This window comes from Bubalus bubalis, chromosome 6, assembly GCF_019923935.1.
Source record: "Bubalus bubalis isolate 160015118507 breed Murrah chromosome 6, NDDB_SH_1, whole genome shotgun sequence".
In the NCBI taxonomy this organism is placed as follows: Eukaryota; Metazoa; Chordata; class Mammalia; order Artiodactyla; family Bovidae; genus Bubalus; species Bubalus bubalis.
In genome coordinates, this window is record NC_059162.1 from 106,655,856 (window position 1) to 106,799,139 (window position 143,284).

General features: G+C 43.0%; 4 protein-coding genes, 2 long non-coding RNA genes and 1 pseudogene across 8 annotated transcripts; 6 read left to right on the forward strand and 1 right to left on the reverse strand.

Annotated features, from left to right (window-relative positions):
- Nucleotides 1-7,432: 7,432 nt before the first annotated feature.
- Nucleotides 7,433-66,497, forward strand: RHBDL2 (rhomboid like 2). 2 transcript variants are annotated; one of them, XM_006077543.3, is made up of 8 exons: nt 7,433-7,672; nt 34,517-34,782; nt 37,806-37,954; nt 40,097-40,209; nt 57,225-57,325; nt 58,945-59,005; nt 65,088-65,149; nt 65,924-66,497. In XM_006077543.3, the coding sequence occupies exons 2-8, from the start codon at nt 34,537-34,539 to the stop codon at nt 66,101-66,103; spliced, it is 912 nt and encodes a 303-aa protein (XP_006077605.1). In that variant the 5' UTR covers nt 7,433-7,672; nt 34,517-34,536; the 3' UTR covers nt 66,104-66,497. The 2 variants fall into 2 exon arrangements, with proteins under 2 accessions (XP_006077605.1, XP_006077606.1); XM_006077544.3 differs by lacking the exon at nt 7,433-7,672 and adding an exon at nt 8,134-8,153.
- On the forward strand, nt 43,099-44,341 carry LOC123334160 (annotated as a pseudogene).
- Nucleotides 66,498-70,740: 4,243 nt separating the features above from the next.
- Nucleotides 70,741-72,350, forward strand: GJA9 (gap junction protein alpha 9). The gene has a single exon (XM_025289042.2). It carries the CDS (start codon nt 70,741-70,743, stop codon nt 72,283-72,285), a length of 1,545 nt encoding a protein of 514 aa, XP_025144827.2. The 3' UTR covers nt 72,286-72,350.
- A 1,096-nt stretch (nt 72,351-73,446) lies between these two features.
- LOC102401180 (MYC binding protein) lies at nt 73,447-79,427 on the forward strand. The gene is made up of 5 exons (XM_006077546.3): nt 73,447-73,608; nt 73,803-73,875; nt 77,572-77,620; nt 77,816-77,945; nt 79,196-79,427. Exons 1-5 carry the CDS (start codon nt 73,525-73,527, stop codon nt 79,238-79,240), a joined length of 381 nt encoding a protein of 126 aa, XP_006077608.1. The 5' UTR covers nt 73,447-73,524; the 3' UTR covers nt 79,241-79,427.
- A 944-nt stretch (nt 79,428-80,371) lies between these two features.
- On the reverse strand, nt 80,372-83,380 carry LOC102400966. The gene is made up of 2 exons (XR_329229.3): nt 83,050-83,380; nt 80,372-82,721 (listed from the first exon to the last, which is right to left on the reverse strand). It is a non-coding gene; the product is annotated as an uncharacterized LOC102400966 (long non-coding RNA).
- Nucleotides 83,381-83,520: 140 nt separating this feature from the next.
- Nucleotides 83,521-106,839, forward strand: RRAGC (Ras related GTP binding C). 2 transcript variants are annotated; one of them, XM_025289043.2, is made up of 7 exons: nt 83,521-83,861; nt 85,602-85,805; nt 86,757-86,956; nt 89,434-89,548; nt 91,069-91,211; nt 92,903-93,051; nt 106,683-106,839. In XM_025289043.2, exons 1-7 carry the CDS (start codon nt 83,625-83,627, stop codon nt 106,808-106,810), a joined length of 1,176 nt encoding a protein of 391 aa, XP_025144828.1. In that variant the 5' UTR covers nt 83,521-83,624; the 3' UTR covers nt 106,811-106,839. The 2 variants fall into 2 exon arrangements, with proteins under 2 accessions (XP_025144828.1, XP_006077609.2); XM_006077547.3 differs by lacking the exon at nt 106,683-106,839 and adding an exon at nt 97,052-98,608 and having other exon boundaries at nt 83,525-83,861.
- A 14,683-nt stretch (nt 106,840-121,522) lies between these two features.
- LOC123333932 lies at nt 121,523-137,808 on the forward strand. Its single transcript, XR_006551527.2, has 3 exons — nt 121,523-122,252; nt 135,343-135,420; nt 137,358-137,808. It is a non-coding gene; the product is annotated as an uncharacterized LOC123333932 (long non-coding RNA).
- The last annotated feature ends 5,476 nt before the right edge of the window (nt 137,809-143,284 follow it).

The window sequence follows — 143,284 nt, forward strand, 5'->3', positions numbered from 1 at the left end:
TAATTTATTTCAACATAGTAAACATAATTAAACTATAGTTTATAGTTCAAAATAGCAGTATCTTGGGACTTTTCTGGTGGTCCAGTGGTTAAGAATCCAACTTGCAATGCTGGGGACACAGGTTCAATCCTTGGTCTGGAAAGATCCCACATGGCACGGGACCCCACCCACATCCCACTAAATCCTGTGTATCGCAGCTACTGAGCCTAAGCCCCAGAGCCTGGGGGGCTGCAACTACTGAAGCACAAGTGTCCCGAGTCCATGTTCTGCAACAAGAGAAAGCACTGCAATGAGAGGCCCAGGCACCACAAGGGAGAGTAGACCCCACTTACCGCAACTAGAGAAAGCCCATGTGCAGCAATGGAGACTCATTGCAGCCAAAAAAAATTTTTTTAATTAAAAAAAAACATATTTCTGATCTTTATGGGTATATTCCTCTAGCTGGTTGTTTCCGCTTACAGGGATTTGTTTCTTCGAGTAGTCAGAGGCTTTAAAAAAAAATTGTGAATCATGTTGAAACTTTGTGGGAAATATTTGAGGCCTGAGTTTAATCATATTCTTCAAGAGGAAGTTTGGGTTTGCTTCTCCCAGCTGTCTCTCCGTCCTGCCAATCCAGAAGCACTCTAAATTTTCATCTTGGAGCGTTTGGTTCATACAGAGAAGGAGAGTATGTCCCAGGGTAAACGTATAAGTGGAGGCATGGGACAGAGAATTCTCAGGAGAGATGGTTTTGTGTTTATTTTTCACTCTTCTCTGATCCAAGTGAAGATAGGCCTGCATCTCCATTCCCACTCTCCAAGTTTTTATTTTCAGTTTGCTCACTGTCCACTGAGGCTATTAGTGGCTTGTGTGCTGGAGAGGCTCAGCCTCGCCCTCTGACTTTTATTTTCTGCTCTCTTTAGGCCCAGGGTGGGCTTCCCTGTAGCTCAGCTGGTAAAGAGTCTACCTGCAATGCAGGAGACCCCGGTTTGATTCCTGGGTAGGGAAGAATCCCCTGGAGAAGGGATAGGCTACCCATTCCAGTTTTCTTGGGTTTCCCTGGTGGCTCAGATGGTAAAGAATCCACTTGTAATTTGGGAGACCTGGGTTCGATCCCTGGGTTGCAAAGATCCCATGGAGGAGGGCATGGCAAACCTACTCCAGTATTCTGGTTTGGAGTCCATGGGGTTGCAAAGAGTCAGACGTGACTGAGTAACTTTTACTTTTCCTTACCTCCATGGTCCATGAAAACACAGATGCTGGGTCACTAGGAATCTGTATATGGCACTGGTTCAAATATGAGTCTCACACTTGCTTACTCCTGTTTTCTCCTAGAGACTCCTCACATTCCGGTCAAGGTCAGTCATGCATTTACAAGATTTTCTTTTCATTTTATCTAGTTTCTTTTGTTTGCTTTGTTTTTGCTTTTTTTTTTTTTTTAAAGTGAAGTGAAGTGAAAGTCCTCAGTTATGTCTGACTCTTTGTGACCCCATGGACTCTACAGTCCATGGAATTCTCCAGGCCAGAATACTGGAGTGTGTAGCTGTTCCCTTCTCCAGGGGATTTTCCCAACCCAGGGATCGTACCCAGGTCTCCCACGCTGCAGGCGGATTCTTTACCAGCTCCTCTGTATTAGATTTTCTGTACTTTTTCATAGATGAGTATCTTTTTGACAATTTATTTTTCCTTTAGACATAGAATGCTAAAACCCATAAGGAAAGATCACTTATTGGGAGACTTCTCTTTGCAGTTCATCTAACCTGTTTAGGTAGAGGAGGAAATGGCACCCCACTCCAGTATTCTTGCCTGGAGAATCCCATGGACAGAGAAGCCTGGCAGGCTGAAGCCCATGGGGTCCCAAAGACTCGGCCACGACTGAGCGACTAACACACACACACACACACACACACACAACCTGTTTAGGCAAGAGCTCAGCATTCGGGAAACAAGCTATCGGGAACCTGGAGGAATACAATGAGTAGCTTGTTGCAGCCTCAATTATACTACTTCTTGTTAGAGCCCGACACCCTGGCCTTAGAGTTGTCCAGGTGGTCACTCTTCATACCTTCAGTGACTCACCTGTACTTTTACCAATTGCTATGGATCAGACAAGGAGCTTGGTAGTCAGAAGCCACAGAGACATGTCCTGACACCTGCTGGTGGCTGAGGGAGTCTTCACCTTGGAAAGGTGGGAACCTCATTTTTGTTGCCCAGTTTGAAAGTTCAACATTCATTGTTTCCTACTTCGTGTCAGATTTGGGGCATAATTGCATGGATATAAAGATGAAACAGTGAAGTTTACTGTTCTTGAAGAGCTCATAATCTCTTTAGCAGGGAAAGAGAAAGACACACTTCCAGGTATTTACATTGTGGTAGGTGTTATGGTGTATGTGAGAAAATAGAACATATGCACGGGTCTCTGCAGCCAGTTCCTGGCTCAGCTGCTGAAACCCTTGTAGTTTCTTAATAGATAAGAGCATCTTTCTTTTTAATGGGGCAATTTTGAGTGGGCTCCTGGATGGGGGCTGGTCATCAGAAAGACCAAGCCATGATTAGAAGCTTGGAATTTTCAGCCCTGCCTCCACCCTCACTTCTCTAGTGAGGGTAGAAGGGTTGGAAATGGGAGTTAATAATTGATCACGCCTATACAAGTAAGCCTCTGTAAAATGCCAATAGCATGGGCTTCTGAGAGCTTTCTTGCTGGTGAATACAGCTGTATACTGGGAAGGTATGCACCCTAACTCCATAGAAACAGAAGCTCCTGCTCTTGGGACCCTCCCAGACCTCGCCCTGTATGTCTTCACCTGCCTCTTCATCTGTATCCTTTATCATATAATTTTTTAACAGACTGGTAAATGTGTTTCCGAGTTCTGTGATCCACTGTAGCAAGTTATTCAAATTTGAGTACAGGAATGTGGGAATTTCCAATTTGTAACCAAGTTGTTTAGAAGTCTTGGGTAACCTGTTATTTGGGACTGGCATCTGAAGTGGGGACAGTCTCATGGGACTGAGCCCTTCATCTGTGTGATGTGACACTGTCTTCAGGGAATCGTGTCAGAACAGAGTTAACTGTAGGATGCTCAGCTGGGGTCACAGAGAATTGCTTAGTGGTCACACGTTTGGTGACCAGAAGTGTCAGAAGTTGTGTGGCAAGTTCAGAGTGTCATGGAAAAGATTCGTTAACTGTGCATCTCTTCGTAAGGAACTCTCTGTAGCTCCCAGGCTTACTTCTTTTAGTTACAGCTATAAGCAGAGAAAAAGTAGAGTCTCCCTTCCCCTATGGCCATTTTTAGGAAAAGGAAACAAATTGGCCCAGCCTGAGTCAAATGTCCTCTTTCTGAGGACATTGAAAAACCAATGAAACAAATTCTGGGCACAGATTACATATACGACAGCCAAAATTTTGAGGGATGTATGAGGAGGAGCCGGGTGTGGTGAGCTGGAAAGATGCGCAGCCCTTGCCTTCCTATAGCACCCAAACCCAAATCAGTCCAACCATCCTGCTATGTTCTTTGCCAAAGCAGCAAAGCCCAGTCCTAAACGCTGGGCTGCCTGGGAATTCCCAGGCAAAAGATCTAGATCTCATGATGTTGGTTGGATGAGGAGGGATGGTGCTGGGTATGCTACTTTACAAAGAAGAAGCCTGGTTCACTGATCTCGAGGGCCATCATCTTTATATACAATGGAATACTACTCAGCCATAAAAAAGAATGAAATAATGTTGTTGGTAGCAACATGGATGGAGCTAGAGATTAACATACTAAGTGAAGTAAGTCAGAAATAGAAAGACAAATACCATAGGATATCACTTACATATGGAATATAAAGTATGACACAAATGAACTTCTTTGCAAGACAGAAACAGACTTACAGACAGAGAGAGCCGACTTGTTGCCAAGGGGGAGGGAATGGGGGAGGATGGATTGAGAGTTTGGGATTAGCAGATGCAAATTTTTATATACAGAATGGATAAAGAAGGCCCTACTGTATAACACAGGGATATTCAGTATCTTCTGATAAGCCATAATGGAAAAGAATGTGTGTGTGTGTGTGTGTGTATATATATATATAAAATATATATTATATATATATAATCACTTTGATGTATAGCAGAAATTACCACAAATTGTAAATTAACTATACTTCAATAAAATAAAATTTAAAAAGAGAAATGAGTATGATTTTGGTGAATTCACCACAGTGCAGGGCCAGGCTCTGAATTTTGCAGATTTAGAAACATTTGTCAGTGTTTCAGAACTGACATGATTTGTAGGCACTGATCCATATGAATGGGGTTTCAACAGCAACCAATACACAAATCCTAAACGAGAATTTATTAATTTACAAAATTATTTAAAGGCATATCAGTCTTCCCCAGGTCTGTTTTTCAAATACCGTTTTGAACCCCAACTAATTGCTGAACCCAGTGCTGGGTGCTGGGGACACAGAGATAAATTAGATACAGGCTTTGCTCTCTGAGAGCTCCCTAACTTATGTGTGTGTTGGGTGTGACCAGACACGTTCCTTCTCTGAAATCACATAGCTTGAGAAACCAAGTCACAGTCAGGAAGCAGCTTGTTGAGGGTGAGACAAGAACAAGGGAGGTTGGTTGGAGGCTGGACTGCTCAGTGGTGTCTCTGACAGCCTGGGTCCTGCTTTACTTGGTGGGGAGAACTGGCTCCTGGAGTTGAGTTGGCACAGCCACTGTTCCTGTGCAGTTCTGCAACCCAGCACTGCCACGGCTGGCCTCAGATGCTCTTCGCACTTTCATGGCTGCCCACAGTCCCTTAAAGCAGGACCTTTTCTCTGTAGACAGTTCCCATCTTATGGAAAATCTCCCCCTAGATCTGGGAGCTGAACGGTGTTGGTGGCATTCCCCATGAGTCTCATCCATTTCCCATTGATCTCACCATCACGTCACTTAGGACAGGAGCTGCCCTGAGGGCCCCTCAACCTTGCCTCCTTGTTAATCTGTGTTCTTTTTATTTAAGGGCGCAGGCTCCAGAGTGCACGTGCTCAGTAGTTACAGCACCCAGGCTTGGGATCTTTGTTTCCTGACCCTGGATCAAATGCACGTCCCCTGCATTGGAAGAAGGATTTTTAACCACTGGACCACCAGGGAAGTCTCCACGTATGTGTGTTGTTCTGACTGGACTTTCCATACTCCTCTGTGAGCCTCTACATTACTTGGGTCAAGTTTCTCTCCTCTCAACAGTTTTTTCAAAAATTTGACAATTCCTTGCAATCTTCCATCCAACCTTTATCGCTCTAACTCCTAACAGGCGACTGTGCCCCCTACTTTAGTTAGGAAATAGGGGTGGGGTGCTACTCCCTTAAGCTCCTGAGGAAAGGCTCAGCGATCCATCTTTAGTGCTTTGGGGCATCTCCCAGGGCCACCCCTTCCCACTTCAGCCTACTTGCTCTGTCCGCTCCAATTCGCATCTGTTTTTCTGGCCTTTCTGCTCAGTCCCTATAGTGGGGTTGTGTTCCCTCTCCAGCCAGTTCATGTGTTGAAGCCCCAAGCCCCCATGTGATGGTGTTGGACATGGAGCCTCTGGGGGGTAATTAGGTCAGGAGGGTGGAACCCTCATGATGAGATGAGAGCCCTTCTGCAAAGAGATGCCAGAGAGCTTGCTTCTCTCTGCTTTCCACCAGGTGAGGACCTGGAGAGAAGGTGACTGTCTGCAAACCAGAAAGAAGGCCCTCTCTACACACTGATCTGCCAGTACCTTGATCTTGGACTTCCCGGCATCCAGAACTGAAAAATGAGCATTGTTTAAGCAACCCAGTCTGTAGTTTGTAACTTATGGCTGCACCCTGCGGCTTTTGGGACCTCAGTTCCCCAACCAAGTAGCCAACTCATTGGAAGGTGGAGTCTTAACCATTGCACTGCCAGGTCCCTATAATATGTTGTTAGAGGAGCCCAAACTGACTCAAACCCTTGGTCTCACTTCTGGCCTTTTCTTCTTTCTTTATTTCCTATTTATTTATTTGGCTGTGCCAGGTCTTAGTCACAGCATGCAAACTCTTAGTTGCAGTATGTGGGATCTAGTTCCCTGACCAGGGATCAAACCTGGGCTCCCTGCATGGGGAGTGTGGAGTCAGCCACTGGACCACCATGTGAGTGCCCTTTCCTCTTCCTTTCTCCTGCCCCATCCTCTGCACGCCCCTTGGTATTTCCCAGGGTCCTGGCCTAGATTCCCTTCTCTCCTTTCTTTGGTTTCTCTCCCTGAGTGACCTCACCCACTCCCAGGGCTTCAGTTGCTATTTCTGTACCACTCCTAAATATCTTTTTTCCAGCTGTTTGGTTCCCTTGTGTGAGATAATAGAAAATATATATATATTGGTCTCTGTCCCAGGTTCCTGGTTTAGAGAGAGCGCCTAAAAGTCTTGTAATTTCCCAAGTGATAAGAGCGCTGCCAGCATCTTTTTGTTCTAATATTTGGTTTTTGACTCTGTCCCTGACACAAGGCTCTTAAAACACTTGTAAAACTTCTCAGTCCAGATAAGAGCACAATGAACATCTTTTGTTTTAATGAGGCCACTCTGGGTGAGCTGAATGGGAGTTGGTCACTAGAAAGACCAAGCCAGGCAGTATTAGAAGACTGAAATTTTCTATAGTCTGACAAGATAGAGGGGCTGGACATGGAGTTAATAATTGATCATGCCTATGTGAGGGGGTCTCCATAAAATCCCAACATTAGGAGTTGAGGGACTTTCCAGGTTGGTAAACGCATCCACCTACGGGTAGGGTGTTGCATCCCAGCTCCACGAGGACACACACTCCTGTGCTTGGTAACCATCCAGACCTCACCCTAGATCTCAGGAAGGGAACACAGGAACCTCTGATGTGTAGCTAAGTTGGACGAAAGTTATGGGTGACCTGGGGACCTACTTCTTGCAACTGGCTTCTAAAGTGGGTAGCAGTTTGAGCCCTTCACCTGGGGCATCTGACATTCACTTCAGGTAGATTGTGTCAGAACTGAGTTAAACTGGAGGACACCCAGCTGCTATTGCAGAATTGTTTGGGATGGGTTAAACCCACACAACTGGTGTCAGAAGTGTTGGATGGTATTCCTATGTGAGTAAAGAAAAAACACAGGAGGGAAGACTGTTTTTTCCTTAGACCCCCTTCCCCCCTCCATCCATTGTCTATCTGGCTCTGTCTTGCTCTGGGTCTTGGGGCGCGGACCCCTGTGGGATGCATCAATAAGCTCTCTTGCTCTCCAGCATCTTTTTGACAAGGAATCAGGAAATAAGAAGGTGGGAAAAGAAGGGAGTCCTCTGGCTGAGGTCTCTCCAGACAGCTGAGAACAGAGCAAGAGACCTGGGAGGGTAGGACTAGGAAGAGGATCGGAGTTCAGGGCCAGGGCCAAGGAGAAAGAGCAAAGGGGCGGTCGCGGGCTCGCTGGCCCAAACCCAGACAGGCGGAGCGGAAGGGCTCATTCATCCAGAGCCAGCCCAGGGCTGAGGTTGCCGAGCTGGCTGGCCCGGCCCAGGCCCTCTTAGGGCTGGGAGGGAATTTCCTCGGGCTCCCTCCCCCGGGGCTGGGCGAGCGGGAAACTGTGCGGAGGATTTTAATTTGAGGAGCGACCTAGGAGTGTCTGGCAGGGCGGGAACTTCAGGATACCTGAGGCAGCCCCTTGGCAGGGAGCAGCCTGTCCTGCCTGGGACGCACCTTGGCCTCCCCCAGGTAAGCTGCGGGCTCTGGTGAGGGCGGTGGGAGCCGTCGACCGGGTCCCTCTGTCGGGCGGGTCGGGGGTGGGGAGCGCCCGAGGCCCAGGGCCGACCGAGGAGTGCTCCCTTAGCAACCTCCTTCGGAGGAGGCTTCAGGAGTGTCCGCTCCTGCCACTTTCATTTTAAAAGTTGGCAGCAGGTTGGGCCAGGAGTCAGGGGGCTGTCTCTGACTCACCCCTCTCCCCGATGGTGGGAGGACCAGGTAATGCCAACTTGCCCCTCTGAGCCCTGGTCAATCTCTCGCCTTCTTTCTCCTCCTTCATCCCGTTCTCCTCAGTAACCTGTCCCCAACTCCAGTCCCACATTTCTCTCCTCCCTCCAACTGAGCCAGATCCTAGTCCTCCCTAGACCTCTGCCCCGGGAGACCACAGCCAGGGCCGGACAGTCTCTGGCTGCTTCCTGCCCAGCAAGTCTCCGAGGTTGTTTCCTCCTTCCTGGTATGCGTGTCTGAAGGATTCTGTTCACTCCTTAATATGTTACTTTTTATTCTTTATTCATGATTCTCCGCGGGGGGTGGGGGGATGGGGTGGGGCAGGGGTGAAGTTAGGCGTGGGACGCACAGTTTCGCTCTTCCTGGGAATAAGAGAACTGAAATTTATTTCACAAATGTATGGTGATCATCTGTAAGCAGGTGGCCAGCGTGGCAGAGTGGAAACATTTTTGAGTCTTAGAGAGGCATTTGGATTGATATCCCACCTCTTCCTGAAGGTCAGTTTCCTTAGCTCTAAATAGTATTGTTATAAAGAGGACATGAGCTGTTGTTTTGTTGTTGGGACTCCATGGACATGAGATGATACATATCAAACACCAAGCCCAGTGCCGGGCACACAGCAAGGCCGGCTCCAGAAACACCTGTGCTTCTTTGGCCTGTTTCCTGCCATGACCCGCCGTAACTGCCACCCTCCCCTCTCTATCTTGTAAAGATGTAGCAGACACCCTTGGCCTTGAAGGCACTTGGGCCGACCTGTAAACACTGAGCTGGGAGTGAAGGGGCAGGCGGTGAAGGGAGGGGCTGAATAGGGAAAGCGCCTCCTGCCGTTTGAGGTTAGAACAGCAATCAGGGCTGGGACCTCTAGCTGGAAGGAAATGAAGGCTCTCCCGCTGTGTTTCTGAATTTGCATACTTAGAGTCAGTGATGGGAACCGTCAGTTCCTACCACCAACTCTGCCTGGCCTCAGGTTCGGTTCAGTTCAGTTCAGTCGCTCAGTCGTGTCCGACTCTTTGCAACCCCATGAATCACAGCATGCCAGGCCTCCCTGTCCGTCACCAACTCCCGGAGTTCACCCAAACTCATGTCCATCGAGTGAGTGATGCCATCCAGCCATCTCATCCTCTGTCGTCCCCTTCTCCTCCTGCCCCCAATCCCTCCCAGCATCAGAGTCTTTTCCAATGAGTCAACTCTTCACATGAGGTGGCCAAAGTACTGGAGTTTCAGCTTCAGCATCATCCCTTCCAAAGAAATCCCAGGGCTGATCTCCTTCAGAATGGACTGGTTGGATCTCCTTGCAGTCCAAGGGACTCTCAAGAGTCTTCTCCAACACCACACTTCTAAAGCATCAATTCTTTGGCGCTCAGCCTTCTTCACAGTCCAACTCTCACATCCATACATGACCACAGGAAAAACCATAGCCTTGACTAGACGAACCTTTGTTGGCAAAGTAATGTCTCTGCTTTTGAATATGCTATTTAGGTTGGTCATAACTTTCCTTCCAAGGAGTAAGCGTCCTTTAATTTCATGGCTGCAGTCACCATCTGCAGTGATTTTGGAGCCCCCAAAAATAAAGTTTGACACTGTTTCCCCATCTATTTCCCATGAAGTGATGGGACCTGATGCCATGATCTTTGTTTTCTGAATGTTGAGCTTTAAGCCAACTTTTTCACTCTCCACTTTCACTTTCATCAAGCGCTTTTTAGTTCCTCTTTACTTTCTTCCATAAGGGTGGTGTCATCTGCATATCTGAGGTTATTGATATTTCTCCTGGCAATCTTGATTCCAGCTTGTGTTTCTTCCAGTCCAGTGTTTCTCATGATGTACTCTGCATAGAAGTTAAATAAGCAGGGTGACAATATACAGCTTTGACGTACTCCTTTTCCTATTTGGAACCAGTCTATTGTTCCATGTCCAGTTCTAACTGGACTAACAGTTAGTTAGTTGCTAACAGTTGCTTCCTGACCTGCATACCGATTTCTCAAGAGGCAGGTCAGCCGGTCTGGTATTCCCATCTCTTTCAGAATTTTCCAGTTTATTGTGATCCACACAATCAAAGGCTTTGGCATAGTCAATAAAGCAGAAATAGATGTTTTTCTGGAACTCTCTTGCTTTTTCCATGATCCAGTGGATGTTGGCAATTTGATCTCTGGTTCCTCTGCCTTCTCTAAAACCAGCTTGAACATCAGGAAGTTCACGGTTCACATATTGCTGAAGCATGGCTTGGAGAATTTTGAGCATTACTTTACTAGCATGTGAGATGAGTGCAATTGTGTGGTAGTTTGAGCATTCTTTGGCATTGCCTTTCTTTGGGATTGGAATGAAAACTGACCTTTTCCAGTCCTGTGGCCACTGCTGAGTTTTCCAAATGTGCTGGCATATTGAGTGCAGCACTTTCACAGCCTCATCTTCCAGGATTTGAAATAGCTCAACTGGAATTCCATCACCTCCACTAGCTTTGTTCATAGTGATGCTTTCTAAGGCCCACTTGACTTCACATTCCAGGATGTCTGGCTCTAGGTCAGTGATCACACCATCGTGATTATCTGGGTCATGAAGATCTTTTTTGTACAGTTCTTCTGTGTATTCTTGCCATCTCTTCTTAATATCTTCTGCTTCTGTTAGGTCCATACCATTTCTGTCCTTTATCGAGCCCATCTTTGAATGAAATGTTCCCTTGGCCTCAGGTTACAGCCTTTTAAATGCGTAATCTCATTTAATCATAACCCTATTATATTATCCTTAGCCCCATTTTACAGTTGAGAACACGAAGATACACGAAGATACAAAAACAAAGGGATTTGCCTAAGGTCACATGGCTCATAATAAGTAGTGGATCCAGAATTCAAATCTAGGTCAGACTTTGGATTCCACACTTTGTTCAAATCCTTATTGTTCTTCAAATTTCTGTGTATCAGAAAGAACAAAAGGCCATCAGCCTTCTCCCAGCTTCCTAGACACTGGCTTCTCACTTGCCGTACATCAGTACATCTCCTGCTCTGGGCTGCTTCATCCAAGTGGGAAAGAACCCAGTCCTTCCCTGATTTGTTCATTCAGTCACTCATTCGTACTTCATTCATTCAGTCACGTGCTCTGTTGATCCTATGTATATGTTCACAGCTTATAGTGAGCACCCTGTATGTTCCTGATACAGAAATGTTCGAGGAATTTTTTGTGAGTAAGTTAATTCAACAAACATAATCTGATTCGTTCTGTGGGTTCCATAATAGGGATTCAAAGATGAATAAAATAGGTCTTCCCTGGTGACTCAGTGGTGAAGAATACTCCTGCCAATGCAGGATACACGGGTTCGATTCCTGATCTGGGAAGATCCCACATGCTGTGTGGAGCAGCCACAATTATTGAGCCTATGCTCTAGAGCCTGGGAGCTGCAAGTACTGAAGCCCACTCACCCTAAATCCCATGCTTTACAACAGGAGAAGCCACCGCAGTGAGAAGCCTGCACAGCACAACTAGAGAACAGCCCATGCAGCAACGAAGACCCAGCACAGCTGAACATAAATAAATAAATAACTTTAAAAGATGAGTAAAACACGTCCTATCTTCAGGGCTTTCACAGCCTTGTGGAGGAGACAGTGATAATACAAAGAAGACAGTGGTACCCTAATTCTTCCATGTCTGCTTCATTAGTTACTGTATCCCTTGCTTAGCACAATGGCAGGTGCCTAGTAGAGGCTTAATAAGGCTTTGCAGAGGAAATGTTAGGACAGAGTCTTGGAGGGTGTGTTAAGACTTGGCCAGGAGAACAAATTGGGAAGGGAAGATGTTCTAACAGACAGAGATGCTCATGAAAAGGCCTAGTGCAGGGTGGGAGCTAGAATTGCTAGGCACTCAGTGAGACCAAAACTAGTGGTTACCAGTGGGGAGAGAGAAAGAGATGGGGCAAGATAGGAGTAGGAGACTGAGAGGTTCAGGCTACTATGTGTAAAATAAACAAGCTACAAGGATATCTTATATAGCACAAGGAAAATGGCCAATATTTTATAACAGCTTTAAATGGAGTATAACCTATAAAAATTTTGAATTACTATGTTGTACACCTGAAACTAACATAGTACCACAAGTCAACTATACCTCAGTAAAAAATTAATTAGAGGTAACAAGGAAGAAAAGAATGAAGGCGGATTCTCTTACAGACAAGATTATTCTGGTTTGGCTGATCGATTTGACAGTGAGGACTGGTTTTGACAATTGGATTATATGGCAGACATTTTCCATAAACTGAGCAAGCTAAATCTGTAGCTCCAAGGTTTAGAGGAAGACATATCTAAAGCATGTCTCTAATAAAGACTATGCTAGAAAGTTCTATCTTGCAACTGATTTTAATTTGTGAGAAATAATTTATTGTTGACTTAAAAATGTATGAGAGTAACATAGCTTGTCTGAAATTCTTATGGGGCTTCATGAGCAACAAATGTGAACACTGCAGGTGTGTGGCACACACAACATCATTGTCCAGGGGCATCACAGGGGGGACTGATCAGGTGAGGTGAAGTGGCTCGTCTGGAGATAAGCAGGGGGCAGAATTGGAGCAAGAACCAGGGTTTTCTGAGTGTAGCAATTCAGTGTTCTTTCCAAATTTCCCCCTTCTTCCTTCTTCTACTCACTTAGTGGTTTATTCAGCAAACAGTAAGCACCATTAGATAGGATAAAAAAGAAAATTTCCTACTTTCCTGGAGCTTATATTCTAGTAGAAAGAGACAGACAACAGATAAACAAACCAGATTTTTATTTTTACATATTTATTTGACTACATCAAATCTTAGGCAGTGAAAGGAGAAGAGAGTGGTAGAGGATGAGATGGTTAGATAGCATTACCAACTCAACGGACATGAATTTGAATAAATGCCAGGAAATAGTGAAGGACAGGGAAGCCTGGCTTGCATGCTTCAGTCCATGGGGTTGCAAAGAGCTGGACACAACTTAGCGATTGAAAACAACAACGGCAGCAACATTGAGTCTTAGTTGTCATACCGGAGGTCTTCTTTGTGGCATGCGGGATCAATATTGATCGTAGCATGTGAGCTTCAATTTGTTGCGCACATGGGCTCCAGAGCTCTGGCTCAGTAGCTGCAGTGTGTAGGCTCTGTAGTTGTGGCATACGGGCTTAGTTGCCCTGTGGCACGTGGAATCTTCCCTCATAGCCCAGTCAGTAAAGAATCTGCCTGCAATGCAGTAGACCTGGGTTCGATTCCTGGATCGGGAAGATGCCCTGGAGAAGGAAATGGCAATCCACTCTAGTATTCTTGCCTGGAAAATCCCATGGACAGAGGAGCCTGGTGGGTGACAGTCAGGGAGTTGAAAGAGTTGGACACGACTTAGTGACTAAACCAACCAACCAACCAACCAATGTGGAACCTTAGTTCCCTGCCCAGGGCTTGAACCCATGTACCCTGCATTGGAAGGCAGATTATTAACCAAGGCAATGGCAACCCACTCCAGTACTCTTGCCTGGAAAATCCCATGGATGGAGGAGCCTGGTAGGCTGCAGTCCATGGGGTCGCTAAGAGTCGGACACAACTGGGCAACTTCACTTTCACTTTCATGCATTGGAGAAGGAAATGGCAACCCACTCCAGTGTTCTTGCCTGGAGAATCCCTGGGACGGTGGGGGCCTGGTGGGCTGCCATCTATGGGGTCACACAGAGTCGGACACAACTGAAGTGACTTAGCAGCAGCAGCAGCAGACCACCAGGGAAATTCCCAAACCAGGTGTTTTTGGATAGTTAAGTGCTGAAAGTGAGTTAGAAGGGGGATGTGATAGAGTATATGGGGTGGGCAGAGGTTGGGCTGCCACTACAGAGAGGCCAGAAAAAGAGCTAGCCTTGAGTGTATGTGCTGGGGTTTGGGGGGTGGAGGGTGGGGAGGAGAAAGGATTAGGGTAGAGGGAACAGCAAGTGCAAAGACCTTGAGACAGGAGAGAGCTTGGTGTGTGCTTGAGACAGAAAGAAGCCCCTGTGGTTGCAGCACAGAGATGTTGGGAGAGTAGTAGGAGGTTAAAAGAAGGCTGGAGCTAGGTGGTGCAGGATTTACCAACCATGCCAAGGATCCTGTATTTACCTTGAAGAGAATGGGAAACACTGAAGGGTTTTATTTATTTGTGTATTTTGGCTGTGCTGGGTGTTTGTTGCTGTGCGTGGGCTTTCTTTAGTTGCAGTGAGCAGGGGCTACTCTCTAGTTGCTTTGTGGGGACTTCTCATTGAGGTGGCTTCTCTTGTTGCAGAGCATGGACTCTAGTGAGCGGGCGTCAGTAGAAGCCACACAAGGGCTCAGTAGTTGTGACGCATAGGCCCAGTTGCTCCAGGGCATGTGAGATGCTCCCAGGCCAAGGATTGAACAGTGTCCCCTGCCTTGCAAGGTGGACTCCTAACCACTGGACCAGCAGGAAAGCCCCCCACTGAAGGATTTTTAAGCAGACAGTTGATTGTGTTTTGTTTTGGAAGGGGGGCAGGAATGGAAACAGAGATGGAGATTAACTGAGAGGCTCTTTCAGGTGAGACAGCTGCTGTCTACTCAGCTGAGGGGGTGTGAACATGAATGGTGTTAAAGGGAAGGCAGAATGGTGTGGAATGTCATGCCGTCCTCTGGTTCTGATGAGGGGCTCTGGTAACTATTGCTATATAACAAATCACTCCTCAGCGGAGGTCATTCTTCTTATATGATGTCAGATCTCAAACAGGGGACATTCCAAGAGGAACAGAAGTAGGGCTGCAGATCTCGGCAGGCCTGGCCTTGGAGGTATCTGGCACTACTTCTGCCTCATGCTATCAGTCAAAACTAGTCACAGGTCTGGCCCAGATTCAAGGTGGGGAAACAAAACCACCTTTTAGTGGAGAAACAGCAAGTAATATGCTCCGTCTTTAATCTACCACACTGGGCTTCTGGAAACGGAATAACCACAGCTGCCCTGATGAGACTGACCCACTTGAAAATCTAAACCACAGTTCAGTAGCGCCCTCTTCTTACCCGAGGTTTTGCTTTCCCCGGTTTCAGTTACCTGAAGTCAACCCTGGTTTGAAAATATTAAGTGGAAAATTCCAGAAATGAACAATTCATAAATTTTGAGTTGTGCACTCTTCTGAGTAGTTTGATGAAATCTCAAGCTGTCCTGCTCCATCTGGCCTGGGACATGAATCATTTCTTTGTCTAGTGTATCCTGCCCAGTCATCTAGCTGCAGTCTTGGTTATCAGTTGAGGTATGCCAAAGTCACCCTTATTTAACTTGCTAATGGCCCCAAAACACAAGGGTAATAATGCTGGCAATTTGGATATGCTGTAGATAAGCTGTGAAGCGCTTCCTTTAAGTGAAAAGGTGAAACTTCTTGACTTAATAAGGAAAGAAAAAAGGGAACTTCCCTGGTGGTTCAATGGTGAGGACTCTGTGTTTCCACTGTAGGGGGCACAAGTTCGAGTCCTGGTCAGGGAACTAAGATTCCACAAGTCACATGGTGTGACCAACAACAACAACAACAACAAAAAATGGTAAGAAAAAAAAATTGCATTCTGAGGCTGCTAAGATAAAAATGAATCATCTATGAAATTGTGAAGAAGGAAAAAAAATTTATCTAGGTTTGCTATGTCACCTCAAACTGCAAAAGTTACAGCCACAATGTATGACAAGTGCTCAGTTAAGATGGAAACAGCTTTAAATTTGTGCAATAAGATTTGGAGAGAGAGAGAGAGATGACAACATTCACACAACTTTTATTACAGAATATTGTTTTAATTCTATTTTATTATTAGTTATTATTGTTAATGTTTAATTTATAAATTAAACTTTACCATAGGTATGTGTGTATAGGAAAAACCATTGTATGGATAAAATTTGGAGCTACCCACAGATTCAGATATTCCCTGGGGACTTGGAATGTATTGCTGTGGATAAGGGGAGACTACTGTATACTGTGTTGGAAGAATTTATAGGTCTTTGTTCTCCACTGAGGAATAAAGAGGGCCTGGGGAATAGGAGGTGGTTTTGTTTTTGTTTTTTTTGTATGTTTCCAGAGTATAGCATATACAAGGCATTCAGGGTATGTTGTCCAATAAATTCACACATCACGTAAGAATTCATTGGTTATCAAATCATAGTGTACATGAGAATCCCCTAGGGAGCTGTTACAAAGACAGGCAGATTCCTGGGCAAGACCCCAGCCCAGAATCCAAATTTCTAGGGCAGGGGGTTTCAATCTTAGCTGCACATCAAAAAATTCCAATGTCCAGGCCCTAGCTCCAGAGGCCTTAGTTCAACTGATCAGAGGTGAGCTCAGACATTAATACTGCTTTACAATCTCCTCAGACAATTCTGATGTGTAGCCAGGGTTAAGAACCACTGCCCTAGGATTAGAACCAGCCATCTCCACTTGACTTGTTCAGATGATTCTGTAGCTGGTTTATGTCAGGGTGACCAGCTGTCCTTGGCGTGCCCAGGGCCGTCCTAATTTTAGCACCCTAAATCACATATGCCGAGTCCCGTGCAAAGCAGCACAGTTGGTTATCATCAATGGACCATTATTTAAGAAACATTGAAGATGAGGCAGTGAAAGCCTTTTTGAAGAATACCTACAAATACCTATTGAGAGCAGGGATTCTGCCTCCTTACTGAAGGGACTGAAATAGTATCATAATGTTATCAAACAGAGCCAACTCCTTGAATTAAGGACGTTGGGAGTTTTCTTTCAGCGCTGTGCTCTGGTGGGCTAGGTCATTGCGTGCTGCATGCTAAGTCACTTCAGTCGTGTCTGACTCTGTGTGACCCCATGAACTGTAGCCCGCCAGGCTTCTCTGTCCATGGCATTCTCCAGGCAAGAGTACTAGAGTGGGTTGCCATTTCCTCCTCCAGGGGATCTTCCCAACACAGGGATCAAACTTGTGCCTCTTATGTCTCCTGCATTGGCAGGTGGGTTCTTTACCACTGGCACCATCTGGGAGTTTTCCTTTAGCTCTGTGCTCTGGTGGGCTAGGTCATTAGCCTAGTTAAATAGTGTGTCTGTCTTTGGGACTTCTTCCATATTCTATTTCTTAGTGTGCATGAGGCAACTTTGAAAGTCTGATCACAATCAACAAGGAAAATGTGTTGAGGACAGTATGAGATACAACATAAAGCTTTGGTCTTTATATATTATTATTATTACTATTATTTATTATAATAGAGAACAAAAATGTTATAATAGAGTACTTAAATAGCTCTGTGGGGAAGCAGTGGGTATATTAATAGTGGAGTGGCTCAGGATCTAGCCTCAAGAATGGGACAGTGCTCTGGCTTTGCTTTTGATGTGCAATCACAGGTACCTCTTTTTGCCTTAGTAATTCATCTGTAAAACGGGAATAAAAATGGTGTCTTCTTCACAAGGCAGCTGCTGCTGCTGCTGCTAAGTCACTTCGGTCGTGTCTGACTCTGTGTGACCCCATAGACGGCAGCCCACCAGGCTCCCCCGTCCCTGGGATTCTCCAGGCAAGAACACTGGAGTGGGTTGTTATTTCCTTCTCCAATGGATGAAAGTGAAAAGTGAAAGGGAAGTTGATCAGTCATGTCCAACTCTTCGCAACCCCATGGACTGCAGCCTACCAGGCTCCTCCACCCATGGGATTTGCCAGGCAAGAGTACTGGAGTGGGGTGCATCACCTTCTCTGCAAGGCAGCTAGGAGGATTCATCAAAATACCACAAGTGATGAGGATTCCCTGATGGTCCAGTGGTTAGGACTCAGAACTTTTACTGCTGTGGGCCTAAGTTTGATCCCTGTGCAGGCAACTAAGATTCTGCAAGCCTTGAGGCACGGCCGAATGAAACAAAAACAAAAAACAAACTAAAAACCCCACAAGTGAAAGTGGTTCTGTGGATTGGGAAGGGGCAGTCATGATAGTCTTTGAATGGGAGAGACACAAGGAAATTATTCCACTGAGAGGTCTTGTACATGACCAGAGTCTTGGTCCCCCTACCTTGAAGCACAGCCACAGTTGTGGGATTGCAAAGAAGAATCTTTGAACACATAGTGGGCATGCAGAGACCTCAGGAAGAAGAGCATCCCTACCTTAGGTGCCCTCACAATTGAGGGTAAGTGTGCTTTGCTTTAGGAGTAAGGAATACTTTTGGAAAAGGGGATTTGTGACGGTACTTTCTATTTTGTTTTAAAATCTTTTACCTATTTATTTCAAGTGTATTCTTGGAGATGTAGCGAAAAGAAAACAACCACAACCACAAACCCATAAATTGGAAAGGCTGGTTCTTAATTTCTGTAGCTAAAAAAGCCCTCTTTCAGGCTATAACCACAGAGAGATTGCTGCAGGACTCTGGAATGAGGCATAATGATGGTCTGCAGTGTGATGAAGGAGGCTGTTCGTCTCTGTGGCCCAGAAGCCCAATCTGTGGCCTCTCCAATTACCCAGGTTGCCTAGCAACATCACCCAAAGCCTCCCCACCAGGCCCAGCTGGGCAGCAATTGGGTACACCCAGCATAGTCTGTTGCCCAGCCTTCTGGACACCCCGGCCACATCAAGGCTGGGCTCAGCCTCTGCAAGGGCCCGCCTGGTACCAATGAATGGGTGGGGCCGGCTGTTTAAAAAAACAATTCAGATGTCTGAAACCTACTTGTTCGCATGCAGCTGGGAAAGCAGCACAGCTTAGTGATCGAAAGCCTCTCTGTCAAAGAGGAGTTGTCCTAAGGTTGGTGGCCTTGGCAGTGCTCTCCTGGGTGAGGTGAAGAAGGGAAGGTGAGCCTGACTTAGTCCTCGGGTTCTCAGAGAATCACATCCTTTTTCTTTCCTGGACATCTTTCTCCATCTTGACTCCTTGCAGCAGTAATGGGAGTGGTGGCTGTTCCCAGCCCCGTTTGCCAGTTCTTCTACAGCTCCCATCTGGGAACTCTCAGAGTCTAGTCGGGATCTGATCGGAGAGCTGGAGGAGGAAGTGGGAGGAGGAAAGAGGGAAGGATGGGATGAAAATACTCAAAACTATGCACACTTCTTGCACGCTTGTTACATGGGAATCACAAGGCAGAGGAATGCACGGGGCCTTTGGAGTCAGACGCCTTCAAGTCTCCTGCTCCAGCCTTCTTCTCACCAGCTCTATGACCGTGAGCAAGGTGCTCAGGAAGCCTGACTTACCTTATCCATAAACTGGGGACGTTAGTATCCCAACTTACAAGACTGTTGTAAGAAGTAAAGGAGAGCGTGCTCTTAAAGTGTTTGGCATAGAACCTGGCACACACTAAGTGCTTACCATTATGGCAACTCTTAGAATTTCATTTGATTCTTACAATAATTCTGTAAGATATTGAGGGGAGTAGAACTCGAGTCTTCACAGTGCCAAGCACAAGGAATAGTGCTCCCTGAAGACAGGTGACAGCCCCCTTTGTAACCAATACAGCATGGTAGCTCTGCAGGGCTCAGTGAAGGCTCAGTGATGGCAGAATGATGACGATGGGGAGGAGGGGGTGTGCGGAGGAAAAGGAAGAGGGGAAGTGCTTCTTGGTATAAGAGAAGTAACCAAAACTCTTAGTTAATATGGTGTACAGAGAATTCTTCTCTCCTTCCCTCTCTCCTTCCAGTATTCTTTTAAATAAACTGTATTTTGGAACAATTGTAGATTTACTAATACATCAAAGTTGCAGAGAGTTTGCTTACTTTTTACTCAGATACAAGTATTTTCTGAACACCTTTGATGCATCAGGAACTTTCTGGGCTTGAGGAATACAGCAACAAAACTGTGTCAGCCTCCTGTTGGAAGATCACAGAGATTGTGAGATAGAGTGGACCTCTAATAGTACTCACACTTCTGACACCAAATGTGTGGGTTTTCCATGTCAAGCAATTCTGACGCTGACTACCCTGCAGATTAAGGGCTCAGTCCCACAAAGCTGCTCCCTATTTCAGATGCAGTTGCAAGCCTAGGCTTCCAGGGCTTTTGACTAAATGGTTATAATTTCAGCGTTTCTGTCACCTCCCTCCTTGGGTTCCATAATTTGCTAGAGCAGCTCACTGAACTCAGGGCAAGACATTGCCTACTATTATCAGTTTATTATAAAGACTACAACTCAGGAGCAGCCAAATGGAAGAGATGCGTGGGGCAAGGTATGTGGGAAGGGACGTAGAGCCTCCACACCTTCTTAAATGCATCACCCTCCCAGCACCTTGAACTGTTCACCTAACCTGGAAGCTCTCCAAACCCATTTGTTTAGAATTTATATGGAGATTCAATTATATAGGGATGATGGATTAAATTATTGACCACCGATGACTAAACTCGGTTTCGAGCACTTCTTCCCATCCCAGAGGTGGGGGACTGAAAGTCCCAACCCTCTAATCACGTGGTTGTTTCCGCTGGTGACCAGTCCTCATCCTCTAAGAATAACTTCATTTGCATAAACTCAAGTACAGTTGAAAGAGGCTTATTAAGAATAGCAAAAGATACTCCTCTCACACCTATCGCTCAGGAAATTTCAGGGGTTTTAGGAGCTCAGTGCCGGGAGCTGGGGAGGAAGACCAAATATATGTATTTCTTAATATATCACAATGTCATGGTAGATTACAAGATCACTGGAAGGAAATAAGCAGAAACCAAGGGAGACCAGGCAGTTAGAAGTACACCAAAATTACAGAGCCAGGTAGGCAAAAAGAGCCTCATTGTCTCTGCTGCATGCTCGTTGCTTCACCCCGCATGAAAGACACAGCTGGCATCGGATGTTGGGTGCCACACTGGTTCCAGTGGCACAGCTGGACGGACACGAGCTACTGCTGCCATTGCTTTGAAGTGCACCATGTAAAGAGTCTTCCCCATCCGCAGCTCCAGTCCTCCACATTCTAAGCAAATGCAGCTGATTGCTCCAGGTCACATACCTGAGCCTAAGAACCTGGAAAAGTGAGTATTGGACATTTTTAGCTTTTGTACTGGGAAGTGGTCCTTGCTGCCCACCCAGATTCGTGAAATGAGTAATTGGCTGAGAAAATTAACCAATGACCATTACATAAGCATTATCAAAAGAATGCAGTGGAAGTGTTACAGAACCAAACTTGGGTCCACTCATCCATGCATTGAAACCAATCTACTGACACTGGGTTGTGGTGAAGGAAAGTGCTGTGTTTATTGCAGGGCATCAAGCAAGGAGTCCAGGGTGGCTAGTTCTCAAAACACCTGAACTCCCTAATGGGTTTCAGCCAAGCATTTTTTAAAGGCAAGGCGAGGAAGGGGTGACCCAGGGTATGTGATCAGCTGGCACACAGTTCTCTGATGAGGTAACAGGGTGGAGTCACAGGGTTAACGTTATCAGTCCTTAGGTTCAGTAGGCCTGGGGGCTCTGTGCTCGTGGTCATCAGGTAGTTAACGTCTTTCATTTGGTGGGGGTTTTAGTAGCATCTGCCTGCAATGCGGGAGACCCGGGTTTGATCCCTGGGTTGGGAAGATCTCCTGGAGAAGGAAACAGCAACCCACTCCAGTATTCATGCCTGGAGAATCCCACGGACGGAGGAGCCTGGTGGGCTACAGTCCATGGGGTCGCAAGGAGTCAGACACGACTGAGCGACTTCACTTTCACTTTCACTTAGTATCTGCAAAACAACTCAGGAAATGTGCATCAGATACTGTTATCTAGGTACCTTAGAGAGGAGCTGAAGCAGAGGATGTGGCAGAGAGGTCTGTCCTGGGAAGGCCCCATAGGGTCCTGCTCAGTTACAGAAGTCCTTAACTTGAATTTTTTTTGACTTAATTTATGACATAATTTTGAGAAACGCTATGTGATATTGAAAATGCTACATGGCATTCTGAGGGACTCCAAGGAGCTCCAGTCCTTTAGGTCTCAGTGCAGAAAGAATTCAGTGAGAGGCAAAGTGATAGAAGTAATTTATTAGAACAGGATGCTTGTGAGGCTTATAAGTGGCCAGGCGAGAAGGTGCCCCACCCCAAGAACTTAGTGGGCTACAGTTTTATAATCAAAGGAGAAGTCAGAAAGGGAGAAAACCACTTTCTTCCTCATTCCTGAGTAGATGTCATGCTTCCATCGTCAGCTCCTCCTCTATGTCAGGTGGGGGAGTTTTTTTTGTCCCTACATGGTCAAGACACTAAGACTGGCACTATGACTGTCGTGACCCTATGGAAAAATTATCTCGGATCTCAGTACACTGAGGATCTTGCACTTTGAAATGTTACCTTTCCATAAATTATTGTTTTTTTTTTATGTGTGCAGAGAGCATGTCCTAGGGGTCATTAACTTACCAGGCTCACTGGGCAAGATGTGGGTCTCGTGCCACCATGGTTTTACTGTCAGGGGGCATGTCTCATGCTTCTCCTGTGTGGTTTTGTTGCTAAGCAGCCCTGCTTGGTTTTGTGGTTAAGCAAACCTGCTTTCTTGAGTGATCATTAACTTACAAGGGTCTCCCATACTTTTTTCTTGACTTATAATCCCCTAGTGGGATTAACTATTTAATTACCAACTTTGTCTCTTTACTCTGTCCCTATCAGTATTCTCAATAGTGAATAAGGGCAACTAAGAGGTCTTTGGGCTTCCCTGATAGCTCAGTTGGTAAAGAATCCATGTGCAATGCAGGAGACTCCAGTTCAGTTCCTGGGTTGGGAAGATCCACTGGAGAAGGGATGGGCTACTCACTCCAGTATTCTTGGGCTTCCCTTGTGGCTCAGCCGGTAAAGAATCCGCCTGCAATGCAGGAGACCTGGGTTTGAGCCCCTGGAGAAGGGAAAGAATACTCACTCTAGTATTCTGGTCTGGAGAATTCCATGGACTGTATTGTCCAAGGGGTCACAAAGAGTCAGACATGACTGAGCGACTTTCACTTGACAAACGGTCTTCAGAAAAATCCCTTGCCAATGTCTAGAGTCTCCTATGTAAATCTTATGGAAATCTCTTTTTCTACAGATATATATATTTTAAAGGCAAATCACTATTCTGGGTAAATGAGCAGAGCCCTCCCCTTTCCAATCCTTGGCCAGCACACTGGCTCCATGATTCATAACAAGAACAATGCTTATACCAGGTAAGGTCAGGAAGTTGAAAAGTTCTTTCCATTTTTCCTCTTCTTGAGAATAATTGCTAACTTGAAGGGAAGGTCTTCAGTTCTTGTGTGTAGGGGAACATCTCCATTTTTAACCAGAAGGCTCTGAGTCTTTTCTACTTTTCCAGTATTCTTTTTAATAATCTACCCTAGTTGTTCTCTAAGTGTAGGATGAGAACATTTCACAGCAGTTCCACCCGGTTTTGATCTGCATGTGTGTGTGTGTGTTCGTGTGTGTGTGATTTCAACAAAGAGTTGACAGCCACTTGCTGCAGATAAAAGATAGGAGCTGAGGCATAATATCAAGTCTACATTCAAGAAAGCTTAAGAAACCTGCATCGTCTTTGCTTAATAAGGAAGCAGTCAATGTAGTAAACAGTTCACTTCATGAGTAACAAACACTGTGATGAGAGTGACCAAGTAAATAATTTGATAGCTGTAGATGTTTTTATATTTCTGAGACTATAATGTATTGTAACCATTGGTGACTTGTTTTGAGATCTTGTGCTATGGACTGAGCCTCTGAAAATTCTGGTAATCCAGAAAATTCAGATTATCTATCCCAACTTTGAACCCATGGCCTATATAGGCTACACCCTCATGATTAATGACATGACCCTAGCTTATACTTGCTTTGTGACGCCCTGGGGAGGGGAATCTTTGACCCAGGAAGTGCTGGTGAGCAGATTTCAGCGCAGTATAAGGAAGTAGAACTATCAGAAAATACAACAACCTGATTAATGTACTTTAAGTTTCTTTGTAATTTTTCACTACTCTAAATAGTTCTGCTCTGAACATCTTTGAAAGATAGCCTTGAGTACTTGCTCAAATACATTTCTAGAAGGAGATTTCTAGAAGTAGAATAAGTCTGTTGAAAGGTATATGAGTTTCATATTTTATAGAAGCCACCCAATTGCCCTGTGAAAAGCCTGCATCAATTACACCTCATAAACGGCACCCATTTCCATAGAGTCTCGTAAGTATGCATCAGTGTTTTTCATTGTTGCCAATCTGGTCAGTAGGGTTTCCATGGTGGTGAATTGTGCTCAGAAATTCAGCTGTGGGAGCAGAAGGTAAACAGGAGTAGGAGGGACAGGGAATGTCAGATGAGAAGCAGCATCTTTGGAGATGAACCAGAGACAGGCCTCGATATTCATGCAATAGGCACACAGCCAGGTACGGAAGTCAGAGCGTATTAGTGTTTGAGAAGAGAGATCAAAACAAAATGCCACCATCTCTACCAACATGTTCATCTATTTCTAGAATCTACGACAGCAGGGAGACCTAGACGTCAGATCCCTTTACTGCATGTACCAAGGAAGAAGGTCTTCCCTGGTGGCTCAGACAGTAAAGAATTTGCCTCCAATGCAGGAAACCCGGGTTCGATCCCTGGGTTGGGAAGATCCCCTGGAGAAGGGAGTAGCAACCCACTCCAGTATTTTTGGCTGGAGAATCGCATGAACAGAGGAGCCTGGCGGGCTACAGTCCATGGGGTCGCGAAGAGTTGAACACGTCTGAGTGACTAATACACACTCACACACATACCAAGGAGAAAGCAGACACAGAGTGAGCTCAGCTAAACTGAATGGGTCAGATACTTTTGCAACACAGGAAATATATTTCACTAAAATAAATAAAATGATGGCCTTGAGGTCATAAAATTTCTGGAAATTTTGAAGTCTGGAAAAAAGAGAAAAATTGGGGGAGAAATGTAATCCTTGTTTTTCTAGCTCCTTTTATAGGGGTGTGTGTTAGTCACTCAGATGTGTCTGACTCTTTGTGAACCTGTGGACTGTAGCCCGCCAGGCTCCTCTGTCCATGAGATTCTCCAGGCAAGAATACTAGAGTGGGTTGTCATTCCCTTCTGTAGGGGATCTTTCCAACTCAGGGATTTAACGTGGGTCTCCCACATTGCAGGCAGATTCTTTACTGTCTGAGCCACCAGGGAAGCCTTTTGATATATATAAAGTTGTGTTATTAACAATGTGGAATTTTATTTCCTCGTGAAATGACCGTGTATGACTAGGGCTTATTAACACAATGTTAATCACTCCTACTTGAACTTATTTTTTAAAAAAACATTTATTTATTTATTTTGCTGCACCGAGTCTCAGCTGTGGCATGTGGGATCTAGTTCCCTGACCGGGGATTGAACCCAGGCCCCCTGCATTGAGAGTGTGAAGTCTTAGCCACTGGACCACCAGGGAGTCCCTGAACTTCTTTTAAAAGTGCCTTAGTATTTGCGTTTAAGAGCTGCTGATCTTAAATCCATACTCTGTTTTGCCATTTATGAGACATGAAACAAACTAGAAATAATCATCAATATGCAAGGAAAATGAATAAAATACTGGATTGGCCAAAAAGTTCATCCAGGTTTTCCACAAAACATTGCAAAAAGCCCGAATGAAAGTTTTGGCCAACCCAATAGTTATTTCTATACACTTAGAGTCTGACCCTTGGAGACTGGGTGAGTGTGAGAGAAGAAGCCTTTATTTTCAGCAAAGTTACTGGGAAAAAAGTAATAAAAGGGGACTTCCTTAAATTTATTAACTATAATCTATTATAATGTGCACCCTTGCCTAATGGAATGCATTTGAAAAAAAATAAATGTGACCTGCCGGGGTCCAGCCCCGGTTGGATCCAGGGATTCCCTCGGGAGGATGGCATTGGTGAAAGGATAGCAAAGCAGAGACAGAGGCTTGAACTAACTGGTTTTCGTAGAAAGCCAATAAAACCTGTGACATCAGGTTTGCACTGACCACAGAGGCCACAGATGCCCTCTCAAATCGTGGAAAGTGCCCCACCTTAGGCATCTTCTCGAGTGGGTCTTATAAGCCCGGGCAAATAAGTGGTCTCAGAGGGCCCCCGCGCTCCAAATTAGTCATCCTGAAGGAAGAACAGAGAAGAAAAGGAGAGAAAAGGAAACAAGAAAGAACGACATGGGGAGACCAAGCTTGATGAGCATGGCCCACAACTTTATTTTCCAAAGTAGTTTTTATACCTTAAGTTGTGCATAGAGGATAATAGGGGGTGTATAGTCATGCAAGGTCAGCAGTCCTTGACCCTTAGCGAAGCCAGGCTTTCTTTCTGCAAACTTATATGCAAAGGCTTTAGGTGATTTACATCATCTTCTGGCCAGGAGGCCTGTTAACATTTTATGACCCTTTCTTCTGAATAATGGTTAGTCAATCAAAAAACTTATTTTCTCTAAAGGTGATTATTCTAAAGTCAGGCGCCACCCTCTGAAAGCATTAGATAAAGTTGCATTCCTATAGGGCAAAAGTGTGGTGGGCTATAACAAGAAAAGAATTAACTCAAGGGTCCAAGGTTACAAACATTAAAGCTACTACTTACATTTCTATATACCAACTATATTAATCAATACACTCCCAGGGACACAGTAGGTAAGGGATATGGAAACTTGGCAGCAAGCATTAGCTCAACAAAGAAATCCTCTACTAGTTCTATTCTAACAATTTTAACTCTCTGAGAAGCTCTACATTGTTAGAATATCTTAAGCTTCCCGTGCCTCTCGCGGTTGGGAGGCTGTAAACAATCACATGCGTAGCTGCAGGAGTCCGAACAAACCTGTCAGGCAAGCTAGAAAGTCATCAGAGGGGTTTGAATTGAAACACTCCTATTATGCCCAGGAGACTTATTAACTAGAGCTCTAAGTTGATTTTCTTCAGAGAAAGGTGGTTGGGGATAGCCCCCTGTTAATGTCAGAAGAGTTGGTGAAAGTCGTGAAATAGTAAAACAGACAGATTTTGGTTTTGGGGTAGATGCTCGGGCAGGTCCAGGGGGCCTCTCGAGTTCTGATTCACCTTTGCATGTCAGATCCTCTCTGCATTACCTTTGTCATGGGTGGGAACTCCCGTGCTGGCTCCCGGCAGTGACCCAATTCCTAGTAATTTGCAGTGTGAAAATAGACCCTAGACTCAGTCCCACCCTTCCTTCTAGCCATCTATCTGCCTACCCACATACCCACTCATCCATCCATAGCCGATAAGACTAATAATTAAGGCATGTTTACTATGTGCCAGAAATTGTTCTAAGGTTTTATATGCATTATCTCAAATAATCTTCGCCAAAATGCTATGAGGTGGGGTTGCTAGATGCAAACTATTACATTTAGAATGGATAAACAACAAGGGCCTACTGTATAGCACAGGAAGCTGTAATCAATATCCCATGATAAGCCGTAATAAAAAATAATACAAATAAAAGGATGTCTGTACGTGTATAACTGAGTCACTTTGCTGCACAGCAGAGATTGTAAATCCCTGCACAACACTGTAAACCAACTATACTGCAATAAAAAAATTAAAAATGTTATGAAGTAAGTGCTATCCTTATCCCCACTTAAGTTTTTTTTTCCACCTCATTACTTGGCTTGCGGGATCTTAGTTTCCCAACCAGGGATCAAACTTGTGTCCCCTGCCATGGAAGTGCAGAGTCTTAACCACTTTAAAATGGGATCTGAAGATTTCCTGATAAATTAAACACAGAATTACCATATAACCCAGAAATTCCACTCTCAGGTATATACCTGAAAGAATTGAAAACATGTATTTAGATAAAAACTTGTATCGGGATGTTCATAGCAGCTTTATTCACAGGAGCCCAAAGGTGGAATCGATCCAAATGCCCTTAAACCCATGAATGGATGAACAATGTGGTTTTATCTATGCGATGCAGTGTTATTCAGCCATAAGCAATGATGTACTGTCACATGCTACAGCATGGATGAATCTTGAAGATTTAAGTGAAAGAAGCCAGGCTCAAAAGGCCACATATTGTATAATTCCATTCGTATGAAATATCTGGAATAGGTAAATCCATAGAGACCAAAAGCAGATTAATGGTTGCCTGAGGCTGGAGGGATGGAGCAAGAGGGAAGTGACTTCTTACTGAGTATCAAGGTTTTGTCTGGGGTGATGAAAACATTTTGGAAATAGATAGTGGTGATGGTTATACAACACTATAAATGTATTTAATGCTACTGAATTATATACTTTAAAATGGTTAATTTTAGGGACTTCCCTGGCAGTCCAGTGGTTAGGACTTTGTGCTTCCACTGCAAGGGGCCTGGGTTCGATCCCTGGTTGGGGAACTAAGATCCCGCATGCTGCCTGATGTGGCCCCCCACCCTCCCAAAAAAGAAAATTCCAGTGGAAAATACTCAGAGGGTTTCCCAGGTGGTGCTAGTGGTACCACTTGGGAAGATGTACTATTTCCAGTGCAGGAGACATAAGAGACGTGGGTTTGATCCCTGGGTCAGAAGATCCCCTGGAGAAGGCAATGGCACCCTACTTCAGTATTCTTGCTGAGAGAATCCCATGGACAGAGGAGCCTGCTGGGCTGTACTCCATGGGGTCGTAAAGAGCCAGACACAACTGAGCATCTGAGCATGTGCATGAGAGGAAGTTTAGATACACTGGACTAAGCTGAAAATGTCAGTAACGTTGGGTACTGTTGATTAAGCACATGCTAATGACAACATTCAGAAAACTACGATCATGGCATCTGGTCCCATCACTTCATGGGAAATAGATGGGGAAACAGTGGAAACAGTTTCAGACTTTATTTTTTGGGGCTCCAAAATCACTGCAGATGGTGACTGCAGCCATGAAATTAAAAGACGCTTACTCCTTGGAAGGAAAGTTATGACCAACCTAGAGAGCATATTCAAAAGCAGAGACATTACTTTGCCAACAAAGGTCCGTAAAGTCAAGGCTACGGTTTTTCCAGTGGTCATGTATGGATGTGAGAGTTGGACTGTGAAGAAAGCTGAGCGCCGAAGAATTGATGCTTTTGAAATGTGGTGTTGGAGAAGACTCTTGGGAGTCCCTTGGACTGCAAGGAGATCCAACCAGTCCATCCTGAAGGAGATCAGCCCTGGGTGTTCACTGGAAGGAATGATGCTAAAGCTGAAACTCCAGTACTTTGGCCACCTCATGCGAAGAGTTGACTCACTGGAAAAGACTCTGATGCTGGGAGGGATTGGGGGCAGGAGGAGAAGGGGACGACAGAGGATGAGATGTCTGGATGGCATCCCTGACTCGATGGACGTGAGTTTGGGTGAACTCTGGGAGTTGGTTATGGACAGGGAGGCCTGGCATGCTGCGATTCATGGGGTTGCAAAGAGTCGGACATGACTGAGCGACTGAACTGAACTGAACTGAATGACAAACAGTATATTCTATCTAGTCTTCACAGTGACCTTGAAAATTTAATATTATTATTTAGTTTGTGTGTGTGGTAAAATACACATAAAACTTACCATTTGAACTGTTTTTAAGTGTATAATTAATTCATAGAATTCACATTATTGTACAACCATCACCATCACCCATTTCCCGAACTTTTTCATCTTCCCAAACTGAAACTCTGTACCCATTAAACGTAAACTTCTCCATTCCCCTGCCTCCCACCCCTCGAAGCCCCCATTCTATGGCTCACAGTCCCAGATCCAGGGCTATTTACTGGGGTGGCATATAAAAATAAGACATGGCCATTCCCCAGTCTGTCTAGCCTGTGTACCCACCCTTTAGTGACCTTGACACTGCCTTTTCCCACCAAGTTAGAGAAGGTCAGTTGCAGGAGGACAGTGTTGCTAAAGTGCGCAGAGGGGATGCCTGTGGCTGGGTAGTAGGAAAAAGAAGTCACCCAATGGAATGTGGTTGGGATGAAAGGCAGGGATGAAGGGTTTTCAACAGGAAGCTCAGTTAGGAAAGTGGAAGGTCAGAATTGGGAACATATTGCTTGCTTTTCTTCCCAGATTGTTCAGAGGAGTATGTGAGAATTTGCATGAGGATGTGCTTTGAAGAGACTGGGCTGCTCTGCACACTTCATTAGAAATCACATTACAACAGAAGTGGATTTATTTAAAGGGCATAACTTAGCAGAGCAGTTTCGATCGGGGTTGCAGATGACAAGGTGTTTAGTGGATACAAACTCATCCTTTAAGACATTGATCCACAAGGGTAGGGAAGAAATAGTACAGTGCTTGAGACTTTAGGGTCCAGCAAAGGTCTCGTACATATGGGTCTGTTTTTATTACATCTTTTTTTTTTTAAGTTTAAGGTGTGCAACATAATGATTGTTGTACAACTTACATATATCGTGAAATGATTAACACAATATGTTTAGTGAGCATCCATCATTTCATATAGATACAACATTAAAGAAATAGAAAAAACATTTTTTTCTTCATGATGAGAACTATTGGGATTCTCCTAACAACCTTCATTTATAATGTACAGCAGTTAATTATCTTTATGATGTTGTAGTGTTACATCCCTAGTACATATGTATCTTATAACCACGGGAGAGGTAAGAGATGTGGGTTCAATCCCTGGTCTGGGAAGATCCCCCTGGAGGAGTAAATGACACCCCACTCCAGTATTCTTTCTCGGAGAATCCCATGGATAGAGGAGCCTGGCAGGCTACAGTCCATGGGATCGTAAAGAGTTGGACACAACTGAATGATCGGCAGCAGCAGGAATTTGTACCTTTTGACTACATTCATCTAATTCCCCTTCCCACCCCCACCTTTGGTAGTCACATATATCTGATGTGGCTGATCTTTTTTTCTATGACTTTATTTGTTTTTGAAATAACTGACCCACAGCACTGTTACTTCCTGGTATACAGCATCAGTTCAGTTCAGTTCAGTAGCTCAGTTGTGTCCAACTCTTTGCGACTCCATGAATCGCAGCACGCCAGGCCTCCGTGTCCATCACCAACTCCCGGAGTTCACTCAAACTCATGTCCATCGAGTCGGTGATGCCATCCAGCCATCTCATCCTCTGTTGTCCCCTTCTCCTCCTGCCCCCAGTCCCTCCCAGCATCAGAGTCTTTTCCAATGAGTCAACTCTTCGCATGAGGTGGCCAAAGTATTGGAGTTTCAGCTTTAGCATCATCCCTTCCAAAGAACACCCAGGGCTGATCTCCTTTAGAATGGACTGGTTGGATCTCCTTGCAGTCCAAGGGACTGTCAAGAGTACAGCATAGTGATTTGTTATTTCTATACAGTACAAAATGATCACCACGAAAAGTCGAGTTGTCATCTGTCACCATACATAGTTATTACACAATTATTGACTGTATTCGCCACACTACATTTTATTCCTGTGACATTTATTTTGTAACTGAAATGTACCTCTTTATCTCCCATCTTTTTCTTACCTCCTCCCAACCTCCTTCTCTCTGGCAAAAACCTGTTTGTTCTCTGTATCTATGACTCTGTTTCTGTTTGGTTGTGTTTGTTCACGTGTTTCTTAGATTACCCATGTAGATGAAATCATACAGCATTTGTCTTTCTCTGCCTGACTCATTTCTCTTAGCATAATACCCTTTCAGTCCATCCGTGTTGTTGCATAGCAAGATTTTATTCTTTTTCATGGCGGAGAAATATTCCTCTGTGTGTGTGTGTGTGCATACCACATATCCTTTATCCATTCATCTATTGATGGGCACTTAGATTGCTTCCATATCTTACCTACTGTAAATAATTTAGCATTTAACATAGAGGTACATTTTAATTGTCTTTGGATAAGTGCCTAGAAATGGAATTTCTGAATCTAATGGTAATTCTGCTTTTCTTTGAGGAAACCATATACTGTTTTCCATGGACTTCCCTGGTGGCTCGGTTGGTAAAGAAACCACCTGCAGTGCAGGAGACTCTGATTTGATCCCTGGGTCAGGAAGATCCCCTGGAGAAGGAAATAGCAACCTACTCCAGGATCCTTGCCTGGGAAATTCTGTGGACAAAGGAGCCTGGCAGGCTACAGTCCACATGGTCTCACGAGTTGGACCCAACTTAGCGAGTACACCGCCACCATGTACCACTTCCACAGTGTCTGTACCAAAGTACCTTCCTACCAACAGTGCATGAAGGCTCTTTTCTCAGCACCCTGGCCAACACTTGTTATGCTGTCTTTCTTGATAACAGCCATTCTGTCAGGTGTGAAGTGATTCTCACTGTGTTTTTTGTTTGTTTGTTTGTTTTTGGCTGCACTGCATGACTTGTTGGATCTATTTTCCCGACCAGGGATTGAACCTGGGCCACAGCAGTGAAAAATGTGGAGTCCTAACCATGGAGATGCCAGGAAACTCCCCTCATTGTGGTTCTGATTGTGTTTCCCTGGAGATTAGTGATGTGCATCTTTTCATGTGTCTATTGGCCATCTGTATGTCTTCTTTATAGGAAGAAAATCTACTCAGGTCCCCTGTCCACTTTTCCACTGGGTTGTTTGTTTTTTATGTTGGGTTGTATTGTGAGTTCTTTGTATATTTTGGATATTAACTCCTTGTCAGATCTATCATTTGCAAATATCTCCTCCCATTCAGTAGGCAGCCTTTTCCTTTTGTTGGTAGTTTTCTTTGCTGTGCAAAAGCTTTTGAGTATGATACAGTCCCATTTGTTTGTTCTTGTTTTTGTTTCCCTTTCCTGAGGAGACATATCCAGAAAAAATATTGCGAAGACCGATGTCAAAGAGCAGACTGCCTGTGTTTTCTTCTAGAAGTTTTATGGTTTCAGGTCTTACATTTTGGTCTTTAATCCATTTTGAGTTTATTTTTATATGTGGTGTGAGGCCATCTTTTCCCCATTGTATATTCTTGCTTCCTTTGTCATAGGTTAATTGCCTGTATAGGTGTGAGTTCATTTCTGGCCTCTCTATTCAATTCCTTTGCTCTGTATCTGTTTTTGTGCCTGTACCATACTGTTTTGATCACTGTAGTTTTCTAAATTATAGTTTGAGTCAGAGAATGCGGTACCTCCTATTCTGTTCTTTTTTAAGATTGTTTTGGCTGGGTTATCTGTGATACTAAAAAAGCTTAAGCTTCAGATTTCTACTTACACAGGTTTCTTCTAAAGCACTTTACTTTTATAGTTTTTCTATTTTATAATTTTAATATAATGTTATTTTTCCCAGAGCACACCCCCATATTGTTTAAGCTTCAGCATACACAAAATGTAGACCCACTCCTGCATAAAGGGCAAAAATCTAGTGAAATCCCATCATGCAAATATAATCATGGTTAATTCTCCAGATGTTTTCCCTTCGTATCAATACATTACTTAAAAAAAAATTGGATTGTACTCTATGTAGTGTCTGGAAACATTATTTTTTTTCCTTTAGTGTATTTGAGCCTCCCCCATCCCTGCCAGGGGCTTCCCTGGTGGCTCAGTGGTAAAGAATCTGCCTGCAATGCCGGAGACCCGAGTTCGATCTCTGGGTTGGGAAGATCCCCTGGAGGAGGTCACAGCAACCTACTCTAGTACTCTTGCCTGGAGCATCCTGGCAGGCTGCAGTCCATAGGGTTGCACAGAGTCGGACACGACTGAAGTGAGTAAGCGGCAGCAGCACCCATTTTTTTGACTATGAAAATATTTGATTAAATAGTTCAACCAGAAGTAAAATATAACAGAACTAAACCAAAAGGAGAAAGACTGTACAGATAGCACCATGGCACATGGAGAGGAGGGGGTATGTAGTTCAGGCCTCCCTGTTACAGACATGCTGCCTCAGTAACTTATGCATCTGCTTGGTGTCTCTTAGCACAGCTGTAACTGTACAATTATTTGTGTGATTTTTATTGACCTCGGCCTCCTCCCTGACACTGTAAACACTTTGGGATGGGATTGGTTGCCTGATATATAGTAGGTGTTCAACAGATATCTGTTGAATAAATGCTTGAGTGTCTAGATATTGAGGATTGAGTTTAAGGGGATACTGGGTGTAGAAATTAGTAGCAACTCAGCCAAGAGTGTCAGATGTCAAAGAGTTGTTGGGAAGATGTGTTTTAGGGAGACCGGCAGCGCAGCCCCTGGAGGGCCAGTAAGCAATGGCCTACTTAACTCGTGTGTCGCAGAATGGCAGTGGTGGTGTGTTAGAAAGGACACCGATAATTTAAAAAGAGAAGATGTGGTTTTAAATCTTTTTTGAGGGGAGGGGAATTTTTTAAACTAAAATGGGTGCCTGATACATAGCACCTCTCAGCATAGTACCTGATACATAGCTGATGCTCATTAAATAATTTTTGATTCGGAATCAGAAACCAGAGACCTGTGTTTGGCTTGGGAGTAGAAGCAAGATGAAACTAAGAGCTGAGAGGAGACTGTTTACTTAAGCTAGTCAAAGCTGAATTCGGTTACGCGCGTGTGTGGCTTAGACTCTGAGATGCATCGCCTCGTGGCAGAGCTATCTCTTACACTAATAACTCCTTGGGAGTCAGTGGCAGAGGGCAAGGAAAGGGTGTATGAGGTAGAGCTGCCATCCTAAAGCTCCAGTGCACCCTTTGGGTGGTGACAGTAGGTAATTCCATAATTGACTTCTGGGAGTCCTCTTCCTCAGCTGGGGAGAACGTAGTACTTTTTCACAATTACACCCGGATGGTGAGGGTATGGATATTACGCGTGTTTGGGCAACAGATCTGCAGCCACCTTCTACTGACTCACTGGGAAGGCACTGGCAACCAATGGTGGTGCCAGAGAGCCCAGGAAAGAGCTATGGCCCGAAGACCATGGGGTCATCTGTTTTCCCCTGACAGTCTTGTTCCTTTCAGGTGGAGGGGGACCCAGGACAATGGCTGCTGCTCATGATTTGGAGATAGAGGAGGATGTGAATCTGAATATGGAGACAGAGATGAAAGAAGAGCTGGAAGAGGAGAAAATGAGAGAGGGCAGGGCAGATAAAGATCACTTCAAGCCTAGAAAGGTCCACAGGATTGTCTCAAAATGGATGCTTCCTGAACCGGTGCGAAGAACATACCTGGAAAGAGCTAACTGCCTCCCGCCCCCCCTGTTCATCATCTTCATCAGCATCGCCGAGGTAAACGTGCCGGGTGGTGTGCACTGGCGCAAGGACTCCTGGGGGGTTGCAGGTACACTGGGGCTTCATATCACACCTGGAGGAAAGACTGGGAAACATGTGAAGAGAGCTTGGGGGTGGCAAGTACAGCACACACAGAACTCAACTTCATCCTCTTCAGAGTCCCCTTCCCAGGTTCTTCCTGCCTTCCCAGGCACTTTCAGTCACGTGTTGAGTTTTATTTTTCAAACAACTCCTCTGCGGTGACCACAACTGCAGTGGATTCATTTCATTTTCGGAGAAGGCAATGGCACCCCACTCCAGTACTCTTGCCTGGAAAATCCCGTGGGTGGAGGAGCCTGGTAGGCTGTAGTCCATGGGGTCGCTAAGAGTCGGACACGACTGAGCGACTTCACTTTCACTTTTCACTTTCATGCATCGGAGAAGGAAAAGGCAACCCACTCCAGTACTCTTGCCTGGAGAATCCCAGGGACGGGGGAGCCTGGTGGGCTGCTGTCTATGGGGTCGCACAGAGTCGGACACGACTGAAGTGACTTAGCAGCAGCAGCATTTCATTTTAGTTGGTGGGGGCTTTAGAGATCAAATAATCTCTGGGTGTCCAATTGGTTTGATCTCATGAAACAGCTTTGATTGATTGGTACGGTCTATCAGGAGCTCTATGTTTAAAAGAGCTATAGGTTGCCTCCAGATTTCAGTAGGAAAAAATGGGATTAGGATCTTTTAATGATGTCAGCTCTGGGTAGCATGTAGTGAGTATCAGACTCTGGTCCAGTCAGCTGTTTTGTTTTCCAGAAAAGAGTGGGGTGACTTGCCCAAGGCCACATACTTAGTTATTTAACCAGGACTGGGCTTCTCCTGAGCCTTATGTCACCCAGCTTTTTGTCCCACACCATGATGCCTCTAAAGGAATTGACAGAGTATGGCTGCCCGTGGGATGTGACTTAGGGGCATTGTGTGTTTAGTCACTCAGTCTTGTCCGACTCTTTGTGACCCCGTGATCTGTAGCCCTCCAGGCTCCTCTCTCCATGGAATTCTCCAGGCAAGAATACTGGAGTGGGTTGCCATTCCCTTCTTTACGGGACCTTCCTGATCCAGAGATTGAACTCAAGTCTCCTGCATTGCAGGTGGATTTTTTTTACCCTCTGAGCCACCACAGAAGCCCCGACTTAAGAGTATGAGAAAGTTTCTGATATTATTCTCTTAGTGCCCACTGATGCCTCAACTTTTTTTATCAAGGACTGTATTAGTCAGGGTTCTTTAAAGAAGCAGCATCAATAGGATGTACACACACACACACACACACTATCATCTATGTATACACATATATGGGGGGAGAGAGAGAGAGAGAGATTGATTTAAGGAATTGGTTTATGTAATTGCAGAGGCATGGCAAATTTAAAATCTACAGGGTGGGCCAGCAGACTAACAACCAGGAGATAAGTTGAAGTTCAAAGGCCATTTGTTGGCACAATTCCTTCTTGCTCAAGGAGTGTTTGTTCTATTAAGCCTTCAACTGATAGGAGCTCACCCGCATTACGGAGGGTAGTCTGCTTTATTCAAAGTCACAGAAACATGTAGAATGATATTTGACCAAATACTGTGGTTTAGTTACGTTGACACATAAATTTAACTACCGTAGGGACCTGGCCTCTTATGGCTTATATAAAGATAAGGCTCCAATGGGGCGTTCCTGAAAGAAGCTTCTGTCGATGCTGTTTTGGTTGGGGCAGACACAGAAACCAAGCCCTGATTCATTGGAGGAGGAAACTGTTCAAGGGTGTGACTATTAAGTGGTGAGGACCCTTGAGGACCATCTTAGGGGCTTAATACTACAAACAGTGAAATGTTAAAATCGTTTTTTTCCTTTAGAATCAGAAATAAGACAAGAATGCCCACCATCACCATTTCTACTTAATATTTTGCTGGAGGTGATACACTGGACATAAAAAAAAGAAAAGAGGGAATTCCCTGGCAGTTCATAGGTTAGAATTCGATACCTTTACTGCAGGGCCCTGGGTTCAGTCCCTGGTCAAGAAACTAAGATCCTGCAGCTGAGTGGTGCTGCCAAAATTTTTTTTAAGCAAATTTTTTTATTTTGGAGTAATTTTAGCTTTATAGAAAAGTTACAGAGATAGTAAGAGAGTTCCTTATGCCCCTTACCCCAATTTCTCCCAATGTTAATATCTTACATTTCCACAGTTTTACATTTGTCAAAACTAGGAAACTCATATTGATATATTAGTATTAGCTAAACTCCAGGCCTAATTTGAATCTCACCAGTTTTTCCATCCGTGACCTCTTTCTGTCCCTTCTGTACTTAAGAACCCAGAGAGTCACGCTGTGTTTACTTGTCACATCTCCCCGGTCTGCTCTGATCTCTGACCCTCTCTCTGTCTTTGCTTTCCATGCTTTTGATCATCTTGAGGAGTACTGCCCAGGTATCCTGTACAATGTCCCTCTGTCTGGGTTTGTCTGGTATTTCTTCTCATGGTTAGACTGGAGTTATGGGTTTGGGGGAGGAAGACCACAAAAGTGAAGTGCCCTTCTCATCACATCACATTCGGGAATGGGGGCATCCACATGCCATCCCTGTGACATGGGCCTTTGTCACTTGGTTCAGGTCCTGTTTGCCAGGTTTTCCCACTGTAAAGTCACTGTTTTCCCCTTTCCCTCCTCTATTTCTCAGAAGCCAGCAGTGACCTAATTTCCTATTAAGTTGCAGATGAGTGATCAAGTGGTGAAGGTGGGAAGAGGAGGGCAGAGGAGGGGAAAGTGGGTTCAAGGGAGACTCTTCTTTGAAGTTTGGTTTAGGGCTGCTCCTAACTGCTGAAAGAAGCAGGAGACGCCTACAGTTACACGGTCAGATATACAGCAGGGAATTGAATTCTGCCATCTGAGCACATGCTGTGGAGCGGTCCTCTTACGAACAAATTGTTTCAAACAGAGGTAGTGCCCGTGGGCTTTAATGGGGCCGCTTTCTGCAGCAGGTATGGTTAACTTTAGTGTCTGCCCCTCCCTGTCAGCTGGCGGTATTTATTTACTATGCTGTATGGAAGCCTCAGAAACAGTGGATCACCTTGGACACAGGCATCTTGGAGAGTCCCTTTATCTACCGTCCTGAGAAGCGGGAGGAAGCCTGGAGATTTATCTCGTACATGCTGGTTCATGCTGGGTAAGCAATGACAGTTGAGTCACTGATGTCAGAGGTGACTGTAAGTAACCATAACCCTGAATATTTGTTTGGTATTTTATTATCATTATTTTAACTTTTTATTTTATATTGGACTATAATTGATTAACAATGCTATGTTAGTTTCAGGTGTACAACAAAGTGATGCAGTTATACATGTACATGTATTTATTCTTTTTCAAATTCTTTTCCCAATAAGGTTACAGAATATTGAGCACAGTTCCCTGTGCTATTAGGTGGTGCGACCCTGTGGACTGTAGCCCACCAGGCTCCTCCGTCCATGGGATTCTCCAGGCAAGAATACCAGAGTGGGTTGCCATTTCCTTCTCCAGGGGATCTTCCCGACCCAGGGATCAAACCCAGGTCTCCCGCATTGCAGGCAGACACTAACCTCTGAGCCACCAGGGAAGCCCTTATTATCGATCAGGCACTTTTAGATCCATAATCTTGTTTGATGTTCCTGGCAACCCTAGGAGGCAAGTGCTGCTCCCGCTGTTTTGTGTGAGGCTTACAGGATGCAGTCATTTGCAGAGTGAGGATCTCAACTCATTAGCGCTGACTCCAAGTCCAGTGTACTTTGTATCGTAACTGCCTAATATTGGTATTTATGTAGGAATATCAATGAGAAGAGACCAAATTGTCACCAAACCAGAATTGTGTCTCCGACGTTGTGTGGTGTTGTTAAATGTTCCCTGTAGAATGTGAATTGCCAGTGCCTTCCTCCCCACCTCTGCCAAAGTTAAAAACGTAATTCATCAACATTTTGATGGGTGTAAAATAGTTTATTTAGGATAATACGAGCAATAGGTGATGCAGTGCCTGCCTTTTAGTTTTGCTTACAGTCTCTTAAATGCTAATAGCCTTTTATGACCTTGCTCAGAATTCTGATTCATCATGCCCACTTAAAAAAACTAAAGCATTTTGCTACATAGCAACTAAATTAAGGATTACTGTTATATGGAAATTTGCCAAATGACATTCATAGAGTTTCCATAGATGCTTGTGGGGTTTGACAAGCAAAATAATGTCAATTTCCACTTAAAAATATTTTTCCATATTTATAAACTATAATGGGAGAAGGCAATGGCACCCCACTCCAGTACTCTTGCCCGGAAAATCCCACGGACTGAGGAGCCTGGTGGGCTGCAGTCCATGGGGTCGCTAAGAGTCAGACACAACTGAGTGACTTCACTTTCACTTTCCACTTTCATGCATTGGAGAAGGAAATGGCAACCCACTCCAGTGTTCTTGCCTGGAGAATCCCATGGACGGAGAAGCCTGGTAGGCTGCAGTCCATGGGGTCGCACAGAGTCGGACATGACTGAAGCGACTTGGCAGCATAAACTATAATAAAAAGCATTGTATTCAACAATGTTATATACCAAATTATAGTATATTTATATGAGAGAAACCAAGTTTAGCTAGTGTTACTAGGTAAACATTTTTTTTTTCCCCATTCTGGTAAATTTAAAACCTTTTAAATACAGAACTGGGAATGAGGTTTCTCTTGCCATGTCTGTTTTATTTATTTCTTTGGCTGTGCCAGGTCTTAGCTGTGGCATGTGGGATCTAGTTCCCTGACCAGGGATCAAATCCAGGCCTCCTGCAGTAGGAGTGAGTGCAATCTTAGCCACTGGATCACCAAGGAAGTCCCACCACCTCTATTTTATTAAAGACTACCCTGAGCTTGCAAGAGATGTTTAATAACCTACTGAAATTTCAACTCAATATGAGTGAATTAGTATTCTCTCAATATTACTGTGCAACTAAAACAAAATCAAGTGCTGAGGCTGACATGTGATGGCAACTGCCAGCTAAACCCATAATTGCAAGCTTATATTCCATTCCTTAAAGCTTCCTCACTGCTCTGTTTGACATTATCAGTAATTATTGTAAAACAAAACTCATAAAGTGAATGTATATTTCTAAAATGTCCTTTTATCTGCTTCACATATTGAAGCTCAAGATTTTATCTCTTTAAAAAGTCACCTAACAAAATTAGAAAATGGAATTCACATTAAGCGTGTTCTTAACTAGAAACAACATATCAGTGCCTGTTACCCTCTCAAGCAGATAACTGCCTGGGCTAGTCCTAATGTTTGACAATGGTGTTTATCTCTGCAGAGTTCAGCACATCCTGGGGAATCTCATTATGCAGCTCGGGCTGGGCATCCCCTTGGAAATGGTCCACAAAGGCCTCCGCGTGGGGCTGGTGTACCTGGCAGGAGTGATAGCAGGTTAGTGTTCCAAACACAACACAGAGTCAACATCTCTGGACTCTTAGGAGGCAATAAGCAAAGGCAATAAACTTTTAAATCAAGATTTACTGTGTTCCTAATATGTGCTAGGGCACCTGGTAAGTTTAGAAATAAGTTAACCAGAGAGAAGCATATTGAGATGTCTTTGTGCCCATCCTCAGGTACCTCAGATTTCTGCACAACTGGAAACTGTGAGTAGTTTGGTGTCCAGGTGTATATACTGGATAAAGGACTAAAGCCAGAAGGTCCTTATGTCCCAAGACTAATGATTTTGGGAAATAACGTGATCAAATTTGCATTTAAGAAAGATAACTTCAAGAGAACATTGAGAATAGCTAAAGGGACCCAAAGATTGGGTAGGGACTAGCATCCTGGGATGCCAATGATCTCTCAAATTGGGTATGCCAAAAATTCATTAGGGTGTGGGCAGGAAATATTAGAACCCCTATCTACCCATTTATTTATTAGAAACTTTTAAAAATTAAACTTTTTATTTTGAGATAATTATAAATTCACACTGTAAGAAATAAATACCTATAGGTCTCATATACCCTTTAACTAGTTATTCCCAATGGTAACAGCTGACAAAACCACAGTACAGTATCCTAATCAGGATATCCACACTGATACAGTCAAAGTACAAAATATTTCCAACATCACAAAGATTCCTCGCAGTTTCATTTTTACAGCCATATCCCCTTTTCTTCCACCCTCTTGGCAACCCCATTAATCTGTTCTGTTTCTATAATTTTCTCACTTCAAGAATGTTATGTAAATGGAATAATACAGTGTACAGCCATTTAGGATTAGCTTTCTTCACTCAGCATAAGTCTCTGGAGAGTCATGTAGGTTGCTGCATTCATCAACAGCTTATTCATTTTTATTTTATACGGATGGTATACCACCACTAGTTCAATTGTTCACTCACTGGAGGATATCTGTATTGTTTCCAGTTTTTGGTTATTACAAATACAGTTCCAGTAAGCATTTGTGTACAGGTTTTTTAAAACCTAAGTATAGTTTTGTGAACTTGAGTTTTCATTTCTCTAGGATAAATGCCCAGGAGCAAGTTGGTTGAGTTTTATGGTAGTTGCATATTTAGTTTTTTTAAGAACCAGCCAAAATGTTTCCCAGAATGGCTGTTCCATTTCACTTTCCTCCCAGTACTGTGTAAACAATTCAGTTTCCACATCCTCGCCAGCTTTTGGTGTTGTCGCTATTTTTTAAAAGTTCTTCATTTTTGGCTGAGCTGGGTCTTTGTTGCTGCACTTGGGCTTTCTCTAGCTGTGGCGAGTGGAGGCTACTCTCGAGCTGTGGTGTGCGGGCTTCTCATTACGGTGGCGTTTCTTGCAGAGCACGGGCTCTAGGCACAGGCTTCAGTAGTTGTGGTGCGTGGGCTTGGCTGCCCCGCAACATGTGCAATCTCCCTGGACCAGGGATCGAACCTGTGTCCCCTAAGTTGGCAGGTGGATTCTTAACCACTGGACCACCAGGGGAGTCCACTGTCACTTTTAATTTTAGCTGTGCTCACACGTGTGTGATCTCATCATGGTCTTAACTTGCATTTCCCTAGTGGGCTAATGATGTTAAACATCTCTTCATGTGCTTATTTGCCATTTATGTATCCTCTTCAGTGAAATATCTGTTCATGAATTTTGCCCACTTATCTAATTAGATTTTTTTTAACTGTTAAATTTTTAGACTTCTTTATATATCCCAGACCTAGTCCTTTATAGAATATGTAGTTTACAGATAGTCTCTCAGTCTGTAGCTTATGTTTTCATTGTCTTAGCAGAGTCTTTCACAGAGCAAAAGTTTTTAGTTTTGATGAGGTCTAGTTTATCAGTTTTTTCCTTTTACGAGTCATGGTGTCATGTCTAAGAACTCTTTACTGAGCCCTAAGTCTTGAATTTAATCTCTATGTTATCTTCTAAAGTTATGTTTTGCACTTTACATTTAAGTATGTGATTTATTTGAGTTGGTTAGTTAAAGCATGAGGTTCAGATTTTCTTTTTGTTTGTGAATATCAGAATAAATTGCTGAATAGACCATTCTTCCTTCACTGAGTTGCTTTTATATCCTGTCAAAAATCAGGTGGCTGTCGTTTCATGGCACTCTTTCTGGGTTCTCCTTTTTGTTTCATTGATCAGTGTGTCTCTCTCTCCACCAATACCACACACTCAGTACCACTGGAGCTGTGAGTCCTGAAATGAGCGAGAGGGATTCCTCTCACTTTTTGCTCATTTACTGATTCGTTTATGTATTTCTCTTTTAAAAACAGTTGGGTGTCTGTTTTTTTTCTGTGATAACAAAAGGCTTTCACTAGTAAGCTACTTTATAGATGTTGAAAAACAAACACAAAGTATGTCCTTTTGAAGACACAGTAGTATTTTTCTCTTAAGAAGTGAGAATGTAACTGCTTTTCCAAAAACTCTCGTGCTTTGAAAAGGGCATTTTGAAAATTGGTTATTGGAAATCATTCCATCATTATGTGATTTTTGCTGCTGAAGAAGATGAAGTAACTCTATTAAGTTCACACTTAAAAAAGCCAGCACACACTTTTCTAATCTGATTTAAAATTTCTCAGTGGAGAGTTTTACTAAATTTTAAACTTACTGATTGTTAACACTTCGTGATTAGTTTGCAAGAACAACTGACTGATGTTAGGGAAGGTGGGAATTAATAGACATATTACAACAAATTTTTTGGATAATTGGAATGAGCATAGACAATGATGGGGCTTCCCTGGTGGCTCAGAGGGTAAAGAATCTGCCTGCAATGCAGGAGACACAGGAGGCACGGGTTCCATCCCTGAGTGGGGAAGATCCCCTGGGAGAGGAAATGGCAACCCACTCCGGTGTTCTTGCCTGGAGAATCCCATGGACTGAGGAGCCTGGCAGGCTATAGTCCATAGCCTCATAAAGTCAGATGTAACTGAAGAGACTGAGTGCGTGTGCGCGCGCACACACACACGACAATGATGCAATTCTTCCAGTTGAAACTGGACATCACTTTTTTAATTTCATATTTTAAGTGATTAAGAAAAAAATTTCTATGGAAAATAACTGAACTTAAAAGTACACCTTTGTGGGTCTTGGTGGTGGTGGCTGTGGAGTGAGTGCAGAGTGGTGCCAATATGGGGGCCCAGCTGGGCACACTGGGCCACAGGGTCCTCTCCCCGGTCTGGCTCCTGTGCAGCCTCCTCGGGAAGCTGTTTCAGCGCTCCACCCCGGCCATCATGCTCCAGAGTCGGGACATCAAGTACCCGCTGTGGCTCATCAACAAGGAGGTCATCAGCCAGGATACCCGGCGGTTCTGCTTTGCTCTGCCGTCACCCCAGCACATCCTGGGCCTCCCCATTGGCCAGCGCATCTACCTCTCTGCTTCAATCAATAGGAGCCTGGTCCTTTGGCCCTACACGCGCATTTCCAGTGATGATGACCAGGGCTTTGTGGACCTGGTTGTCAAGGTTTACTTTAAAGACACCCACCCGACGTTTCCCTCCGGAGGAAAGATGTCCCAGTACGTGCAAAGCACAAAGACTGGAGACACCATTTGAGTGCTGGGGCTCCAGTGGGCTGCTGGTCTACCAGGGCAAAGTGAAGTTTGCCATCTGTCTGGACAAGAAATCCAACCCTGTCTTCAAGACGCTGAAGTCTGTGGGCATGATTGCTGGAGGGACCGGCACCACTTCAATGCTGCAGGTGAACCATGCCATCATGAAGGACCCCAGCGATCACACCATGTGTCACCTGCTGTTTGCCAACCAGACCAAGAAGGACATCGTGCTGCAGCCTGAGCTGGAGAAACTGAGGAATGAGCATTCTGCATGCTTCAAGCTCTGGTACACGGTGGACAGAGCCCCTGAAGGCTGGGACTACAGCCAGGGCTTCCATCCCTACCACCTTCCATTCCTGGAAGAGGAGCCTGCTGGTACAGATGTGCAGACCCCTGCCCACGAGCCAGTATACTTGCCTGGACCATGTGGGCCACCCCAAGGAGTGCTACTTTGCCTTCTGATGGATGGGCCCTGGCCGCTGGGCCCACCCTGTGTTCACTGTGCCCTGTCTGTACCCACTTCTCCTACCACTATTCATTACCACCACTTTCCCTCGCATCTCCTGCTGTGGCTGGGTTCAGCCTGGCTTGGCCATGCCTGGGAGGTCACCCTGCTGGGCTGGCCCTTTGCCTTTGGGAGCAGGGCTCTGTTACAGGTGGGCTGCTTCGGCCACCTTTAGGGCAGATTCCTATTTGGGCCTCGCCACAGATGCTTGGGCCTTGCCCTTCCTCACCTCATTCTTGCCCCCAGCACACACACTACTGGGTAGAGGCTGCCAGCACCATGCGCCCCGCCCTCCCCAGCGCATCCCACACTCTGGAAATAAACATGAAGGTACCGGTAGCCCCTAGTTGCAGGTGCCAAGCCCCTACCCCCTGCCTTGGGACCCTTGCTTCCTCCCACCTGCCATTCCATCCTGGCAAGGCACCTCAACAGCCCCCCACTCCCTCTTCCTAAGGCCCAGCAATCACAAATCTACCCCCTGAGAAGAATGACAACCCTGTGCCAGTATAACTAATAGTGTCTTGGGCAATCACCATTTTTCATGCGCATTTGGCTTATTTCTGCTTCAGGGCCACTGCCAGGCCTCAGCACCTGACACTGCATGGCAGGGAACACCAAAATGTCCCTTTGGCAGGGGCTTCTGGGGTGAAAGTTTGCCCCCAGGGCCCAGCAGACCTGGCCAGCAGGGAGTTAGGCTCTCCCTGGGGCTGGAGTGGGAGGAGGGAGCTGGCTGAGGGCCCTTCCAGCTGGCACATGTGCCCTCCCAAAACCTCAGCCTTGCCCTCAAAGACCCAAACATTTGGGAGGCTTTGGAAGTTCCAAGTAATCGACCTCCGATTATGTGCCTTGGGGTCCTGGGCCGCCAGCCCTGGTGGGAAAGCTAAGACCATGTGTATTTATTTGTCTGTCCCAGTATCCACTTCTGCTGCTCTTGCCCCAGGTGGGGGAGATTTAGAGTACAGTCTCTTTCCTGAAAGGATGTTTTTGGTGACCTTGACGTTGCTTTAGACCGCAGCATGTTAGTCTCTTGCATATCAGCTTTTTCAGAGTCATTTATGAGCAAACATAACATTAAAGTAAAATTGCTGAGTTGAAAAAAAATCTTTGCATTTCTGTGGCATGATATTTAACCAGGGTTTTAAAATATAATAATGCTTATCTAATAATGTACACGCGTACTAAGCTGCCTCAGTCGTGTTTGACTCTTTGCGACCCTATGGACTATAGCCCACCAGGCTCCTCTGTCCATGGGATTCTTCAGTCAAGAATATTGGAGTGGGTTGCCAACCCTCCTCCAGGGATTGAACCCGACCCAAGGATTGAACCTGTGTCTCCCGCATTGGTAGGTGGGTTCTTTTTTTTTTTTTTTTTTTGGCAGGTGGGTTCTAATGCCACCTGGGAAGCCCTTATTTAATAACACTGCTCATTGAAAGATTTTTTTTTAAGACTAATTTTTAGAGCAGTTTTGGGTTCACAGCAAAACCGAGAGGACAGTGCTGAAGTTTCCCATTCATCGCCTGCCCCGACCCCTGCACAGCCTGCTCCATTTTCAACAGAATGGCGCATTTGTTACAACTGATGAGCCTACATCGATGGCATCACAATCACCCAAAGTCCTTTAAAACTAGGGTTCATCTTTGCTGGTGTACATTCGTGGTTTTGGACAAATGAATACTGACATGTATCCATCATTACAGTATTATAAAGGGTATCTTTTTTACTGTCTCCATTGTTTCCTTTTCCAGAATGTCATATAGTTGGAATCATACACTATGTAGCCTTTGCAGATTCGTTTCACTTAGTAATATGCTTTTCAGTTTCCCCCATGTCTTTTTATTTCTTGATAAGAATTTTTTGTATCATTAATGAAGTAAAAATAATTTTAAAATATTATGTTACCAATAAGTCCCATGCTTTAAAATTCTATGTTTGTGATTTTACAAAACATTAAAGAAGTGGTACATATATTGATGCATGTAATTTATAAGTGAATATACCTGTATTGCAGGGGGTGGCTGTATTAGTTTCCAAGGCCAATATGACCTCCTCTTACCCAGTCACATCTGTAACAATTTTCCAAACAAGGTCACATTCTGAGGTGCTGGGGGTTAGGACTTAAACCTATTTTGGGGAGGGGGAGGACCCAATCCAACCCATGGCAGTGCTCAAAACTTTACCAATCACAACTGTGCCTGCTTCCTAGAGCAGTGGGGATGGAGAGTGGGAAGCCTTGGTAAAGACGCGGTAAAGAGGTGGGCTTGGCCAGGCCTAGTGACGCAGCTCCCCGAGTTACTTCCCCCCTGCCTCTGTGGATGCTGTTATTCCATCTCCTCTGTGTGTTCCTGCACACACTCGTTTTTCCTGGCTCCAGTATCTATGCTTGTTTCCCCCACAGCTGGATTTCAACCTGTGGAATCAGCTGTGCCCCAGTTTCAGTGTAGAGAGAGAGAGGAGAGAACGTGAATAACCTGTTCACATCCTCTGCCTGTTTTTGCAATACCTTTTGGCAGGTATCTCTTTGCTGAATTGGTCTCTCCTTCACACTGCTGCTGGTCACCTTCCTCAAACACATCCTTCCTAAAACATTTACAGTGGCTAATAAACAGTTGAAACATCTGAGATTTTTTTTTGGAGCAGGGAGTGGTGGGGAAGGGGAGCTGGGCTGGGTCTTCATTATGGCAGGTGGGCTTTAGTTGCCATGGGGCAATTAACCGAGGTTCCCTCCATTGGAAGGTGGATTCTCAACCACTGGACCAGAAAGTCCCTGAAATGTCTGAGATTGCTCTGTATTACCCTCCACCATCTGGCCCCACTGCTTTTTATTCTTTTCTCCTTTTTCTTCAGGGAAGAATATATATGAAGATGTTAGACATGTTTACATAACATAAAACATTTTAAAAAATCACTTTTGAGGTGTAATGGACATACAAAGTTTTGTACATATTTAATGTATATTGTGGTGTTGGAGAAGACTCTTGAGAATCCCTTAGACTGCAAGGAGGTCCAACCAGTCCATTCTAAAGGATATCAGCCCTGGGTGTTCTTTGGAAGGAATGATGCTAAAGCTGAAACTCCAGTACTTTGGCCACCTCATGCGAAGAATTGACTCGTTGGAAAAGACTCATGCTGGGAGGGATTGTGGGCAGGAGGAAAAGGGGACGACAGAGGATGAGATGGCTGGATGGCATCTCCGACTCGATGGACGTGAGTCTGAGTGAACTCCGGGAGTTGGTGATGGACAGGGAGGCCTGGAGTGCCGCGATTCATGGGGTCGCAAAGAGTTGGACACAACTGAATGAGTGAACTGAACTGAATGTATACAACTTGCCGAATCTGGAGAAAAGTATACACCCATAAAACCATCACCACATTCTATGCCGTAAACATATTTATCATCTATGAAAGTTTCTTCCTGCTAGTGTCTTTCTTGCTTTGCTTTTTATTTTTAAATGAGGGAAGCAGTAATACTTTATTTTTACCTTTTGACCCCTTTCACCTATTTCTTCCATTGCTTTGCTTTTTTCCTGGATTCCTTCATATGTAACATAAGACTAGTTTCCCTATCATTGCTCCTGGCAAAGTGTGGTCACCCAATCAGCAGCACTGGCCCAACTGAAATCGTGTTAACATGCAGAATTCTGGGGTCCCACACCAGACCTACTAACCAGAATTTGCATTTGGACAAGTCCACAGGTGATTCATAAAAACTGAGGACCACTGGCCTGCACTCCAGCCCTGGGTCCCCCAGTCTGACTGACCATCAGAAGCACCTGAAGAACCTGTTACAACTAAAATATTCAGATCACACCCAGATCTACTGAATCAGAATCTCTAAGAACATGGCCCTAGGATCTGTGTTTTTTCTTTTTTTGCTTTTTCATTTTTCTGTTCAGTGAGGTTCTTTGTTGCTGTTTAGTCACTCTGTCATGTCTGAATCTTTGCCACTCCATGGACTGCAGCCCGCCAAGCTTCTTGCATGGAATTTCCCAGGCAAGAATACTGGAGCAGGTTGCCATTTCCTTTTCCAGGGGATCTTCCTGACCCAGGGATCGAACCTGCGTCTCCTGCAAGTATCCAGCATTGCAGGACGACTCTTTACCACTGAGCCACCAGGGAAGCCCTTAGAGAGGTATAATCGACATATAATAACTGCTGATCTTTAAAAATAATTTATTTATTTTTGGTTGCTCTGGGTTTTCGGTGCTAGACATAGGCTTTCTCTAGTTGCGACTCTTCATTTTGGTGCTTTGGGGTGGCTTCTCTTGTTGCAGAGCACAGGCTCCAGGTGCTCAGGCTCAGTAGTTGTGGCGTGTGGGCCTAGTTGCTCTGCAGCATGTGGAGTCTTCCTGGACCAGGGATTGAACCCATGTCCTCTGCATTTGCAGGTGAATTCTTATCCACTGTACCACCAGAGAAGTCCACTGCTGATGTTTTGATGTGTGTATATAACTGTGAAACTATCCCCAATCAAGGCAATGAACATTACTCCCTTCAGAGTTCCTGTAATCTGCTGGAATCACTTCTTCCTGCCTCTCCTTGTCCTCCTTCTGCTTTCCCCTGGCAATGGTTGACCATCACAGATTAACTTGTATTTTCTAGAATTTTATATAAATGGAATCATGAAATATGTACTTTTTTGGGTCACTTATGTTATTCAGCATAATTATTCTGAGGTGTGTCCATGTTGTTGCTGTGTATAAACAGTTGATTCCTTTTTGTTGCTGAGTAGCCTTTCATTCTGGGAATATACTCAGATTTGTTTATCCACTCTCCAGCTGATGGACATTTGCGAGGTTTCCAGTTTGGGGTTATTACAGATGAACGTTACTATGAACACAGTACAGTCTTTGTGTGGACAAATGTTTTCAGTTCTCTTGGACGATTACCTAGGAACAGACTGGCTGGATTCTATCGTAGGGTTATATTTAGCTTTTAAGAAACTATCAAACTTTTAAAATAGCTTTTCTAAGATATATCAATAATTCATACAACCTATAATGCACCCATTTAAAGTGTATAATTCAGTGTTTTTTAGTTGATTTACAGGTTAATGCACCCATTATCACAATCTAAATTTAAAACACTTTTGTGTTCCAAAGAAACCCTGTAGCCATTAGCAGTCACTCCCCACTCCTTACCCCAAACCCCTTCCCTAGCCTTAGGCAGCCACTGATCTAATTTCTCATCTACCCATTCTAGACATTTCATACAAATGAAATAATAAACTATGTGGTCTTTTCTCGACTTTTTTTTTTAAGCATAATGTTTTCCTCCTTCACCCATGTTGTAGCATGTATCCGTACTACATTCCTTTTTATTGCTGGATGATATTCCATTGTATGGATATAACACATTTTCTTTATCCATTCACCATTTGGTGGACATTTGGGTTGTTTTCACTTTTGTCTATTTTTTTTTTCACTTTTGTCTATTATGAATAACACTGTCATGAATATTTGTGGATGAGTTTTTGTGTGGATCTCTTGTGTATATATTAATATCTGCGAGTGGAATTAAGTCATATGGTAACAAAGTATACAGTTTTACATCCCCATCATAAGTTCCAGCTCCTCTATATCCTCATCAACACTTGCTATGATGAGTCTTTTAATTTTAGCCAATCTGTTAGGTATATAAAGGTATTTCGTTGGGTTTAAACTTGCATTTCCTAATGACAATGATGGTGAGCATCTTTTAATGTGCTTAGTTGCTACCCATATATCTTCTTTGGTAAAGTATATGTTTAAATCTTTTGCCAATTTAAAAACTGAATCAGGGACTTCCCTGGTGGTCCAGTGGTTAAGAATCTGCCTTTCAACACAGGGGACACAGGTTCAAGCCCCGGTTGGGAAACTAAGATCCCACATGCCGCAAAACAGCCAAGGCTGCAACGAATCACAGCCAAGACCTGACACAGATACAAACAAATATTTTAAAAAATTGATTTACATTCCTTATTATATATTCTAAGTTCTTTATGACTTACAAATATTGCCTCCAAGTCTGTTGCTTGTTTTTTCTCTTAACAGTACATTCTGAAGACTCAAATTTCTGAATTTTGATTAAGTATAATTCATCAGCTTATTTAGGAATTATGCTTTTAGCATCATATTTAAGAAATTTTGCCTGATGTAAAATCACAAAGATTTTAATCTATGTTTTGCTCTAGAAGTTTTATAATCTTAGACTTTACATATAGGTATATGATCCATTTTTATACATGGTGCAAGGTATGGACTGAAATATCACATTTTTGCATGTAAATGTCTAATTGTGCCAGCATCATTGGTTGAGAAAACAATCTTTTCTTTACTAAATTGCCTTTGCATCTTGTCAAAATCAGTTGTCCATATATATATGTGGGTTTATCTCTGGACTTTGTTGTGTTTTGCACTCATCTCACATCCTAGTAAAGTAATGCTCAAAATTCTCCAAGCCAGGCTTCAGCAATACGTGAACCGTGAACTTCCAGATGTTCAAGCTGGTTTTAGAAAAGGCAGAGGAACCAGGGATCAAATTGCCAACATCCGCTGGATCATCGAAAAAGCAAGAGAGTTCCAGAAAAACATCTATTTCTGCTTTATTGACTATGCCAAAGCCTTTGACTGTGTGGATCACAATAAACTGTGGAAAATTCTGAAAGAGAAGGGAATACCACACCACCTGAACTGCCTCTTGAGAAACCTATATGCAGGTCAGGAAGCAACAGTTAGAACTGGACATGGAACAGACTGGTTCCAAATAGGAAAAGGAGTACGTCAAGGCTGTATATTGTCACCCTGCTTCTTTAACTTACATGCAGAGTACATCATGAGAAACACTGGGCTGGAAGAAGCACAAGCTGGAATCAAGATTGCCAGGAGAAATATCAATAACCTCAGATATGCAGATGACACCATCTTTATGGCAGAAAGTGAAGAAGAACTAAAGAGCCTCTTTTTTTTTTTTTTTTTAATTTTATTTTATTTTTAAACTTTACATAACTGTATTAGATTTGCCAAATATCAAAATGAATCCGCCACAGGTATACATGTGTTCCCCATCCTGAACCCTCCTCCCTCCTCCCTCACCATTCCATCCCTCTGGGTCGTCCCAGTGCACCAGCCCCAAGCATCCAGTATCGTGCATCGAACCTGGACTGGCATCTCATTTCATACATGATATTTTACATGTTTCAATGCCATTCTCCCAAATCTTCCCACCCTCTCCCTCTCCCACAGAGTCCATAAGACTGTTCTATACATCAGTGTCTCTTTTGCTGTCTCGTACACAGGGTTATTGTTACCATCTAAAGAGCCTCTTGATGAAAGTGAAAGAGGAGAGTAAAAAAGTTGGCTTAAAGCTCAACATTCAGAAAACGAAGATCATGGCATCCGGTTCCATCACTTCATGGGAAATAGATGGGGAAACAGTGGAAACAGTGTCAGACTTTATTTTTGGGGGCTCCCAAATCACTGCGGATGGTGATTGCAATCATGAAATTAAAAGATGCTTACTCCTTGGAAGGAAAGTTATGACCAGCCTAGACAGCATATTAAAAAGCAGAGACATTACTTAGTCATCAAAGGTCCATCTAGTCAAGGCTATGGTTTTTCCAGTAGTCATGTATGAATGTGAGAGTTGGACTATAAAGAAAGCTGAGCACCGAAGAATTGATGCTTTTGAAATGTGGTGTTGGGAAAGACTGTTGAGAGTCCCTTGGACTGCAAGGAGATCCAACCAGTCCATCCTAAAGGAAATCAGTCCTGAGTGTTCTTTGGAAGGACTGATGTTGAAGCCAAAACTCCAATACTTTGGCCACCTGATGCGAAAAGCTGACTCATTTGAAAAGACCCTGATGCTGGGAAAGATTGAAGGCAGGAGGAGAAGGGGATGACAGAGGATGAGATGGTTGGATGGCATCACCAACTCAATGGACGTGAGTTTGAGTAAACTCTGGGAGTTGGTGATGGACAGGGAGGCCTGGCGTGCTGCAGTTCATGGGGTCACAAAGAGTCGGACACAACTGAGCGACTGAACTGAACTGAACGTCCATTCCATACTATCTTGATTAAGTAGTTTTCTACTAAGTTTTGAAATTGGGACACCTCAGTGGTCCAACTTTGCTCTTTTTCAAGTTGTTTTGGTTATTCTAGGTCCTCTGCATTTCCATGTAAACTTGAGAATCAGTTTGTCAATTTCTATAAGATAGTCTACTGGGATTTTGATTTGGATGGCAATGTATCTTTAGATCAACTGGGGGAGAATTGACATCTTAACAATATCAGAGTCTTCTAACTGACGAACAAGGTATAGACTTCTGCTTATTTAGGTCTTTCAGAATTCCGTTCAGCATCGTCTTTAGCTTTCAGTGTTTAGGGCTCGCACATTTTTGGGGTCATATTTATTTCTACATTTCATATTTTTGATGTACTGTAAATGGTACTATTTTTAAAATTTCTATTTCTGATTTTCATTGCTATTACGTAGAAATACAGTTGATTTTTTTGGTATTGATCTCGTACCCTCTTGATAAAGTCATTTATTATTTCTAGTAGTCCAATAGTTTAACTGTTAAACAATGAACTTCTAAAGAGATTTAAATAATAACAAAATCCTGTATATTTGCCCATGTTCTTACCATTTCTAATGCTCCCTATGCTTTGTGTAGCTTTATTTTTCCATCTCTTTTTCCTTCTTCCTTAAGATTTTCTTTAACATTTCTTATAGCATGGAAATGCTAGTCATCAATTATTTCAGCCTCTGTATGTCTGAAAAAGAAAATCTGTCTTTTGCCTTCATTTCTGTAGTGCATTTTGAGGTTTGGAGTCCTAGCTTGACAGTAATTTCCTTTCTTTACTTTAAAATGTTGCTCTCCAGTGGTTCTCATGTGCATTGTTTCTGATGATAAATCTCCTGCCATCCTTATCTTTGTTTCTCGGTATGAAGCATGTCTTTTTATTCTAGATGCTTTTGAGACTTTCACTGTTTTGAAGATGTGATTCTGTTATGCCTTGCTGTGGTTTTCTTCATGATTCCTGTGTTGGGTTTGTTGAGGTTCTTGGATCTGTGGGTTTATAGTTTTCACAAAACTTTGGAAAAAAATTGGCTATTATTTCTTCAAGTATTTTTTATGTGCCTTCATTCTTCTAGGGATTCCGATTATGCACTTATTATTGTAGATATTATGAGGCTGCTTGAAATTGACCTATTGCTCATTGATGCTGTATGTATTTTAAAAAATATTCTTTTTTTTTTTTAAACCCCACGGCATGGGGGATCTTAGTTCCCTGACTAGGGGTTGAACCTGTGTCTCCTGGAGTGGAAGTGGTGAGTCTTAAACACTGGACTGCCAGGGAAGTCCCCTGTGTTTTATTTTGGACAGTTTTATTGCCACATCTTCATGTTCACTAAACGTTCCTTTTGCAATGTCTAATTGGTCAATCAACTCAACAAGTTTATTATTTCATCTTAGATGTTGTACTTTTCATCTTTAGAAATTTGACTGAGCCTGTTTTATTGCTATTTAACTTTTGAACACATTGAATATATTTGAAATAATTATTTATTGCCCTTATTTGCTAAATCTTAACACCTGTGTCAGTTTGGGTAACTTTAATTAAAATATAGTTGATTTAAAATGTTGTGTTAGTTTTAGGAGTACAGAAGTGATTCATTTGAACACACACACACACACATTCTTTTTCAGATTCTTTTCCCTTATAAGTTACTACTAGATATTGAGTATAGTTCCCTGTTCTATACAGTAGGTCTTTGTTGGTTATCTATTTTATATATAATAGTTGTATATATTAATCCCAGACTCCTAATTTATCTTCCCTCTTCCCTTTTGGTAACCATAAGTTTGTTTTCTATGCCTGTGAGTCTATTTCTGTTTTAAAAGTAAGTTCATTTGTATCATTTTTACAGATTCCACATGTAGACAATATCATATGATATTTGTCTTTCTCTGTATAGCTTATATCGTTTAGTATGATAATCTCTACATCCACTTGTGTTGCTGCAAATGGTATTATTTCACTCTTTTTTATGACTGACTAATATTCCATTGTGAGGCTTCCCTGATGGCTCAGTGGCAAAGAATCTGCCTACAGTGTAGGAAATGTGGGTTCAATCCCTGGGTCAGGAATACCCCCTGGAGAAGGAAATAGCAACCGACTCCAGTATTCTTGCCTGAGAAATCCCTTGGACAGAGGAGCCTGGAGGGCTACAGTCCAGGGGGTCACAAAAGAGGCAGACATGACTTAGCGACTGAACAACAATATTCCCTGTGTATACACCACATCTTATTTATCCATTCATCTGTCGATGGACATTAGGTTGCTCCCATGTCTTGGCTATTGTAAGTAGTGCCGCAGTGAACACTGGGGTGCGTGTATCTTTTCAAGCTACAGTTTCCTCTGGGTGGGACTGCTAGATCATAAATAAATTTACTTTTAGTTTTTTTTTTTTTTTTAGTTTTGGTAGGTTTTAGTTGATTTTTTTCTCTTCAGTATGGGTCATAACTTCATGCTTCTTTGCATGTCCTGCATGTCTTGAGTTTTTGTTTGGATGCTAGACATTTTATCTTTGGATGGTGGTTTCATGTAAGTATTCTTTAGATTTGTCCTGTAACTCAGTAAAGTTACTTGGAAGGAGTCTGAACTCTAGCTGCTGAGCTCTATATAGACCTAGACTCTATCTCATCAACTTTAAGTTTACTGTTATCTGCCTAGGTTTGCCCTTCATGCACGGCTACCTGCAGTCTCTCTCAAGGCAGTAGCTGGGCAATTAGTCAACTCATTTATTTCTTGTCTCTTAGGGTTCATTGTCCCTTGTTATCTGATGTCCAGTATCTTTAAGACAACTGTTTCATATATTTTGTCCATTGCTTTCAAGCAGGAGGAAAAATCTTGTCCTGTTACTTCATTGTGGCCAGAAGTGGACATCTATATTTTAAAAATAAATTTCTCATAACTAAGATACAACCACCCCAGCTCTAGCTTGTAGGTTAACATTTGAGAACCACTGGGTCCATATAACCCTAATGGACTGCTTCTCACTGATCTTCAGTAACCCATATAACTTTGTCTTTGCTTTTCCAGATCCCTAAATCCTTGCCTTCTTCCCCCTTTCTTTCCTGTCCAAATCTTTAAAGTGTCTTCAGAATTTAATCAAAATGCTGTCTCCCCACGTGCACCCCAATGCCCACTGCAGCATTGTTTACAATAGCTAGGACATGGAAGTGACCTAGAGGTCTACCGGCAGGCAAATGGATAAGAAAGTTGTTGTACATATACACAATGGAATATTACTCAGCTATTAAAAAGAATGCTTTGAGTCAGTTCTAAAGAGGTGGATGAAACTGGAGCCTATTATACAGAGTGAAGTAAGTCAGAAAGAAAAACACCAATACAGAATATTAATATATGGAATTTAGAAAGATGGTAACAACGACCATATATGTGAGACAGCAAAAGAGACACATATAAAGAACAGACTTTTGGACTCTGTGGGAGAAGGCAAGGGTGGGATGATTTGCGAGAATAGCATTGAAACATCTATATTACCATATGTGAAATAGATCACCAGTCCAAGTTTGATCCATGAAACAGGGCACTCGAAGCTGGTACACTGGGACAATCCAGCCCAGTGGCTGATTGATGTCAATGTATGGCAAAAACCACCACAATATTGTAAAGTAATTAGCCTCCAATTATAATAAATAAATTAATTTTAAAAAAATGCTGTCTCCCTCCTCTCAGAGTAGCAGGGCCTCCACCTTTCTGCTCAGAAAGTCATTCTTTCCTAAGTGCTTCCATAAACAAATTTATCACATTAAAAAAATCACAGTAATTATTAGTCTGAATTTTTTGATAACTGTTTGATCATACATTTGTAAGATTCCTAAGGTCAGACACTTCCCCTTTTTTGCATTAAGTAGCTATTTTTTAATGAGAACTTCCTTTTAAAAAATCATTTGATTGCTTTTTGGCTGCACTGGATCTTTGTTGCTGGGCTTTCTCTAGTTGTGGTGAGCGGGGGGTGGGGTGCTCTGTAGTTGGCTCCTCACCGCAGTGGCTACTCTTGCTGTGGAGCATGAACTCTAGGGTGTGGTCTCATGGCATGTGGGATCTTCCGGGACCAGGAATCGAACCTCTGTCCCTGCACTAGCAGGCAGATTCTTAGCCACTGGACCACTAGGGCAGTCCTAAAGTAGGTTCTGAATTGTACTGTATCTTAAAAAATGAAGGAGGGACTGGAAGGCAAGGGAATAATAGAGCTAAGCAGTATGGAGAACACTTCAGAGTTGGCATAAGGTGGTTCTAAAGCCTTGTTTTGGTTCAGACAAGGTAAGATTGAATTAGCAAACAGAATTTCATCTTGCTTGGTGAAACTGACTGAATGGTATATTAAGAAGGATTCTGAGACCACATCCTGACTCCATGAGAAAGCTAGCCTGTAGATAATACAATGTTGGAATGTCTCACGTATTTTGATAGTTTTGGTTAAATGTGTAGGATATTTTGAAACAGTAGCTAACAAGTATTTAACACATGTCAGGGAGTATTCTAATCATAATGTACATGTAAACTCATTTATTTCCCCTGACAACTCACTGAAGCTCTATTTAACACCGCCATTTTTATAGAAAGGCAAACAAAGGCACAGAGATATTAAAAAACTTGCTCAAGCCACACAGTTGCTAATTCTGGCTTCAGAGTATTTGTTTTTGTCACTGTTATATTGTCTTCATATTGAACATTTAATGTTTCATAATAATTAAGAGAGATCACACAGTTATCCTTTTCTAGTATGGAAGCAACAAAGTGAATTTGTTGTTTGTTAATATAATGGCCCAGCCTCCCCAACTTTTACCTTAGATTAGAAAGATTTATCCTTCATGATTCTTACAGTCATGTCTGAAATTCTTTGTGTTTTCTTTCTTTAGGATCCCTTGCCAGCTCCATCTTTGACCCACTCAAATCTCTTGTGGGTGCTTCAGGAGGAGTCTATGCTCTGATGGGAGGCTATTTTATGAATGTTCTAGTGGTAAGAATTTTGGGGATGAATCTATAGACCTTAAGAAAAAATTTTAAAATAATTACTGGTATTTGGTTCAGGGAATCTTATTTATCAATATTTACTAAGCACACATCTTCCATCTGACCACAAAAATTTTCCTTTCATCTCTGATCTCAAAAGGAATAAATACTAAAGAAAGTTCAAAGTTGCGAAATAGAAAAGTCAAAGTCCCCAATTTAGTATCTGTTACCAGTCTGATATACATCTGTTCAGATGTTTTCTGTATGTATGCAAAATTCTACCAATAGTAACACTACAAAAATGGAACTACCCTTACATTATTCTGCATCGTAACATAAAGTATCCTATCTACTCATAGGATACTTGAGCAGGACACCGAAATCCACCCCAGTCTTTTCAGGTGCTCCACAGCACCTTCTAAATAGTAGCCCTACTTATTCAATTTTTCATTGAAAGAAAAGGTCCAGGGTGATTACAGCTTTTTACATCTCAAAATAATGCTGTCAGGAATGTTCTTTCACCTGTCTTTTGGTATTTGTGTGATTCTTTTGTAGGCAAGTTCCTAGAAGTGCATTTACTGGATGAAGGCTTTACATTTTTATATATAAATGCCTCCAAGGTTGGCATACCATTTTACACAACCATGATATAGTATGTGAGATGCCAATCACTTTTTAAAACAGGGTAAAATCCTGATTAAATTAACCCTTTAACCATGTAGGTGTGCCTTAAAAATACTCTAAGAGGAAAAATTTGAAGCAATTAAAAAACTGTTCCAAAACTAGAAGTCACTTAGAAAAACGTTTTTCAAACTTTGGGTTCCATCACATTAGTGGTTGTGAACTCAGGTGGAGGGACTGTGAAAATCCTTTTACACAGAAATTTCAGTATGCGTCATGTAAAATAAGAGTAAGTACTGTTTATGTGTGTGCTGGATTTTTACGTAAATTATTTGTTACTGTACATCTTGGTCACAACAGTTTGAAAATAACTGATTTAGAATTAACATAGCTATTTCAGCATGTCTCTCTGGGAAGAGAGTTAATAACTTTAAAGGGAAGGGACAGGCAATTTGGGTTGAAGTGGAGGTATCTTTCTGAGTCTGCTTGGTCCTCTGGTAACACATGAGGGTAAATGCAAGTTGGTCTGAGGCTTTTTGAAACTAAAATCAAACTGAGTGTTTCTGGACCAGTGTTTTAAATTTTTAAAAAATTATCTTAAAAAAAAATCAAGGTAATGCTCAAATTTTAGCTGTCTTTGCTAACTCCTACTTAGAAAGAGGGTAAAGCTGTATCAAATGAATATTAAACAAAAAACTTGGAAATATTTTCACCATATTTAGTTTGACAGCATCTATTAACTATCTGCGACATATTACGAGTTGATTTTTTATTACTTATACTTAGAGTATTTCTTGCTATATATGTTTCATTTTCACTCCAAAGTATACTGGCACTGTACTTCCCAAATACATTTGAAAACTGGACTGTTAACACCGATGCTTTGATTGGCAAACATTTGACACACTTTATTTTAAATGAAAAAGCAGATGGAGGGGGAGTACAGTTGAGATTTCCTTTGCCAATAGATAACTTTGTTATTACTGTCATTTATCTCTTTGCAAGAATTTTCAAGAAATGATTCCTGCTTTTGGCGTTGTCAGACTACTCATCATTGTTGTTATAAGTAAGTGTATTCTGTGAATACTTCACATCTTCTAGTTTATGGGTTCAACCTTCAGAAGGCCTTCTCATATTTCCCAAACACATCCTACATGTCCTGATGCAGAAAGATATGAGTGGAGTTTTCACAGACCCTTGTGGGTGGTTCTTAGAGGTGCCTGTTTCTGGGGTGTGGGGAGTTAAGAGAGTAGGGCTCGAGGTACTCTGTCCACTTCATCCACCATACCATCACTTATTTTTTAATTTTTTTAAATTTTTATTGGAGTATAGTTGATTTACATTGTGTTACTTTCTGCTGTCATTTATTTTTTACTAAATTAAAAAAATTAATTATTTAATTTTATTTATTTTGGTTGTGCTGGGTCTTTGTTGCCACGTGGGCTTTTCTCTAGTTGTAGGGGGTGGGGGCTACTCTCTAGTTACAGCGCTTGGGCTTCTCAATGCAGTGGCTTTTCTTGTTGAGGAGCAGAAGCTCTAGGATGTGCGGGCTTTAGTAGCTGTGGTTCCAAGGCTCCAGCTGCTGCTGCTGCTGCTAAGTTGCTTCAGTCGTGTCCGACTCTGTGCGACCCCATAGATGGCAGCCCACCAGGCTCCCCCGTCCCTGGGATTCTCCAGGCAAGAACACTGGAGTGGGTTGCCATTTCCTTCTCCAATGCATGAAAGTGAAAAGTCAAAGTGAAGTCGCTCAGTCAGCACAGGCTTAATAGTGGTGGTGAATGGGCTTAGTTGCTGCCTGGCATGTAGGATCTTCCCAGACTAGGGATCAAACCCGAGCCTCTTACATTGGTAGGTGGATTCTTTACCACTGAGCTACCAGGGAAGCCCTATTTATCTTTGACTGTGTGGGCTCTCATTGCGGTGCAAGGGCTTCTCTACTTGTGGTATGTGGGCACAGCTGCCCTGTGGCATGCAGGATCTTCATTCTCCTGGCAGGGATCCCACATCCTCTGCATTGGGAGGCAGATTTTCACCCACTGGACTACCAGAGAAGTCCCTGTCATTTATTTTTTATAAACTGGATTTTTCTCATTCATAAACTAGATTCTGTATACAATTTTGTTTGAAAGGGAAACCTTAAAAACCATTCACATTATGCATTTTCTTCTTCAATTTCTACATTTTCAGATTAAAAAAAAAAACTGATCTAGGATATAAGCATGGAGTGGTGGCTGAGGATTGATGATGAGAGCAGAGGTGGAGGAAGAGAAGGGTCAGGGAACTAGGAGGATGACTGATGTGGCTTTGGAAATCTCAAGAATGATAGCGGAGAATGACATGCTGAAGGAGCTTAGGAAGCCTCATTCTGGAGAAGAGGTGGAATTTTACCTGGGTCTGAAAGTCAGGATTTTGGATGATGGCAGGCCATACAGAGCAGAAACAAACAAAGGCAAAGGCAGGGCTTATAACTTGTATATCGAGGCCTGCTCCTGCTGCAGATGTATCTGCACAGAGGGTGTGGGGAGAAAGCTGACCTTGAGGCTCAGACTTGAAGACAAAGACAGAAGTGACATTTGATACAGGCTACTTTGGGCTGTCAGGGCTTCCCAGGTGGCGCTAGTGGTAAGAACCCGCCTGCCAATGCAGGCGACGTAAGAGACGTGGATTCGATCCCTGGGTTGGGAAGATACCCTGGAGGAGGGCACGACCCACTCTACTATTCTTGCCTGGAGAATCCCATGGACAGAGAAGCCTGGTGGGCTATGGTCCATGGGTTGCAAAGAGTCTGACATGACTGAAGAGACTTAGCACATGCGCATGCAATTTTGGCTGTCCACATAGTAGGAAAAAAATGATCCTGCAAATTGGTATCAAGTGTTCAAAAAAGAGACTAAGTTTAGTTTATGAATGGTATAATTATAAAACAGTATTTCACCCAGATAGAAAAGAAGTGACTTGTTTGTAGTTTATACCATACCGTATATAATGTTTTCTCCATAGACATCGAAAAATTTAAAAAGAGGGAAAGTAGTCAGCACAGGAAGGAGGGCAGATGTCTGGGAGTTAGTTAGGAGGAGTCACTGTGTGGGCTGAGCTACCTGAGTTGTTAAGGGTCACAACCAGAACCAAGGAACAAGCCCTTAGAAAAATATTCTTATGCAAGTTACCTGGGTTTTCAGTTGATCTGTTTCTTTCAAATAATGACTTTCGTAAAATAAGCCTCAAACTCTCAGTGGGGAAATGATTTTAATTCTCTAATACTCTTTAATGGTGGAGTAAAAACCCTTTCCTCATGCACAAAGTTATCTCCAAATACAGTTTATGTAACATTCTGTCATTCTCGAGGTAAGTGAAGGATGTGGTTTTATTATATCCTACACACACAGGTAGGCCAGCTAACATCAACCTTCCCCACATGCCATTTTTTCTAAAAGTTCTTCCCTGGTGGCTCAGCTGTAAAGAACCTGCCTGCCAATGCAGGAGATGAAAGATGCAGGTTTGATCTCTGGGTTGGGAAGATCCCTTGGAGAAGGAAAGAGCAATCTGCTCCAGCATTCTTGCCTGGAAAATTCCATGGACAGAAGAGCCTGGCAGGTTACAGCACATGGGGTCTCAAAGAGTCAGACACAACTGAGCATGTACGCACACACACCTACAACAAACTCCAGATTAATGAAACACAAATACATTTTAATTTTAAGCATGTTTTCTTGGGAAAATTTATAGTTTTTTTTTTTTTAATGGTAAATATAATTCTTAACTGTGAAGGACAGTTGGCCTTAAGGACCTTCCTTCATTAAGCACCAATTTTTAGATGTGTTTTCTAACAAAGCAACTGAGCTTCCCTGGAAAAAGTTCAGGACATTTCGATTTTCATCCTTCAAAAAACCCATATAAAGGCAACTCCCTTAAAAATGAGTGTTAGGTTTTATTGAAGATAATGATTTGGCTTACTGGAATAAGGGCTTCTTTTCAGGTGGGAAGACAGGTCTCAGTTTAGAGACTGCAGCAGTTTGGAAGTAAACTCCCCTTGGAAGCAGAAAGGGCCAGGCAGATACAAATCAGAAGGCAGGAGAGAAACTGAATGGAGAAACTGACATGCTAAGAGTTACAGAGTTTTTTTGAAGGCCTCCTACTGTGAAAGACAGACCAAAGTAACTGTTTCTAGTAAGTCTGCCCTGTGGTGGCTTTCTTATACTTTCCTAGCACTGCATCTGTTATTTACACTCCATCAGGAAATGCAAATGACTTAAAATACAATAACAGCCACATTTATCTAGCATTTGGTGTGATAGTCATTTACAATTAAATTAATATTGAGTACTTCCTCGACCTCAATTCCTACCCAGTGATTTTAGCGTCGATACTGTATTGAAAGGGAAGCTAGCCGGAACACACGGTCCTGATGCTCTTTTCCCAAAGGCAAGGACTAGGTCTTTCCGTCTCCTGGGGCACTCACTAAGTAGAGCATAGAGTATTGGGGGATGGGTGTGGAATGTGACAGTTGCAGGAGACGTTTCCAAGCGCACATGTAGGGCAGAGTTCTTCTAACCCAAGAAGCCACCACCGATATGACTTATTTAAGGAATGTCTAAGTTCTGGCTCTTATTGTTCCATTAGTGACTGTGGAATCACTTCCTTTTTCGGGCTGTCTTCTGTATTCCTGATGGTAATTATGAAAGGGTTAATGGGTAGGCAGGTCTCACTAAGGGGGCCAGAGGTCCCCAAGCTGCAGGAGGAGACAAATGGCAAATGGCAGTGGTGGACTTTTTTTTTCTACATTCCTTTGCTCCCGCTTTAGCCAGGTAGCCCCACTCCAGTACTTTTGCCTGGAAAATCCCATGGATGGAGGAGCCTGGTAGGCTGCAGTCCATGGGGTTGCAAAGAGTCGGACACACTGAGTGACTTCACTTTCATTTTTCACTTTCATGTACTGGAGAAGGAAATGGCAACCCACTCCAGTGTTCTTGCCTGGAGAATCCCAGGGACGGGGGAGCCTGGTGGGCTGCCGTCTATGGGGTCGCACAGAGTCGGACACTACTCAAGAGACTCAGCAGCAGCAGCAGCAGGCTCCTTTATAATTCTGTTGCTATGAGACAATCCGTTCTTCCTGAAAGTTACTTTTTCCCAACCTTGAGGGGCTGATTGCCCAACAAAACAATACATCTTACTCATGGGAATGTTTTTCTTAGGCTATGTTAATAAAACTATGTATCTTGCTTGGAGGTCTGTTTTCCTTTAGTATATTGCCAGAGACATCGAGGTCCAGAGATGACTCCCGGTGTGTAGATGTGTCTGTTGTGGGAGAGACTGCACCTGGTGCAACTCTCTCAGCCTTGAGGTGTTTTTTTTTTTTTTTTTTTATCTATGATCAACAGCTTGCTAAAGACTATAAGATGCCTTGCAAAAAACCGCAAAGGGGCTACTCTCCTGCCTCCTTCTGATGTCTATGTGAGAAGCTTTCTCTATCTCTTTTACACTTTAATAAAACTTGGCTGCACAAAAGCTCCAAGTGGTCAAGCCTTGTCTTTGGCTCCACATCAAAATCCTTTCCTCTGGAGGCCAAGAACCCGGGCATCGTTCATGGCTAATAGCCACAACCTTTCATCTTGGGATCTTCAAGACAAGGTGTAAGTTTTCATCTTTTAATCTGGGGTGATTAGGTGGGTGAGAGTGAAGCCCCCATAGTCAGACGGCTTAAGGTTCAAATCCCACCACTGCCTCAGAGCTCTGTGGCCTTGGGCGAGTACTCAGCCTTTGTGTCTTGGCTTCTTTGTGTATAAAACACCAGGTCTTTCCTCACTCGAGATGCTGCATTAGTGGTAATTAGCTTGCCTGCCTGCTTCTGTCTTTGCTTCTTTATGGCAGCTTTCTATATGGCAGCAAGAATCGTCTTTTAAAAAATGTTAAGTCAGGGGGTTTCCCTGGTGGCTCAGTGGTAAAGAAACCACCTGCCAGTGCAGGAGACACGGTTCAATCCCTGATCAGGGAAGATCCCACAAGCCATGGAGCAACTAAGCCTGTGCCACGACTATCGCGCCTAGGGGACACAACTGCTGAGCCCTCACACTGCAACTACTGAAGCCCGTGAACCCTAGAGCCTGTGCTCAGCAAGAGAAGCCACTGCAATGAGAAGCCTGTGCACCACAACTAGAGAGTAGCCCCCACTGGCCGCTCATGCATCAATGAAGACCCAGTACAGCCAATAAGCAAATAAATAAAAATTATTAAAAACCCAAGCCAGGCATGTCACTTCTGTGCTCAAAAGCTTTTGAAGGGTAAAAGTCAAAGTCCTTACGAGGGTCCATAAGGCTCAATGTGATCTGCATCTGCCATGGTTTGATCTCCTCACCTACAATTTCATCCCCAGCCTGAGTCTAGAATCATCTGCAGGTCTTGGTAAAGCACGGACTGTTGAATCGTACCTGTAGAGTTTCTGGTTCAGTAAGTTTGGGGTGGGCCTGAGAGTTTTCATTTCTAGTAAGTTCCCAGTGAAGCTGGGAATCCCCAGTGGGAAATGGAACCATCCTTTGAAAACCGTTGATGCCATCAGATCAACTGCTTTGGTATTCCTCAAACACACCAGGCACTGTTGGCTCTGCCTTAGTGATTTTGTACTTCAGCCTGCCTAGAAGGCTCTTTCAGAGGTCAGCATGGCTTACTCCCTTATCTTCACCAAATTCTCCTTGAGATCCTTCCTGACTCTCCAGTTAAACATCACACCCAACTCCCAGCATTCTCAATTCTCCTTCTCTTTGTGTACTCTCTACAGCACTAAGCATCCTTTGACAATACTGTAACGTTTTACTTTTTCATTCACCTTTCCCAGCTGGACTTTCAGTTCCATGAGGTAGTCTAATCTTTTCATGGCAGTATATCCACCACCTAGAATAGTGGCTGGCACATGGGAGATCATTAATAAATACTTGTTGGATCGATGCATCTATAAAATGGGGTAATGACAGTACCAATTTCATGGCATTGTTGTGAGGATTAATGATACAAAGTTAGTACGTGTAAAGTTCTTAGAACAGTACCTGGCACAGAGTAAGTCTCAGTAAATGTTACCATTGCTAGAGGGGAACCAGAAATAACTGGTATACTATTGTGGAGATCCTGGGGCTTCACCAGGCTGTTTTCCCTTCTAGTTGTGTCGGACATGGGATTTGCTCTCTACAGACGGTTCTTTGTTCCTGCAAATGGGTCTCCGGTGAGTTCGGTTTATTATTTTTTAAGTGAAAATTTATTTACCTATGATATCTATCAATACCTAAAAAGGGTCACCAAATAGGGGTAGCAACAGTTCTGAGATTTAAAGCTGTCAGATTTCCATTTGGAAGGTAAGAAAATTCCTGGCAAACCAGCCTTTTGGGTTGTCCTTTTCACTTCTCCCATAGCCCAGATAACTGGCTCTAGTTCCCTGCACCTGCTATATGGGTAGCTATTCCAAAAAACAGGAGTGAAGGGACTTTACTGTCTATGGAGGATAAAATGCAGATTGGAAAGCAGCAATAATATGGGTCCAGATAAATTTATAATATAAAGAAAACTGACAAAGATTTCCAGTTTTATTGAAATTGGTTCCTGAATTTGGTAATTTCTGCTTGAGTATTTGTGTGTATGTTATTACCTGTGTTTTAATTCAGACATTCCATTTATGTGGGATAGATTATGCTCCTATAAAGAACCCTCACTAATCTCAACTCTTACTCTCTTGGCTGGCCTTGTACAGAACCATCCTAATGCAATGACGGCCTAGAAGAGAGAGAGGCTGGCTGTCGCATGTACTCAAGAGTCAGTGAAATGACATTTTTTTTTAGCTTTGCATGATGGAGTTTTCTTGTCTGTTTTGTCTCACTGCCTCGCTGTTCAGACTTTTAAGACTCTGACTAGGATGGTATTTGTTCTCTAATAAGTGAGATGCAGCTGAAATATACAATTAGCATTTTCTTCACTTATTTTCATTTTCTCCTTTTCTCCCAAGGTGTCTTTTGCAGCTCACATTGCGGGTGGATTTGCTGGAATGTCCATTGGTTATACCGTGTTCAGCTGCTTTGATCAGGCACTGCTGAAAGATCCAAGGTTTTGGACAGCGATTGCAGCTTATTTAGCTTTTGTTTTATTTGCTGTGTTTTTCAACATTTTCCTATCCCCAGCGAACTGACTTGCCCCTAACACAAACCAATGAATAAAAAGGGTCATCTGGGGGAAAAAAAATCAAAACCGGAGAACTCTCTATGAAGAAACAGAGAAGTCCCAGGAAATGCTAACAATTTTATAAAGAGAACAAACACCCCTGAAGTTGTTGGTTTCAAAGACTGCTTACAAAAGGGGTTAGGGTTTAAGGAAGGAGCTCTTCCGAGGGAATGAGGGGGAGGGGGAAGAGAGAAAAGGGAAGGGAAGTGAGAACCAGAGACTGGCTCTTTTCTAGGCATGCTGTGTCAAGGGTATTTATTCTCTAAAAGAACTTGCTCTTAGGAGGATATGGTATAGAGATTGCTTGATAGAATCCACAAAAAATGTACTCTGCTGATAATAAAAACTTTTCATATCTGTCAGACTACTGATTATCACTTTCCATCACTGTTTTGAGTCAATAGGTCACTGTTTGGGGTGCTTTATGTGCATTATTGTTAATCTTGTTGACAACCCAGAAAGGCAGCTATTACTCTGCATCTTAGAGAGGAGGCTATGAGAATTCTTAAAAAAGAAAAAAATTAAGTACTCTGTCTAAGAGGGGGCAGGACTTAAAGGTTGCTAATGACTTGACAGGGCTTCCCAGATGGCTCAGTGAGTAAAGAATCCATCTGCAATGCAGGAGACACAGGAGACGTGCATTTGATTACTGGGTCAGGAAGAGTCCCTAGAGGAGGGCATGGCAACCCACTCCAGGGTGGAGAATCCCATGGACACAGGAGCTGGCTACAGTCCATGAGGTCACAAAGAGTGGGACATGACTTAGTAACTAAACAAGACGTGCTATTGTTGACTTAACCATTCCTCTACTGAACACTTGAGTTGCTGCTGATTTTGTACCATTACCAACAGTGCTATGCGATCATCCTAGTATGCTGCTGTGTCTTTGAGAATGACTGAATGAATGGGTATTTCAAGCATCCGGAAGCAGAAATGTTATGTTAATTTTGATAGATTTAAACTACCACTTTTTTTTTTTTTTTTGGCTGTGCTGTGCCACACAGCTTGCAGGATCTTAGATCCCCAACCAAAGATTGAACCCAGACCACCACAGTAAAAGTTTTGAGTTCTAACCACTGGTGCGTGCTAAGTTGCTTCAATTGTATTCAACTCTTTGCAACCCTACGGACTGTAGCCTGCCAGGGTCTTGTGTCCATAGGAGTCTCCAGGCAAGAATACTGGAGTGGGTTGCCACGCCCTCCTCCAGGGGATCTTTCCAACTCAGGGATGGAAACCGGGTCTCCTGCATCTCCTGCACTGCAGCCAGATTCTTTACCGCTGAGCCATCAGGGAAGCCCCCTAACCACTGGATGCCAGGGAATTCCCTAAATTACCTTTTAAATAGTTGTATTCATTTATATTCTTACTGATATTATATGACAGTAACAGTTTCCTCATACATTTGCCAAAAGGTGGCTTTATAAATCTTTAAAAAATTTACATTTTGATTAAAAATATTTTATTTCAATTCATATGTAACACTAATGAAGCTTAGCATTTTAAAAGTTTATTAATATTTATAATTTATATATTACACATAATATATAATATGCAAGTATGAATATATATATGTATATATATATTTCCTGATGAAAGGGTTGAATTTAAACTGAAAAGTAGTTATTAGATGGCAAAGAAGCCCAAGGAAGAAATATTTATCTGCCATCACCAACCCACTAGGTCAGTACTCTGGAGATCTTTAATGACCTAAAGTGCAAATAGAAAACTAGACAGAGAAATAGGATTCATCTAACTATGAAATCGGACATGACCCATTGATTATTAAGACTGATGACTAAGAAGTTATTATCTAGTTAGGTTATTTTGGTACTAGAAACATTGTTTACATTACCAAAAACAGTGATATCTTTCTGGGTCTCCAGGGGGCAAAGTTACCATTAAAAAAGCACACATATGTCTGGCATTTTAAGTTTGACATTTCTGAATAATACAGGAACCATTTATTCAGCTTAATTTTGGGCTCATAGTTTTAGTCTTCTAAACTGTGCTGTATTAATCAGAAATATTAGAAATATTCTTTCTATGGGCTGCCCAATAAGGTAGCCACCAGGCACATGTAGCTGTTTACATTCAATTAAAATTAAATGAAATTAAAAACGGTGTCTCTGTTACACAAGCCTCGTTGCAAGTACTCAATAGCTATGTATTAATAGTGGCCATCTTATTGAACAGTGCAGACAGTCTGCTCCAACACTGCTGCAAAAAGTTCCATTGGATTAAAAAAACTTCCATTGGGTGGTGCTGTTTGAGAGGCAAGAATGAATGCAGGGAGATGGAGTTTAGCTGACGGCTAACTCACTGCGCCGAGCTAAACTGAATCTGCTCTACACTTGTGAAGGGACACATGGAGAAAACACGTTGAAGACGGCTGTGGTATAACTTTAAAGTGTGATCTGCTTCAAATTTACCTAAATCAAGAAAGGTCTGTGTTAATCTGTCTTAGCTAATTAAGAGTCATTTGGAATATTTTTTCTTTTTCTTTTGAATTTTATGGTACTGTATCTATGTATATTAGTATTCATGCTATTTGCTATGAAAGCTTTAGGACCTAAGATCTGAAGCTACATAACAGTGCTTCCTCTTTCACAAAATACTATGCACTTGTCCTTTTAGAAAAAAAAAACAACTTTAATTTTCTTTGGTAATTTTAAAAGTAAAGTGCTCATGGTAAAAGAAATTAAACATATATATAATAATAAAAAATTAAGTCAATTATTATCATTCTACCCAGAGATAATCACAGTTAATATTTTGATGAATTCCTTCTAGGCTTTATTGTATGCATCTCTACATATAAGTAAATTTACAATAATGAGGTACATTATTCTGTTTTATAACCCGAATGTCACTGAAACAATATATCCAATGTCTTTTTATGTTAGTATATATTTATTATCTCTACTGGTTGCATAGTACCATACTGTGGATGTACTATTATTTATATGTGCAATAGTCTTTCTTGTATTGATAATTATTTTGGATAGTTTCAAGTTATAATTATTATAAACAACAATAAGAATAATATCTTTGCTTATATTTTAAAGTGCTTTGGACTGTGGGTCAAAGAGTATACTGCTATTAACGTAAAAAAGTCAAATACAAAATTTCTCTATCTCAGGAATACAACTAAATTTTAGAAGGTTGATGCTTTTGCAACTCTTTTGAACTATATAAAGCTTTCAAAAAGGAACTAAAAACTCTAGAACTTGTTATTTAAAAAATCAAAACTTTCACTATTTGACATACCTAATTTAAATAATTAAAATTATAAGAGAAAACAGGTGATTTCTTAATATCTCTTTCATGAAAACTTCAAGTGTGTTTAGAGAAGAAAAATAACAGTTTAGTAAAACAATTAAGAGGTGACTTTAGAACTCCATTGATCTTTGAATGCCAGTTCTAGCTGTGTGATCTTGGGTAATTTAAGGTGTGCCTCAGTTTCCTCATCTGTAAAATGGAGAAACAATATACCTAGCTCACAGGAGTTTTGTGATGAATATATAGCTATAATATAGATATTATAGCTATAATATCTATATTGTAGCTATAATATCCCAGTATGTTGTTTGATTGTGTAATATTTCCCTTTCTGTGAGGAATACAGGAGATGCATTTACATATTAAATGAAAATGAATGAAAACATTCCCCCATTTTTTCTTTCCTTTGGGATGTATTTCCTCTTAGATATCCCAGGGTTATCAACTCTAATATGGAACCTACTGGCTGATATCCAAGCATCTAAATTATAACTGGCCCTACTGCTCGCTCCACAAAGCAAGCTATATGTCTTAAAAGGGTCAAATACTGTTGTAATGAAAATTTCTATAATACTACCAACATACCAATGATCCAAGCAATATCTAATAATATCCTCATAATATTTCATAGCAAAGTACAGTAATAATTACATAAATATTCATAAATATTTTTACTGAAATGATTTCTGAAAATGCTCAAAAACTGCCAGAAAGAAACTAGAATTTAGACATTTAAATGTGGATTAAAAAACTGATCTAAATTCTTATAGCAAGAGCCAGATCTGTTTCCTTTGGTTTCATAAAATGCTGTACCTTACTGGATTATGAAATGAAACACATGCCTTTTCCTTTGTACATAAATGAGATTTTAAAATCATTGACATTGGTCACAGCTTCCATATAAAATAATCTTAATAAATAGGTTTGTAAGATCAAGTCAGTAGTCTCAGGAACCTCTCTAAGAGTTCTCAGTTTAAAATAAAGCAAAAAGCCAAGTAAGACTCCTTTCTTCCAGGAACTCCTACAATTCTGTTCTTCATAGAGAATATATACACCCCTCCTCCAGGTATCTTTTTTCCCCCTACTGCATTATAATGTCTAAATGTAAATGACTTTCTATGCTTGACATCTTAAACATATTCTTGGTAACATATTATTACAACTTTCTAGGGAAAAAAGAGAGCAACCAGCATGCTGAAAGAGTGATGCTTTGTTCATATTTTGGCCATAGGTTTGCTTAAGAAATAGCACACGCTTCAGAAATGGAAGAATGTATCGGCCTCCTATTTGGTGGGGTTCAGAGATAATAGGACTGACTAAATAAACATGGGGGACTGGAATTTCCTTGGAGGCATTCTGGAGGAGGTTCACATCCACTCCACGGTGATTGGAAAGATGTGGCTCACCATCCTGTTCATATTTCGAATGCTTGTTCTGGGTGTAGCAGCTGAAGATGTCTGGAATGATGAGCAGTCTGGCTTCATCTGTAATACAGAACAACCCGGCTGCAGAAATGTATGCTATGATCGGGCCTTCCCTATCTCCCTCATTAGATACTGGGTTTTGCAGGTGATCTTTGTGTCTTCACCATCCCTGGTCTACATGGGCCATGCTTTGTACCGACTGAGAGTTCTGGAGAAGCAGAGGCAGATGAAGAAGGAGCAACTGAGAGGTGAACTGGAGGAGGCAGAGCTTGAAACGCCTGGGGATCGGAGGCGACTGGAGGAAGAACTGTGTCAGCTGGAGCAAAGGAAAGTAAATAAAGTTCCACTCAGAGGAACCTTGCTTTGCACTTATGTGATACACATTTTCACTCGCTCTGTGGTTGAAGTTGGGTTCATGATTGGACAGTATCTTTTATATGGATTTCACTTAGAGCCTCTATTTAAATGCCACGGCCACCCATGTCCAAATACAATTGATTGTTTTGTCTCTAGACCCACAGAAAAGACAATATTCCTATTATTCATGCAATCCATAGCGACTGTTTCACTTTTCTTAAATGTTTTAGAAATTTTCCATCTAGGTTTTAAAAAGATTAAAAGAGGGCTTTGGGGACAATATAAATTGAAGGATGAACATAATGAATTTTGTACCAAATCAAAACAAAACCTTGCCAAATATCAAAACACATCTGCAAACTCACTGAAACGACTCTCTTCTGCACCTGATTATAGTCTGTTAGTGGACAAGCAAACACACAGAGCAGCGTATCCTAGTTTAAATCCCTCTGCATTTCAGACAGACCCTGATAACCATATTGGAAATGATGACAAAGGCATTTTGGATGAACAGGAAACTCTACTTTCTGAGATGTGCACATTTAGTACGGCCTGTGGTCATCTTCAAAATATCAGCTCAAGTGATAAAGAAGACACTCATAAAGTATCTGGAAAAGAAGTTAATAATGGTAACCAGTTGAGGGGAAAAAGAGAAATTGATGGCAAAGACAGCAAAAGAAATCACTACTTTAAAGGTCACTGTTCCAGTCCAGGTGATGCTATAGAGCTTAACAACCACGTGGGACAGTCACCCCAAACAGCTTTCTCTCTGCCAGCTAACTGCACCTGGAAACCGAAGTGGCCTCGGGCTACCCGGGGTCCCTCTGCAGAAAGTGAAAACCAGGCATTACCTCCTAAAGGTAACCTCAAGGGCCAGCTCAGGGAGAGCACAACCAGAACCCTTCCTCCTTCACAGGGAGACTTTCAACCACTTGACATTCCAGACACTCCTGATTCTTCGGGAGGGCTGTCCTTTGAATCCAAGTTGGTCAGAACCTGCAGTAACCCTACTGCTTGTACTCCAACTCATTTGGTGTCACTGACAAACAACCTCATTGGAAGGCGGGCTCCCACAGACCTTCAGATCTGAACATCCGTTGGCGTTTAGACATTCTCTATATTACATTATCACAGAAGTAGCCTAGTGATGGTGGAACACAGGAAAAATAGATAGGGCAGCTCTAAAGACCAGCTGTTTAGACAAACGACTACAAATCCATTTTAAAACGGGAAAATGGCTCTAGTTCTGAACTGGGAAGGATTAGTTTCAAGTTTAAAGACACAGAGTTACCAAATCAGGATTACTTTTTTGTGGTTCCCTTCAGAAAAACACTGATTCTGGGAAAACCTATGTCAGAATTGAAGCTAAATGGAACCAGGTTTTTCCTTGAAGGGAAAACAGCCTTCGGAGATTGTTCTTGATCTATGTAATTCCCTCTTTTAGTTACTGATCTTTCTGGACACTGATTAAACTTTGTTTGCCCTTGGTTCTTAACTTAGTTTTCTTATGGACTGCAACCCGATGTGTTCTGGATATAATCATCATGTTGCTTCTAGTAAATAAAATCCTAAAAAGATGTCGCTTTCTTTTACCAGTTTATAGCATCGTGATTCAGTGCCAGGATCCGAGTCTTGGCTCTACTACACTGGCCATCTAACCATTACAGTTTACTAACAGTGTCTACCTTACAGGGATGGTGAGGATTAAAATAAGAAACAGGTGTTTAACGCGCTGCCAGGCATACAGTAAGCGCTCAAAAGTGCTAGCTATTATTATCACATTACTGCTCACCCTCTGGAGACCCACATCAAGTCGGCCACAAAATAAGGAGACTCCAAACGACAGAGCTGGAGCCCAAACAGACGATTCTAAGCGGTCTTTCAGCCACTGGAAATCCAAGGGTTGCCCTCGACGGTCGTGCGCCCTCTTTCAAGACCAGAGTCCACACACCAGTAGGCGCCGCCAGCCACGGCTTCTGAGGTCCTAGTTGAGACGGGTCTGCCCACTCTCTGCGTCTCGAGTGAGTCCTCGCGCTCCAGGGCTCCGCAGGCCCCGCCCCCTGGCGCCACGCCCGTCTTTGGCCCCACCTGGACACTCGCCCCAAGTTACCAAAACCTAGCCTCCTACTAAGCAACCAAATCTTGGCGAGGACCGGAAGAGGAAGGAGAGGCGACGCTTCGCTAACCAGAGGGGCGGGTGCACGCAGCCTCCGTCGGCTCATCTTGCTATGGGGCTTTCAGAGCGTCCTGGTCGCCATGAAAACAGGCCACACCCCGGCCATCCCGGCCCGGGGATCCCAAGTGCGCAGGCGCCCGTGCCCCTCCGCGCATGAGCAGTGCTGCTCCGAGCCCGCCAGCCACGGTCTCCGGCGCCAGCTACGCCGCTGCCGCTGTCACTATGGCCCATTACAAAGTGAGGGGGGCGCGGCGTGGCTGGGGGCGTGCGGGCGGTAGCCAGCCGCTGGTCGGCTCGGGTGGGAGTGGGGGCGTGCGCGTAGGTTTGGGGGGCTTGAGGTAGTGAGGCGAAGGCGGCGTTGCCGGACTCTCAGCGCCTTCTTCCTGCTCTGGCCCCCGGGCTTCGGCCACTGACCCGCCGTGTCTCCTCAGGCCGCCGACTCGAAGCGCGAGCAGTTCCGGAGGTACTTGGAGAAGTCGGGGGTGCTGGACACGCTGACCAAGGGTGAGCATGGGCCAAGAGAGGGTTCCTCATGCCGTCGTCGTGTTCCTCGGCTCTGTGCCGCGAACGGGCCATGGTGTGGGGCAGGAGGGGAACAGGGGGGACCCACCCCGGATCCAGCGAGGTGGGCCTCGGGGGTCAGCGGGGTCCGGCGCACGCCTGGCTGCCGGACGCTGCCCGGGTCGGGGAGCCTCACCCTCCCCGTGGTGAGTAAAACTCTCGCAGCTGTTGAAAAGTCCCTCCAACTTCCGTTGCTCTGCCTCTAGCCGCCGCAGTGAGCATGTTGCTAGAGACCTTGGGAGAGCCCAACTCCTCTCTCCTGACAAATTTTTCCGAGTCCTCCAAATCCTTTAGAAACAGTTTCTCTCGAACAAAGGACAAATGGGAAAATGACCAGATTTGAAAGCAGTTTGTAAAGTAGCTAAGTGAACCTAATCCTTGAAATAGCTCTTTGGATGTGGCTTTTCAGCTGAACCCCATTTTGTAAGTCTATATCAACTCCTACTTTGTGCAGATTTCATAATTAAAGTAGAATTACAGTTTAAAGAACGTGAGGACACATCAAAATGGTTATATTGTTTTCACTTTTTAAAATGGAAGTCGTTACACTGTATTTCTTAATCTGGAGTTCAGGATCTAAGTAGATGAGTAAGGTGATTGACACTGAGCTAGTGTGGGTATTGCTTATTTCATCAGCTAGGCAGTAAGGCGAATGCTGTTATCTATCACTCAGCTCACTGGCTGGGCCTTTCAAGGGTGTGGAACAGAAGAGCTGGCAGGGATGATGATTTGGGTCCATATGAGAAGTGTAGTTAAGTATCTGGAAATACTTTGGTACCTGCTCTTTGTCCAGAAGCAAAAGTTTGAAAACTCGGGGAGAATAACAACTCTGGGTCTTAGCAGAAAGCAGGGCTTTTAATTCTCAAGGCTGGGTTGGTCATTTTGAGTTGCTACCTACCTTAGGTTCAATTTCCTATCTCTTTGCAAATTTCAGTAGACATTAAGGTAGTGTGAAAGCTCTGTGCTGTCATCCTGGAAAGTATCACACCATTGGAATTTCACGGACCTCCCGTTCCCCTCAAAAAACTCCACAAGCACATTTCTTTCATTTATTTAACCATTTTATTCAGGTGTCTGTTAAGGCACTGAGGATACAACAGTGGGGGGAAAAAATAGGCCCCTGCTCTAAATGAACTTACATCCTAGTTGGGGAAGACAGATAATAAATACACAGTGTCAACCAGTGGTTAAGTGTTGTGAAAAGAACATTGCTGATAGAGTGATGGGTGTGGCATTTTACCTAGGGTGGTGGGGGAAGGCCTCTCTTAAGAAAGTAACCTTTGAACAACGACCTGAAAGAAGTGTGCTGTTGAGTTTCAGGAAGTGTAAGGAAAACAGAGTGGCTGGATGGAGTGAATGAAACATACATTGGTAAAGGGCAGAGAAGTGACCATTGTGGGAGGTAAATGAAGATACTAAGCCTTGTGGCCATACTTGGGATTTTCCTTCATGAGAAAGGAAACCCTGGAGGCTTCTTTTCCCTGGCTGACATCTATTGGTATTCCCCCTCAACCTTCCTGGGTTTCCAGTTTCCTAAATAACATCAGACAACAGAGTATATACTGATATGATGATCTATTTAACATTTGGTTTTGTGTACTTCACACAGATTTAACATATAATTTTTATCCAGCTCATTTCCAAGAGGATTTGAAACTGCTTCTAACATTAAAACACTATAAGGATGTCTAAAGATAAGTTATTTGGAAGAAAAGGCATTTTAGTTATTTTGAGCACTATATCAACCTCTAAAAATCCTGGCTGCTAAGACAAAAAGGGAAACACTGGGTATAGAGTTCTTGTCTGTTTAAAAGGAAGTATATTTCATCTATAGAAAAACACAGGAAATTTGACATTTACATTACGTTCTGTAATTATCAACCTTGTAAGTACCACTGACAGAAATTTAGAAGCTAAAAGAAAGAGTAGGAGAAAAAGAGGAAGAAAGGGTAAGAGTATTTATGTCTTATAAAATCAGAATTTGGTAGGGATCAGTGGGAATTAATGGAAGAAGAAACATAGGGTTGAGTATATAGTTTGAAGAAAAAGGTAGTAAGTAGAGGAATAAAGTGTCCTGTAACACTGAAAGAAGAGGGAAGGAGAGGAGAGGGCAGTGGTGACATAAATATGCCAGTTTCTCAAAAAATAGTGCTGTAAATACATTTAAAAGTATAACTATCAGAACTTAATGTAAGTTGTTTGTAGTAGTTGGCCATTTGATTTTTTTTTCATGCTGTCTAAATTATTTTGATGTTATTAAAACTAAAAAAAAGAGCAAAGCATGTTAAGTTGGTTTACAAGAGTTCTTAACTTGGGGCCTAGATATGCATGTTGTTTGTATGTAGTTACAGCTCTTGGTCTTTGATCAGATTTTTCAGAATTTTGTGCACAAAAAACTTAACCACTGATTATCTGAGAAGGATCCTAGAAGGACTGTGTTCAATATAAGATGGAAAAGGTAGTGCTGACATGAATTACTGGATATGAAACCACTAAAGTATGTATTTTAATTTGAGCATGTTGATTACTGGTAGTTTTTGGTTGGTGGTTATTTAGCATGTAGTGTGTGAAACTTCGTTCTTGAAGAATATTTTGGATTCAAAGCTTCTTTCTTCCAACAATTAACCACAGCCTTATTGATTCGCTAAAAATTTTTCTCAAATGTATCTACCTTGTTTTCATCTCTTTATTACTCCAGTACAGGTCACTTCTCTTTTTTTTTTGGTGGTGGTGGGGGATGCCATGTGGCATGCAGGATTTTAGTTCTCTGACCAAGGATCAGGCCCATGCCCCCTGTAGTGAAAGCTTGGAGTCCTAACCACTGGACAGCAAGGAAATTCCCAGGTCACTCTCTTTTTAAAGTGATTAGCATGTTGTTGTTGTTTAGTTGCTGAGTTGTGTCTGAGACTGTTGCGACCTCATGAACTGTAGCTCACCAGGCTCCTCTGTCCATGGGATTTTCCAGGCAAGAATACTGGTTGCCATTTCCTTTTCTAGGGGATCTTCCCCACCCAGGGATTAAACCCCATCTCCATTAACAGGCAGATTCTTGACCACTGAGCCATAATTGCTCTTCGTGCATTTAAATCCTTGTCCCACTTGTTAGCCTACTTGACTCTACACAGGAGTCAAGAGTGATCCCGTCACTCCCTTGCTTAAAACTGTTTTAATTATATGCCATTTTGTTTTAGGATCAAGGCCCCACTGAACTTGCAGGATCCTCCAATCTCCTCCCTAACCACCTTTTCAGCTTCCTTTCAGTTCACAACTCCATCTAGCCACACTTGAATTTTCAGTTCCTGAATACACTGTTCTTTTGCCCTTGGCCTTCCCTTTTTATCTGAAGCCTTCATTGCCAAGGTCTTAGGTCTTATATCCCTTCCCTGGTGCCCTGGGCTGAGTTAGGTGTTCTTCCATTGTGCTCCCATCACCCATTACCCTTATTGATGCTTCATACTCTTTCGCACTAGACTGTAAATACATTGAGAACAGGGACCTTGTCTGTCTTGTTCACCATGGTATGTCCTAGCGAGATGTGTGGTGTATAATAGATGCTTAATATTTACTGAGGTATGGCATATGACTTCGGCCATTTTAATTTAAGACTTTAATTTTTTTTTTCTGCTTTTTGATTTGCAGTATTGGTAGCCTTATATGAAGAACCAGAGAAACCTAATAGTGCTTTGGAGTATCCTTTTCATTTTTCAAGTCAGAAAAAGGCCTTTATTCTATTGAAAAAGTTACTTTCTTTGAGTATTTGGGTTTTGATCTCTGGGTAAATATTGGTGGTAGGGTTGGGGTGACTCTCATCAGAGTTATTTCAATAGAGGGCTATTTTCATTAGTTTTAATGAGCTCAAGTAAATCCTTAACTTTGATATTAGTTTTTTAAAGCATCACTTAGGAGCTGCTACCCCAGAAAATCCCGAAATAGAGCTGCTTCGCCTAGAATTGGCAGAAATGAAAGAGAAATATGAAGCTATTGTAGAAGAAAATAAAAAACTGAAAACAAAGGTAAAATTTTTGAAAGAATTCATGTTAAAAATAATTTCACCTTTAATGACTGTATGATCAGAACCTCACTAAAATGGACAGTAGAGGAGGGAGGAGGGTGAATATCAATCTCAGCTCAGTTAACTGCAAGGAGAAGCTGATACCCTGTCTAGAAAACCACTAGCAGATTGTAAACAGGATGAGCAAAGTGTGGTCAAGAAGAGGTTCTTGGGAACCTTCATCAACAAAAAGATGAAAACACTGGTGAAGAATACTGGTTTTTAAGTAAATGGAAATTTCTGGGAGTCTTAGGCAGTTAAGTAGGTCATTATGGGGCCACTGCTTTGCGAATGGCACCCCTTAAGACTGTGCAGTGCATGATCTGTATAGTTATGTGGTGGCCCTGAAATGTGTTAACTGTAAACTTGTTTGCACTTAAGCTCTGTACATTTGTTTGCACTTAATTTTGTCTAGTGCTTAAGTTTTTTCTTTGTTTAAACTCCATGAGAATTTTCATAAACTTTTGTCAACTAATAAGCCTTTGAGGTTTTAACTGCATTCTGAATCACATAATGCATTTCACATGACTCTAGGCATTTCTCATAATGTGTTTTATCTTCTCAACAACTTTGTGAGATAAATGACACAGGTACACAGACCATTTTATAGGTGAGGAAACTAAAGCACAGTGAAGTCTAGCTTCTCAAATCTCACAGCTAATTGGAACAACTCATATCTTAGTGTTCTTGCAGTAAATCACAGTTCGGCATAAGAGATCATTCAGTGTCTTAAATTATCCAAATTATTATAAACGCTAGATAACTTTTTTGACACCTTTTAAAGTCCAAGACATTAGCTGCTTTTTCATTAACTGGCTAGATTAATACATGTCACATGATGTTTTTTTTATACTTTCTAGAAGAAAGTTTTCAGTAAACTTATGGTGGAGAGGAAGAAAGTACCTTTACTATAAGCCACAACATCTTAGGGAAGATACGGATTATTGCATAGATGTTTGTGCAGTGCAGTCATGAATGGGAATTAAATTTTAGTTTCCCAGTAATTTGTAAGGATTATACAAAAAAAACTTTCACTAGGTTTGATTGTATTAAATATTAAAAAAATCACTGGTTTAAAAAGGCTAGGATTTTATAAACTGATTCAGTCATTGAACAAAGTAGTTGACTTGTTTTGTTACTGTTAATAGTTTTTTTTTTTTAACCCAGTTTAGAATAAAATTCACCTAAACGCCTCTGTCTTTGCCCCCATAGCTTGCTCAGTATGAACCACCTCAGGAGGAGAAACGTGCTGAATAGGATTCTTCTCAGTTGAAAAGACACTGAAAAAAATGGTTTTGTATGACTCGAATAGTTTGTACAGTATATAATCTTTTCTGAACAGATGCTATAGCACTCTTTTAAATATGTTAAATTCACCTATCACACGTTAACTGTTATAAACACATATACTTAGAATCACCAATAAAAACTCAGTATAACTTTCTTTGGGTCTTAAAAAAGCAGGAGAATCAAAAGTGAATCCTGGAAAGAAAAAAATATATATATAAACACAGCCATCGAATTCATTACCTTAAAAGACATTCTATCAGTCTGACTAGAAATGATGGTACTGGTTGTATTTTAGCCAAGGAAGTTTAGCACAGAGCTATTCCTTGGTTTAGCTCAGGATTATGAGCACAGGTACAGTCATTCTTTAAAATGAAGATGACACTGTTGTTTTATATTCTCTGTAGGCAGCTGGAGAGATCTGTGTGATACATGATGCTGTTTCATGGGGGTCTCATGAATCTTCTGCTCTTGTTTATATTAGGTGGAACGAATGACTCTTTGCCACCACTTTGCCTTAGATAACTGTGTGTGTGCCAGTGTGAACTCTGACACCACCTTTCCTTCTATGCAATCATGCCCTATCTGATACTGTTGCCTTGCTTTACTGTGCTTCCCTGGGTCCCAGTTGCACATTGGCCTTTCTGTGTTGTTTTTCAATTTCCTGTAATAGCAGTTACCCTGACTGTAATTTATATAAAGAGGATCACACTGTTCCCCTGCCTTACTTAGTTGCTTAGCGGAACACAGAACAGAGGCAATATAAAATTCTGGGTTCACGCACAAGCCTGGATGACAAGGGGAATGAGCCATATATTGTGGAAAATTATAGTTTGTGGGTATAATTATATAGTGCTTTTTCCCCCTCAAAGTATTTTTCTAGCTTTGAATTCATTTTATCTTCATTATCCCTGTGAAGTAGGTAGGCAAGTGTGAGGGGAGGTGGGGTGCTGAATCTTTAGGCCAAAGACAGATACGACTACCAATTATTTACCAATTGTAGAACCTTGGGCACATTAGTTAATTGCTCCAAGATTCACTTTCCTCATCTGTCAAATGAAAATAATATCTGTGCTGCCTACCTCACAGGGTTGTTGTGAGGGTCAAATGGAATGTATATGAAAGATTTGTAAATGGTAAAGCACTATATTCTTGTTTGTTAGTCCTTTTTCCTTTCTTGGAAGACCTACAGTCAGATGTTTTTGTGTTGTTCTTCACTTCTTTGCCTTATTGATTGATTAGCATTATTAAGAAGTAGCCCTATTTCATGTACTTTGTCCCCAGTGTTACAGAAATGTCCTTATTTTTTGGTTAAAACACACAGAGAAAACCATACAATGAAAGCTGGTTTTTAACTAGCAGAAGCCTCAGCACCTGCTGGAAGCTGTGACCAAGCCAATTATAAGGGCATCTTAATTAGTCACAGTGGCAGGAATATGGCAGTGGTCTGTCTCTTCCAGTCACAGGTTTGTTTTTGTAGGGGAATCAGATATGGCTGGAAGAACATTTACTTGAATTGGTTTATCTTTTACCAGTTTGAGTGCCTCCTACAGGGACAGCAGTGGGCTGAGTATTATAAAGATGAATGACTTGAAGTTAACTATAAGACATGTATATAATCACAATGTGGGATAGGATGTGCTAAGAACGATAAATAATAACAAAACATGGCCTCGTGGGGGGTTTTGGAAGAGAGGGAGACATGGCTTCTTTAAGCAGTTGGTGTCGTAGTCCCTTTGTGGACAGGCAAGTAGAAATTTTTTCTGGCAGCCAACCCTTATTTGCTTTTTTCCCTAATGAGACTGGTATTAATAATTATGTAAATCAGATGATTGTCTCCTGTACCATCCTTTTGAAAAATGGCAACCTGTGAGTTGGATAATCAGACTCTTGGGGGGAACTGATATGCTTACACTGCTGTATCAGTCAGTGCTATGTAAGAGTTCAGGGTGAGCCTGGCCTCTGCAGGTCCTCTTCAACATTTCTATCAAGGATCTGGATGAAGACAGTATACATGATGCTCAGTGGAGTAAAAAAAGGATCTGATCTGTTCAGTTCCTGCTGTTCCAGCTGCCTTATCTGTAAAATGTAGATTTCATATCTTGCCTATCTCACAAGGTGTTCTAAGGATTAAATTAAATATAATGGATGTAAAAAGTACCTTGCAAATTGTAAAGGACTACATATGGGTCAGATGGTAGTAATGCTAATTCTCTAATTGCCACAGAGTTGGAGGGCTGGTTGGTAGACTATATTGAGATGAGCTTGAAAATGATTCACAACTTGGGAGTGCCTAAACTTTACGGCCTAAACGAAAAAGTTGAAATATCAAGTCTTACATTTAGGTTAAAAATGCAGCTGTACAAGTTTAGGCACTTAGGGATTGCTGACAAAGTACTGGTTCCAGTGACTGTTAGTGTGACCCACTTATAGTCTGTATATTTTTTTAAAAATTCCATTCTGGAAAGCATTAACAGAAATACTGTCCAGGTGTTAAACAATCACCCTGAAGGCTCTACTGGTCCTTACTGTAGGTGTCAGGCATTTGATGGATGTTGACAAGCTCAATTGCATATAAATGTGGAGAGTACATTTGAAACCACAAAGCTGTATTGTCCAGCATGGTGGCCACTAGCCACATCTGGCAAGTAAAATTAAAAATTCAGTTCCTGAGTCACACTAGCAGCAATTTAAGTGCTCAATCCACACTGGCTACTATGTTGAGCAGTATAGATGTGGAACATTTCTGTGATCACACAAGTGCTATTGGACATTACTGTAGAAGGCCTGGTTAAAGTATGTTTAATGTGGAACAGAGAAGACTGGGTAATGAAGACTGTAATCCAGTATCTGAGGTGCTGTCATAAAAAAGATGACCACTGCTAATAGACTGTGGTGTATAAGCTCCAAGGAGTGTGATTTTTGGCCTGAATAAGAGACTTCTATGCCAAATTTTACTACAGTGGAATTGTTTGCCTGTTGAGATAGTGAGCTCTCTTTCCTGGGCCCTACTGAAATGTATGCTGCAAGTCTTGCATGCAGCCTCAGAAACGCTATACAGTGGATTCTTTTTAGGTGAGAGGTTGCACTAGATGACCTCTAAGGATGTCCTAGCTTTAACTTCGAGATTCAGACAAAACCAACTAATAGATTTGCATACCTGCTTTCCCTTCATAATCAAGAAAGTTTCCTTGAAAGATCAATACCACCACCCATGTCCCCGTTAAGATAAGGACCCTTTTTGGTTAAATTTCCAATTCTAAAGCCTCCCTGTGAAGAGTAAAATTCCTCTAGTTTTCCCATATTTTGGTGACAAGCATTTGTTCTGGTCAGCTTTCATTATTAATTCCTTTGGTCTCTGATCTGAAGGAGATCACACAAGATGCAATGTTCCACGGGGTGATGGAATTACTCAAGAAGATACTGGGTGGGGAGGAAGAGGAGTCAGATCCTGTAAGTGTGAAACAGTAGCAGTATTCATTGTCAGTGATTTGCTGAAGAAAGAGGATAAAACATTCTAGCTTGCTAGCATTTGCTTTCCCATCAGGGTCCAGCTACCTGCTAGAACAAACTATCTCACCGATGACTCTGCCTTGTTTGAGGTTTTGCCCTCACTCTGGCTAGGTCCTCCTCTCTACCTTTGAACATCCCAACCAATGCCATCCTTCCAGACCTGTTCAGACGCCAGCTCCTTAGAGATGCTTTCACCCACCCTTGCCGAGCATTTTTATCTGCACCTCTGACCTTCCCACTTCCTATCTCATACAGAAGCTACTTACTCAGAGGTCCGATCTGCATTAACCTTGGGGCACCTTGAGGGCAGGCAGGATCCAAGGTAGTTCCAGTTTTGTGCCCCTTGTGCCCCAGGACTTCGCGGGCATCAGTAAGTATTGGTTGGGCAAGCACAATAGTAGGAGGAGGACAATCAATTCTCCCAAGTGTCCAGAGAGCGTCACTCATTGCGTTGGCCTCCGGAGTCCCGAAGAAAGCAGGAGAACGGTGAGGAGCAAGGCGCGTGGCTGAGTCGAACCGAAGTGCGGGCTGGGGCGGAGGGCAGAGGGCTCGGCCTGGCCACCCTCCTCGTGACTCCTCCTCCCCCCTCCACGGCTCCGAGTCAGGTGATTCCGGGCACGTGACGGGCACCACCTACCTTGCTGCTCCCGAGTGGCAGCTCAGGCGACCAATGAGGGGCTGGGCTCGGGCGGGGAGCCTATGAGAGCCGGGCGCCGGGGGGCGGGCCTCACAGCGGCGGCGGCTGCCGGGGGCGGCGGCGGCGGCGGCGGACTGGGGAGGCGGCGGCCTGGCTTGGCCTGGCCTGGCCTGTCAGGGCGCGGGCGGCGGCGGCTTCAGCACCATGTCCCTGCAGTACGGGGCGGAGGAGACGCCCCTCGCCGGCAGTTACGGCGCGGCGGATTCGTTCCCAAAGGATTTCGGCTACGGCGTGGAGGAGGAGGAAGAGGAGGCGGCAGCCGCGGGCGGCGGGGTTGGGGCGGGGGCCGGAGGAGGCTGTGGCCCGGGGGGCGCTGACAGCTCCAAGCCGAGGATTCTGCTCATGGGCCTCCGGCGCAGCGGCAAGTCCTCCATCCAGAAGGTGAGTGGGGCCGTTCGGGCCCTCTGCCCCTCCCCCTCCCTCCTCTCCCCGGGGGCGCCGGGGGCCAGCCGGGAGGGGAGGCCCTGAGGAGGGCGGCGGCCGAGGTGGCCGGCTGGATTGTCCCAGCGCGCTTTCTCTTCTCCTCTGGGAAGCAGAGCCCGGGCGCGATCCGCGCCGGGACCCCGATCTCGGAGTCCACGCCCAGGTCAGCCGAGGCCGAGTGGATCCCCGTGCTCCCCGAGTGGCCGGAGCGAGGCAGGTGCCCGTGGCCTCACCTCCTGGGACCTCACTTTCTGGGACCCAGCCCCCGTGCCATTCACGAAACTGAGACTTGCTCCCCGGTTCTAACTCGGAGAACTTTCCCACACTCCCTCCCCGACCGCGGTTGTGTGTGTGCCTCTCACTTCAGGTGACCTGAGTTTGCAGGGCTTCCCAGGTGAGCCCCAGGGAGCAGCGTCAGAAAGAGTTGTGACTAACTCCTTTGGCCTTTGTAATGCCTGCTCTTGTTACTAGTACGAAGGAGACTTCACTGTGACATTCCTTAGTGGGAATGGGGGCTATTCTTCCACCAGTTTTAGTACTTTTAGCCTGGTGAGTATAATTAGTAGTGATTTCCCCTCTGTGTGTGTGTGGCTACGTAAGTCTTGAGACCTGGAAAATATTTACAGACCTTTGTACATGTGCTTTCACTTGGGAAATGGCAGGAGAGGATGGAGGGCTATTCGTTTTTTTAGTAAGGGAGAATAGAGGCAGGGTTGACGACCTCCATCAGCCATTCCTCTTAAACACAAGGTGAGCTGGCGATAAAATGCCAGATACCTGGCTTTTTGCTCTCTTTATTCTGTGGCAAAGATCTCTCCAAAATAAATCTCTGCGTGATATTCTGTAGACATGATGATTTTAAAAAGTAGCCTTCCAAATTTACGGGATTACTGTGTTTTATTATCTTTTCACCGTTACAGCAAAATCGGAGTACACTGATGGCAGGTTTTTAGCAAACTGGTTTTGATTCGTTACAGTGTTACTCACCGTCTAAACCTCAGGAATAACTATCCATTTTTCTCATCCAGCGAGTAGAGAGAGGGAAATTCCTTGTGTGTTGGAATTGTGTGGATTGTGATAATTGTGATTCTTAACAGTTGCGTTTACCTTTTTTTTTTTTTTCCCATGGGAGCTGTCTTTTCCTTGTCAAGTCCCATTCTTCCCCTCCTCACAAATATTCCTTCTCTACCAATATGCCTTTTCCTATTTGGTATAATTTGCCTTTGTTTTATTTCTTCCACAAGACTGCAAACCCATGAAGGACAGGGTCCAGTCAGTTTCTTTTCTGATTATTCGTTAGAACCTGATGTGGGCATTCTGATAAATTTTCAATGAACAAAACTTTTTAAACTTTAGCTATAAATTTTCATAATCTTAGAGCAGATTTTGGCTGAATTTATACAATGGGGAGGAAAAAAAAACTGAGGAGAGACATTGCTACTGCTAGTATTGTATACAGACAGAGAAAATAGAAAAGTTTTAGCTTTTCTGGGTGATTTGGTTTTAGTAATTTGGTGTTTTCTGTTGTGTTACAAGTTAGAGGATAGTGAGTACCAATGGATACACCATTCACTTTTCATCTCTTTTAAAATTTTTGCTGTAGGGTCACATTCTTTATGTTAATTCCAGGTGGAGTTTTGTACTTATTTTAAATAAAAAGTGGAATAGTCATTAAATTGTCTTTTTTTCTTTTAACAGGTGGTGTTTCATAAAATGTCACCCAATGAGACTCTCTTTTTGGAAAGTACCAACAAGATTTACAAAGACGACATTTCTAATAGCTCCTTTGTGAATTTCCAAATATGGGATTTTCCTGGGCAAATGGACTTTTTTGACCCAACTTTTGACTACGAGATGATCTTCAGGGGAACAGGAGCGTTGATATATGTCATTGATGCACAGGTAGTTGGAAATGATGATGTTTACTTTTCTTCTCTGAAGGCAAAACATGTAGGAACAAAGAAAAGTTGTTTATCTTGTCATGTGCTTCTTGCAGCTTGTTTCTTTGCCACTAGATTTCCTAACTGAGAGATGTACCTGCAGAAGTGCTTTAGGAGCAGGCATGCCTTTGTGCAAGGACAGAATAGGACATGACTAGGAGATGGGGTTTATATCACTGAGTTCTAGTTAATGAGCAGTGTTCCACTTTTGTTAAGAGTAGATATTGCTATATTTTTATTAACTGTTGTAATGTCACCCACTGAAAAAGTCTTATCAGTGTGCCTGTAATGAGGAATGTGAGAACTGAGTCAGTAAATATTAAATGAATAGTTTCTCTAGTTGTCCAAATTCAATTTAGCTCAGCTGGCACTTATTGAGCGCTTAGCATGTGGCAGACACTCAGATAAATGGGACATGTCTTTATCCTTAAGAATCTTAATTTTTTTCTAAGCTTAAGCATTAGCTAGGAATGAGTTCTGAGGTACAGATTCTTATGAGTGCGTTCATATATATGACCTAATTTGATTTCTTCTTCACAGTGCTGTAAGGTAGGTATTGTAATTACAATTCTATGGCTGAGTAAACTGAGATCACAGAATTTAAGCAACCTGCTTAAAGTCACACATCTAATAAATGGCAGAGCTGGGATTACTTTAAAAATTTTTTATTGGGAATAAGTGTCCATTTTCCATTTCCTTTTCTCATCAGTATTAAAAATTACAAGCATTAACTTGGTAGTTGAATTCTTAATAAGAGAGATTGAAGATCTATTTAGTGGTATAAGTTAATGGAGTTGTTTGAATACTTACGAATGATTAGGGTAATATATATTCTGTGGTTGGGGAAAGAGGTGGTTTGAGGCTTTCCTAACGTAAGATTTCTTTTTAAAAAATATTTTGTTCTGACTTACAGGATGACTACATGGAGGCTTTAACAAGACTTCACATTACTGTTTCTAAAGCCTACAAAGTTAACCCAGACATGAATTTTGAGGTTTTTATTCACAAAGTTGATGGTCTGTCTGATGATCACAAAATAGAAACACAGAGGGACATTCATCAAAGGGCCAATGATGACCTTGCAGATGCTGGGCTAGAAAAACTCCACCTTAGGTAACAACCTGTGTGTTTGATATGGGAGCCCTGAAAAGTGTGTAAATGTATTCCCATCTCTGTCATTACAAACACGTAGCTCTCTGTTACTGGTATACCCTTCCCAAATGTGTAATGTTTTTGATCTCTGTTGAATTCAAACAGTTTTGGGAGCCTAATGTTAACTGAGAAGTTACTTCCCCTGCTTTTTTGCATTTTCCCAGAGGTTGAAGTCATGCGAGGTCTGTTTCTGTAGGTGTGTTTACAAATTCATCTCAAGAGACTGGAGTCAGGCTATTTCCTCATAGCATTAAATCTGCTTTGGTATTCTCCCCTCTTGGTTCCCGCCCCCCCGTCCCCTTGCCTCAGTTTGAGGAATCTCACATTTGTTGTAGAACTCTGTAGCTTGATCTTTCACAGTCTCTCTCTCAGTAGGAAGAGCCTTTTAAAGAGGGCACATTTTAAGTTTGGATTCTAATGTTTCTTGTTTATGTTTTTTAAAACACTTTATGCTTTTATAAACCTCTAAAAATTGGGTGAAGTGATTGTATCCATTAAATCTGCTTAGGGTTGCTATCAAGTTAAAGAACTGCTGATTCGTAATTCTCATTGCAAAATTAATATTAAAGAACACCTACTAGATAAACTCAGTGGTTTGTATGCTTGTATTTTAAAAATATGTGAGAATTATTTTCTGCATCCTTTTTTATGGTTTAGGTAGAAATGAGTAATAAAAAGTACCCAAGAAAATGTTCTTTTGATGGTACAGACAACTTAAAGGGGAAGCAGCAGTGAGACAACCATAGCTATTTCCTTATCCTTGGTCTGTTATAATGACTTCCCTCTAGGCTCAAGCCAACCCCCATCCTTACCCTAATATTCCCTAGGCCTCCGGCTATAAGATCTTTTTGTTATTCTCCTAAGAAACCACATAGACAAGTCCCATTGACCTTTAGCCTGGATTAAAATATGTACAAGTAATTCATGCTTTTAAAAAAATTCAGCAGTATTTGTAGGAGAAAGTGAAAGTATCTTCCAATAAAATTCCTCAGTCTTATTTTTCTGCAATGAATGATGGGTTTTAAGCCATGATTGTCCTGTGTTCTCCAGGACCCGTAAGAACCCTTCTGATCCTCTTAGCAACATGTCTGTCCCTTTCCAGAGCACCCACCTCAGTGGTATACACTATCCCTTTCTCCAGTTCTCTGTGGGTCCCTGGGCCTTGTTAACAGCATTAAACTTTTATTAATTACTAGCAGAGCTATGGATGAGGTTCTTTTAATTTCCAGTTTCCAGAAACTCAGCTTCCTAGAATGCCCTGTGCCTTGGGAGGTTCTTCCTGTCGCCATCCATCTCCAAACCTCACAGTTCCTGCAGGACCTTCTTACATTGCTAACCTAAAATATTCCTTTACCTTCGTGCCTGTGGGGGGATAATCTTGGTCTTACCTCTTCCATTGTTCTAACATCTAGATTAGAGCCCCATCTAAGTTAGGTTCTTAGGTGCACTCTTTGAAAGTATCTTTGAATTTTGATAAAAAGTGTGGTATAAACAGTTCTGTGTCTCTGACTTTGTTATCTGTGTAATTACGTAATGGATAGAGCTGTGTAACTAAGAGTATACTTCCTGAGTGAAAAAGCAGGTACAGTTGACCACACTGTTTAAATTGTTAAAAGCCTCTCTCTCAAGTATGTGTTTTGTTAAATCTACAAATTTACTTCTTTGTGTATCCTTTTAGGCCTCCAGATAGCTGTCCCTTCTCTCTCGAGCTCCTGCGCTCATCTTCCTTAGCATGTTATTTACATAAATTCTAAGTGCCAGTTTTATTCATTTATTTACTCAACAAATATTCACGGATACTCTACAGGGCAGTGGGTACGCAGCTGTGAGCAAGGCTGACAACGTTTATTCTCATGGAGCTTACATTCTGATGAATGAGACAGCTCAAAGGCACATAAATAAACATATAGTGTAATTTTAAGTACTTACAGTGCTATGCAGAAAAACAAAGGGGGAAGAGGTTGAAAGCAAAGGGTACAGGAGTACCATTTTAGGTGGGATCAGGAAGGAACTTTCTGAGGAGGTAACATTTTATTAGAAACCTGTATTGTATTCTTATTTAATAAATGTCACTTATCTCCTCTGAGCTTTCTCTTGTTTTTTTTTTTTTTTTGGTCAGTTGTGGGCTTAAGAAACCAAGCTTTTTGGATCAGATTGCAAGGATTTAGGTGAATGTTCAGGTTTCCGCATCTGAAAATGTTTCCCTAGTACTACCTCAGTTGCCCTCTGTGTAAATGTATTAAAGGGATGGAGAGCTACAAGCCAGGTGGGGAAATTGCTTTTGTCATCTTGAGTGAGGGAGATGGTGCACAAAATAGGCTTTATTTGAACTTACTGAAATCAAATGTGAAGAAACTTAAAATTTTATGTATTGTGATAATTGTTGTGGGACTTTTAAGATATTTTTCAAATTAATCAAACTGTGTTGTGTCTTTCAGCTTTTATTTGACTAGTATCTATGACCATTCAATATTTGAAGCCTTTAGTAAGGTGGTGCAGAAACTTATCCCACAGCTACCGACCTTGGAAAACCTATTAAATATCTTTATATCAGTAAGTGTGCTATTTAATTCAGTGTTGTTTTCTGGTTTTTGTTGAATATATTTGTATTATCAAATTCTCCAAAAAATGCCTTGAATTAATCTGAGTCAAATTTAAAGACAACACAGTTAAATATTAAATAAATAATCAGATCAGATCAGTCGCTCAGTCATGTCCGACTCTTTGCAACCCCATGAATCGCAGCACGCCAGGCCTCCCTGTCCATCACCAACTCCCGGAGTTCACTCAGACTCATGTCCATCGAGTCAGTGATGCCATCCAGCCATCTCATCCTCTGTCGTCCCCTTCTCCTCCTGCCCCCAATCCCTTCCAGCATCAGAGTCTTTTCTAATGAGTCAACTCTTCGCATGAGGTGGCCAAAGTACTGGAGTTTCAGCTTTAGCATCATCCCTTCCAAAGAAATCCCAGGGCTGATCTGCTTCAGAATGGACTGGTTGGATCTCCTTGCAGTCCAAGGGACTCTCAACAGTCTTCTCCAACACCACAGTTCAAAAGCATCAATTCTTCGGCGCTCAGCCTTCTTCACAGTGTAACTCTCACATCCATACATGACCACAGGAAAAACCATAGCCTTGACTAGACGAACCTTTGTTGGCAAAGTAATGTCTCTGCTTTTGAATATGCTATCTAGGTTGGTCATAACTTTCCTTCCAAGGAATAAGCGTCTTTTAATTTAATAAATAATAGAAACATTTTAAAAATGGCTTGAGTTATTTTCTGAAATTTTCCTTAATACTCACCTTTTTTTGTCTTAAAAGGCTCTGATGAAAAATTTTCTTATGCTTTTCTTAATTAAAAATATCTTTGTGATCTCTTTTCCTGAAGGAAGAGTAGAAAGTGGGATATACTGGGTGTTGGGAATTAGACTCAGTTTAATCTCTACTTTATTGGAGGTCACATTGAAAAATTGATCCTTGTTAACTGTAATCTCAGTGTCATATTTCACATTTCTTATTTTGAGGATTCAGCTTAATTAAAAAGGATATTCTTCCCATCAGTTTAGCATTCAGCGACTGTGTTTTCCAAACACTGCTTTGAAGGACTCAGTGTGTAGTGATCCCCAGTTCTTTAGGCTTTTGCACTATGCTGGATGTTGATGTGAAACATTGTTTGCTGAGTGCCAAATCAAACCTTTCTGGTAGTAGGATCATTTGAATCAGAGATTGATTATTGTCAAGAAAAGGATTATCAGAAATGTAGCATGGCTTGATTTTTGGAGGATTTTGTTTGTTTGTTTTTTGGTGGTGTCTTAGAAAATAATTCATTTAAGTAAAGAGGATGAAAGAAGAACAAATTTGAGTGTGCTATTATGTCAGTAAATCAAGAGCAGAGAAACAATTTGACTTTTCTTCTTTGGATAAGAAAAGTGTCTCCTAAACAAAGTACTGTTTACTCTTGGTATTGGGTTGTATTGTTAAAAATGCTCTTGGATGTTAATGATTCAGGATCTTTGATAAGTTTACAAATTGTGATTCTTTAAAAAATGAACACTTGATTTTGTTTTTTTCAAGAATTCAGGTATTGAAAAAGCTTTTCTCTTCGATGTTGTCAGCAAAATCTACATTGCAACAGACAGTTCTCCTGTGGATATGCAGTCATATGAACTTTGCTGTGACATGATTGATGTTGTAATTGATGTGTCTTGTATATATGGGTAAGTTGTGTTTGTATATATTTTTGTAAGATCTCAGACAAGCGGAAAACCACCAGTTTGACTTGTTAGGGGGATTAATTTCTGAGGCATCTAGCAAGTACTGTATGAAGTAGAACTGACCATAGTGCTTCAGTTTGGAGCATAATTTCTCTGTGAGTGGACTGCTGGGTCTTACTCTTTCCGAGTGGATGGACAAGAGCAGTTGAAAAGGTGTGACTAGTGCCAGACTTAATTATCAGTGAAAGTTTCACCTGCTTTAATTTGGGGGGTTTATACTGTGTCTTCTCACTACTGCGACTTTTCACTACTGTTAGATCAATAAACTAGACTAATTTATTGAAAACACTGAATAACAAGAGTATGTACTGGTTCCTAATTTGATTTAGGCTCTGTGGAACTGAGGAGTCCTTAATCTTTCAGAGAGCACAGAAACAAGGAATGTTTGACCTATACGTCTCAGTTTCTAAGAAGTCTCCAAAATATAAACTCTTCTTTTATTTAAATTCACCACACTTTATACAGAAATTTGTAAAGAAATGGTTTTGTAGAATAGTCCAGAAGACAAGTGAAAACGTTGGTGGATTTACTAATAATTATTTCAAAAGCCAGTAACCTCTGCAGCCTCTACTAGTGATGGTTCATCTTGGATGTTAATGTCAGCCCTCCCGAGCACTGTCCTGATGCTCTGACATTACCTCTGCTTTTTGATACCTCTGTCCTTGATCTGTTGTTCCTCTGTGTTCCACCTAGTCTAAATCCCTCTTTCATCTCTGTCCCTACCTGGCATCTTGGTCTTTCTGCCTCACTTGTCAGTGTCTTTCTCTAGCTGCCTCGGGGGTAGGGAATGCATTTGTCTTCGCTCTTCTTTCCCTGTCTATTCTTGTTTTCCATTCCTGTCAGTTTTGTGACTACATGCTTGCCTTTGTTTTTATTCTTTCCCCAGTGAAAAAGTGATTTTGTCTGTACGTCATGCAGAAAAGTTTCATGTTCCCGTTCCTAGTTTTAAAAAGAGATGAATAGAGTGTATTTTTTATAATTAAAGAATCAAATTTAGTTGTAAATTTTATTTTCAGTATAAGACACATTGTAAACTACATTACACATGATAAAGTATATTATAAAAAAGAAAAGAAACAGCCATTACTTCATTATTATTAACCTGTGTGTGAAACTTGGTATGCTTTATTGAAGTTCAGTTTGTTGCTTACTTGGCTCTTGATTTGTGTTTTTTGAAGGGGGACTCCATGTAATTCTGACAATCTAATCTGATAAATGAAATAGCTTTCAGACCCTGTAAGGCTCACTTTGCAGGCATCAGGATTCCACAGTATCTTTGATAGACCGTATTTACTTTAGTTTTTGTACTTACTCCTTTTTCACTACTGACAGTTTTCATATTTCAGGTTCTTCTTTATTTGCGGAGGGTGTCAGCACTGATTAGCGTGAAGGAAAAATTAGAAGTCTGCTGTCTTCCATGCGTCCTAGGTCAACAAGGTGGTGTGAGCACATGGAATGATTATGCAGCATGGGCTGGGCACCCACAGCTAAACACAGCTTCTGTTCCACTGTGGTTGAGCCAGCCTTTTTTCTCAAAAGACACTTAGGAAACTGGGTAGAAAGACTTGTTGTGCAAATGTGACAAAATGCCCAGTTGGGAAACCTATAATGAACTATACTTTGTTTTAAAACAGGCTAAAGGAAGATGGAAGTGGAAGTGCTTACGACAAAGAGTCCATGGCCATCATCAAGCTGAATAACACAACTGTCCTGTATTTAAAGGAGGTGACTAAATTTTTGGCACTGGTTTGCATCCTTAGGGAAGAAAGTTTTGAAAGAAAAGGTAATGACATTTTAAAAACTGTCTTTATATAAAGGTCTTTGTCAGAATTTCTTAGGTTCTGGAAAACAAGAGAAAACATTGTTGCAGTGTTAGAGGATTTACCAGTTGGTTTGATCCCCTGGAGAAGGGCGTGGCAACCCACTGTAGTATTCTTGCCTGGATAATTCCATGGACAGAGGAGCCTTGCAGACTACAGTCTGTGGGGTCACAAAGAATTGGACATGACTGAGTGACTAACACTTTCACTTGCATGATGTTTTCAACTACTTTTGTGCCTTTCCCTCCATGTACAGTCCATGCTTTCTCCTGCCTTCTTTTGGTCTTCTGTTTTTAAATCACATTTTTTATTCCAGCCTCTGATTTCACATCCTTCTGTTACCTGTCTGCCTGCATTTGGCTTCCACCTGCACCAGTCTCCTGAGGTGGTTTGAGAAGTCACCAGGTCACCTTCTTGCCACATTTGGTGGCCTTTCCTCTTCAGCCTTCCCAACCATGTGACCGTGTCATCCCGTCTTCCTTCACGCCCTCTTCTCTCTGCTTTCCCAAAGCAGAGCTCTTTGGGTTCTTTTGTGTGTCTGTTTCTCTGACCACCTGTTTCTTCTAATTTTTATTTTTCTCAGTTCTGAGTGCCCTTCAGAGCCACGGCTTCTGGCTCACTTCTTCACTTATTCTTCTGGTCAGCACATCACATCTATGACTTCAGTTAATCTCCATGTAGTTGACTGAAAAATTCACCTCTCCAGCTCTGACTTGGGCCTGTTTCCATCCCGTGTTTGAAGCTGTTAGTAAGGCATCTTTACTTAAATATTTATCTTTCCATGATGTCAAAAACCGATGAATATTTTCCCCGTTGTTTCGTGACTCACCTGGCTACTCTGCTTCTGTTACTAGTTATGCCATTTTCCTGGTGTCCACGCTTAGCTGTGTGCAGTCTGGTAATCGTGTGGTGTAATTGCTTCCGAGGCCCTTGCACAGCATCTCACAGAGGGTGTTCTTTGTTCTCCTTTTTCCATTCTTTTCTGTGGTTTTCATTGACTCTTCACCAACTCTTAACATTTTCTTGTGGAACTTTCTAGGGTGTCCTGTCCATTTCCACTATTGGTATCTCCAGTCCAAGTCCTCACCCATCCAGGCCTAAGGTGCTGCATTCAACATATATATTGAGGGCTCAGTCTGTATCGTCCTTTATTCTCAGGCAGGCTAGTTTTCAGAATATTCCTTTTATCGTGTTATTTAACTACTCAAGGATCTATAGTAGCTCTGTTAATCATGCAACAAGTTCCTTCTCTTCTGTCTGGGTTTGTGATATTAATTAATATTGAATGAGTTAATATTTCACTGATGCTTATATTAATGAAATATTTTAGATATACAAAGTTTTTTTGATAAAACAAAAACGTATATATTCCCCTTTGAGCTTAAGATCTGAAACGTGACCAATACATATTTGTCTTTTGTGTATTTCTCAGTTGAAACCCTCTCTTGTGCTCTGTTGAATGTAGTGTTTTCTTTTTCCTGTGTCTGAATTAGTCTTTACTTCTTATCTATCCTTAAACTATATAGGGTATTATATATCTTTGTGTAAACCATGTCAAAATGTAAGTTATCTTCTGCAGCTTGCTTGTTTCTCTTCATTCAAGATTGGTTTTGAGGTTTATCCATATTAATAGCATGTTGCTTCAGTTCATTCTTTGTCACTGTGGAGTGTGTGTATCACAGTTTATATTCTTTTTACTGTATGTTTAGATGATTTTTAAGATTACAAATAGTTTTGCAAGAAATTAACGAACAAGTTTGCCTTTGCACATGGGGAGAATTTCTCTAGAATAGTAAGTATTTAGGAGTGGAATTTATGGAGGGCATATGTGTTCAGTTTTATTGTTGTTGTTCAGTCAGTTGCCCAGTCCGACTCTTTGTGACTCCATGGACTGCAGCCCCCCAGGCCTGTGTATCCCTCACCATCTCCCAAAATTTTCCCAAGGTCATGTCCCCTGCTCAAGTTCATGTCAGTTTTATTAGGCATTATTGAATTGTTCTCCAAAGTGGCTTTACCGTTTTCACCCCTGACAGAGCTTTGTGGGAGTTTCTGTCGCTTCATGTCCTTGCTAATGTTTAATGTTGTCAGATTGTTCAGTTGTTGTCAGTCTGGTAGGTGCAAAACGATGTCTCATTAGGGTCTCATTTTCATTCTCTAATTACTGGTTGGAGCAAGCATCTTTTTCATTGCAGGTGCTCTTTCATGTCTGTTTAGGCTTCTCTAGTAATTTATTTGTTCCTATGCTTTTATCTTTTTTGTGCCTCTTAGGAGTTTCTTATCTTTTTCCATTCTAATCTTTAAAAATTTTTAAAAACTTTTGGTTCCTGGAAATTTTCAAGTAAACACAAAAGTTGAGCAGCTTAGCGATTCCATGTACCTGTCCCTGCTTTCACAGTCATGAACACATGGTCAGTCTTGTTTCCTGTATATCTTCATTTTTTTTTAATCCTTTGTTGTGGAAAGTGTCACACATAAAAGAGTAGAGAAAATAATGTAAGGAAGCCCTTCGTATCTATCACCCAGATTGAACAACTATCAGAATCATAGCCATTCTTATTTCACCTCTGTACCTTTTCTCCTATTGGGTTATTTTGAAGCAAATCTTTGACATCAAATCATTTTGTCTTATAGAGATTTCAGCAGGTATCTCTAAGCAGTAGTGCTCTTTTTTAAGCGTAATGGTATTACCATTAATAGATGTTAAAAGAAAAAAAAATTAACAATGATTTCATATCATCATCACATATCCACACATTGTTCAGGCTTCCTTGATTGTCAGTTTAATTTTACCATTTGTGGAGAACCCAGTTTTAATGTAGTTGAAGTTATCAAAACCTTTATTTTTCTCTGAATCTGAAGGAACTCCTTAATTTGACTCTAACCTGCTTCTTCAGCCGCCATTCCCAGTACTTCTCCCAAGAATTGTCTGCTCCCATCTCCAGTCAGACCAGCTTCTTTCCTGTTTTCACCTGTGTGCTGTGTTCTCAGTGCAAACGCCCTGCTGTTTTCTTGTGATTTTGCTCCTCTTTCCTGCCTTTTTAAATCTTGCCTATATCCTCAGAGTCTTGTCTGCGCCCTGCAGTTTTCTTGGCTGCTTTTGCCTTGCACTTGACCCTCCCCCCTTTGGGCTGCTTCCGCATCTGTAGTTGCTTCGGTATCAGATGCTTGTGGTTTGTTTCTTGGTTTGTTGTCTTTCTGTCCCGGTGTCCTCGAGGACCGGTGCTTCTCTTTCAGCTCTGCTGTTCTCAGTACTGGCTACTAGTTTCAGGTTCTTCTTGTGATGTGGAAGGACTTCTGGATCTCCAGCAATCTCCTGCAAATTCTGGGCACTAAGGAGGATTGGGGGAGGAACAGGGAGGTCTTCCTTTTAAGGAGACTTCATGCAGGTCTTACACACTTGCACTTTTCTTGGTGGCCGGAATTGGTCATATGTCCATATGCACCTGCAAGGAGCCCTTTGACTAAAATCTGATTTGGAAGCCAGTTCATAAGCAGAAAAGGACAGAGTTGCCCTCCTTTCCCTCTGAGGTGGGGGAGCTGGCTTCCTGAGGCCCTGCCCTAGGGGCCTTCCTGATCCCTCCCATCCCTAGGGCTCTGCTGAGCAGTTTGCACAACTCTTGTTCCAACTGTTTCCTTCAGCTTTTCTTTGCCTGCCCCAGAGACTTGTAAAAGGAAAAACTTGATGTGTCGAAAGTATTTTACTTTCACTTTAGAGTTCATTGTAAATTTTCTTAGCAAATTTGTCTTCCTAATTGCTTTTTTATTTACCCTCTTCATTGCCAGGCCCAGAGGTAATCAGTGTTAACAACTTGGGTGTATGCTTTATCATGCTTCCATTGTAGAGAATTTCTCAATTGGATGTATGTTTTAAAATACATACCAATTATTTCTTTCTGTCACCAAATGTTTCCTAACAGATAGTTGACATTCAGGGCGCCTGATCTTCCTTTTTCTCTCCTGCAGGTTTAATAGACTATAACTTCCATTGTTTCCGAAAAGCTATTCATGAGGTTTTTGAGGTGGGTGTGACTTCTCACAGGAGCTGTAGTCACCAGACCAGTGCCCCCAGCCTGAAAGCGCTGACACACAACGGCACGCCACGAAACGCCATCTAGCCTGGATGCCAGCGATCGGGGCTCTGTGCCAGCTTATTCTTCACTCCAGGGTCAGGTGCCATGTGCTACAGGACATAGGAGTTGCCGCTTGTGGGAACCTGGTGCCTGTCCCACTAGAGACAAGGGGTAGAGTTTCTCATTTGGATGCAAACACCTTCAGCCAGTGGTGTGCAACTGAAGCTACTATTTCTTTAAAAAAAAAAAAAAAAGGCAAAAAAGAATTCCAGAGACCACAGAAGTGTGTGTCTTTCTCCTCTTGGGGGCCGTACTTTAAGTAGTTGGGACATCTTGGACCTGGAGATAACAGCCCTTAACCCGTCCTTACCAGGGGATGTCTCCATCAAATACCAGTTGAAAATAATAGAAAGAACTGAATTTTTATATGCTTCACTTAGATTTTCATTTGAGTAGTCTCTAAAAATCCTGCCTCGCTTAAGTTCTAACACTGCCTCTCAGATTTCAATTTTGGACCTTGCACACCTCAGACCTTCTAAACGCATTTGCTTGCTAACTCAGAAGACACATGGTCTGACTGCAGCAAAAAAGGACATTCCTGTATTTGTTTCTGAAGAAATGAGAAAATTTTATGCTGCATAAAGTCGAGAGCAAGTCTCCAACAGTGGCTGCTGCGTTTGTTCCCTCAGAAGTGTTGAGGAACAAACTTTGAGACAGAAGAAGATTTTTGCACCTGTGTTTTGGATACCAGATACCTGGGTTCCTTCCCTCGCATTTGATAAATGATTCTGATCACTGTTTAAAAAAAAAAAAAGGGAATTAAAAAAGTTGTTTTCCCCACAATCTCTTCCTCCTCTTAGGAGAAAAACTCATCATGTCATTGAAATATTTAGCTCATTTTTCTTTAAACTTGATACCAGTCTCCACATACCTTTTATTCTAAGCTGTTCAGATTCTTTTAAGAATTGCTGTTTTGTTGACCCTGAATGACCCAAAGGCACTGGTGGACTGTCCACTGAGGCTTGAAGAGAGCATACGGCACCACGACGTGTCGTTAAACCTACTTCGTCTCCAGTGTTCCGACACCAAGTGTCAACTGTGGTACTTTCTTCACCTAGGATATTGATCTATAATTGGTTGTTTTTTGTTGAAAGTTGATACCCTTTCCATTGACTTAAACTTATATATTACTTTAACTCCACATGCCCAGTTGTCATATATTCCAAAGCCACTGGACCACTTGAGTACATAAGTGCCACTGTTACATGAAGTGTGTGTATTCAGGTCTGTAAACCCAACTGTGTGACTTGGAGTGCTTCCTGCAGATGATTCTGACTGTTGAGTATTTACATGGACCATGGTGATATCCAAAAGAAAAATGCTTTTATATTTATAGGTTATTTCATTGAACTATATAAAATGGGTATCAATAAATGTATTTACTCCAGAATCAGTTTTTTATTTGCATAAGATATGGAGGGTTGGGGCAACGAAACATTGGCTTGTCCCACTCTGTGATTTTATTATACATTTCTTCTTTTGCTGCCTCATATGGTTAAGATACTGTATGTTTCAGGACTTAAAGTTCTGTCCTGGTGCAGGAATTCCATGCCTTGTGTCCAGGCATCTCTGTCTCACCCACTTCTGTTTAGGAGATCTAAACATAGGTAGAAATGGGTCTTTTGGTTGTAGTCTTTTTGTGGTGGTTCATGGTGGGGACTATCCAGGGCCTCACATAATTGATGTACGATATCTAAGCCAGGAAGCATGTAAAGGAATGAGTTAAGTAGAACACATTTTACACAATATGTATTGATTGCAGTTTAGTTTTCATTTCTTCTAGTTTCTGAGATACTCATTATTGACCCTTAAATGTCTGTTCTGCTTATACAGTTAGGTTGGATCTCACCTGTTTGGGGAAAATTTGTATATTAGGGAGGGAGGTAGAGGTCGAAAGATCTTTAATTTTGTGATTGAGCTATTTAAAAAAAAATGGAAATCACAAAAACAAGCTAAAACAAAAAGCCCTTAAAGTACTATCTAATCCTATACCATTTTCAAATTATGGAGACTGAAATCCAGAGGAGTAAAGAGCCCTGTCTAGGGTAATAGATGGGATGACCATTGTAACTTAAACTCTAAATCCAGGGTACTGTTGAGAGTGAAAGGGATGTCGTTAATAACTACGCCAGAGCAACAGGTGTGTACTCTGCTGTTCGGGGCAAGCCAGGTAGCAGCTCAGTCACAGAGCTAGTTAGTGCTGAAGGGACGCCTGTGCTCCAGACCTGGCAGCCCTCTGCTGCCTGCCTGCATCTCCAGCCTCAGGCTCCTGTTGACCCAATGGAGATAATGCTTCAAGAGGGACACGGGTGCCCATAAAATATTTTTTTTCTACTACTGTGGGAAGTTATAAATTCAGGAAGTGATAAGGAGAAAAAGTGGAAAATGGTGAAACAGACTCAGGAAAAAGGAAACAAAAGTCAGAAAAGGATTTGCCTAAAATGTTTTGCATCTCCATGGATGTTTATATGCACCAGGCTACCTCAGAGAGCTGGCAAAGATGGTGGAAGAATACCTTGATCATCTTTTGCAGCAGGGTGTTGGAACTGTTGCACATAACACTGCCTCTCCTGTTCACACACATTCATACATACATGTGCATATGTGTACACAGACACACTTATGTAATGTCTCAATAACAGAATGTTCAAGGTATTTGGAATTGTATATATTTACCTCCTACATTTAGGATTCTGTGTGTAGACACAGAAACAAAGATAAAATTATGATTGTCACAAGCTTAATGTGTGTGATTCGTGGGCTTTGTTAAGGTTCTGTATCGGTCCTGTTTTGTTTTGCAAATGCTGACAGCTCTTGGAGTTATATCCAGAAGAGGTTAATTAGTGAATATTGTTATTTTTCATCTGAGCTACCAAAGTAACTTGAAACATTCCCCCTTTGTTCCCCAGAGACCTTGAAGGAACACAGTCTTCCAAGGGACTGTAGGCGGCAGCTGGGCAAAGCTGGAGTGCATTTCCATTAGTAGTGCTCAAACTGGTCCTATGGAGCCGAGGGTCTAGCCGTAAAGAGCGTGGTGGGAGGGACATGAAGGGGCAGCAACTACTAATTATTTCAGGTGTTTGTGTGTATTACCTCGTAATCTTCACAGTACCTGGTGAGCTAGGGCCTCTAGTTCTTTTTTGCAGGTGGGGAAGCAGGCCTGTGGAGGTGTAGCGGTGGAGCTACAAGTGAAGTCCATGCAGTTTGATTCTAGAGCCTGCATCCTTCAACCATCACTGTACCTCACTTCCTTCATAGGGAGGGAGGGTTTGGTCATGGAAAATTGTGCAGAAAACAAATTCTGTAAAGTTTGGAAACCACATTCTGTAGTTCTCGGAGATTTACTGTGTACAGTAAAATACTAAATTCTTTGAGAAGACCTGCAGTAAAGAAGTCTGATTACCTTGGTTTATAGCCCATGTTCCTAAGTTTGATTGTTTTAAGAAATGCCTTTTCAAGAGCATGGGCTTCACAGGTTGGCTCAGTGGTAAACAACCTGCCTGCCAGTCCAGGAGACTCAGGTTCAGTCCCTAGGTTGGGAAGATCCTCTCGAGGAGGAAATCACCACCCTCCCTGATATTTTTGCCTGGAGAATCCCATGACAGAGGAGCCTGGTGGGCTATAGTTCATTGGGCTGCAGACAGGCATGACAGCATGTTCAATAAGTACACAGAAGGACATTTTACTGGAATGTTTTCTGTGGAATTGGAAATACGATTTTTTATTCCATTTTCCAAGTGGCTTAATATAACCTATAATGAACTGGTGATGAGTAAATCTTGTATATTTTCATAATTGAAATTAGTAGTTCATGCTGGTCCTTCAGCTTGGATTCTGCTTCCCTTGGCATATAGAAATTCTGTTCATCCTACCAAGGTCAGCTTAAATGTCCTAACTTCTACAAAAGCCCTCTGAACCACTGAGCCTCCCTAGCACCATGGGTGGGTTTGTTCTCTGCCCTCTTTTTTGGTGACTTGCTCAGCACCTGTCTTTGTAGGTAGTGATGGGGGAAGCATATTTTCTACTCTGTAGAATTTCTCCAATATCCCATATGTTGAGGAAAACCCAGACTCATTTAAATGTCTCTCATTGCAGCTTTGACGTGAAGGCGATGCTTTTCCTGGCTGGGCAGTAAGCTTGTCAAGCTTTTTACCCGTTTGGCTGCAGTGTCCAGTTCCTCATTGCTTGACCTCTAGGTGGCGGTGTTGTATCATTTAAACTCAAGCTTTCAGGCTCCCAGAAGTTGCCTCTGTTCTAAAAGTTTCTCAATTGCCTGTATCACCCAAGTGTACACCTAACTTAGAGAGTCAAAGGATTGCTGAAGTTATTTCCCCTGAAATCATACTCCGTGCTGATTGAGACAGTGTGTTGGAAGCGAAGCAGTTTGTGATTTTCCCTTTTTCTGTTCATTATCAGCTCTTTAACAAGGGGTTGGATAGGATGAAGGTCATAACATCCTTTTCTTCACTGGATTATGGGTTACAAAGGAGCTTTAATAAGAGCGTGCTGTCCTTATGCCTATAGCAGGCAGAACGATTTGCTCACCAAGCCATCTGCCGTAGATGAGTGTGCTCTTAAAGGAAGGAAGGAAATTTGCATTTCTCTAATAATTAGCAATGTTGAGCAAAAGGATGGTTTTTGAAGTGCAAGGGTCTTAAAGTGGAAGTTGCAGTACTTTTCTAACGACACATTAGTAGTAATGGGCACTGGGGGAGGGTAGTAATGGGCACTCGTTTGGAAGGAAATGCCACATGTTTGAATGATAATTTCTGCATTCATCACTCTTTTTTTTTTTTTTTGCCTCAGATGAGGTTTGTCGTAATTATTTCACACTTGAGAGCTAAAACACTGCAAAGAAAAAGGCTGCAGCACATTATCCCTCCATGGGCATATCATATTTCCACAATCCCCAGCTGTGACTTTGTTCCACAAGGACAAATTTTAATGTAAAAAAAACCTAAATTCATCAGTGTAGCTTCAGAACTGTTTAAAATATAACTGAGAAAATTGCAAAAGGACAGTTATAATGAGGAACTGAGTAGAAGGAAACGAGTTACCCCTCGACCTCCCCCACTCCAGTGCCCATTACTACCAATGTGTCTTTCAAAAAGCACTGCAACTTCCAATTTAAGACCCTTGCACTTCAGAAACCATCCTTTTGCTCAATATTGCTGATTATTAGAGAAATGCAAAACAATGATCTCTTGCCAGTCAGAATGACCATCATCAAAAAGTCTATAAATAGTAAATGCTGGAGAAGGTGTGGAGAAAAGGGAACCCTCCTACAATGTTGGTGGGAATGTAAATTGGTGCAGCCACTATGAGAACAGTATGGAGGTTTCTTAAAACACTAAAAATAGAGCTGCCATATGAGCCAGCAATCCCACTACTGGGCATATAGCCGGAAAAACTGGAAAATCTAATTTGAAAAGATACATGTACCCAGTTCATAGCCGCAGTGTTTACAGTGGCCAAGACGTGAGAGCAACCTGAGTGTCCATGGACAGATGAATGGCTGAAGCTGTGATATGTATACAGTGGAATATTAGTCACAAAAAGAATGAAATAATGCCATTTGCAGCAACATGATGGACCTAGAGATTATCATACTAAGTGAAATAAATCAGAGAAAGACAAGTATCAAAGGATACCACTTAAATGTGGAATCTAAAAATGGATACAAATGAACTTATTTAAAAAACAGACTCACTGCTATAGAACACAGTCTTATGGTTAACAAAGGGGAAGGAAAGAGAGGGATAAATTAGGAGTTTGGGAGTAACAGATATGTACTACTATATATAAAATAGATAACAAGGACCTACTGTATAGCACAGGGAACTATATTCAATATCTTCTAATAATCTGTAATGGAAAGAATGTGAAAAAGACTATATACATGTTTGTGTAACTGAATCACTTTGCTGTATTCCTGGTGGTGGTGGTGGTTTAGTTGCTAAGTCATGTCTAGTGATCCAATGGACTGTAGCCTGCTAGGCTCCTCTGTCCATGGAATTTCCCAGACAAGAATACTGGAGTGGATTGTCATTTCCTTCTCCAGGAGTCTTCCAAACCCAGGGGTTGAACTCAGGTCTCCTGCATTGCAGGCAGTCTCCTTCATTGCAGGCAGATTCTTTATGGACTGAGCCACCAGGGAAGCCATATACTTGATACAAAGTTGTAAATCTACTATACTTAATTTTTTTTTTTTTAAAGCATCTTTTGAGCTAAAGTGATCAAATATCAGAAGGGACACGGCAAACAATTAAAATTTGGTTTACTACAATATAGATAGGAGCTTGGGTTGTAAAAATGGAATATTGATCTTCTACAATGTTCTTTTGCCGTTTTTGTTTTTTAAGAGAGGTGCTGTTACACTCATGTTAGCAAGTTGTGTATATTCCTTCCTTTGTTTTCATTGTCCTCTCTCCTGTCTGTATTCAAACAGGCACGCAAAGTTTGTGTTCTAGGTAATGAGTCAGCTGAGAAGGGAATGTTAATTTATTTGAGCCTGAGTGTGTGGGTGCTAAGTTGCTTCATTTGTGTCTGACTCTTTGTAACCCTAAGAACTGCCAGGCTTCTGTCCATGGGATTCTTCAGGCAAGAATACTGGAGTAGGTTGCCATGCCCTCCTCCAGGGGATCTTCCTGACCCAGGGATCTAATCTGCTTCTTTTGTGTCTCCTACATTGGTAGGCAGATTCTTTACCACTAGTGTTACCTGGGAAGCCCTTATTTGAGCCTATCTTACTCTAAAAAGCAGTACTGGAACTCTCTGTACTGGAGCCTTATCCCGGACAAGGTATTGGCTTTACACTTTGGCAAGATGAACTAAGAAGTAAGCTTAGAGCCCTACTGACATTTTCTAATACCTGTCTTTGGAAATTAGAGCTGTTTGCCATTTCATGCTTGGAGGATGCTTTATAGCTGCACTGCAGCTTTTCCTGGTTAGTTAAGACTGAAAGTTCTCTGGGCTCTGTGTCCTCACTGCATGACCCTTGTGGCAGGGTATTGATAGAAAAAGGATAATTGAGAAAGGCAGCCTATTTGGCAAAAAGGAACTCATTTAGGTGTCAAAGGTCACAGGATCTTAGTGGAAATGTTCCCTGGACAACTCGAGTGACAAGGCGGAGCTGGAGGCTGAGCTGAAGTTTGAGGGAGGGATTCAGGGCAGGACTGAATGAAGGCCATGGTTGATCAGTGGAAGGAGCCTCGCTGGGGAAGAAGTCAGAATGATCCTCGTCGTGAGAAGAAAACCAGGTAGACTGTGAAATGTGAAATGCAGCAAGAGATCCGAAGGCTGAGAACAAATAGATCTTAATTTTACCTAGAAGTACTGGTGACTTGGAAAAACCTCTGAACTGGAGATCTGGACCATTTGCAACTTCTATAGGTTCTTTACTTTCCTCTCCCCATTAATGTATTGTTAAATCTTGAAATTACTTATTAAAAAAATTTTTTTGGCTGCACCAACGTGGCATGTGGGATTTTAGTTGTCTGACCAGGAATTGAACTCTCCCTGCATTGGAACCACAGAGTCTTAGCCACTAGCTACCAGAGAAGTCCCAAAATTATTTATTCTTGATTTCTTTCAGATCCAAGTTAATGGTTATAAAAGTACTTGTTGAACACTGGAATTCTTCATTTTACCCCAGGCCAAACCTTTATCACAGTTAATCAAAATACTTACAGAAGCCTTGGCTTATCTCTTAGATTCTTCATTTTCAAAATCTGGACTAGCCTATAAAGAAAGGAGGTGTAAGCAAAAGCAAAGGTGTTAGTCACTCAGTCATGTCCGACTCTTTGTGACCCCATGGACAGTAGCCCACCAGGCTCCTTTGTCCATAGAATTCTTCAGGCAAGAATACTGGAGTGGGTAGCCATTTCCTCAACAGGGAATCTTCCCAACCCCGGGATCGAACCCAGGTCTGCTGCATTGCAGGTGGATTCTTTACTGTCTGAGCCACCAGGGAAGCCCCATAATAATAGCCTTGTTTTTGTTTTAAGTATTATTAGCAGTAGCATTGGTATTAGATTATTTGAGTGCTTACAACTCATCAACCATCAGGCTAAGAACTTTACTTGTGCCTTCTCACGTAGCCCACCAGTGTTATATTGGTGGTGTTTAGTCACTAAGTTGTGTCTGGCTCTTTGCAACCTCATGGATTGCAGCACACCAGGCTTCCCTGTACTTTACTATCTTGAAGAGTTTGCTCAGATTCATGTGCATTGAGTCAATGATGCCATCCAACCATCTCATTCTCTGTCACTCCCTTCTCCCCTCTCCCCACCCCCAATCCTCGGTCTTTTCCAGCATCAGGGGCTTTTCCAATGAGTTGACTCTTTGCATCAGGTGGCCAAAGTATTGGAACTTCAGCTTCAACATCAGTTCTTCCAATGAATATTCAGAGTTGATTTTCTTTAAGATTGACTGGTTGGATCTCCTTGCAGTCCAAGGGACTCTCAGGAGTCTTCTCCAACACCACGGTTCAAAAGCATCAGTTCTTCAGTGCTCTGCTTTCTTTATGGTCCAGCTCTCACATCTGTACATGACTACTGGAAAAACCATAGTTTTAACTATATGGACCTTTGTTGGCAAAGTAATGTCTCTACTTTTTAATATGCTGTCTAGGTTTGTCATAGCTTTTCTTTCAAGGAGCAAGCGTCTTTTAATTTCATGGCTGCAGTCACCATCCACAGTGATTTTGGAGCCCAAGAAAATAAAATCTGTCACTGTTTCCATTTTTCCCTGTTTGCCATGAAGTGATGGAATAGGATGTCATGATCTTAGTTTTTGAATGTTGAGTATTAAGCCAGCTTTTTTCACTCTCATCTTTCACCTTCATCAAGAGGCTCTTTAGTTCTTCTTCACTTTCTGCCATTAGGGTGGTATCATCTGCATATCTGATGTTGTTGATATTTCTCTGGGCAATCTTGATTCTAGCTTGTGATTCATCCAGCCCAGCAGTTTTATGACGTACTTCGCATATAAGTTAAATAAGCAATATCATGAGGTTAGAGCTATTGTTGTGGTCCACTTTATAGATGAGAAAGCTGAGGCACAGAGATGAACTTCCAGGAACATATTGCTCGTTACTGGCAGAGCTTGGATTTGAAGTCTCATTTGTCTGATGCCTGGGCAAAGGGCTTCCTTCTTGGTAGTGGCAGAACTCCTTAGAGGCTGAGTCTACAAAAGAAGGAAGAAAAATGGCTAGTGAGGACTCTGAACGGCTTGCCCAAGAGTAGTTTGGAAATAGCTGTAGTCATCCATTGTGGGCGAGGTAGGATACCTGTTCACCAATAAGCTTTCTCCTCTTGGGTGCAGGGATAACATTTCCAGCCTCCCTTGCAATTACAGATGGTTATATGATTGAATTCTGGCTGTAAGAACTTGAGGGAGTGGTGCACACCACTCCAAGTCTAACCGATAAAATCCTCTCCCTCATTATCCTTTCTTTCCCCAAGATGGAAAAAATAGCATGACAACTCTTCAGAAAATGCAGAGCTTTGATGTGGATGGAGCCTGGATTCCCAGACAGACTGTGAGAGCCTCATCTGCTGACCAGAAACAGTTGCATTGGAATGTTACATAAGCTGTGAATAAATGATGTGAAGTCTTCGAGATGACAGACTTGATTTGTTTTTTGTTTATTTGACTGAGTCTGGTCTTAGTTGAGACATGCAGGATCTTCACTGCGTCATGCGGGATATTAATTGGGTCCTGCAGGGCTCACTAATTGTGGCACAAAAGGCTTCAGCGTGGGAGGGTTCAGTAGTTGCCCTGGGGCATGTGAGATCTTAGTTCCCAGACCAAGGACTGAACCTGCATCTTCTGCATTGGAAGGTGGATTCTTAACCATTGGACCACCAGGGAAGTCCTTAGACTTGATTTGTTATAGCAGTTGGTATTATCTTAACTTACACACCTACACACGCTTTCGGTTGTGATTTTTAGGTAGGAACTTGGACAGGTAGAAAGGATATCATCTCTTGAAAGAAGTAAACCGGAAAGATTCAGATTTTGTAGCCAGTTGCAAAATGCCCAAAATAATCCTTTTCAGGCCAAGGAGATTATAACAATAACAGAATTTGAAGGCTGCAGTTTGCTGGCTACTCTTCAGGGTCAACTTCTGATGCAAGGGGTTCACGGTATGACCCTAGGAGTCATTGGATGGGCTACAGGCGTTCTGAGAGCTCCTGTATTTGTGTGCAAAATTACATGTACCAACTGGACAGAAGGCACCCCACTTTTCTTCTCACTCGCCAGTGTGTCTGCACTCAAAAAACTGAAGAATCAGTTGTGAATCTGAACATAAACCACTTAGGTTGATTTAGAACTGAAATGAAAGCCTGACTTGGCTGAATGTTCTGGATTTCACATTTTCCCCCTGGGGTTTCCAATCCTAAGAGGAAAAGGAGAGCTTTTCTAGAAACCAGTACACTAGCATATGGAATCATTGCCAATGAGCAAGTAAAATAGTCTGGGTGAGGGAAATCATGAATATATAATACAATTGTCTTGTGGTCAAGTAGCACATTAGGCCGATAGTCTTAAGAGTAAAAGCAAGCCTGGATCCTTGTTTATCATCTGGCCTCGAAGCCTCCTTGCCTCTGCGTGCTGGAGACTCTTTATCCTTCAGATCTCTTGCTGGGGGCCTCCTTCTTTAACAAGCCTTCCGTGTTTCTGCTTTTCCCTTCTTGATCTCACTTCTCAGTGAGACTCCTGGCCCACATTCTGGCTCATCTCATCTCCTCTTTTAATTATTCTGTATGTACAATGAAATCCTATAAGAGCCGTCACTAGGCTGAAGGCAGAGTTTGTGCAGTAGCCCTCTTTCATATCCACCAGGGATGCTCAGAACAGGCCTATTCTCATACTAGACACTCAACACATTACTGTACTTGGGGAATCATGGCAAAGATGTAAATGGCTGGATTACAAGACACAGATTCTGACAGGTTAAGATAGTGGCATCTGGGCTTGTTGTGAGTGACCACAATGTGCTGATTGCCTGCTTTGGGTTAGAGTCCAGGCCAAATGCTTATCTACTCATTTAACAAATATTTGTTGAGTGCCTACTGAGTACTCTGTTTTCTGAGGATGTATCAGTAGATACAAGATAGCCAAGTATATACAAGTAGATACAAGATAGCCAAGTTCTTGCCATTAGAGTGGTGACTGAATTTCATCCTGATAAAAGTTGGGATGCTGATGAAGGAAAACAGATATAGAGACATGAAGTTGGGCACCCTCAATTAAACGCTGGTAAAAATAGGGAAAGGAGTACGTCAAGGCTGTATATTGTCACCCTGCTTATTTAACTTCTATGCAGAGTACATCATGAGAAATGCTGGGCTTGAAGAAACACAAGCTGGAATCAAGATTGCCGGGAGAAATATCAATAACCTCAGATATGCAGATGACACCACCCTTATGGCAGAAAGTGAAGAGGAACTAAAAAGCCTCTTGATGAAAGTGAAAGTGGAGAGTGAAAAAGTTGGTTTAAAGCTCAACATTCAGAAAACGAAGATCATGGCATCTGGTCCCATCACTTCATGGGAAATAGATGGGGAAACAGTGGAAACAGCGTCAGACTTTATTTTTTGGGGCTCCAAAATCACTGCAGATGGTGACTGCAGCCATGAGATTAAAAGACGCTTACTCCTTGGAAGGAAAGTTATGACCAACCTAGATAGCATATTCAAAAGCAGAGACATTACTTTGCCAACAAAGGTTCATCTAGTCAAGGCTATGGTTTTTCCTGTGGTCATGTATGTGAGAGTCATATATGGATGTGAGAGTTGGAGTGTGAAGAAGGTGGAGCGCCGAAGTATCGATGCTTTTGAACTGTGGTGTTGGAGAAGACTGTTGAGAGTCCCTTGGACTGCAAGGAGATCCAACCAGTCCATTCTGAAGGAGATCAGCCCTGGGATTTCTTTGGAAGGGATGATGCTGAAGCTGAAACTTCAGTACTTTGGCCACCTCATGCGAAGAGTTGACTCATTGGAAAAGACTCTGATGCTGGGAGGGATTGGGGGCAGGAGGAGAAGGGGACGACAGAGGACGAGATGGCTGGATGGCATCACTTACTCGATGGACGTGAGTCTGAGTGAACTCCGGGAGTTGGTGATGGACAGGGAGGCCTGGCGTGCTGCGATTCATGGTGTCGCAAAGAGTCAGACATGACTGAGCGACTGAACTGAACTGAACTGAAGTGACTATTTAAATGATCTTTTGACTCCAGGACCCAGGGGCTTGTTGACACACACAGAGTGTAGGGAGGAGAAATAAGCAAGATATTAGAGGCAATTTAACAGAGTTCTGTTTGTTGTCTGCTCCCCTCCCCCCCATAAGAATGGAAAGCTTTTTATGTCAAAATGTACTGTAAACAAAACAGGAGAAACCAGGGAAAACGTTCTGCTGCTGCTGCTGCTAAGTCGCTTCAGTCGTGTCCGACTCTGTGCGATCCCATAGACGGCAGCCCACCAGGCTCCCCCGTCCCTGGGATTCTCCAGGCAAGAACACTGGAGTGGGTTGCCATTTCCTTCTCCAATGCATGAAAGTGAAAAGTCAAAGTGAAGTTGCTCAGTCCTGTCTGACTCTTCACGACCCCATGGACTGCAGCCCACCAGGCTCCTCCGTCCATGGGATTTTCCAGGCAAGAGTACTGGAGTGGGGTGCCATTGCCTTCTCCAAGGGAAAACGTTCACTAATGTGTAATAGATAATGTTAATATTCTTGATGTAATTTTACAAATTGTAAGAAATCACATTCCAAAATAGAGTGGGGAGGAAAAATGACATGGACACACAAAGTAGAGGAGGCCCCAAACATGAAAACCATAAGACCTCACAAGCAATAGAAAGAAATGGAAATTAAAATAACAACTGGCTTCCCTTTGTCCTTATCAAGGGGGCACTTTTTCCCAAGGGATGATGCTGGGTGAGAGTCTAAGGATGAGATCTTTCACACGTGTTGCTGTCAGTTCAGTTCAGTCACTCAGTTGTGTCCTACTCTTTGTGATCCCATGAACCGCACCACGCCAGGCCTCCCTGCCCATCACCAACTCCTGGAGTTTACCCAAACTCATGTCCATTTAGTTGGTGATGCCATCACGAATAGTTTTCCAATTTTTCTACAATGAATATGTATCCTTTTTACAAATAACTATATATATACACACACACCGGAGAAGGCAATGGCACCCCACTCCAGTACTCTTGCCTGGAGAATCCCATGTACGGAGGAGCCTGGAAGGCTGCAGTCCATGGGGTTGCTGAGGGTTGGACACGACTGAGCGACTTCACTTTGACTTTTCACTTTCATGCATTGGAGAAGGAAATGGCAACCCACTCCAGTGTTCTTGCCTGGAGAATCCCAGGGACGGGGGAGCCTGGTGGGCTGCTGTCTATGGGGTCACACAGAGTTGGACACAACTGAAGTGACTTAGCAGCAGCATACACACACACACACACACACACACACACACACATGGATTTAAAAATATCCTATACAAATTGAAGGGAAGATGAGGAGGAGAGGTTTTGAGATTTCTAACATGCAGTAGAGCATGGTCCTAGACTCAGAACAGTGTTAGGGCTTCCCTGGTGGCTCAGACATTAAAGAATCTGCATAGGGGACCAAATTTGTTGTCTGTAGTTTCCAGTACCTCAAATTGCCCCTCTTCTGTGTATCCTTACCTGGCCAGTGTATGGCCCTTTTCCTTTCCACTCCTAGTCAGAGCCTGACCCTCAAGTCCTCCAACTTTCTGAGTGTGGTCTGAGCAGTCTCTATTGTGTTATGTTGTAAGCCTTTTAAGCAGTGATTCTGAACCCCAGCTGCACTCCAGAATCACTTGGGGCTGATTTTTAAAAAATAGTGATACCAGGTTGTCCTAATAAGGCTGTCCCCTTGTGACTTGCTGTCTTTTAGTGTTGTTGAGATCCTCTGGATCCAACCAAATCTAATTACTCTGGGTGTCCAGGTTTAGGTCATGAACATAATACATGCTTGTTGAATTGAGTTAAATAGGTTTGGTCTGCCAGCTCCTTGATCACAAAGAATTCGGATTTTGCCAATCTTTATTATTACTACTATTTTTTGATGTTAACTCATGTGTTGATAGAGACACATGAGAGGTGTCAGATGTATATCTGCTAGACTGTATCCTGTTCTTTTTTCTTTTAACTTCCTGGGTTGCGATAGCTCACAATGTCTGCAGTTATTACCAGGTTTATTGCAAAAATTTCAAAACAAGATGAAGTTTGATTCACTTGGTTAAACAAAGAAATATATTACATTGCACTATTGGACAGAAGCGATCATTAGCCCCCATAGAGAAGTGATTGTATTTATCCATCTCTGGCACTTGATAGGTGCCTAGTAAATATAGGCAGAATGAATGAATCACAAAGTTGAAACCATGGTAGTACAGTGTCTCTAACTTTATCTCTTATAAGGGTCTCTAGCTCCTTCAACGACTCCCAGGCTACCTTGCACGAGTACATTATTGTTTTGGACTCAATATTATTGTTTTGGTGGTGTTTTACCCCGAACAACTTTCAAGCACCAAATATTCTTCAAAGGAAACCAGTTCATGGGCTAGGACAATGATCAAGAATATTCCCTCTAGAACTGAGGTTCCTATAGATGGTCCGTCATTTTCTCAAACGCCAGCACTTGCTCTCATACAAAATTTCCCCTTCCTCTCTGCTCTGACTAAAGACTCTAAAACACAGGTAGGAGCCTCCTCAAGCGTCTCTTGTTACACTTGCTCTGTCGGCAGACATGCTACTGTGGAAGCAAGTGTCGCTGCGGCAGCCATAATTCAAGACGTCCTTTTAAAAAATTCCAATTTCATCATTTCACAGAAGAATAGATCAATATTTCTACAGTTAAGAGTTTAGTTAAAAACCCTGCTGTGCAATGAAATAATGCATCTGCTATTGGCGTAGAGCGACTGGGATGTTAATTCCCTGGTTTTGTGTCAGTTAAGGGCAAATTAGCCTTCCAGCACCAGTCATGACTCATTATGTCATTATGCAGAAGGCACTTACTGTACCTCCACTACTATGCAATTTAGATCCAATAAAAATTGTGACAGCGTTTTTATCCACTTCATTAAGCTACTAATTTCTTGTAAAAAAATGTACATTAATCTTTTTATAGCTTCATGCAGAGTGGCATATTTTTAGACTCTAACATTGATTAGGTCCTGGTTAAGAATAATTTTCACAGTACTTTTAAGAAATGTAAATAAAGTTACAATAATTTAATTTTTCAACATAGTTATGACAGTATTGATCTTAAAATGAACATGTTGGCTGAATTAAATGTGGAGCCCAAATGAAATACAGACTGAATATTTAAACATGCAACAAATTACAAAGCATGGCTTAACAATACCCTGCAAACAGAATGAAGAGAGGGAGCGTGAACCTCCGTGGAAAATATTAATTGCTCACATTTTAAAAGATGTAAATGGGGATTTTTTTTTTTGACATCTGACTTTTCTTACCCAAATGTTTAAGAAATACAGTAAAAAATTGTCTTTTTCCTTTGATTTTTCATTCCTTGTGAAGTATTAATGACTCTTCTGCCTGAATGCATTAGGGAAAAGTGGAAAAGGAAAAAGTTCTCTCTGCCAGGGTTGCGGTATTAGTAGGATAGAGTTGAAGAAGGATATGCCCAAGGTTTTCAGAGGGTGCAGTGTATGTCAGGGTACTCGCATGGGCAGGGCTGCTCCTATTCACTTCCCAGCACCCATCCTCTCCCATCTTTTCTGAACAGGGCTGACCAAGCCATGAATCAAGTAAGTCCTCATTGGCTGTAAAGGTGAGCTCTAAATGCTGGCTGGAATTCGATGCAATCACACAGATTTTCCACTAGATCTTGACCTGCCTCTCTGGACTTATCTTCTTGCTCCCGACTCAGAGCTTCATTCTGACTTTGCTCCCATCTGGCAGTGGTGTCTTCTGCTTTCCAAGGCCAGGGAACTCCAGTTCTGTCCTGACCTCCAAACCTACCCAATCCTAGCCCTTGACAAGTGTCCACTATGCTGGCCCCAAGAGGCATATATAGAGAGGGAGATGGGCTGTGTGGGATGATTCCGCTTTTATCACAGGAGCTACATGGAGTAGCGGCACCGAAGACTTAGCTTCTTCCAGGAAATAACAACATATCCTCTCCGAGTCTGTTCCTATCTCCCATATGAAGGCTTTGTGCTGGCCGATTACAAAGGGTGGCTATAGAACTACTTTTCTGGGACTGAAGACTTCCCTGTCAATGAAGGAGTTCCTCCCTAGGACAGCACTTGGTGGGCTGTGAACAGATGCTTCCTGTGTCAGGAAGCTCACTTCTTTTTGTTTTGTTTCTTGAATTTATTGAGCCCTGTATCTCTCCCAAAAGGATTTAAAACGGGATTAGAGAAGAGCTTCCTGCCTTATGATTACTTTTCCACTTTTCATTGAGACAGTATAAGTCAGAGCCGTTCTAAAGACAGTATAAGGCAGAGCAGTTCTAAATGCTCCTGCGGGCCCGGCTGCTGCTGCTGCTGCTGCTAAGTCACTTCAGTCGTGTCCGACTCTGTGCGACCCCATAGACGGCAACCCACTAGGCTCCTCTGTCCCTTGGATTCTCCAGGCAAGAATACTGGAGTGGGTTGCCATTTCCTTCTCCAATGCATGAAAGGGAAAAGTGAAAGTGAAGTCGCTCAGTCGTGCCCGACTCTTACCGACCCCATGGACTGCAGCCTACCAGGCTCCTCCTTCCATGGGATTTTCCAGGCAAGAGTACTGGAGTGGGTTGCCATTGCCATCTCCAGCAGCTGCGCTAAGGGCAACTATGTTCCCGTTGCCATCATCCAGGTTCCTGGTTCTGGGAGTCCATTGTTCCCAGATAGCCCCCGTTCCCATCTCTCTGGCCCTCGGCGGCTCTCTAGCGAGCCCGCTGTGGTTGGAAACAGTTGTTCTGCTTCTTGGCTGCCTCAGACCCTGGGCTCAAACAGCCTCCTTCCCTGGTGTGTCCCCAAAGCCACTCATCTTTGTAGATGCTGCTTCCCAGTTATTTAGTGCTGGTCCACACTGCTCTCCTAGGAGCAAGGCTGGTGGTTGCTCTTCTCATCTGTTCAGTAGTTTACCCATTAAGAGCGGTTAGTCTCAGCCTTCCTCTCCTAAGAGCATCACTGCCACTCCATGAGGCAGGAAGACAAACTTTGACCCAGAGAGGCAAAGTGACCAGCCTAAGGTCACACAGCTAGCAGTCAGGGGGGCTGGGACTGAAATGCTGGCCTTCTACTTCAAGATCCTGTGCTCAGTATATCAGAGCTCACAAAATGCTTTTGGGAGGAGGGCGGAATAGTGGTCGAGTGCTTGGGCACTAGAGCTGGGTAGCTTTGATCTCAAATTCCAGCTCTCCCACTTAGTAGGTTACTTAGCTAAGGTAAGCTTAGGTAGCTCACCTAACATCTATGAACCTCTGTTTTGTCTTGTGTGAAATGGAGATCAATACTTTTTAACATGATTGTGGTGAGGATTAAATGGTAAAGCATGAAGCACTCAGCCTTGTGCCTGACACATAACACTCCATAAATGGCAGCCATCAACATCATCACCATCATCATTACTACTTCATTCAGAATCTCACCATAACCCCGAGCAGCAGGTATGATTGATTCATGTATAGCTGTTTATTCCCAAGTAGCTCAGTGTAAAGAATCCGCCTGCAATGCAGGAGATGTGGGTTCCATCCCGGGGTTGGGAAGATCCCCTGGAGAAGGAAATCATAACCCACTCCAGTATTTTTGCCTAGGAAATCCCATGGATAGAAGAGCCTGGTGGGCTACAGTCCATGGGGTTGCAAAAGAGTCAGATATGACTTAGGGACTAAACAACAACAGCAACATAATAGCGACAGTTGACAGAGGGAAAAAATGTGGCTTGGCGCGGTTTGTGAGGATCTCTTTGAAGCCTGCTCTTGTGTTTCTTTCTGCCAGTGCTCAGCATCACTTTGACAAGCCCACACCTACAAGGCTCCCGCCTTCTCCGTTGCCTTCACATGCCCATGCTCAGGGAGGATGGCCCCACGGCTTGGTGACCCATGATTCTCAGAGGGCCATCTCGTGACAGAAATGCAGAGGTGAGGAAACGGGGTCCAGCCCCGGGGAGGAGCCGAGCTGTGCCCCAAGCACCCAGCCTCTCTCTCCAGGAAGAACTCGTGTTCTGGGGTCACCTAATTACTCCTCACAGAAAGCTCTTTCAACTAAAGTATAGGGTTCTGGAGATGACGCTGTCTGCAAGGCAACCCCAAGGACCGGCAGGCGGTTAAGTTCTGTTTCTCTTCCAAACAATGATTCTTTCGAGGTTTATATAAATACTCAATCAGTTTCCTATTATGACAACGTGGAGGAGCAGTTGACTGCATCTTCATAATTAAGACTTGAAGAAAAGTCAATGGCAGTGAATAAATTAGATGTTTTTGCTCTTCCTGTCTTGCTCTTCTTTGTAGATATACCTCAGTCTCCTCCTGGGATCAGCCTACTAGCCTGGCCCTGATTCCCTGGCAGGCCTGTCCCGAGCATCAGGCTACAGGGGGAGGAGGGCTGTGGGCCACCCTCACCCCACCAGGCTGCCAAGTCCCAGAGTAGGAGGGGTTAAGGCTTGCGGGCTTCATTGCCAGATGGCATTTGATACGAATATTGACGTTAATGGCGTTTGGATAATGACGCTGTCTGTGTTAGGGGCTTTATTACTGTTATGAACAGTGTGGTCCTGGAGGGAACCATTCCGATTAGTTACCTTTGTGTGTGAGTTGCAAATGTTTAACAGACAATTATCAGGAGACAGTGTTCTAGGGGATTCAGGGTATTCCTGGATTCCCAGGCAGGTTCTGAAAGCAGTTCGTGCCGCAGAGCACAGTGCTTTGTAGAAGTCGGTTGGGGCTGCCTGAGATCATTGCCTTGTGTGCAGAAGCCGGTCACCCCGGTCTTCCTTGTTTGTCCTCTGATAAGGCTTCCCCATTCTCCGGGGTTCTGCTTTGTTGCAACCTCTCCACATCAGATACATCAAAACCCTACATTTTACACTTCCTGGGAGAGTTTGAGTCTCTTCCTCCCATTAAAAATGAATAATAAAATCCTCCGCTTTCATCCTAATGGGGTTAGTAGGAGGTGTTTAGCTTTTTATAGCTACCTAGATGATGGAAGGAGGCACATGAAGCCATCACAAAATTAAGGAAGAGGTCATCATCAGAAGGCCAGGGACTGAAGTCTTTTAAAAGCATTTCTGGTCTTAATTCAAAGCGTCTCTCTGGAGAGCTTCAGTGAGCAGAGGCCATGGGTTTCTTCCGTTGGAACCAAAGCTTTGGCATCACGGGAATGTGTGTATAGCAGGTTTCTCTGCAAGTCCTGTGCAAGGAGCAGTACCTTCAGAGCAAACAGGACCCTTTCAAGATGGACTTCCTGGTGGAGGGTTAGGGCTGTTCCCCTGCATCAGGTAAAAGCCTTCTGCCCTTGTGAGAAACTGAACACATGAATGAATGGGATCTTAGGTGTTTGTGGGGCCCTGGAATGGCTGAAGAGGCTGAAGAGGGGGGTCCTGGAAAGGCTGGCCTTGGCTCTGGATCAGATGCTCCTGGGATCTTAGCTCTCAGGCAAAGTGGGAAATCAGGAGGCTGAACTGAACTTCTGGAAACAGCATAAAAATGGATTGTTGTGTGTGCTCCCAGTGCAGCTCTAAATCTGAATACAAAATAGAGAAGATGCTCTTTTGCTCCTTTCAGACTAATGATTTTGTCCTTTTTCCCTCTCCTCCTCATTTTATTTCTTCATCTATAACATCTACAAGAGGGCAGCCAGACTAATAAAACTGTGCTAAGCTCGCCTAATGCCAGCCATTGATCCAAGGGTGGGACCCAATTAATCAATGGGATTTTAGCAGTGTTCACATCCCCAAGGGCCATCAGGCCCAAAGACAGCTCTTGCCTTGGCCAAGCGGAGACATCTGAGAACTGAAGGCACTGGGATTCTCTGGGTGTGGATGCTGGGAGGTGGTGAAAGACAGGGTGCCTACGGCAGCTTCAGACAGCCACCTGGAGTGTTTGATGGCCTTGCTTTCAGGATGTGCCCTCACTTTCTCTGCAGTGTGGCATCACTGTGAGATTTGCTGGGCTCCACAAGTATGGGTCCTTTGGGGATGGAAGGGGGTTTCTAGAACAGGGAAAACCTCACTCAACATGCAAGATACCTCTCACATAACTACAGACCTGGGGAACCATCTCCTCCAACCCCCTCATTGTGTACTAGAGGAAACTGAGGCCCAGAGAGGGAAGGGACTTGTCCAAGGTCACACAGTAAATTAGTAATACTACAGAACCAGAATTCCAGCTCCAGGGCTGAGCTCTTCCTCATCTGTGTTATCTATAACGCTGAGTCGGGATTAGAATCTGTTGCCGTCATGTGAGAGAATCAAACAAAGTGTTGACACAGCAGTTACAGAGAATTCAGGAAGGGTACAGACACTCAAACTTGGAGAAGGAAATAGCAACCCACTCCAGGATTCTTGCCTCGAAAATCCCATGGACAGAGGAGCCTGGCGGGCTATAGTCCACAGGGGTCGCAAAGAGCTGGACACGACTGAAGCAACTTCACTTCACACAGATACTCAAACTGAACAATTCAGTTTGAAAAAAATTGTAATACATTAAAAAATAGGTTGGATATTACTTTTATACCTATTTCTTGAACGGATATGTTTTTTATTGTGAGCTATCACACATATATAGAAATGTGCATAAAACAGACATGATTTGACAAATAATATATAAAGCAAATAATTTTGCAGCCACAATCCAGGTTAAGAACTAGAGTATTACCAGCTCCCCCAAAGCCCGCTGTTTGCCCCTCTCTTATCTCAACCACCTCCCTTCTAGAAATAATCCCTCTCTTGACCATGATCCTTGCCTTTCTTCATAATGTTCCCACCCAAATAGCTTATTGCTGCTTGCTTTTAAAGTCTGGATAAATGGAACCATCTTGTACGTATGTGTCTTATTTCTTGGTTCCAACATTATGAGATTCATCCATGCTGTTTCCTGTAGTTGAATTTCATTCATTTTCATTGCAGGTATTTTTCCTTTTACATGGGAATTACCTTAAAGAAACTTATTAGAACCCAGCCTTGTGAAATAAAGCATGATAAAACTCAGCTTACAAGGCAGCAGTTGGAACAAGGGTGCCCCAGAAAAGTTGTTCTTTGGACTTTGGCTCTGGATGCTCTGATCAAATGCCATCCTTTTTTTTTTATAACATTAGGGACCTGATTGCTTTATGAATTCCCTCAAAGCATACACTAATTTAAAGGACATAGAATTTTGCTGGGGTCCAGGTCTCGACACAGCTAGGCCAGGGAAAGGGAATTCCTAATTCTTCACTTTGCAAAGGAGAAGCCAGACTTAAAACTGTGAGCCCCCTAAGGGCAGGAGGTGTTTCGTCTGCCTTACATCACCAGGACCCAGTGTAGAGTCAGTCCACAAGTCACGCTTGTGGTAAAGATCTTGCCTGCCAATGCAGGAGACATGAGATGCAGCAGGTTCGAACCCTGGGTTGGGGAGATGCCCTTGTAGAAGGGCATGGCAATCCACTCCAGTATTCTGCCCAGAGAATCCCATGGACAGAGGGCTACAGTCCGTGGGATCGCAAAGAGTGGGACATGACTGAAGCAACTTAGCACACACGCACAGTAGGAGAGCAATAAAAATTTGTCCACTGAAGGAAAGAATAAAAGTTATTCAGGATAACCCCTGCAGGATGCCTGAATTTCCTCAACAGTGTGGCCTTCAGTGACCAGTGAGGGAGGAACTATTTCCTTGGTGGGCTGATGGAGGCCCCCCAAATGCAAAAACCAGCTTAGTGATGGAAACAGGAATCTGGATCATCTTTAGTGCATTTGTATCTTATATTCAAAAAGACCTTAGAAAGGTCAGTGTTAACCAGAGACTCACCATTTCTCAAGAAATTACATAAAAGGGAGTGTGGGGAAGAGAGGTTTATTAAAAACAAACACAGCCGGCAAGGTGCTTTCGCAGGGAGCTCTGACAAGCTGGGTGGGGCTGCTCCAGGTCTCCTGATCTGAGGGGTAGGGTTGTAGCCACTGCAGCTTCTCCCGCTAGTGCTGAGCTTCTTGTTTCGTTGGGAGAAGCAGCTAAAAGTGAGGCTCTCTCTGATGCTTTGTGGGTTGCACTGGTTGGACAGCAGTCTGATGGGCTAGCTGTGTTCTCCTTCTCAACCTACCAGTGCTCAGTGATCCCCACCTTACCCAGCCAGGCCAGGTATCACCATGGCTACCATGTACAGCAGATGTCTATACATATTGTTGAATTGTTTTTAAGTTGTTGTTGTTGTTGTTTTAAAAAAGTTCATCCGTTGAAGAAATACTGTGAAATATTTAGGACACTCAAAGATCACCCCTCAGATCACCCTCCAGAACCCCTGGAAGCTTCCAGAACTTTTATGGAATCCATCCTTGGAAGTTAAAAATCTATACTCTTGCTTTTTTTTTTTTTTTTTTTTTTTCCTTTTTGAGGCACTCACTGTAATTTGCATGGCTTTATTTCTAGGACTGTTCATTAAGTCAAACTGACCCAACCAGATTTGAATTCTATGTCTGTTTTGATCACCAGGTTTTAGCTAAGGGTTTGGTAGGTACTTGGTGATGGGTAAATATTTGTTGAATGAATGATGGGTGAATGCTGAGGGGTCTGACTCCGTTGCAGACTGAAGGAAAAAGACCAGTCCTCCTCTAACCCCGTGCAGGTCTCAGTCAAGGGCAGTTCAGAGCTCTCGGCCGAGAACCACCGCCTGGAAGCCCCCGGTGAGCTCTGGAAGGCGCCGCGGGGAGGCCCGCCTTCCTGGAAAGCTTCGCTTGGAATTGTCTTCAAAAGCTGCGACGACGCAGCCCCCGGAGTTTGAGCACGAATAAATCATTAGCATTTTATTTACAATTCTGGGTTTACAATTCCTAGAAAAGGATCCTGCTGTTCAGTGCGGATTCCTGCTTTGCTGGCTTTCCTCAGCGCCGCCTTCTTCTCGCGTCTTCGGGGGACTGGGTTTGCTCAAGACTCATTTGGGCAGGAGTGGGGTATGAAGCAGGCGCGCGGAGGGCTGGCCTGGAGGAAGGGGGCTGCGCCTCTCTCCCCGACACATCTTTCCCGACGACCCTGAGCGGAGAAGTCGTTCCCTCTCCGTTTTACCAGGAAAACAGGTTTGATTCAAAAAGGTCGGGGGCTTGTCCAGGGTAACACAGCTTGCGCTTAAGTTTGCACCGAGTCCTTGGCTTCCAAACCCTGCCGGGCTGCGGCGGACACCGGAATCCCTAGGCTTGGGGCCCCCCGCGGCGCCCGCCTACTGCGCCCGCTAGATGGCAGCCTTGGTCTCCGCCGCGCGCGCGGCCAGCGAGGGCTCAGCGGGCGCCGCCGCCACGCTCCAGAGGGTCCGGCCGGAGGCCCCGCGGGCTGCTCCGTGGGAGGCGCTTCCGTGGGTACCCAGGACCGGGTGGCAGGCTCCAAGTGACCAAGGGAAGAGGGTTGCTGGAAGCAGTCCAGGCTCCCTTGCCTAGAATGAACGGGGTCTTGTTCCGGGCTCTCCTGGAGCGGGGTCCGAGAGAGAGCTCCGGGATTCTCCCCGGGGTGGCGGCGCTTTCAGCCCTGGCAATCCAGGGCGCGCGGGCGCAGGGCCCTCGGGGAGGCCACCTAGCCTGTTCTAATCCCGTCCCTTTAGATGTGGCCCACGGTTAAGCCTTCCCCCTTCTCTCTGCCCCAGACTTGAGCGTTCTGAGCCTCACACTAGGGGCGTGGTGACCCTGGGCCAGTCCCTGCTGGCCTCTCAGCCACGGCGATGCTTGGTCCAACCCGCAGTGGTCGACGGAGTCACCCCTCCTCTCCCCATCCCCACGGCCCCACCTTTGGGGAGCAGCGATTGGTGTGCCTCTGAGGCTAGCACACCTTGGGACCTGGGCCCAGCCACTGGAGAGAGACGTTTGTTTGTGTAGAGGAGGGGGCCATGGTGGTAGGGGGGCAAATCATGTCCTTCCTGAGTAGGGGGAAGGTAGGATGCAGGGGGCTGTGGTCAGTCCTGTTGTCTCTGGAGTGTGTGATATGAATTCGTGGATTTGTTTTATTGGCCTCTTTCTTTGGGCTCCAAGTTTTTCTTTTGTGAGCAGGTGAGGTTTACAAACACCCTCTCCTCTCCCTTCTCCAGTCAAATCCCTTCTCTCCAGGTGCCTTCTCTGCTTTCTAGAAGGAAGGGGGCTGCACCAGAATTTGTCTTGGCCTAGTGGCGGTCTTTATGCACTGGTCAGGGACAGACCTGATCTGCTTCAGGTTCTGAGAAATTGGGCCTTGTTGTGGCACTTGAGAAGGCGGGGTGTGTGTGTGTGTGTGACTGAGGACCCAGGAGAAGGCCTTTCTCAAGGTCACTCCCGGGCATCCACATGTCCCACACAGCTGCAAGCCTTGATCCAAAGACTTTTCTACTTTAGATCTGAGAGCCTTGCAAAGTTCTGCAGTTTGCTTTGGTTTGGAGAAGCATCTGAACCTTCTTGGTAGAAGGCCTGGGTCTAGGAATTGGGTCAGGCATGGAAGGGACATTGTTTCCCCTGCTGTGAGGGTCTCCAGGCCATGCCTTCCCCAATCTCGGCCCTGCAGGTCAAGTCCAATGAGGACTGGTCTGGGGAGTTAGGTCATGGTGATGGGTTAGGTCAGGGATGAGAACAGCCCCTGATCCTATTAATCAGGCAGGGAGAGGGGCCTGCCAGTCAATGTAGGCTGGTGCAGGTAATTGGGTATCCACCACATACTCCTCTGTTAAGACCACAATTTCCATGACACAGCCGCTCTCTAATGGAGCCTGTCAACTCAGAGCCTCATAGCCCTGCGAAAGTAGGATCCTGGGCGTTAACCGTGCCTTACCCATGCAGGACACAGACGGCGGTTTCGAAGGGTACTTGGACTTGGCACCTATCAGGCCCGCCATCAATTACTCGGTAATTATTCCGCACAACCTTGCAATCGGCCCGGGTCGCCGGCGTGCGCACCGGCAGACAGAAGGGGGAAGGTTGAGCGTCCCCCGGGGTCCTCAGCGCGCGTCGCGGGCGGAGAGGGCCTCTCCGAAGCCGCTGGAAAGGCCCCCTTTGACCGCGTGCCTGGGCCTAGCGCCGCCGTCTTTATTGGCAGCCGGAGAGGCTGTTTGGGGAAATGGAAAAACTTGTGTCGGCGGCGTCAGTCTTGCAAAGCGGGTAGCCAAGCAGTTTGCAGCGCGTTCTGTTCCTCGCGCTGCCGCCACCGCCTCGGCTCCTTGGAGCCTGCAGGGGAAGGGAGAGGGGGAGGAGGTGACCGAGTTCACGTCCCCATTGCCGCCTCTCCCGGAGTGATGGATGGCTGTCTTCCCGGGCGGGGGAGCGCCTGCACAGCTCCCTCTGCAGGGAGCGCCGCTCAGCCTCCCACACCAGGCGCTGTGACTTCAGCAAGCTCCCTTTCCCCAAATGCTCGGGGAAGATGGGCTCTGGGTCAGTTAACTTGGCCGGTTACTTTGTATTAATGAGACCAGTCTTTTCGGTTTCATCCTGACCTGTGCCAGTCTTTCGTAAACGTCCGTCTCCCGCTCCGGGCTCCGCTGACCCCACATTTTATTACTATTACAAACCCTCGAGGGTCTTCTGTCCTCAGATGCCTTAGGCTCAGGAGGTAACAAACAGGACTCACCTGAGTTCCCTTGGGATGACACTTTGCCCTTGGGTTAGGGAAAAACTCACCCCTGGGAAGACAGATGAGAGATGGTGGGTATCCATCCCTCTCTTCTTTAAGAGATTCCATTAATTGAAAGCTCTAGTTAAGTAGTTAATTACAGAAATAGATTCTATTTTGTCTTTTCTTTTCTCCCTATCCCCAAATGGCCTTAATAAATCTTCAGTAGCTGGGAATTCTGAGATCAAAACCAGGGGGTGGGGCTGAGGGTTGGGGAAGAGAAACCCTTCCTATTGGAAGGCGCCTTTATTTTGCAGTTTGTCTCCTGTTAGGAGATCCTTGGGTCTAGTTCATGAGGCAGAATCAAATCCCAACTGTTGGTCTCAGGGCAGGATGTGTGGATGCTACTGCATCTGGGGGCCAGTGTACTTGAAAAACAACCTCACCAACAATAATGATGATGAAAATCATAACATGAGGCAGCTAACATTTCTTGGGCACCTAGTATGTGTCAGGTACTGTATACTCTGTCTCCAGTATCTTATTTAATCTTCAGAGCAGACCTATAAAGTAGGTGCTATTGTCATCTCCTTTTGTCAAGGGAGGAAACTGAGGCTCAGAGAGGTTAACTTGCTTATGGTAATACAGCTGGAAAGGAACAGAGGTGGAACTCAGCCTAAGTGCTTCTGATTTCAAAACTCTGGACTTATTCGCTCTGCTCTATTGTTACAGAAACTTGCTGTTATTTGCTGCAAAGCGCATTTGTATCTGGGGAAATACCCTTTACAATTATTTTACAATTTTGCAATGAGTGGTTGTTTGGTTTTGCTGTTTCTTTTTTTTCCGAAATAGAGTGAAAAAAAAGCCCCAGCTCTTACTTTCCAATGGGTCAGCCAGATCAGAGGAGGAAGAAACTGCTGAGTTTCATTGCTGGCTTATATAACAGAGAAGTTGCCTTAGAATTATTTATCTTAAAAGTGATCAATTAATTTAACTAATATTTAATGCACTTACTGTGAAGTCTTATGGAGTATCTTCCTTTTGCCACTGTGCCCTTTTTCCAGAGTGGAGCTGGATTAATCTGTCCTCCCTGGGTACCCATTGTACTTGCCCTTCACCCTCTGTGAGGATGGGGAGGGCTACCCAGTGAGAAACCTCTGCACAAGCTGTTCAGCCAAGTTGGCTGAGTTGGCCCAGAGCCATGGAGAGTGAGAAACTTTCAAATTTCAAAACTGCCCTGGGCCAATTTAATAAACTTCTGCCACCTCCATCCTCTCCACATTTTTGAATTCTCAAAAATGCACTCCCATCTAAGATGCGTACAAGAGTGGAAGGATTTTGGAATATTAATAATGCAGACTTTTACAGCACAGCAAGGTGAATTCTCAAGGGGTAGCGGTTAACATCTGCTTTCTCCTTCCCAAGATAACAATGGGAAAGCCTGTGCTCTGCACACACACACACACCAAGCCAGGACTGTGAGAGCCGAATTTTTCTCTCTGCAAAGGGTAAATTGTCGCCAGATCTGGCACTAGAAACAATAACCAGAAAACTTGGATGTAGCGAGAGTGACAGTGATAGAAGGAAAAAAAGAAACAAAGCCAAATCTCTCATGGGGCTGTGAACAAGACCCTTTCTTGCAGGGGGTCTGAATGATGGTAAGAAGCTCTCTGCTTCCTCCCAGTGGGGCAATTCTTAGCAATCAGCATCAGAGCTGTGGTCCTGACATGTCCCCTGGGGAGCAGCAGGATGCTTTGTATCAGGAGACAAACAGAGATTCAGCCTCTGGTTCTAGACACAGGCTCTGGGGCATTCTGAGAGGGGTCTTGTGAATGTCTTCTTTGAGGGTTACTCTGCATCTGCCATCATCTCTGCCCCTGCCATCATCTCTGCCCTCCACGGTAAAGAGTATGACTGCCAGTGAACTCTGGAAACAGAGGAACCTGGGTCCCCATCCCAGATCTGCCCATGTGAACCTCCATAAGTGAAGCCTCTGAGCCTCTGTCTTCTTAGTTATAAAATGGGGATAGTAAAATTGGCCTGGTGGGTTGTGAGTTGCTTAGCACAGAGTATGGCTCAGTACAAGGTAACTAGTTTTTAAAAATCACACATAAATAGCTACAGTCCACACTTGTTTTCTAAGACCCATTTCACACCCTTTGAGCTGCTCATTTTAGAGAATAAAATGCTCTGTAACTTGGGTAGAAACTAGGTGACCCAGAATTTCTGATCTAGCCTCACCCTATAGATTCACTTGAATAGTTTTATGGAAAAGATCCAGAGTCAAATCTAGAAGCAGTGCAGACATTCTTTTAAAGGGAATCTCTTGGTTAGTTTTATTAAAAAAAAAAAAATGACCCAGAAGTTATTTTTAAAAATGAAGGGTGCCAACCTTGTGCTTGCCGCTACCTAGGGATTTTTATCATGCGATTTGGGGGCTGAAACAAATGTCCTTTTATGTTGCAGCAATATCTTGTGGCTCAGAGAAATGTGAAGAAATGGTCAGGCTTCATCGTACAGATGCTAGCCTAGCTGAATATTGGAAGCCCTGAGCTCACGTACTGGCTTCTTGGTTTCTATCTTTTGCTTGCATAATGCAATTTAAATCCCTTGTTAATTTCCAGGTCGAGTTTCATTCATGAGGATAATCTTTAATTGATGTTAAATATAGGGATCAAGTTAAGTGCATTATTTCTTTTTTACAAAGTGCTAATTGTTCATGTTCTCATAAATTATTTTCTCTTCTCATGTAGCAGGTTTTATGAAAGAACTTTTAAGCCAGTGCTTTTAACCTCATTGTATGAATATTATCCTGTAATCAGCAGGTCGTTCAGATCCTTCCTGTGCTGGTGATCTTTATGTCACCCTTCAGAGCAGAAAGGAGAAGAAAAATGAGCTCGTTTGGAGCATATGTATATATGAGTGGCTCGTGGACATTAAAACAAATTTTATACCCAAATATTTGAAACTTTAAGAGCATCTTTTCCTCTGCTCTGTTCCTACTGAGACTCTTGAGGGATTCAGCCTAAATCTACTCTTTTTTTTAAAGGTCTGAGCAAGTTATTGATTTTTATCTTGTTTAGTTTTAATTGTGATAAAATATACATTGCATAAAAGTTACTATCTTAACCATTTTTAAGTGTATAGTTCAATAATGTTAGGTACATTCACAATGTTGTGCCACCAATTTTCTGAATGCTTTCTATCATGCAAAATGGAAACTCGGTATCCACTAAACAACTACTCCCCATTCTTCCCTCCCGGCTTCCCTGGATACCAACCACCATTCCATCTTTCCTCTCTATGAATTTGACTACTCTAGGTACCTTGTATAAGTGGAATCATATAGTTATTTTTTTGTGACTGGCTTATTTCACTTGGCATAATGGCCTCAAGGTTCATCCATCCATATGTCAGAATTTCCTACCTTTTTAAGGCTGAATAATATTCTATTTTATGTAAATACTCCATTTTGTTTATCCAGTTATCTGTTGATGGACACTTGGGTGGATTCCACCTTTCAGCTGTTGTAAAAAATGCCTCTGTGAACATAGGTATACAGGCTGAAACTATTTCTGATTGTTTCATTTATTCTAAAAATGTTTAAACCATGCTCAGGAAGGACTCTGTGCTGAGCTGTCAGGAGAAAGATGCTATGTCCTCCTTCAAGGTACTTACATCAAGAGAAAGACAAGATGATAGTAATATCAACTATTTATTGGGCTTTAATGTACATCATTTTATTTAATCTTCACCAAGACCCTCTGACGGAGAGGCTGTGTTAGGAAAGTGAAATTCAGAACCATTATATCACTTGCCCAAGATCATCACCGTCCAGGAAACCAGGATTTGAACCTAGGTCTGTTTGACTCAAAACTTGCATCTTTTCTTTTTGCCATACTGTGTGACTTGCAGGATCTCAGTTCCCTGACCAGGGACTGGACCTGGGCCTGCTGCAGTAGAAGCACAGAGTCCTAACCACTGGACTGCCAGGGAATTCCCCAAAGCTGCATTCTTGACTCAAACAATATTGTGCCTTTTGGGATGGCATAACCTGTCCCCCCAACCCCAGGAAAAAAAAAAAGAAGAGAAGACCACTGACATCGTGCTGGGAGAGTGCAGAGGGGATGAGATTGCTTCCTCTTGGGACTGGAGCAGACTTGTTGGAGGAAGTGATGTTTGGGCTAGGAGTAGGAGGAGGATGTGGGTGGGCAGAGATGGGAGGGAAGATTTCACAGAAAGGATTATCGTGAACAAACAAAGGGGAGAGAGAGCATGAAGATTCGGGGCAAGGTAAGTCCTTTGGGTGAAGTGTGAAAGGCTGAGAGAGAAGGCTGAGAGAGGGGGCTGCAGAGAGACCCATGGAGTCTAGCCGTTAGAGCTGGAAGGGCCGAGGGATGTGGATGCTCTTTACTCAGAGGAGGAAGTCAAGGTTCCAGGAGGAAAAGAAAGTTCAGATTGCCAGACTCCAGACGAGTGCTTGCTCCACAGCAGATTGGAAAAGGTCGAAGGGTCTGGCTGTGGGGGTGATGGGAAAGCCTTGAAGATGTTTGAGCAGAAGTATGATATGGTGTGGACTACCTGGGCATTTGAGCTTGTATCCTGAGCCCCAGAACCCCAGGGCAGTCGGAGACAGTGAGGGGCAGTATTACACACACCAGGGCTATTGTGACTCTGCCCACTACTGGTGCTCTGTGGGCCAGTGCTGAGTAACCCTCTCCCCCAAATCCTGCTGTTGTGTGTTTAGCTGCTCAGTCGTGTCCAACTCTTTGTGACTCCATGGACTGTATCCCTCGGGGTTCCTCTGTCCACGAGATTCTCCAGGCAAGAATACTGGAGTGGGTTGCCATACTCTCTTCTAGGGGATATTCCCAACCCAGGGATTGAACCCAGGTCTCCCCCATTGCAGGTGGATTCTTTACCGTCTCAGCTACCAGGAAAGCCCCCAAATCCTGCTAGAAGCTAGTAATTGTCTCCTAGGAAACTAGTGAATTTTCTTCTCCCATCACAGGTAAATTTCCAGACTTTTAAAAAACAACTGGAGGCAGTATGTGTGAGGGAGGTTAGGAACACAGCCTCGGGAGTCAGACAGATGCTAGTTGAACCCACTTCTTTCTGCTATAATTTTCTTGGTGTCAAAGAGGAATGCAGGGACTTCCCCTGGAAGTCCAGTGGTTAAGACTCCTCTCTTCCACTACATGGGGGCTCGGGTTCGATCCCTGGTCAGGGAACTGAGATCCCGTGTGGTGGGAAAAAAAAAAGGAATGCAGTAGGACTCTCCTACAGATTAAGTGAAATACTATCTCAAAGAGAGGAGGGTACTGGGCACTCGGAAGCTAGTGTTTAGTGTGTTCAATGTCAGGGCAGTTGTGGGTATTCCCAGGATGGCTCAGCAAGATGTTTTCTCTGAAGTAGCAGCCCAGTTGGGGCAGTCAGCACCTGCACTCTGGCTGCAAATCCTGCCCTTGGTCTAGAACAACAGAGAAACCAAAGGCCAATGTCGGGTATCAGGCTACTGAGTTTTGAATTTTGAAGGTCCTGCTTAAGTTGGAAAAGCTTGCTGCTTGGGACTGAAGAAGTCAGACCTTTCTCTTCTTTCCACAAATTATTATTTGCCTGCCATGCCTCCCGTGGCAGGGCATTTCCCAAATGATGTCCCCACGTGGAAGTAACTGAAGCCCCGCTCAGGCTGTGTAACTCCTACCCTAGGCATGGCCCTTTGCAATCTATTAGAGCTTTTTTGGTACATGCTTGTGGCGGAATCTATTTTTGACATATGAATGCATTTTGCTTTTTTTTTTTTTCCCCCTATTCTCCAGTCCTTATGCTCTAAGCCAATAGCCTGGCCCTTCAAATTCCTGGGGCAAAGCAGGAGTTGATTGAAGAGAGGGCTCTTGTTCTGTAAAAGCCAGAGTTCCTTGAAAACGTGATGCTGACTGGCTTAGAAAGTAGGGACTGCCTTGCAAAGCACTGAGAGAGGGAGAAGACAGAGGCTTCATGAGCCTGGGATGGGAGAGGGTAGTGAATTCCTCCAAAGGGATCCCAGGGACCCATTTCTGGGAGAGAGAACACAGCCTTGGAAGGCTGGCAGAGTATGGGGGTAGCAGAGTTGGTCTGGCCTAAGGGACTGTAAGGCTGGGTCTCCTGGCACATCCTTTGGAACAAGTAGGGCAGGTAGTGACCAGAGGGCCTGTCTGAGGCTTGGTCCTTCCCAAGACCCCAGTATCCTGGAGCAACCCTGGGGCAAGGAAGAGACCTAGTCATGCCTGTTTAGATTTCCAATGGTTTAGAGGGCTGGGTCTTCAGAGCTGGACTTAAACTTGCTTAAAGAAAATAAAAAGATTCCTTGGCCACTTGAGTGTGAAGAGTGCACTTAACACCTGCCACACTCCATTTGAGTCACACAGCCCTGGAAGGGAAGTGGGCAGGCACTGATGACTCTGTGACAGGTGAGTAAACCTGCTCCAGGAGGGCAGTGAAAGCTCCCACAGCAGGGCGGGGAGGCAGGCAGGGTGCCCACCCGGCTTCAGGGTAGCGCTTTGCTTGTGCCTTGAGATTTTCTGCAGGGACCCAGGGGAATGTGGATGGACAGCTTTCAGCTGAAGTCATTCTTTCACTTTCCATTTGGTCACTCATTCAACACAGATATAGACCACTTCCTATACCTGGAAACAGTGCTGGCTGAATATTTCACTGTACTGATATGCTATATTTTATTTTTCCATTCATCAGTTGATGGACATTTGAGTTTTAACACATGCGTGCGTGCTAAGTCACTTTAATCATGTCCAACTCTTTGTGACCCTGTAGCCCTCCAGGCTCCTCTGTCCATGGGATTCTCCAGGCAAGAATACTGGAATGGGTTGACATGCCCTCCTTTAGGGGATCTTCCTGACTCAGGGATTGAACCTGAGTCTCTTATGTCTCCTGCATTGGCAGGTGGGTTCTTTACCACTAGTGCCACCTGGGAAACCTGAGTTTTAATACATTTTAGCTATTATGAATAAAAGCTGCTGTGAACATTCATCGGAGAAGGCAATGGCACCCCACTCCAGTACTCTTGCCTGGAAAATCCCATGGGCGGAGGAGCCTGGTAGGCTGCAGTCCATGGGGTCGCTGAGAGTTGGACACAACTGAGCAACTTCACTTTCACTTTTCACTTTCATGCATTGGAGAGGGAAATGGCAACCCACTCCAGTGTTCTTGCCTGGAGAATCCCAGGGACGGGGGAGCCTGGTGGGCTGCCATCTCTGGGGTCGCACAGAGTCAGACACGACTGAAGTGACTTAGCAGTAGCAGTGAACATTCATATACAAGTTTTTGTGTGGACATATGTTTTCAATTCTCTTGGGTATATACCTAGAAGTAGAATTGCTGAGTCATATGGTAACTGTTTAACTCTTTTCCAATCACTACAGCATTCTCCATTCCCACCAGTGGTGTATGAGGCCTCCAGTGTCTCCATATCCTGCCTGTTTGGCTATAGCTACCCTAGTGGGTGAGGTAGTAAGGCCATTGTATTTTTAACATGATTTCCCTGATGAATGATGTTGAGCATCTTTTCATATACTTATTTTCATGTACATTTGGTATATCTCTTTTGGAAAATATCTATTCAAATTCTTTCCCCACTAAAAATAATCAGGTAGGTATCTTTTTATTATAGAGTTGTAAGTTCTTTATATATTCTAGATACAAGTCCCTTAACTAGATATGTGATTTGCAAATATTTTCTCCTATTTTGGTGATTGTCTTCTCTTTTTTTAGCCCAAATGTTTTAAATTTTGATGTAGTTCAGTTTTCCTTTGTGCACGTGCACACACTCTTTCAGGATCTCATGTGAAAAACCATTGCTTAACATGAAGCTACAAAGATTTACTCCTGTGTTTTCTTCTAAGAATCCTATAGCTTTAGCTCTTACATCTAGGCCTATGATCTATTTTCATTCTTTTTTGTGTATGATGATGTGGCTGTCCAGTAGTACCAGCACTATTTGTTGTAAGGACTAGTCTTTCCCCTTTGAGTTATCTTTTTTTTAAATTAACTTATTTTTAATTGAAGGATAATTGCTTTACAGAATTTTGTTCTTTTCTGTCAAACCTCAACATGAATCAGCCATAGGTAAACATATCTTGACTCCTTCGTAAAAAATCAATTTACCAATAATGTGAAGGCATGTTTCTGGACTTTCATTCTATTCCATTGATCTATGCCTATCCTTATGCCAATGCCATGCTGTCTTGATTACTGTAGCTTTGTAGTAGGTTTTGGGCCCCCTTCTCCAGTTCCTTTCCCCAGGCTATGGGCAGGGGCACCAATGGTGGAAAGAGGCAGCTGCTCTTTTTAATTGAAGCTGGGGCAGCAGATGCATGAACACTGACATTTGAACCAGGGCTCCTTAGCCCCTTCTTAAAAGGTGTCACCCCAAGCATAGCCTTCTCCAGCCTCCTCATTTAAACTTACTGGGCCTGAAAACTTCAGTCGCAAAGAGAACGCCTCAGTCTACCTTAGAGACAAATACTTCTGCTCTTGGCTGCTTCCTCCAGCCGTGCGGTAGCTCCCTAGCTGTCAAGACCTCTGCCACTTCACCCCTCTGAGCTCCATTTACTTTGACAGTATTAATACCCACCTCTCAGGATTGTTGAAGAATAAATTAGATAATGTGTCAAGCACTAAGTACTTTAGAAGCATTTACTCCGATGAGGTATGTACTGAGCTTCATTTTTAAGGTGGGGAAATCGAGGCACACGGAGAAGAGCCTGTAGATCAGGGCACCATATTATTTCGTGGCAGAGCCCGGACCGAAGCCCACTCGGGTCTCTGGAGCTTGTGCGCCACCGCCGACATTGCAGAGACGACGGCCCCCGCTCAGGGCATATTCTGGGGGGAAGCCTGTCCCTGCCGAGTTCCCTTCTCAGCCTCTTTTTCCCTGGCGGGCCGTCCCCAACGAGGTCTGGTCGGGCAGGGCGGGAGGCAGGGGTCCTCCGGAGGCCACCGGGCCCGCGGCCGGCGCGCCTTCCCAAACCCGGGCAGCCGCGTTCTGCCTCGGTGGCCCCGCTGCTAAGGACGCGGCCTGGGATGTGCTGAGCATTCGGGCTGGAAAATGAGCACAAAAGAACAAACAGGAAGGCCTCGGAAATGCTAATGCGGCGCCCGCGTGGCTGGCGGCGGCGCAGCCCGGGGCCGCGGTCACGGCGCTCTGCCTCATTATTGCTGCCGGGGGCCCGCGGCCGCGAGCAGCGGGGGACACGGGGCCGCACGCGGCGCGGCTGATGGTGGCGCTGATGGCGCGGCGGCGAGGCCCGCGGGCTCAGCGGGCGCCCGGCTTGTCCGGGCCGCACGCTCCGGGGCCCCGCGCCCCCCGTGGCTCTGTGTCCCTCCCCCCACCCCCCGCTCTTCTCTGCTCCCGTGTGTCCCCCTCCCCCCGGGTCCCCCTTGGCCCCTGGCGTCCCAGAGGTCCCCGCGCCCCTCTCCAGCCCTGAATCCCCCGAGGATCCCTCCACCCCTGGTCCCCTGACCCCGTCCTGTCCCCGCCGCCCCAGTGAACCCGTGTGCCCCCGCGGCCCTTCAGGGCAGGCGCGCCGGGGGGAGGGCAGGGGATGGGGAGCGGGTAGGGAGGTCTGTGTCAAGAGCTAGGAGTGGGCGCCTGGCCGCCCCACCTCCCCGGTCGCTGCAGAAGCCTCCCCCTGATTCCTAATTCCCATTAATTTTTCTAATGAAAAGGTCTTTACTTCTTTTAAAATAAAAAAAAGTGATCAACGCTAGTAGTGAAAAGCTCGAACTACCGCGACGCATGAAGTAAAAAGCGAAAGTCCTTCCCATCTGTCTTTCCCCAAACTTCCTCTCCAGAGATAAACACCTTTTACCACTGGTATGGAGCCTTCCAGACTTTTTAATATAGCAATTTGATTTTTTTTAAAAATTCATAATCGAAACATAATATAGGTCCTCCCTCCCTGCAGGCTGCAATCCCATTAGGCATTCTGGTCTCATTTGCTTTCTTCGCGTAAGAATGTGCCTGGAGATCTTTCCACGTTATCAGGCCAAGTCCTGTGTAATTCTTTTCAAAACCGTATAATAATATTCCAGAGCACCAGAGTATAATAATTAACTTAACCTTTCCCTTGCTACTACTAATTAAATGCTTGCTACATGCCAGGTCTTTAAGCCCCTTACCTGTACCATCTCATTTAATCATGGTAACAGAAGGCAAGTGTAATAATTCGTTTTTTAAGGAATGAAGAAACAGGCCCAGAGAGGTGAAGGAACTTGCCTGAGGTCACACAGCTAGTAAGTGGCAGTCAGGATTCAAGTGGACTTGACTCTGAAGTCTTGTTCTTCTCCCAAAGCTCAGTGCCCAGCTACATGTATCCTTTAGGTCACTGAGTGTTGGCAGGGGGGCTCTTTGCTATATATATACATGTATTTTTTTTAAATCTCACACACAAGCTCTACATCTTTTTCTGTGAGATTCTGCTGATTTCATCATGGTGATTCTAGACTAGTGACTTTGATCTGAGGATTAAATAATTGAAAATGTATTGCATTCGTTTGTTAAAAAACAAGCATTAGTGGGTATGAAGTGAAAAGTAATTATTCTACTCCAGATTTCTAGTTTCCTTATTAGAGAGGAAACTGCTGTTAGTAGTTTCTTGTGTATCTTTCTAGACATTTTCAATGCATACACTTTGCCACATAAATAGTAGCATACTCCACAGGCTTCTGAACCTTGCTTTCCCCCCCGCTAACATTGTATTTGGAAATCATTTTGTATTGGCGTGTACAGATCGATCTCATTCTTCTCCTTGTTGTTTTTTTTTTCAATTCAATTTTGTTTTTGAAATAGGTAATACATTCAAAAGATTCAAAAATCAGAATCATTGAAAGAGGAATATACTGAGGAGTCTTACTCCTAGCCCTGTCTCCCCTGTGGGTGTTCCCCTTCCACCTTGAGCATCTGCTTTTATTAGTGTCTCTTTCCAACGTCTCTTTGTATGACATTCACTGTACTTCTTAAAGTGTTTAGCTATCCTATTGACAAGTGTTTAAGTTTTTTTGTTTTTTTTTTTTTGTTTTTTTTGGTGATCCCATAAAAAAGCTGCAGCAAATGTACTTTTGGTACATATGTGTGAGCATGTCTGTAAGAAAAATTCTTAGAGGCAAAATTGCTGGCTCAGAGAATAAGTAGATTGAAAATGTGAAACTTATTGCCAATTTGTCCTTCAAAGAAAGTCGTACCCATTTGTACCCCTGTTGATAATTCATGAGCATGCTGTTATCTCCATTTCTTTGTCTATACTAGGTATTATTACATTTTTTATCTTTGCCAATCTGCTAGGTAAAAAATAATTCATTGTTTTAATGACTGAGGCTGAACATCTTTTAAAACATTTAAGTCATTTGTGTTCTTTTTATGATCTTTTTTTCTATTGGGTTGTTGGACTTTTTCTTCTTGGTTTCCAAGAGTTCTTACATAATATTATGGAAATTAGCTTTTTTCCAGCTTGCCATTGTCTTTTGATTTGGTTTTTGTTTTGTCTGGCAGGAATTTTTACATTTTGGTGTAGTTAAATTGATTAATTTTGAAAAAATTCATCAGATGTGCATTTTACTTAGAAAGATCTTAAAAATATTTTTTACATTTTCAAAAATATTATTCATGTTTTCTTTCATATGTTTCTAATTTTATTTTTTAGTGTTTAAATCTTTCATCTTTTCAGAATCTGTTTTAGTATAAGAAGTGAGGTAAGAATTTAATTTTTCTCCCCCAAATGGCTAGCCAGTTGTTCCAACGGTATTTATTAAAGAATCAAACATTTTCTCATTGTTTTGAAATGCCATCTTTATTATATACCTAATCCTGATATATGTTTGTGTCTATTTCTAGACACTTTATTCTCTCCATTGATTGGTTGATCTATTCATGTTTCAGTTTCAAATTATTTTAATTACCGATGTTTTATATTTTAATGTGTAATAGGATCAATCACATGCCATTATCATTTTTTTCCCCACAATTTTTCTGGCTGTATTTATATGCTTATTTTTACATATAAACTTAAGATTTACTTGTCTTGTTCCAAGAATTACTCTTTTGCTATTTTGGGATTATGTTACATTTATGACATAATTTAGGGAGAATTGATATCTTTTTTCTTTTCTGTCAAGGTCATAATATGACTTTCATTTACTCTGGAGGAGAAAATGCTCAGCAAATATTTAATTTGTTCTGTTATATTTTGCAGCATCTTGGACATGGTGGGGCTACCTAACTGGTTCTGCCCAGTGAAATATGAGTAAAGGGAACATGTGACACTTTGGGGCTGAGACAATGACAGACTCACGTGTGGTTTTCTCTGTTTTCTTCCTTTGCTTTGGTTATTATGGAAGCATGAGGTATCGTAGGATCCAAGCAAGCCTATTGCTGAACCACATAGGACAGCTGCTTCGGTACTCAGCTGACTTCAGGTGTGTTAAACCTGGGATTTTGGTGCTGGTTGTTTCTGCAACATCATTTAGCCTGTACTGCCTGATGCATCTTCGGTAGTGCTTTAAAGCTTTGTTCTTTTAGATCCTGCTCATTTCTTGTTAGGTTTCTTTCTTTTTTTTGTTGCTATTATAAATGAATTTTTTTTCCTTCCTATATATTTTCTAATGGCTTGTGATTTATATATAGGAAAGCTATCAGTGTTTATTACATCTGTAATTACTCATTTTACGGAAACTCTTAGATTTTCTAATAGATTTTCAGTTGATTATTTTGGATTTACTTTCCTTTTAAAAGTTTTAATTTTTAAGTTGAAGTATAGTTGATTTATAATGTTATATTAGCTTCAGGTGTATAGCATAGTGATTCAGTATTTTTATAGATTATACTCCATTAAAAGTTATTAGGGGATAATGGCTCTTTCCCCCTGTGCTATACAATATATCCTATTGTTTATCTATTTTATACATAGTAGTTTGTATCTTTTAATCCCATACTCCTATTTTGCCCCTCTCCTTTTTGGTAACTACTAGTTCGTTTTCTATGAGTCTGTTTCTATTTTGCATATACGTTCATTTGTATTGTTTTCTGGGCTCCACATATAAATGACCTTCTTTTTCTTATTTATTTGCCACTCTGGAGGTTGATAACTAAGTGTTCTAGGGCCAGATATATTTTCTGTATTTGCAAAACAGTTAAAGCATCTTTTAAAAAAATTGAGAGCTTTCCCACAAACACCAAAAGCTGGAATCCTAGCTTCATGTGAACTTTTAGGTGATTAGACCACACTGGGCTGGTATTCCTGCAGGAGAAAATGCATTGGAACTCATGAGCTGCTGTCCTAAGATGGGTTGAGACTCCAGAATTTAACCTGTCCCTATTTTTTTTAAAACCTAATTCTCTTTACTTTTTTCATTACTTGCATGGCCCCTGAAGGCATTTGAGTTTGTAACCTTGCTGGTATTTTCAGAAAGAAATTAAGTTAATATTGATGGATAGTGGGTATCCTTATTTCTGATTTTAATGGAAATGCTTCTAGTATTTTACTGTTAAGTATGAAGCTGGCTTTTTCCTCTAACATTTTATTATGAAAAATTTCAAATATCAGAAAAGTGGAGAGAATTGTATATAGCAAACACTCACATACCCAGCACCTGGTTGCTACAATTAACATATTATTACATGTTTTATTACATATCTATCCATCTATCATTTGCTTCATCCATCCATCATTCTATTTGATTTTTTGGATGCATTTCAAAGTGAGTTGAAGACATCAGTGCAATTTACTTCTAAAAATTTCAGCATGCATCTCATTAACCAGAGTTCAATGTTTGAGATGGTTCCTTTTTTTTAGGAGGGTAAAATTTACATACAATTCAATGCACAGATCCTAATTCTACCATTCTGTGAATTTAGACGAATTCATACACTTCCATAACCTAAACTCTCCTCAATATATGATATTACTATGATTCCAGAATACTATTGTATTCATTTCTAGCTCAGTTCCCATCCCTCCACCTCAGGCAACCACAGTTATGATTTTTTTCTTACCATAGATTAGTTAGATCTCTTCTAGAATTTCATATCAAATAAATCATTCTCTTATATAAGTTTTATTTCACAAAGTGTAACGGTTTTTGAGATACATTCATGTTGCTATAGGTATCAGCAGTCCTTTTATTGCTGAGTCTTATTTCATTTTTAGGAAGTGAATGCTGTGTTCCCCCCCCAAATTGATATGCTGAAGCCTGAGCCCCCAGTGTGATGGTACTTGGAGATGGGGCCCTTGGGAGACAGTTGGGGTTAGATGAGGCCATTGTGGTGGATCCCTGGTCTGATGGCGTTAGTTCTTTTATAAGAAGAGACACTGCAGAGCTCTCCCTCTCCCTCTCTTTTTCCTCTCCATGTGCAGGTTCAATGAGAAGCTAGCCATCTGCAACCCAACAAAAGCACCTTCGCTAGAACCAGACCATGCTAACACCTTCACTTTGGACTGTCTAGTCTCCAGAACTGTGAAAAAATAGACTTTTGGGTTGTTTAAGCCACCAGTCCATGGTATTTTGTTATAACAGCCTGAGCAGACTAAGATATTTGTTACATGAATGTACTACAGCTTGCTTAACTATTATCCTATTGATAAATACCCAGATACTTTCCAGTCTTAGGCTAATATGAATAAAGGTGTTATTGAATATTTATGCAAAAGTCTTTTGGGGACATTTGCTTTCATTCCTCTAGAGAATATACCTAGAAAAATTGCTGGGTTGTAAGATAAGTATACATTTAATTTTATAAAAAAGTACCCGTCCTTTTTCAAAAAGTTTGGCATGTCCACCAACAATATATGAGAGTTCCAGTTGCTCTGTATCCTAGCCAACACTCAGCATTGCCTAAATTTTGTGCTGATGCTTAAGATGTATAAATCATGTTAATGAAGTATCTACCTATTCCTATTTTATTGAGTTTTTCTGTTTTAAAAATCTGGAATGAATGTTGAAACTTATAAAATCTTTTTCAGCACCTGTAAAATGATCATATGGTCCTTATTCTTTAATTGGTTGTTATAGTGAATTATAGTGATAGATTTTCTAAAATTGAACCAGCCTTGCATTCCTGGGATGAACTCCATTTAGTCATGGTATATTAGTCTTTTAATATGTGGTAGGAGCCTGTTTGCTAATAATCTATTTAGATTATTATTCAATATTCATGAATAGGATAAGATATTTTCATTTTTGGTTCTTTGTAGAGTTTTGGCTTTGATATTATACTGACTATGAAAACAGATTTGGAAGCTTTTTAGCAGCCTCTACTCTCACCAGTGATTTTGGACTTGTGGTTTCTGTATTAATTTTTTTTTTTCCAGCTTGTTGGTTGGTTGATTTTTGGCTTCATAAAAGTTACTGGTCTGAGTTCCATCCCTGGGTCAGGAAGATCCCCTGGAGAAGGAAATCCCAACCCCACTCCAGTATTCTTGCCTAGTTAATCCCATGGGCAGAGGAGCCAAAGAGTCCGATATGACTGAGCACACACACACTTGCTGCCTATTGTATAAACACCATGCTTTTAGCCACAATATACTGAGGCAGTGTAGCTAGTGATTAAGAGCACAGGTTCTGAAACCCAGTGGGGTCAAATTCCAGCTCTGCCACTTACTAGTGACATGGGGCAACTGAGGCTCAGTTGCCAATGACTGGGTCAGAGCACAGAGGTAAAGAAGACTTCAAATCCTCATCTATAAAACAGGGGTAATAATGGTATCTGCCTCCCAGGGTAGGAGATGCAGTGACAGGTGAGGATTCCAGCAGAGATCCTGGTATACCATAGGCACATGAGAGATATGGTAAAGCTGGTTCCCAACTCCTTAGTTGAGTTGAATAAGTCAAACTGTTGCATTTCTCTGCTGATCCACAAAACTTGTACAGTGTATTTTCCCCCTAGACACAGAGTAAGGATATGAGAAAAGCCCATCCACATTTCCCTGGATGTTCATCTGGGGTGATGATAGGAGCCATCTCCCAGATGTGTCCAGCTGGACTCACTCAGACCCATGGAGGGATGTCTTCTCCATCACCTACTCCCTTCACCTGTTCCCATTTTCCTTAGAAAAGGAAAATTGACGAGTACTTTGGAGCAGGCTGCATTGTCTGTTTTTGTTCTTCTTTGCTTTGAGTGATTGTTTCTAATTTTAATTTTTTAAAAGCTAGCTCTGAGGCTTCCCTCTTATCATTCTACCTCAGTGGGCGTGAAAGTCTTCCTGGCTTTCCCCAGTGGAGAGGGAAGAAAGGGTAGAGGAGCTGATGGGGGTCAGAGGCTGTTCATAAGGGAGTGAGCCTTCTACCACTGCAGGTGTTCAAGCAGAGGCATGATGGCCACTAGATATTTGGAAGTCACAGAAGGGATTCAGGCATTAGATGATGGGGGTGGAAATGGGGAGTGAGGTGGGTGTTGATTGGACAATGAAAAACCAATGAGAAGAACTTTAAAGCTGGACAGAACTGAGTACAGCTTCCTACCTCTGCAATTCCCTAATAGTGTGATTTCTGGCAAATCACTGCTGAAAAGAGCCTCAGTTTCCCCATCTATGAAATGGGCACAGACATATCAACTTCTCAGGAGGTTGTGAAGAGCAAATGGGGTAATGGGGAGAAAATGCTGTTTCTTTTCACCCCGAGATTCTGTGAAGTAGGGAGGATTCTCCCTAACGTTCAGGAAGATGAATGTTGTTTTTAGCACTTGTCTGTCTTTGCAGCTCAATCCCATCTTTTTCCACACAGCAAAAGGTATGCTTGGGTTTAGAGGTTTTTGTATTAGAAGGTTTAGATTATATGGAAGCTGTGACTGTGGGCAGACCAGACCAAATATCATGATGAGTGGGTGCTGTCGTGTGCTGTGGTTTCTGTTATATTTGGCTTCACTGTCTACTTTTCCTAAGTTTTGTAAATTAGTTATTGGGGCATTATTGGGATGTCCAGTTTGGTAAAATGACCTTCCTTGGACAAGAAATGCAGCTGCCTGGTTGCTTCCTGTGGAGCCGAGGAAAGTCAGATTGGAGTGTTAATTCTATTGTGCTGAAAAAAGAAATACAGCTGAATACAATTGCAAACCATTACATTTTTAACACTTTAACAATTCACGATGCAGAAATTTCCAAGAGAGGAAAGATCTGGAATTTTGAAGGACAAGCCTGTCTTGAGGTTTGATAGTTAAACATTACGTTCTAGAACTACAAGATGTAATAATAAAAAAATTTGGGAAAATTTCCCTATAATGGCAGATGGAGATTAAAATGCATTTGGGGACATTTCCAACATACATGAACAGAGTGGATGAAAGCAAGTCCTAAATGAGCTAACCTGTGGGAGCCAAGCTTTGTCCTCACACCTCCAACTGAGGGGGGCGGCATTCAAGAGACCAAGGGGTCTTTAGCGAATTTGATTTTAAGGGGAGTAGTAAGAACTAAACCACTCCAGGGATTCTGGGACAGAAAAGTAGTTTTGGTTTGGAGTTTCAGTTATAAAAGATGATGGCATTGGTAAAGATCCGTTTAGTATCAGTATGGACACAAAATGATGCCCATTCTGTAGCTGGGGTAAACTGAGGCTCAGAAACACACAGATTTCTAGAGGCTACCCGAGAAGTGAGACATTTGTGAGACAATAATGCACATCTCCTTATCCTGGTCTTACACATGGATCCTCTCCAACTGGATCTCAATAGCCTGTTGTTTGGGTTGGCATGAACCCCACCAGGATTATAGATTCAGCTTCAGCAGGTGCTAATTAGCAATGTGGAGGAGAGAAACCTTCAAATCCTAGCCAAAGGCTGTATCATCTGCCCCATGCCCTGCAGTTGGTCCTCCCAGGAGCTGAGTGTGGATGACTCTGGGTGCTTTATCCCCCTCCCCGCTGCATAAACGATTCAGAGGCAAGAGTGCCTGCTGGAGGGAGTGTCACTGAGGTGGTGGAATGCTCATTGCTACTTAAAAGCTGTGGGATTATCTGTGAACTGGTACTGCAAGGTGGGGGAGGGGTGGCATGCTCTGTACGGTCTGATGCGGCCCCTCCCTCTCCCCTCTCCCCACTTCCCTTGCTGTTACCTTCTTCATCGATTTTACTGAAACTCACCAAATGCTCAGAGTGAATGGATTTCCAGTGGACACTAGTCAAGTGGCTGAGTTTTGCACCTGGGGTGATGTGGGGGAGAACAGAGGCATGATGGGGGAGCAGAATTAAGACCACAGGTGTGTGAGTCTGGGGACACAACCCACATCCTGGGAAAGTCTGAAAAGCCCCTCTGTAGCTCCTGCAGGCTGGGGTTACATTTGGCTGACATTATCAACACCCTTTATTTATAGTGGAGGCATCTGAACCTTGAGAGGTTGTTGGATGACTGGTCAAGTGTTAGATTCTTTTCCCATCTGGAGCTTTAGATCCTGCTAGCAACATCCTACCCTGATTCTCCTGAAATCTCTCATGCCTGGAGAGAGACTTGGTAGGCTGCTGGGGGTCAGGTGGAGACCCACTGAAAGATGAGTTCCTTTCAAGGGGGAGTAAGGTAGTCCAGGAAGCAGGACATTGCCATGGGTCAGGCCACTCATAGGTTGATCACATTCTGAGGATTTTAGAGGCTGCTTTCTGGAAGGCTGAAACACCCAAGGACCTCTTTGTGACTGGCTAGTCAAAGGCCAGACCACTTCCTGCAGCAGCCCCGAGCTCCTGCCCATTACCCTGTACCCTGGGCCCCGGGCTCTGGGGGTCAGCTTCCATGCCAGCATCCTCACCAGCCTCACTGCATATATTTTTCAGTGGGAACAACAAAAGCACTAGAGAAAAGGGGACTCTTTTCTCTAGAGCATTTATTATTAGGGGCCAATGGTACCCGGAGGAAAAACACTGGCTTCCAAATTCTGCACTGGAAACCAAACCTAATTTAGGGAAGTACAACGTGCTGAAGAAAGATTGCCTCTTAATTTTAGATTCATGCGGAATGCAGGCAGGAAGGCAGAATCTCTTAACATAACACAGGCTTTTTGGTGGTGTAACAGAATAATAAATCCTTGAGGAATTCCCCAAGCAAGGTAAAGTAGGATAATATACATTTCTTAATATTGCAGAAGTTTCCTTAATCTTATTGTTTAAACTTTTCAATAAACCGTAATGTTTATTAGAAGTTTTTCATTTCCAACTGTCAGATAATTCCTTTTGCTAAGTTGGGATAAACAGCCCCCCACCCCAGTGCCTCTGGTTTCAGTTTCCTATGATACAGATCTGACCAGACATTTGATGTAATAGAGAAGTATTGTGTTTTCCACTGTGGTGAACTTAAGAGGTTCAAGTGTGTTAATGCAATTGAATTGATTGTAATATTTTATAAAAGTTTCTCCAAACGGAAATATTGTTAGCAATTCGACTTCTCAGAGGTTATGAGAGCAGAGATGGAGGTTTGCTTGCGGTGCAGAAAGCTTCTGGTTCGGCACAAGGGTGGACAGACAAGGAGGCTTGGTATTGGGGAGTTCATTTCCCCATTTTCTAGAAAGAGACTCATTGGCAGGAAGGGCAGCCAGGCTTTCCCCAGAAAGGTCTGCTGCTGCTGCTGCTAAGTCACTTCAGTCCTGTCCGACTCTGTGCGACCCCATAGATGGCAGCCCACCAGGCTCCCCCACCCCTGGGATTCTTCAGGAGGGACAAAATGCATTCTTATTTCATAAGGGCTATGCATTTGTCCATGGTGAGCACGGCATGGCTGCTTCCATATAAAATCTCTTTTGCTGAGCACCCCAGATTGGAACATCAAGGAGACTACACCAAGCTGGAGATTAAACTGAAGAATTCCAAGCCCCTTTTGCAGGAAAAGGGTGGGACATGGCAGTGATAATCCCAGTGAGAAAGAACTTTTCCTTTAGCAAACGCCCTAGAAGTACCGTTTTTTCTTTGCCGTAGCTCTGCAGGGGAAAATCCTGTCTTCAGTAATCAGCACCAATGATGGACAAATTCATTTTTATCCTCTCTCTCTTTTTTAATTGATTTTTCCCCCTCTTGAAAACGGCAAATAATTTAACGTTGTTACTCCTTCTGCTCAACAGGAGAGAGGGGGGAAAAACAAACAAACAAACCTCAGTCACAGTAAGGAAAGTGGGAAAATCCCATCCCCTAATGAGGTCTGTAACTGAGCCATTAGTTCTGCTTGAAGCCCCTGTCAGCCCCAGATTAAGCTGAGGGCTGGTCCTGGTGTTTTTAGATTCCTTCCCCGAGCACACTCCGCATACTCTTTCACCACCTGCTGGGTGGTTCCTGCATTCTGGTCTTTCAGAATTAAAAGTAAAAAAATGGGCCCGAG

Coding starts and splice junctions, on each gene's coding strand:
- RHBDL2 (XM_006077543.3), top strand. CDS start 34,537: ATGGCTGCTGCTCATGATTTGGAGATAGAGGAGGATGTGAATCTGAAT. Junction 57,326..58,944: donor ATTTTATGAATGTTCTAGTG/GTAAGAATTTTG, acceptor TCTCTTTGCAAG/AATTTTCAAGAAATGATTCC. Junction 59,006..65,087: donor ACTCATCATTGTTGTTATAA/GTAAGTGTATTC, acceptor TTTCCCTTCTAG/TTGTGTCGGACATGGGATTT.
- GJA9 (XM_025289042.2), top strand. CDS start 70,741: ATGGGGGACTGGAATTTCCTTGGAGGCATTCTGGAGGAGGTTCACATC.
- LOC102401180 (XM_006077546.3), top strand. CDS start 73,525: ATGAGCAGTGCTGCTCCGAGCCCGCCAGCCACGGTCTCCGGCGCCAGC. Junction 73,609..73,802: donor TCACTATGGCCCATTACAAA/GTGAGGGGGGCG, acceptor GTGTCTCCTCAG/GCCGCCGACTCGAAGCGCGA. Junction 73,876..77,571: donor GCTGGACACGCTGACCAAGG/GTGAGCATGGGC, acceptor TTTGATTTGCAG/TATTGGTAGCCTTATATGAA.
- RRAGC (XM_006077547.3), top strand. CDS start 83,625: ATGTCCCTGCAGTACGGGGCGGAGGAGACGCCCCTCGCCGGCAGTTAC. Junction 83,862..85,601: donor GCAAGTCCTCCATCCAGAAG/GTGAGTGGGGCC, acceptor TTCTTTTAACAG/GTGGTGTTTCATAAAATGTC. Junction 85,806..86,756: donor TATATGTCATTGATGCACAG/GTAGTTGGAAAT, acceptor TCTGACTTACAG/GATGACTACATGGAGGCTTT.